Here is a 139124-nt window from a genome sequence, read left to right as displayed (position 1 = left end):
AGTTAATGCAGTAAGGTTTATTTTGAAATGCACCACTGAGTGTACTGGAAACTATTCACAAGATGTGATGTTAAGGTGATGTTTCCTAATAACAATCCATAGTTTTAGGCCTAAACTACTTGAAAAATTAAACTCTGAAAAGCTAATTATTTTAAAGCATTCTTGCAAATGAAAACGGAATATTAAAAAAGTTTAAGTTTTTGGGAAGTTTAAGTCTTATATAAATGTCAATTGAGGTCCCGAATTTTTTACAGAATATTTTTCATGAAACAAAATTCAAGTACATTTTTGCACGACTGCTTGCTTTTGCAATTGCTCTCTCTCTCTTATCATAAGTGGAACCATGATAACAAGTTATTCTGGTAATAACATGCCAACTGTTTGAATCTCAAATGAGGTGCCCGATTTTTTTACAGATAAAGCAGAAAAACCACGAAGGGATACCAACAAAATAACACCACCGAGTAAAGAAAATACTGATTTGTGTAAAGAAACCAATAAACCCGGCAAGTTGCAATATTTTGTAAATGATGATGCTAATAGTTAGCTGTGCATTCTTTAGTTTAACAATAGGTCTATGGCAGTTTTAAGTCAAGGCAGCTGCTTTTATCCTAAGCCGTTTTTATTGGCAACAAAATTTATTATAAAAAATGTCAGTCATTTTTTACTCTTATTTATTGACATTGTTTACATTTAATTTGAAGCACTGAAGAGGAGTGCTCAGGAAATGTGCAAACGGTTTTACAATATCTCCAGAGATCAAAAGAGATTGCGTCGTGGAGAAAACCTACGCCGACATACTTTACGTAAATACTGTCAAATATGACATGTTTGCGTGATTAGTTAGCGGCTTAACCTTTGGCTTACTCCAGCTTATTATTTTGTAAATGAAGTGGTACTAGTTGTTGGTAATAACTGTTATTGGGTGAAGGCATTGCCTATCTCTTTGAGCTACTAGTTTTGAAATAGCTACTGAATGAATGCATTGATGCTGATTCTTCATAGTTTACATATTTGGTCTCTGAGATCAATACTGTTGTTTTTGTGAAAAAAGATAATTTTTGTGTTATTGTTCTTCAGGCCAAACCCATAAGTTTAACATAAAGTTAACTCTTATTCTTATCACCTTGTATGTCTGACTTTTTTTGTCTTTCAGAATCTGTGAATTACGAAGATTCTGTGGTGAAAGCCTTTACAGACCTGAAAGATAAGTTGGATACTGTGAGAGATCTTTTGAAAGTGGCCAAAGGTAAAAAGTCCTTACTAGAAAAATCTGAGGAGACCAGCAGTCAAAAAGCTTTTCAAATGGTTGGCGCAACTCAAGCTGCCTATGACGAAATATTGCAAAAGCGGGATTTGCGTTCCACCTCCAAGACTTTCTCAGATACAATTAATCGAATGAGAAACACGTTCAATAATTTTGCTCCCGTGATGAATCCAATATTTCAAAAGATGGGAATTGGTCAGGTAGGAATACTCAGTAGAGTAACTGTTATAGTATTGCGATATCTTATGAATTTGTTTGCTATAAATAGATTAGTGACCGATATTGATTGATCTTCAGTGTTTTGAATCTATTGCTTGCTGTCTATTTAGTTTATCTATTACTATAGCTATGCTCCATACTGTTCTAGCTTTCATGTAGTACATTACCAAAACGAGAGGAGTCACAGGAAGACAACAACTCTAATAGTCAACCACCAAAAGAAAGACAGCAGAACAACCAGTCTCTAAATTGGTAATGTAAACTTTCTCCTAAACAACTTTGCATAGGATTGAGGATCTGGAGAGTTTCTGGGTAAAACAGAAACAATTCATTTTTTCATGCACTTTCTAACTACATGCTACCATCACTACAAGTTCAACATTTTCTCTAATTAAGCACGCAAATTGTTTTCAAGTCAGGTATTTCTATACGGTGAAAGACTTATTGTGGGTTTCCTCTTTTGGTTTTTGACAGTTGCGCAACCATTAGATTTACATACTGCGCAAAAGCGCTATAAATTGGAAATGTTAAAAAATAAGTGACCAATTATATTTTAATCTATTCTTTGTTTGGGCACATGTAAGCACCAGGCAGCGAGTTTCAAGGGAATTTCAAGTTTCATAATTTCCAGCAAGGTGATGGCATTTATGTCTATTAATGGTGATTACACATGTAACCTGTAACTTTGATCTACTCGAGAAATGCACATCTACTTCTGGCAACACCAAACTGATGTCACTGTAGTGTTGAGTGCAGCGATGGTGTGTCTCATTCGTGATTTGTGCTATTGCAGTTCCTCATCAACACAACATGTAACATTCAAAGCTGTCTTATCAGATGAAATTCAGAGATGGGTGAAAAAAGACAAGCAAGCTCATGTAGTTCGCATCAAAGCCCGTATTAAAGGCGAATGGCAAGACACTGTATTCTTGGAAGAAAGGTTTGTTGTTAGTTTGTCATGTAGTGAAATATTTTGTTGACAGAGTTTTGAAACATGCAGAAAATTTTTCATCTTAATCTATCGCTATGATTTATATCATTTGAAGCTTTTGTTAATCGCTTTGACACCATACATGTCTATTAATTACAGCCTTGCTACACACATCGAGCAAATGATACGTCCTCGAAAAGCAACCACATTGCTTTGTGGTTGCTTCGTTGTCTATGTCGTTAGAGATAAAATGATTTGTCTGTGGTGTCTCAAATAATTCATTTCGATGAACGCAATTTTCACCCAATTTAGTCAACCAGCACAAGCAGGTTTCATTTAAAATTCTCTTCTAAACAAAGACTGCAACAATGCTTTACGCAAACAACTATTTATATGTGGAAACATATTCGCCTCTTTGACAGATACAATGAATGCCATGAGTGTAAATTATAAAAGCTTATGAAATCTTTCAGCTAATTCTTTAGGTAATTACACTTGTTCAAACTCTGTTTTTTTTTCTATAGTTTGATTCATGTCACGAACCCAAAATATTTTTATTCTTGGCTGTTTTCATCATTAACTTGTAGTCTTTTTTGTTTGAAGTAAATATAGTAATGTAAACAGCTGCTCAAATGTCATTGCCATCACAAGTGGTTGATGATCCATGATAGATAATCAAAATTCTGGTGATACTTCAATAATGGTCTTGGAAAATCTACCAAGGCTGTGATAGCCTTAACATGGTTGAGACTGATTCACAATGGTCAATTTATTTGTCAACACAAGGCAGCGTTTAGTAGTGTCCGCTCTGCATTTTCGTCAGTGGAGACACTTTAGTGGAGACATCATCATTCCAAGTATTTAGTTAAATGTTGCATTGCTACTGTATACCAAATACCGCTTTGCACACATATATTCTGAGCACTGTTATCATGTCAAGCAAATTTTTTTTACTACTGCTAAACTCAATATAGTATATAATTTTCCCATTTCGATGATCAAATTTCAGATGCTAATTTTAAGTATGTGGATAAACTATCCTATAATAGAGAAGGCTCTAGAATACACAGTGAATACTGGTTTTCTTAGCTATTCTTTAACACTGTGAAAATAAGTATAAAGCATATATGTAAGGAACATGCATATATATGAAGCACCTGGATGGAAATGATATTAATCTGATAAAAAATATACCTGCAGCAGATGCTCTTTTAATGTACAACTCCTCTTACATAAATTACGGTTTAATGTGAAGAATTTATGTAAAGTTTTTGCTTCATATTGCGTAAGAAATCAAGTAGGTGTGAACTTTCAAATTCAGTTTATTAAAGTGCGACAGTCCCATGGTTAGCTTTAAAAAGTATCGTTTTTCTCTCTGGCTGCATCGGAAAGAAGACATAGAGGGGTATCTCATAAATCAATTATATATTCAAGTACTTTCGCAGCCTAGTGTGTGCCATTGAAGATCGTCAGGTATGCCGATAAAGCATAGAAAATAAGTAGCTGCACAATTGTTCAGAAATACTGAAAAGCAGTCGATTAGCACTAGTGCTAGAGTGTCGGTCTACCCAGCTAAATATCACGAGTTCGAGTTTTGCTGAAAACAATAATTTATTGTAGCACCTCTGATCCTGGCTTCAGACAGATTGGTAGACACACATACACCACTATTATTATTTTGAAGACATATTAATCTTTTATTTTATTTTACACATACACAACGTTTTTTGTTTTTTGCAGCATAAACTATGCTGTGAAAAACAAAAGGGGAAAAAGGTGATCTAAATTTGCATATAAGGGTACCACTCCCCTTCATTTAAAATTACTGTAATCATTGACCATAAACCACCAAAAGTAATAAGAAAAAGGTAAAGTTACACTTATTTTGTTAGGAAGTTGAGTCTATTTTTTTTGGAAAAAATCTTGGAACCCACTACGCTATTTCCAGATCTTTCACTGTTCGTATAATGTAAAAGCCTTACCAGTTAAGCGTTGTTGGAGCGGATTATTTACATTGTAGGAGCGTCTACTGTATAGGAAGGACTAGAGTGTTTTAGGTGCGGAATTATTTTAAACATTTAGCAATTAGTAAATTGTAAGATTTGCTCAAAAGTTGATAGTTGATAAAAAAGTATTCTACATGATAAATGAGAAAAGTAAATCATGGACTGTTTAAAGGGTGCAGCTTTATATGAGTAATAGGCTACAACGAAGAGTCACAAAATTAAATACAATAATGTTTGTTAAATGTTTTAGGTTGTCACCAATTAGATTGATCTCAGTATAAGACCAGCTTATATCTTTTTTAATATAAGTATCAGATAGTGTATGAAAATGCCAAACGAAGTTGAGTTCAGATTTTTTATTAGTAGAATTGTAGTAGCCTGTGAACCTTGCAAATCAGCGTCGCAATCTGCAAAACTCCTAGAAGATATGTCGATCTTAGGGCAACATGCAGGAAACATGGCTAAGTTTCTATTTAGAATATAAATTTTCTATGGATGAGTTTACTGCCCGTTGTATGATATACAAGGATTTCATACATATTTAAATCACGTTTGTTGAGACACTCAAAATATGTAATTAAATAAAAGTTTTGAATGATATCAAAATTATAAAAATGCCATTTCTGCCATAGGCAGTTGCACAAAGAAAACTTTAAAAATCCTATTCAATGAATAGGGTTTGAATGATAAGTATGGTTTATCTCATTCTCCCAGTATGAGTGAACTTGCTATTTCAAATTATTGTAGTGTTTCTGTTTTTTTCATATATCAGTCAAAAACAGTTCTATCCTTGATAAGAGTAATTTATTTTACATCCAATGGCAGCAGGTATTTATTACAGTTGAGCATCTCTGGTATCTGTTAAATCTGGCAAATGCTCAAAGCACAAAAGATTAATGTTTGTATTTTTAATCTAGTATAGATGAGGAATTGCAATACTACTCAGTTCGACAGTTATGTATTTCTCTAGAACAATTTGTGAGAATTTAGAAAAGCCACCTCCTTATGATACAAGAAAGAAAATGCATCTTTCAAATATCAATGCCAATCAGAAGCTGTAGATGACAGATACGTTATGCCAATTGATATTAATATAGACCTTCCAGAGGATCAATATCTCTGCCTAAACACAAACATGACATTCTAAGAGGGGACAACCATCAAAATCCCAGTTTATCATTGTTATAACATTGGGGTTTTGTCACGAGGGGATCATCATGAAATAATTGTTGAAAAATAATCGCTTGATGGTTTCAATGTGGGTGGTATTTTACATTTTAGATTGCTGATTCATCAAATCGCGTCAAGTTATTGTTATAGAAAAACATTTTTCCTGGGAAAACAGCTTGTACCAAGATTTCAAAATAGTTTTTTTAATAATCACGAGTTGATTGTCTCATTCTCGTTTTGAAAATTTGCAATGTGCGCACCAATTTGCTTTATCTCAGGCATGTTTATTCTCATTACTGGGGTTATGTTTCAGTGTTATTATAATTATATTTCGTTTAACTTGCTTTGGTTTATTTATTTTGGTGGTCTTTTGCAGCATTTTCTTATGAAACTATTAGACACCTTATGCACTTGGCAGAGTCTATAAAAACAAACTATGCACTATAGATTGTTTGTACTTGTGAGAATATGACTTCTTGATAGTCAATCACACAGTTATAGAGCTTGCATTTGTATGCATGCTATGTTCAGTAAGAAGGCCTTTCATTATACATTATATGTACATTTAGTATATTGTAATATTGTAGAGAAGGAGTATGGATTGGCACTGCAACCATCAATTTTGGTTCTGGCTACTATCACTACAAGTACTTTGTTGGCTCCAATGATGAGGGTTTCTTGGAATGGATATATGGTGTCCCAAACACTTACAATCATAGGGTATTGAGACAGGAGGGTAAGCTGCCAATTCTTTGAATTTTAAGAAAATAAATGATAACAAGGTTACTCTAAGCATTGCAAGATGATCTTATTGGCAATTGTAAGTGAATAAACATAATGCAGGTCTTGAAGTTAGTCTTTCCGGATCAAATACCCTACAGGATGAAAATATTCGTTGGTTCTAAAAATTCGCGATTTCGCGAACAGTCAATTCCGCGAATTATTAAATTCCGTGAATAATTAGTTCTATTTTTAATCACAAGGGAGAATAACTACTGCATCAAATTAAAAACTAGCTACTAGGCTAGTTTTCAATATAAAGACTAAACGTAGTTGAGTTCCAAAACATTTTTAAAATCATTGCCTGGGCTTTGAGCTAACACCATTGCCATTGCACCACATTTCTTTGCAAAATTATTCAAGGTTGTCACAAGATATGCAGAATGACGTCATCGCAAAAATAGCCGCTAGGCAGAAGTACTAAACGTAGCCGAGTTCCAAAACTTCTTTAAAATCATCGCCGATGCTTCGAGTTTTATTGCCATTGCATCAAACTTTACAAAATTATTCAAGGTTTTCACAAGTTATTCGGCATGGCTTCGTTATCGCAAAAATCACTCCTAGTCTCTTTACATTGAAATCAACTCCACCAATCTCTAATACCGAAGTTGAGGACGATCATGATTCTGATCTGGACATTATGGTGAGTATTTGATTTGCAGTGCAGATACGCTTTTCCATAATTAACTGCATTAGTTAATTCTTTTGTTTAAAAACATCGCTTTCATTAAATACTTCAGCTATTGTTTTTGCACTTCTGCACCACAGCACGTTTTTGCACTTATTAATATGTTTTCTTTTTTTGTGTTTACTGCAGATTGAGAATGAAACAACCTACTCCGATTACAAAAACTAGAGACAAGTAGTAATATTCATCACGGCAGGAATATCGGCAGAGAAGCAACCAGTCAACCCCATCATCGACCCCTTCATCGACAACAACTCCTTGATATCGCTGCAGCAAACATTATTATATTATATATTTTATTTCGTGTATAGATATGTTATAATTTATTACAAACTTGTGTGTACAAATAAAATATTGCAAATACAAATAAAATTTTACAAACGATGGAGTAAATATAAACAGCTTAGTCCATATGGCGGTTGTCTAGCAATAAAATTAAACTGGTACTCTTGATAATCGAATACTAGCGTGTAATGGTGCTCTCTGACTAGTTATTTTGGTAATAGCAGCTCTATATCACTGTCATTGTCTTGGGTAGATGTTAAAAGCAATTCTATCGCTACTGCATGACTGGTAAGGAAGTTATCATCAGAACTCTCCTCGTGGCTTACTATTGCAAAGTTCTGCCGGTTGGCCAAAAATTTGTGCTCGTAAAGGCGTTTTTGTTCCTTTATTAAAACAGATATATTCTTCTCGTTAGCGGCTGCAGTCACTTCTAATTTCAAGACCTCCCTGAATGATTGGTGATCTTCTAAGAATGACATCTACCACCCTTGTAGTCATGGTGCCTCCGTGTATGATGAAAAATCTCTCTCACACTAAAACAAATAACGAAGCGGTAGGATGGAAAAAATACATATTGCGTTTTACCGAAGAACCAAAGTAAATTTCAACTACTTTAGTAAATGTGAAAAACTCATTACTTACCACAAATTGTTGGTTCATCAAAGGCCTCCAAATCGATGGATATTTGTGAAAACCTCTAAACGCAGCTAAAAATTTATAGCTTTGCATGATCGACTCGTAGTTGCAAGCTGTGGTGTATACTGCGTTTCGGTGTATGCGCACGCCGAAACTTGCAATGTGCGCATGCACAAGGTTAACTCTATTGCAAAACGCAATAGAGATCTCTTCGTAGAGAGTGCCAGTTTTCAGCCGCGAATAAATTAGTCCGCGAATATGCATGAAATGGCAATTTTCGCGAAATATAACTCCGTGAATAAATTCATCCTGTACGGTAATTAGCTAAATTTGCAGCTAGTATCTCTGCATTATCAAGTAGACAAAGATTTGCAGACTCTATAAAGATATAACATTTCGAGGTTTACTTTAAAACAGCATATTTAGGATTTAATGGATGTTTGTAATCATTATTTACCATTATTTAAAAATAATAACAAGCATTAGCTAGTTGTAAATCAACTATCAATACTTGAATATAACTAGTCACCTCATCAGAAGTCACCTGATCAGAAGTCAACTGATCAGAAGTCACCTGATCAGAAGTCACCTGGTTTATCACTGTGAAATTTTCCATGTTTGCTGATTGACTGGCTGCAGACCTGAAAAACGGCAATACCAAACTCAGGGTGCCAAGAGTGTCAAACACGGGCTAGCAGCGCTGATCTGGGCACAGTTCGGTTGGTCGAAGCTCTGGAGGAGAAGATGATGTATATTTCACCCCTGCCTCAGTTGCCGGCGCATCAGTTTAAGGCACTTCGGTACACCGGGACTGGCAATTTCAAATATTTCACTAGCCGGCTTCGGGAGCCGACGCAAACCCGGGATCAGATGCAAACTCTAGGGTATCAAACGCAAACCCCAGGATCAGGGGTTCCCAGCCAGGGAGAAGTTCCCCTCTAGGGGGGAGTTTTGAATATACTAAGAGAGAACAGAGAGATGTCTGATTTGTTAAATTTTTATTTTATGTCCTGTATTGCCATGTAAATTGGCTTTCATCGTTTAAATTTTAGGTTTTATCTATAACACTAGTTGTTAATAAGGAGCTACTAGTCAGAACCCATATATGTGAACACATTCATCCATATTTTGATTGGATAGTAAGTTAACCTAGTCATAAACCAATTCACCGCCATGCCGAAGGTCATGTATTTGTTGTGTGTTGTATGCGTGCTGTATAAAAATTAATAATATGTTGTTATATGTTTAGTTATTGTAAAGGTTTTGTGCGCTGCCTTTACTACTCCACCAACACAAGACTCAGTGCAAAGAGTATATACATATAATTCTGCTTTGTTCATAAGTAGTTACAGTCAAAAGCATGCAACAAACAATGAAACCTGCGCAGAACAGCTCTGCTCTCCAATTGTGCTGTGGTCTCTTATATAGTAAGAGGCCTTGCCTCCCTGTTCCACTTGGCTCGGCTCGGCTTAATCTGGGTCTGGCCTAGTATGACTTGAACATTCCATCACAATATGTACAATAAAATGGGATTATAATTTGTATCAGTTGTTTTTAGTCATGTGAGTTAATAGTGCTTGGGGAATCAAATTTATAAAAAGGCATAATGGGGAACTGAATGAAAGAAGTTGGGAACCCCTACCCTGGATGGAAAAAGCAACCCTTCTGCACTTGAGGGTATAGCTGTACAATATGAGTTGTCTGTATTTCAATATGATATGCAATAAATATTTACGATATTGAAATCCAATACAATATTAGCAATCCATTTTGAGATAGCTAATAACAAAGAATGTTAATTTTTGCAGTGCAACTAACAAAGACTATTGAAATGAAGCCGAATGTTTCCAAACAGCTGTTTCAAAATGGAAACATAATCTACTGCAAACTGAAAACAGCAAAACAAACACCAAGAAAATCCAACCACAGCTTTTTACCATTACAACAAATCCTTGGCAAGGAAGAGTCGTTGCTGAAAAATGGAAGGTTTCATGCATGCACGGTGCTTGCTATCAATATAGCTACTAAGGCTAAACACCCGCTCACATGGGACACTTGGTGCAGGTATAACAAAACAGTATCTTGCCACCTTGCTGAGCAGTCGTAGAAAACTGGAGTTGAATTTCCAGTAATGCAGTGCAAAGTTTTCGCTCTCACCTGTAATATCTAATACAACCATGTAAATATTCACTTCTGCATGTAACTTCTGAATGAGAGCTGGACACCGGTTGGCAGGTGATTAGGTAAGATCAATTCTAATTATTGTAAAACTGCCAACTGTAAAACTGCCTTTGATATTATAACTTTGAGGTCATCATTAGATTTATCACAGCATTCAAATAATTCCTCAAGTTTTACAAGGTTAAAAAGAAAAAAGTCTTCCATTAGCTTTGAACCACTATATAAATCTTTGTGATGAGAGTCAAGAAATTTTGTCAGCATTAAAACCCAAGAAATATTGCTACATAGTTTGTAATCTACTGACTCTTGAATTTGGCTGTAGGTGTTAAATTTAGAACTCATGTAAGTTAGAATACCTCTTATCTCGTTAGTCAAGGCTACTTCATCATCACATTTTTTCAAGTGCTCTGACATTGAGTCAAGTGTGGGCAATATGTTTAACATTGTCACTCAGTTCTCCTGTGAAAAGACTAATAGAATGTTAATTGTAATGTTAATTGGGAAAGATAGCATTAAAGTTTTAGTAGAGGTTTTGCATTAATTAATTTTGATAGCGCAAGCAATAACTCATATATATTGTGGTCAATATTTATTATTTAATTATAAATGGTGGTTTATTTACGCTGAAAATAAATTATGGAATATTGCAAAATTACCTTGGGTCAATGTAAATGTGCAGGCAGATGGATCTACCCTGGAAAGCCTGGACAACAAGAGGTCAAAGCGGAGAACATCCCTGCAATCACCCGTCATTACTACCATCCTTCAAATAGATTCATTCTAGCCCTGGAACCAGACCAAACAGATGTCTTAGAATCAACCTGCGAACCGACGAGTTGAAGATGGAAATGAGAGGCCTCTATGATGCACAATCAAAAGGTCTAAACAAAGGCCTGCCTTAAAAGTGGCAGGGCCAGACCAAACCCGGCCAAAAACTCATTTTCATGAGGCCAACTGAGCTAACTTTTTGAGGGCGGTTAGGTCAAGCTCGGAAAAACTATTCAGACAAGTCCGATCCAGCTTCTGGGTAAAACAATTTCATGCTTGCCTCAAAAGCGGCAGAATTGACCCCCCACTCAGCTCGGGAAAGCCAACCAGCTGGGACGCCACATACCTACGAGGTTAGGAGCTTCTCGAATTGTGTGACTGACTGTGGAGATGCCCAATCCTGAGGTTAGAGAACCGACTCGTCCAGTTCCTATTTGAAATCCGGCTGCATACAAACTTGTTGTGTTAACAAGTGTTTGACTGGTTGCCAGGAGCTGTATCCGACCAACAATACGACGATACTGACATTTCGATCGAGGGAGGATGCCACTCCAGGGATGCCATTCTTGGTGATTCACAAGGGCTCTCTTGAGTTTGAGTAGCCCTTGGTCCCAGTGGATGGAAAGCCACTGATTTGCTCAGACAGACATGACTGCATGCTTTAAAACAAAATTCAAGTGGTGCGGTAAGGAATCCAAGTAGTACAGCCAAATGACAATTCTACATTGATTACCAGCAGTTAAATGCTGTTATTGAGCGGAATGTGTACACCCATTTCTAGATAGATGGCAGCTTGGATGCACCATTTGGCAGTCGGCTCTCTAGCGAACTCGACATGGTAAGTGGATACTGGCAGGCGCTCTTAGATGCCAACATTCTGGAAAAATCAGCCTTCTCTACCCGCTCCAGCTTCTGGAAGCAGAAGGTTCTGCCATTTGGATTAACCTCCACCGTGGTTACCTTTTATAGGCTCATGGAGCGCTTCTTGCATGGACTCTACTGGCATAACATTTTGGTGTACCTGGACAATATCAATGTGATTGCCCCGCTTTTAAAATGCACGTGCATCGGCTTGAAAGTCTCAAGAGGTTGCAAGGAGCTGGGCTGAAGCTGATTCCTTCTGTGTGAATTGCCCCAGCTGAAAGTCTAGTGAAACCTGGGCTGCATCGTCAGTAAGGATAGAATGTCTATCGACCCGGCTATGTTGGAAGTGTCGAGAAAGTGGTCTAGTCCCCAGGAATTTCATGAACTGCAGGAATTCTTGGGTAACATTAGCTATTAATAGCAGTATATCCCTGGGTTCGCGACTGTACCCAGAGTACTGTGAAAGCAGCCGGCAAACTGCGAGCTCTGAAATTGGTTTGAGGAAAAGCATTGACTTCCAAGCACCTCAAAGGTAGCATCACCACTGCGATTGCCTTAGGGTACCCCAGCTCACAAAAGAGGTCCCACTTGTATATTGACCCAAGCAATGTGGCTTAGGAGCGGTGCTGTTCCAGATGCAAGCAAGTGAGGAGAAGGTGAATGCCTACTTTGGCAAAACTTTAACACCTCCAGAGCGAAAGTATTGTGTCACACAGAGATTTTGCCCACAGTAATAAAAGCTGTAAACCATTTTAGACCACGCTTGTATGGTCAGGAACTCCTTTTGCAGCCGGCTCATATCTCTTTATGGGGGCTATGCCAGGAAAAGGTGTACTCCAACTGAATAGTTCGCTGGCTGAAAATACTGGCCAAGTTTCAATGCATGCTGAAGCCACTGGTTAGCCAGAAGCTAGGAAACGCGGATGGTCTGAGCATCATTGATGGTTCATCGAGTTAAGTAATGGGAGAGCCATGCAGAGGAAGCTGGCTGAAAAGTCTGACTCACAGGGCTCAGACTGCGCCGACACTAACCAGTTTCTTGCAGATTTCTCGTACCTTAAAAATTGTGGAATTGACAAAGTGGAACGCCCATGGGAGTAGCCAAGTCAGATCCAATGTATCTTTCAACCAGACCTTTACGTGCAACGCAGTTGGCAACCGGGATCACTGAACAAAGAGGTCAATTGCCGAAGTTACAGGTACCGGCCACAGACCTGTGAAAGTACATGTACATACGGAGCCTTCACTGGTGAGAGGAAGGTGCCTTCGAAATAGTTTAAGATTGGAAGCAAAGAGCTGGATATCCTTCTCAACGTGCAGATTTTTCCCAGAATCGCGGCCGGACAGGGCACTGGAAGCTCGGGTGGCTCCCCAAAACCATCTGAGGTAGTGTGCAGTATGCCCACCAGCCCAATGAGAGTCTATCATGCAGCAGACACACACCCTGGCTCACTTTAATGCAAGAAGGCTGACAAGCGGCCTCTAACCTACATGGTACTAGCATGGTTTGACGGCAACCTTTGAGAGGCTAGTAAAAACCTTGAGATGGAAGACTCACTCACAGCTTTACTGCTAACAAGAGTCTAACATAAGTGTGACCGGCCCGTACCCCAGCTGATGAGAGCATACAAAGGCACACAGCGCTCCACCACTGGAGAGCCAGTAAACATGCTCATGCTTGGCTATGAGCTAAGGCTGCCAGACCATTTGGAGTCTTACCCTCCAACCACCAAGTTGCCTCTGAACAAACGAGTGAACTTTGAGTACAGTTGATCAAGCTATAATCTTAAAGTTGATTACAATCTTACAGCTATAATCTTGAGTTGGTACAATATGTCCGACGGGACCAAAAGTGGATCTGACAGGAAGACAAAAAAAAGCCACACTTGTACAGGTCCAGTGATGGTGTGGCTGTCCAACAAACATCAGAGGAAAGGGGGAAACTAAAATTGCAAGCCAAGTTTGTAGGGCCATATGTTTTTATGACCTGTATGGCCTTTATGACCTAGTACGTAATTAGGTCACAAATGCATGAGTCAACTATACATATTTGGTAGAAAGGCAGGGCAGTCCTTCATCCAAAATGAAGGCCACTTAAAACCATATTACACATTTCCCAAGAAGTTGGGTTGGGCTCCGGCCACCCTGGAATCCTGAAGAAGGCCAAATGTGAAAGTGATCCGACTACTCTGACTGGAGGAGACAGCCAACAAGCTGGAGATACTTTCAGTAATTTTTAGCCTCCAGTGCTGCACCCATATGCGGAGTTGGCAAAGCACTGAGGGGGCCAACAATTTTCCCAACCATCAGAGCCAAAGGGCCAGCCAGAGAAAGATGTGATCAACTCAAAACAATTTCGTTTACCATTTGTTCCGACCCGGCACAATCCAAAAACCGCATGGGGCACCAAAGAGCCAGATCGATGCGGGAAGTGGGCGTGCCAGTCACAGGAATGATATAATAGGAGTAATACACTGCAGGCCAAAACAGAGGAAGAAAAGTGTTAACAGGCTTACCTTACGTCTATCAAACCTTCACCTTCATATAGCTTCATGGTATTCGAAAATTAACATGCACAAAACCTCATCATGCTTTTGCAAAACATTTGACAAGTATGGCTGTTGAGAATCTAAATACCTCACTACAGGAGTTGCTGAGCCAGTTAGAAACGCTTACAGACTCTCGAATAATGTCTACCCCACCAAGCAGGCTGAATCAACTAAGGTAGGAGCTGGCAGGGTAATTGAGGTTGGCTTAAAAGTGACAGAGGACTCAACCTAGCCTCGGCTGGCTCTCATCACGACTTAGAAAGGGAGATTTGGACAAGACTTGTCCAATGAGGCTGGTCAGCCAGTCGAACATTTTCCCAACCATCAGAGCCAAAGCGCCAGCCGGAGGAAGATGTGATCAACTCAAAACAATTCTGTTGAAACCGATCTCAGAGCCGACCCGGCACAATCCAAGAACCGCATGGGGCACCTTCGAGCTGCAGGGTGATACCGTGAAGCTAAAAAAGGCACCGGCAGAATCAACTGAGGAAATTGCCTGCCTTAAAAGTGGCAGGCAATTTCTCGCTATCACCATGGCATGAGTCTTTGCCCCAGCAGAGACTTCTTCGGTATCTGTGATTGGAGTCAAGCTGGCCCACAAGAGGCAAGAGTCCCCTTCACCAGTACAGAGGGCACCCCGGCTGAGGCGACGAAGTTTGAGTTGCAACGCCCTCCCACTTCACCAGCTAAACAGCCAGCAAAAGAAGATCATCTGTACCATCCGGATGGAGTAATGGCCACACTAAAAGATCATCATGATTAGTGTGACATTTGCAGGTTTACCAACAGCAACTAGCGGAGTAGGCATCATGTGATACAGCACTTGATCATTTTTGTCAGCCTATGTGCAACACGTGGCAACACATATCACAATACCAGACTCTTCAGCACCATGGATGACATGAAACCGAAGTCACCAAGCTGGTTGTCTATCTGGTAGACCGGCTGGAGCAGGGTCGGGTTTCCTGGCTGATAGAGGATGAGACTTTCAGACCAAGATGGCTCTATGCACTCCCACATCAGCAACAGAAGGACGGCTTTGATGAAGCCACGAAAATGGCCAACAAGCCTGTGTGGAGGCTAAGCCAAAAAAATGGTACCACTCAACTACAGCGCTTTGGGCTAGCCCCAAGAACTGACCAGCTTCTAGAATCGGCGGGGTGTTGGCCAGCCAACCAGACCTTGGACAATATGCGGAGGAAGATAACCCGCAGCTTTGCCAAGACAGGTATGCCTGGGCCAATGAGGCCCTGGCTATGCCAGACAGCGCGCAGTAGCGACCCCAGCCTTACTGAGCTTGAACTGCTGATGCAAGAGATCAGCCGTTGGGAAAATAAGGCCTGGCAACACAGGGCCTGTCTCAGCTGGTTCTCCTCACCCGAGTTCTAATTGAAAACTGGTGCCTCCACCGGTGATAGAGTGTGTGGTGGGTGTCAGCAGGTTCTGCGTCTAGGCCAGCTCGGCCGGGTAAATCAGCTGACAGACCAGATGATGCCAGACCAGATGAATAATGAGACCGACCCGGCAAAAGGAGGCAGAGCTTGTTTCACCAACAAGCCCATAAAATGAGAAATTTATATACAGTCATGCCTCGACACAGGAGCGTAAGGCGCTCAGGGACTGAACTCGTAGGTCAATTTTTTGTATCTCAAAGCAATATTTCCTTTATAAAATAACTGAATACAAATTAATCCATTCCCATACTGTGAAAAAACTCATAAAAGTAGAATATTACGATGGAAAAACCAACCATTTTTTAATTGTTGTATTTCACTACCTATGCTCACGAAGTAACAAATACCTATTCAGCGGTTATGATCTGCAATAAAATGTAATATTATTATGTGCAGTAAGTGCTGTATGTAGTTCTTACCTTTGAGGCAGACGTAGCGTCTAACGGGGGTGTGAGAGAGACTCAACAGCTAAGAGTTCAGGACACTAACTTTTGTGACGCTATGTAACATAACATAAACCTTAAATTTAACTTGCATATAGCTTATGAAATGCACACTGAAAACTAAGTTTTACTCTTTTACTAAACTTAACTACCATACTTTTCGGACTATTAGTCGCTACTTTTTTCTGATGATTTGAGCCATGCGGCTTATATAAGGGTGCAGCTATTTTGTGGCTTTTTCTTTCACTGCTAGGGCGCATTAACCGGATTTTCCGGTTAGCGCGCCTCTAGTGGTGAAAAAAAACAATGAAACAATGCATAACGATACTGTTCCGTTAGGCACTAGGTTAAAAAAGTGTCGGTTAATACGTTCCGTTTTAAACAGCAAAGTTGCTGCCGTGTTAAAAAGCACCATCCAGAGTTCTGCGGCCTATACAAAGGTGCGGCCCGTGTATTGTTTTATTATCATTTTATGGAAAATAAAGCAGATTCGGCTTATATAGGGGTGCAGTTTATAGTCTGAAAAGTACGATAATTTTGTCTTTGTTTTAATCTTTTTTGTTTGAATCTTTTCTTTGTTCTTTTCCAGTTTGCCGTTTTTGCCTTTTTTGTAACTGATTTGATGAAAAAACCGAGTGATGCTGTTCTCTCACGGCCTCAAGCGGCCTCTCACATATTTGGTAACATAGTCGCCACATCAAGAACCAGCTCATATGCTCGTATGTTGGGGCCATTTACAACAATAAAGATTGACAAAACAGTGTTTTATGCATCAACTCACTCATAAAACTATACCTTTTGGTCAATTTTATCGACCTGTTATTTCAATCCTCTAATTCCTAGTGTAAACTCTAACAAAAAATCTTAATGCTACCACATTAGAATCAAACATTTTCCTGGTCTACCTTTGCATTACTTTTTAGGGCACATGTTTTACCACTGCATTTTAGCATCAACAATATGATATTTGTTACATATAATCCTAAGTTTTCTAATCAAATTATAATACAATTATTTTGGTCAGTGTTTTATAATCAAGCTAAAATTGACACTTATAACACATACTTTCCTACTCTAAAGGTTGTAAATCTAAATTACTGGAATTTATGCTGCTGTACTATTTTCCTCAATGCTTCTTTTGCAGATCTAAGTCACGACAATATTGTGTATGATGGAGCTATTTGTCCACCCCAATCCACAGGGATTTGGAAACAATTCAAAGCCATGTTTCAAGGGAATCCAAGGACTGAAATGATGCTACTTGGAGCCAAGGCAATGCTGCCTAGTTGGATTGAAGGCATAACTGGTGGACAAAGTATCCAGAGTATGCTTCGTCAATATACGAGCATTCGCATGAGACAACTTCAATTATTTAATGCTTCCGAAGGGTATTACTGGTCATGCAATTTCATACCCAATGAATTTCAGTGGTTATGGTCGGAGGTGAGTCTGCAATACATTTTTGTCAAAGATACTTTGGTGTAAACTTATAACAGTTATATTCAGTATAATGACATAAATGTTTGTAGATACATAAAACTTTTCTCAACTCCTGTTTGGAAGCCCACTGGAAATACCTTCAACATAGTGAGGCTTCTGAAGTCTTCATATGTACGTCTCTGTTGGGCATTCTGGAGCTGCATAGACTTGCAGATCATCGGTCCAGTGGGAATACTGTCGAAAATATCATCAACAAAACCATGCAGAAAATTGGTAAAAAAGATGATGATTGTTTGGTTCAGAACTTATGCGAAGTAGTCAGCACAGAAAACGGATATACCAGGTAATTAGAGATGGACTCTTGTCTACTTTAGTAGTTTAAAATGGAGAAGATGCAAATTACTTAGTATTCAGCAATCGTAATAGTGTTGATACAATACACTGTTTATTATTCCAATTATTACTGCAAATGTTATATGATTGTAAAAATAATCATACTAAAAACTTATACATGTTGTATGTATTGCTTTTAAACTCTGTTGTCAACAACAATCATTTTATATTTAAATACTCATATAGAAAATTGGTGATTGGCTAAACTTTTGACATATACATTTGCAACTTAATCATCTTTGTTGACAACAGTAAAGCAAAGTTCTAAGCTTACAATTTTCGAAAAATGTTATTTGAAACTTGTTGTCTTGTTCTGATTGTAACTGGTTTATCACTCATAGATTTTTAAGTAAATAATGTAGTCTTTGAATATCATTAGATTAGATAGAAAGAAAATCTATCACTCAGTTCTTTCCTAATCTTTTTATATTAATCCTTTCTGTATAGAAACTTACATATCTTTGAAAAAGTTAATTTTACAGCGATATTAAAACTATTGTATCTACAGTAAACGCTCCAAAGTGTTTGGGCTACTTTTAAACAAAATATATATACTGTAGTGAGCTGGTGAATTGTGAAGAAACAATTGGTATCCAATACCAAGTAAGCTAATTGGATATAAGATTTGAGCACTTTTTTTGCAACTTCTGTATAGAGTAGGTCAGCAATCAAGATGTTGACCTAGTAATAGCTCTGAAGATTTTCTTGCACACTTATTCTGCATGGATTTTGTTAATGTGCGATATTAATCATTTTTCTAGCTGAAGTTATTTTTTTCTAGTAATAATCATTTTGTTATGTTTTGTTGTCAATATTCTTAATATGAAATCTGCTGCTATGTGCAGTTTACACAGTAAGGTTTATTCTGAAATGCACCACTGAGTGTACTGGAAACTATTCACAAGAAATGATATTGAGATGTTTCATAATAACAATCCATAGTTTTAGGCCTAAACTACTTGAAAATTTGAGCTCTAAAACACTTAAGTGGACCCTCGCCATACGATTTTAATTTGTTCCAGTGTTGGCATCGATAGTCGAAACCGTTGTATAAAATCGTATAGAGGGGTATAGAAACTCATAATAATTATCTAATGCAAACACCCCCTGGTAAAAATCATCAATGTTAATATATATATACTGCACATATTAAAAATTAGTACTAAAATAGTATGTTAACCTTATTAACCATAGTTACCTACAGTAACTTTAATGTATTTAGTGTATTTAGTGGTTATGATCTATATTGTGGTATGATCTATATGTAGGTTATTGCAACCTACAGTAACTTTAATGTATTTAGTCTGCATTTAGTATTTATGGTCTGCAATAAATGTAACATTAAAATGTACTATGTGCGGTACATACTGTAGGGAGTTGTTACCTTTGAGACAGATGTGTAACATAAATGTGGAATTTAATTTTATTAAATTTAGCTTACTAAACACATAATCAAAGCTAAGTTTTAGTATGTATCTTACTAAATTTCAACATTGTCATCGGCTAAACTTTTATCACTTTATATCTGTTTCTGATTTTGTTTTCCCGAAAGCTTATAACTTATAATGCTGAATTGAGAGAGATCAAGCATTGTATCCCCTTCAAATGTTGTGATCGATATGCTAATTTTGGTGATTAGCATATCGGCATCTTCATTATGTCGACATATCTAGCACACCAACTGCCAAATTTTAATTTTGAAAGAAATTTTTGTCGTTATCGTAGGGCAAAAAAAATGTTGCATGACGGGGATGAAACAAAACATCATGTTCCACATCGTAAGACGAAAAAATTGTATAACGGGGACATGTAACTTGAGGGCGCTCTAATTATCTTTAAGCATTCATACAGATGAAAAGGAAATGTTGAAAGAGTTAAACATTTGAAGCATTTTTGTAAAGTTTAAGTTTTTAAGTTTGTTGAAAAGTAAAATTATTCATTTAAAGAAAGTATTGCAAGTTCAAGTATGTTTGCATGACCTGTCTGTTTCAAAAAAACTGTCGAGGACTATATTTACTCCACACAAACTAGTTTTATTCAGTCTGGAGTTCTGCTCTTATCTACGACCTTTGGCATCTCAAAAAATGTTTTTTTCAATCAAAGCGTATCAAAGCAATTATACTGTTCCTTGCTTCTTAAAATCACTAAAGGTGACGCGAAATAACTACACAAAGTATCTTTGTGAGTTTTAAATCACATTTAATTTGTAATAGAACATAACAAATATTAACAGTATTAATAAAATAACATGTAAGTTAGCCACCAGTTTTCACTGTTGAATAATGCATTTTTAATAGAGAAAACCTGTGACTTTCTCATCTCCAATGCAATGCTTGTTTGCACTATTCATACTAAGATCTACTTATTGCTGCTTAATTTATCTCCCAAAAATTGCTTGTTATGACATTTGTCATGGTAGAAGTCAACGGCAGCTAACCAAGGGCAAGGTATGTACGCGGTGTTGGAAGACAATATGGCGACAGATCCCTGGGCCCAGGGCTGAGAGGATGACGATAGGACAGCTTGACACTAGCAAGACCAAGCCGAGCCCAGACCCGACCGAACCCGAAGTCCTCAAAAGAGCCACCAAGTCAGCCATCTCTGTTACAGGATCAACTCGGCTGCTGAGTCGATCCTGTAACCGAGTGGCGGGGCTTACTGCATTGCAAGAGCTATAAAAGAAGGCGCCCGAGCAATGAAAGACAGAAATCACCTGAGTCTTTTGCATGCCATTCTCTTGTACGCGCACACATTTGATTCGTATTGTATTATATATATACGAATGTATATATATTTATAACATATATATCATTGACTTGTACTCAAGTCGTTGGATTCTTGTAGAGCGGTAAAGTGACCACGTCAGTTTCCTTTACACTGGTGGCAGCAGTGGGATTCCCGATCCCAACTATACAAAAACCAGCGGACCCCTGGATGCACTAACTGAGTTTACCGTAGTGGTAGCATGAGGAGAGCTCCAGAGAGGAAGAGTATGTCAAGGTGAAACACCTCTGGACTAGGGAGAGCTCAAGCTGCCTCAAGGGCAGCCTGCCTTCGATGGTCCAAGGGTCCTATCGTAAGGGTAGGCACCAGGATGGCTACCAAACCCGTTTTGAGCATGGATAGAGGTATCGATCATCTAGCAAAAATACTAGAAAGGATGATGGTGATGCCTCGTGCCTCAGCCCACCAGTTCAAGTCACCTCACTTCTCCGGCTCATAAGAGTTGGAGTACTTCATAAGCCGTTTCTATAGAGTAGCTGAGCCCAATGGTTGAATCAAGGCGGGCAGCCTACTTCATCTCGGAGAAATTCTTGGAGAGAAGGCAGAAAATTGTGGACAAGTCGATCGAGTGAAAGCCGTCGTTGGCAAACCACGAGCCTAGTTCAGCCTCGCTCTTTTGCAAGCTCGGTCTGAACTGAGTACCCTGAAAATGGCCACAGTTACAACCCTCTAGGAGCACGTTGTTGAAGTGGAATGGCTGATTCGAGTGGCCTACGGAGACCTGCTGACACCGTATTGAGATGACATGGCTAAGGAACCGTTTTGTAGTCCTCTGAACCACTCCAACCTACAATGCCATCTGCTGACAGTACCCACACCTACATAGACCGAAGCAGACAGAAGCAGTTCAAGCTGGCACAGAATTCCTTAAAGTCAATTATGGAAAGCGCCAGTCTATGGTTGGCCGGTCCGTGGAAGAAGAGCCAACCAAACAGACTGCAGTGGTACAAGACGAAACGGTCAGCCAGCTTGCACTACTCATACAACAGCTGCAGAAGGAGAAACACAGACTTAAAGGTTGACTTGCAACAAAATTTACATTACAGTGATTTGGTATCAAAAGGTTCACCATGTCTTTTTCTGCTGTGTTGTAGATTCACAATATGTTGAAATGTGATTACAAGCTCTTAAAAGCTCATAAACGAACAGTTAAAAAAACGACCGTACGTTGGAATACCTTATATCGATGCCGTACTCAACGTGGTTATTGCTTTGACACGTGATTTTATTTTATAAGTGCAATGAAAGGCCAATAAAAGGCTCAATATAACACTTCTTGTAGCACTAGTTTATGACAAACACTTCAGGTTCTACCGGAAAACCTGTATCAAGTATACAATAGATGCTCGCTACTTGACAGTTTCGTTCCAGCTTGTTCTAATCATCTAGTCATAATCTGATCATGTGACCCATGCTTCCTGCCAAATAGGGCTGATGATTTCTGCAGCATTTTTCGACCATCACAGGTGACCAACATGCTCCTCATGTTTATCAGAGGATGATATGCATCCCTCGAGCTAAGGTTAAAAAATTGGACTAATTTTAAAAGTTATGTTCTGAGATATCAGTGCTCAAAGTGACAGCTTTACAATAATAATGAAATTAATGCGTAAGGACAATAGACATGGTTTTATTAAATGCGTGAAGTTTATCTGTGAGAATATTTCGACGAATGAGGTTGCATGAAAGTGTAAACAGAAGCGCATCGTGTTCAACTACTAACATTTGAGCCGTTTTGAGAGGGATTCTGATGGCTGCGATTAACTGTTCGTTTTGAGCTTTTAAGAGCTTGTAATCACGCTTCCTTTTATTTTGTACCTACAACACGGCAGAGTAAAACATGGTAAACCTGTTGATGCCAAATAACTGTAATGTGAATTTTGTTGCAAGTCAACCTTTAGGGACGCTACCATGGCAAAACCCCTTTGATGCTTGGGATGCCGAGGCCAAGGACATGTCTGTAAGGACTCTCAGCAGAAAGCTACCGAACTGAGTAAACAGCAGAAAGCTGCAATAGTAATGCTGTCTACTGGTTACACTAAGGCCCCAAACCGTTCCAGTCCTGGCTAAAGGCACTTCGACCAGCCAGCCGAAAACACTTAGCCAGGTTGAACTCCATCTTCCAAGCTCTCAAGGAACAACGTAGATGTTGCGCAGAGAACTTCTGCCATGTCTACTCGGGATGAGGAGGTCCAATAACTTGGCTGATGAAATCTTCTGCCTCCTTTCACCAATCTCGTGCCCGTGCTTCCTAAACAGTTTGATTTCGGACACTTTTCAGACCCAATGAGCTATGGTCAGTGTCGGGGTACACGGCTTCATAGGAAACCCTACTGGCCGCCCTTTCACCTTTAGAAAGTTGCCCATTTGTCTTTATCTGCGAAATAGACCACATTCCTGCACTTGCCATTTCAATGTGCCCCTGATGTGATATGATATGGTTTTTTACCATTGCCAGCCGGAACTAATATGAAGTATAGAGAAGCTGGAGCCTGTGTACCTGAAAACAATCCTAATTCAAGAAGCACAAGTAGGGCCCGAGCGAGTCACACCAGGCTGTGTTGCCAGGAATGCACTCGGAACCGAGTCTTGAGGACATCGGTATGTTAATTGTCAGAAGCCTGCCTTCAAAGCGGCAGGGCCGACTTACACAATGCCCACTTTCGAACTGAACCATGATGCCAGAAGTTGCCTAGGCAATTTCGGGAGTATTCAGCACCAAGAATCTTGCCTTTTGAGGCAAAAGTAGTACTGAACTGATCAGAGCATAGGCTTTGGGTCGGCCCAATTTCTTCCGTTACTTCCTCTCTTGGAAGGTAGAGGAGCGATCCATCCAGTTTTTCATTGATACCAGATGTACCACGAAATTGCTTAGTAAACTAGTGTTCGACAAGCTACCTCAAAGTATTAGGGACATGCTCGAGGAAAGTGACATTCACGGTCTCATGGATGATGGGGCTCGACTGCCATTCTATGAGTCCCGACTGCAGTGTTATGGGTCACCAGGATGAGGCGCAAAATGGTCGGTCATATAGCCAACCCGCTGCCACTGAGACAGCTGAAAGGGGTGGAGCTTGGGTTGGCCCAGTGCCGGCTGAGGCCACTCTGGGACTCTGTGACATGGCTCAGGTGAGGACTCAAGGTGACGCCGGCAAAGTGCTAACTCGGATGCAGGGCCCAGGCTGTGGGCCCGTGGTCACCATGTATCAAGTACTCTTTCGGGAAGAAGTGCCAACTAGAAAACAATTGAAGCTGAGATGGCAGGAGCTCCGGCAATTATACAGAATCCAACAGTTTCTCTGATTACGACCAGACAGAGTATTGGAAGCCTGGACATTTCACAACTAGTCCCGATCGTGTGCAGTCTCCCCGCCAGCTGTGAAAAAAACCACCTTTTAACATACGATGCTTTGGCCCACTCTGCGGTGGGCCGGACAACCAGCCTGTCATGGTTATGGCAGGAGTTGACAGCGGCACTGAAGAGACTGGTCAAAGGCTGCAGAGTATGCCAAGCTGTGAAGCATGGTTGAATGAAGGCAGTTGGAATTGGAAACATACAGAGACTGTATGCGGAACGCCCTTGGCAGAAGGTAGCAGTAGACTTGGTAGGGCCATTGCTAATGACACTAAAGAGTAACAAGTGGATACTGGTAATAATTGACCACCTCACCCGATGGCATGATGCTCTGGCCTTCCCAGAAGCTACCGCACCGGTGGTGGTTAACGCTTTGAATGAAAGAATCTTTTGCTATATGGATTTCCCGGAATAAACCCACAAGAACCAAGGGGCACAGTTCGATAGTAAATTAATGACCACACTGTGCTGGCTCTGGCATGTGAAAAGGTCGCACACCACTCCGTATCATCCTCAAGCTAATGGTGTGGTGTAACGTAACAACCTGCAACTGGTCAACTCACCTCGGGTGCTGTTGTTAGCTAGAGGACAGGAAGATTAAAACATGCTACTTCCTCAACTAATGAGTGGTACTGGGGCACACCTCACTCGACGATGAGAGAAACAGCAACATGCTTATGCTCAGGCGAGAATTGTGACTACCAGACCAGCTAGAATACCACCCCTCCCACGGAAGCTCAACCGACTACTCCAGCAGTTGCACGGGGTCTATGCCAACTTCAGAGAACCACAGATAGAAATAGGCAAAAAGACAAGGCGGAACCCCCTCCTACACTCTGTAGGACCGAGTGTGAGGGCGAACAAGCAATGAAAAAGAGGAGATAATCCCAAGCTGCAATCAGAATGCGTAGAGCCATACCAATTTGTGAAGGCTTGACCCAGCTATACGTATCTGGTAGAATGACGGAGACAATCTTCTATACAAAATTGGTATTGAAGCCATATCATGCCTGCTCGAAATAGTTGGGAGAGCTCCAGCCACCATAGAACCCCGCAAAAGGCCCAACTAAAAGGGGTTCAGACAAGGAAGGGGAAGATGAAAATTGAGCTGGAGACAAGACTGGAGGAACTACTCTGCCCAGGACCTCAGGACACAAAATATTGGAGCCGATAAATTGAAGCCCAGCTGGATAAGCTCTGAAGAAAATTGAATACTAAACGTCTCGACATTCCGGGAAAACCAGTCAGGCTCTGAAGCTCCGAAAAGCTTGCCCCGGAAGCCGTTCGACATGACTCTCAACCGGTTCAGACTACTCGGAAACCTGGCGGATATTGAAAATAGGTGTGCCTATTTCTGACAACAGCCAATCCCGAGCAATCTCGACGAAGGACACCGACACCGTAAAAAAGCGCCAAGTCCAAACAACAATTATGAAGAAACTATTTAGCACTGATGAGTCAATACTGTTCAAAAATTTTATTGATATTTCACAGCCAAGCGTGTTACAGCATTCTTACACACCTGTCACTATGGCGTTTTAGCAAAGTATGACTAACGACTTTTTTGATGATATTTCAAGCTGTTGGGCCGTTGGAAGCAAGAGAAGAATGCTTGGAGGCGCTTACGTTGACTCACACCTGTTTGGTGCTCAGAACTCCACCACTAACCGAACAAAGTCAGCTATGGTTGTGCCATACAAAAACATAGGAAAAGCCACCAGCTAGCTGAGCAAAAGGGAATTTGTGCTGCTCGAGATGCACAAGAACCTCGACTGGCTGGAAGAGGTGGAAAAAGTTGAACTTGCTGAAACAGCTCAGATCGTTTTGTTAACGGAGGCTGAGCTGACTAAGGAGTTGTCCTTGACTCGTACCCCATCTAGCACCAATACACCTGCAGTGGAACTCTAGCATGCCCCTGAACAGATAAAGTGATAGTGGGAGCTGAACGATTTATCAGCAAAGCTACTTGGAAGAAAGTCAAGGAAGCCATGGTAGCTGACCCTGGCATGTGCAGGTTGTGTGGAGTCAATACAAGTACTTGGAGAAGTTGGCAGCATGTCCTACAGCACTTCGCCATCTTCATGTGTTCCTGTCGGCAGCAACATGTTTCAAGCAACCAAATCATGTCACACTGGGGGCACATCGGAGTGGCGAGTGCAGGAGTGTGATCTATCTCACAGACAAAGACAAATGGGGAACCTTTGTAAAAGTGAAAGGGCGGCCAGTAGGGTTTTCCATGAAGCCGTGTACTCAGACCATGGCTTGTTGGTTCTGAAAGGTGTCGGAAGTAAAACCCTTCAGGGTGGACAGGTATGAGCTTGGGGAAGGGAAGCAGAAAAAGCCACTAGCCAAGTTACTGGAGCCAAAGCCGACTTGGCATTCCAGAGTCGCCTCCCCTTTTCCGCGCCTATTTAGGTTCGCCGAATGACCAGACTTAGATGCCCGCAGCCCAGCAACGAAGTCAGCAAAACAGACTTCTACTCCGATACAGCACGAGTCACTCTGGGACCGCCTGAGCTGGGTGTTAGGATGTCCACTATCTGACCAGCTGCTGTACAAGTCAGACATCTCCTGGAAGACAGCCGTTGCTAGCAGAAGTTAGTCATGCTTACCACCGTACTAATCTGGGCTAGGAAGCCAAGAGATGCCAACCAGGCCTTCATCGAGTTGGAAATCGGTTGCCTCAAGTACGGAGCCCGGCAGCACTGGCTGCATGCTCAATTAACCCTCCTGGGGAGAAAGTGTGGCGGCAGATCGCTGGTCGTAGGGCCAAGGGGATGACAGGAGGACTGTACAATGCTACCAGGACTGAGTCGAGCTCTAACCCTGCCGAAAACTTGGCCTTCAGTTGAGCCACCAAGTCGGCCATCGGGTTGGCTGCCAAGTCGGCCCGTTGACCAAGGGGTGGAGCTTACCGCATCGCAAGGAGGTGCGTAAGCAATGAAAGGCAGATCACAGCAGTCTCTTGCTTGCAGTTCTCTTGTACGCGCACACATTTGAATTGTATCATATATTTATATATATTTCACAAAGTTTGTCGTCTGTCCTTCAAAATGTACAGCTACAGCTATTAAAATTTTGGTATTAAAGTTTTTATTCTGTTGGACTTGAACGCAGGAAGATTGCGACAGCAGTTTTGCAATCTAATTCTCTAATCACCAGACCACGAAAGCTCTTATAATTTATAGCTCTTACTACATAACGTATACATCCTTTGCCGCTTTTACACCCAAAACCACGTATTAACTGAAACTCTACGAACTCTATTACCCTATAAAACGCGATGCTTTTTTGCGTTTTCGTGTACTTCTGTTTCCGATTTTTTGTAAAATTCAATTGCTAAATCGCAGTGAAGGTCAATACCTTTTACTCGGACAATTGTATTATCTTGAGTAAGAATTGCTTCTACATTCTCTCACCATTCGGTCAGAGAGACACAGTCTGATATCCCATTTTTACATTTGTACCAGAGTCGAGAAGTACCAGTGTTGTCGTATTCAAAGTTTTGCTTGATTGCTTCTGCTGGAACAGTAACCTTTTTTATACACACACTTCTATGCACGAATTGATATTATTAATTCAATTTATTTTTTATTCTGTTTTCTCAGTTCATATTAATTGTATCGTTACCAAATCGGTTTTTATTGTAGTCGTAGTAAAACAGATCTAATTTAGCTATTACTTGCTAATTATTTTACATTTACATTTAAATACTTTTATAGGTGGATTATTTTTTCATTGTATTTGACCTGCACAAAACATTTTCCTCATGATATGAAGTTTGAAAGCTACAGTTGTTTGACAAAGTTTGAAAACCTTTACAGTTGTTTTTATTTTCTCTTTCAATTTATTTCAATTATACAAAACACTTTTTTCATGACATTTAGTTTGAAAGTTAGAATGGCAAATTTTGTTATATGTTAAATACAAATAAATTTTCTGTCCAAAGACTTTTTTATTACCTGGGCAATGCCGGGTAGTACAGCTAGTATATTTATAAAGTACATATCTTTGCCCTGTACTCGGAGTGGTTTGATTCTTGTGGAGCAGTAAAGGGGACACTGAAATGTCTCCCTAGACCTACTGAAATGCTCGAGATTTTTAACACAATTAAATACTAAAGTGCAGCATGGCTTTTACTAATCCTTGTATATGCATTTAGTAACTGAGGTAATCCCAAGCAACTGGTTTTTGTTACTTTGTTAGGGAATGTCTTATTTCAATGTGATAGATATATTCCAATAATCAATAATAACATTTAGCTTAAGATTTAGTTCTAACTCAAAATTATCCAGGTTACATGCTCAAGGCTAAGTGCTAAAAACTTATTCTTTCAGATCATTTGCAAAAGGGCTCATACATTCTGTGTGTCCTTTGACACAAGAATATTCGTCACAGTCACACTGTTGGGTTCGAATGCTGCCACTTCTCCATATTTTGACTGGGTTAGCTGACAAGCCTGCTCCTGCTACTCCTAATTTCCTCAGCCCCAATTGGTGGGGTGTTTCAGAAGTAAACTCTCTCGTGGATGAATTGAAAACAAAAGCAAATTCTCCGTAAGTACTTGTTTTTTGTAAATTTAACAAAATTTTTTCCAGTCTTAACTCCTTAGATTTTATCTTTCAACTTGGGTTGCTTTCTGTGTATTTTATGTAATCTTTATTTTTGCGAAATTATATCCAATAAGCATTGCAACACGCTGGAGTATGTCAGCATCAGTATGTCTGTTCTTTCAGGTTTTATCAACTGAAATGTTATCAATGTTTATCAACATACAGACTAATTTAAAGCAGATATGTTGGCTAATGCCTTAACTGTTAAAGTATTAACTATTTTGTACCTCAACTTCTTGTTAGTTGCATCATGGAATATTTATTACTAGTACTAGTACCCTGGCAAGTAAAAGTCACAAGTGTCGTGCAAGATCGTCAGGTGTGCCAATAAAACACAAAGAATAACTACCGTAAAACCTCTCATTGAACGTCACATATATTTGAACGCCACCTCCAATTGACCACCACCCTGAGAGAAGGGTTGAAAAATATACTTCCACTCTCCAGTTGATTGCCACCTCTTTTGAAGGGCCACTTTCACATTATTTGACCTTTACAAGCCCATAGTATCAACTGATCAGTAGAAAAGTGTCCACAAAATCGTATTAATAATTAAATTGTTTATATCAATGACAATTAATTCTCTCGTTGTCCATTTCCAAAGCTTTTCGTTTTTTCCGTTAAAATTTTGATAGCAACACTATAGAAGTAATCGATAACAGTCTCAGGCTAGAAGTAGTTTTCTGTTTAACACGGTCTTTGAAGTAGCCTACATCTATAAAAATGACTTTAATTTACGATGGTAGATGAACTTTCAAAGCAGCTCTGTAGAAATATTTTCTGTCTCCAGCTAATAGTGGTTCTTTGCTTACTGCGGTCCTGATACTTCAAAGTAGCCTACATATATAAAAAACAGTTTAACTTTACGATGGTAGATGAACTTTGAAAGCAACGCCATAGAAATAACAACCAACTGTCTCAAGCTAATAGTAGTTCGATGTTTACCGCGGTCCTAATACTTCGAAGGACATGCATATATAAACCACTTCACAAGTTTTGGACTGAAGGTTTAGTGAGCAAACTTTTACGCGTTGCATTGGTGCTAAATGCAGCGCGTGAAAGTTTTGCTCTGGTGAAAAATTGTTTGGACGCTAATATCAACTAGTTCAGCAGTGCAGAAAAAGAGTTGAGGCCAGAAGATATTGTGGAAGGTATTGGACAACTAGAAGATGTTCATTCCATTGAAAGCAACAATCAGAACGCAGCTGTCCGAGCAAACGATGGAAATATTTTGTTTTAAAAACGTAAAACTTGTTTCTTTGATAATATAAGTATGCTTTGTTTATGTCACTTGTTCATGAATATATAGTTGTATCATTTGATGGATTATTATTATTGTATAATTTATTAATATGCAGATTTATAGCATGTTATTTAATAGCATCCTTGCGGCCATCTTAACACGGCTTACAATGGATCGACGCTCATAATTCCACTTCTATTGCACATAAAAAGCTAGTTTTGGCCGCAAACTGTAGCAAACTTATCAGTGAGTGCAGTGAACTTTTATTCGACAACTTTAAATATAGATATAAAATAAAAACATGTCTTCAAATTTAGAGTGAAATAAAAATTGAAAATGCCAACAAATTGCAAAGAAGGACACAGGCTATAATATCATCGCAGGTCAATTGCAAGCAATAGATATCAACTGATTATATGATGTTTCTCGATGCATATTTATTAAGAGATCTTTGACAAGTTGGAGGTGAGTTAACAGATTTATTGCATCTAAAAGGTTTAATATCACCCAACCAAAAAAAATAGCAAATTATAGGCGACATTCGCTTCGCCCGTAATAGGGCTAAATTTATCTTCCAAAAATTCTGAGGCGCCATTTGAAAAATAGACCGCCAGCCTCTAATTGAACGCCGCCTCCAATTGACCGCCACTATAGAGGAAAAGTTGAAAAATAGAGCGCCATGGCGCTCAATTAGATCTTTTACGGTATATGCGGAATAATTTTGCACTTGTGGAAGGTAAATGACCGGCACAGGTAGGTGCGTTCTGGGTGGCGAAGCCACATGCCACCGGTTCAAATCTTGCATGATGCCATCGCCTCCCAACCTCCAATAATGGCTTCGGATGGTTTTAAGACTGCACGTTGTTACGTAGATTGGTATTATTATCCGTCTTATGTCACATGTGTTATGGCAGAGCATTGTTACCAGAGCCGGCGGGACTGACCTCATGATCCCAAGCATAGCTGAGCTGAGTTTCACTACCACAAGAGGAGACTCCGTTGCCAGTGAGACTTGGCTCAGCAGCTCGAGGGAAGACAAGCGAGATGGCGAGAACAGATAAGAAAATGGGCAGTGCCTATCGTTAGGAATTGATATAAAAGGAGCCTGTCTAGATCGTTACGTCAAAGTCGTATTGCGGATACGCTCTCTGCATGCATGCTCATTTGTTTATGGCATTGACATACATGCATATATAAATGTACAAATATAAGATGGTGGCTAACACTCTGTGTGTTTATTGATCGACTGTTTTGTGGAGAGTCAAAAAGCGAGCAGTTTCCTTTACACATGTAATTAAAATCATTACCCACAAAAGGGCACTTGAAGCATTTCCTTAAATCATGTGTTTGATAGACAAACATAGTATCTGTATTATGTGATGATGAAATAGTTTTGTGCTTTGTTAACAATCCATGCGTATATCCTCCTGATTAATCAATATATTCTTTTTCTACTTTCTATATATATAAATCGCTGTTTGTCTGTTTGTTACTCTGTCATCGTCCGTATGTTTAGTTATAGCGATAAAATTTTAAAAACGAAAAGTCCGCTTTGTACTTGATTTAACTAGGAACCTTCAGTTATGCAGACAGGCATGCTATCCATTACACTACGCGTTCAACTGGTTATACTATGGAATAATTAGGCAGATCATGCTTATTACACCCACGGCACCCTTGAGATGCTTGCAAAATACTGGGGTCCTACCACACAAAGTTGTCGTCAGAATAGTCACTTTTAAAATCACTGTCGTCACTTTTGAAATCACTGTCGTCACCTTTTTCAAGTTGGTAACCAAAACAACCTCTTTTTTCACATTCGTTATTTTAATACAAATATCCATTCTGGTGGCACTGGGTTGTGTTAAAAACCTGAAACATGCTCAGTTTGAACTTCTGCTAACCAAAAGCATGGCTCAACCAGCGACCTTCACAAACTTATTAGTGATGTTTGGGAGCGTTGCTGATTACTCCGCGAAGAGTGACAGCTGTCTTAGATTTTTAGATTTCTTGTACTGAAAATAGACCGAGATTGTCTTTAATAATCACTGTCAGTCACAGGCTTGGAAACGGATTTGCTGTCAATGTCGTGGCATTTCATTGCTGTTTACTTTAATTATTTGGCAGTCTATAAATGCTGGGCCAGATGCTTCAAACCAAAACTAGTGAAGTTTCGGTTGAACGTGTTGATTTATGGACAAATAATAAGTTAGTAAAGGTACGGCTACACGTAACAAATTTTTCGTTGGTTCTAACCAAAATCACGAAATGATTGAAACACACAGAATTATTATGCGCTGCTAGAATCGTGCTAGCGAGCACGATTCCAGCAATTTTTGCAAGCTTTTGCAGCTCAAATAATTCTGTGAATTTCGACCGATTATTTCTGCGTTTTTCGTGATTTCGGCCAGAACTCAGAACCAACGAAAAATTCGTTATGTGTAGCCGTACCTTTAGTAATCTTACTTACACAATCATCGTCACCTCGTCACCTACATTGATAAATGGTCGTCTCGTCGGTCACTTTTTAAATATCCCTGTCGTTGGGTCGTCAGAATCGTCACCAAACATGGGAGGACCCCCAATACTATTGGTTACAACTAGCACTCTTGGAGTTACATAGCAAGTATAAGCAATTAGCGATTATAAGGACGCTCGCTTATGAGGGCTTTATGATAGGAATTCATTGGGTGAAAAAACTTAGCCAACGCCAACTAAATTTAACAACTATTGCAAATAAAATTTTCTTTGCAAAAACCTTTTTTCACTCCTGCTGGGCATTTAGCAGTTATATCTACAGCATGACTACTGTGAAAATTCTGACACGATGCATGACTATAATGTTCTAATGACTTGGAAATACTTTTTGAACAGTATTACATTTCATTATCATAAGAGTATCTCATGCTGATTGTAGAGGGCAGTAGAGTCTGTGGTTAAACTGGTTAAAGCCTATATTGTAGATGTTTCAGTATGGTTGCTATTATGCGAAAGCCAAGACTCTGATGTACTGAAATATATGATAAAAGTACTTATGTAATTGATGTGCTTTAAGGTTGTCAATTTAAAAAAAACTTATCATTTCTATGTATTCATATTTATTTATTCCTTGCCATTTCAACTTATCAAAGTACTATTATTCTAGAGGTCAGTGGAATGTTTGGCTTGAATGGTTGAAGCCTTTCTTCCCATTCATCCCTATTCTACCCTACACCTTCATCGCTTTGCTCACTGAGGAGCAGCTCATAAACCTGCTTAGCAACAATGAAGCCAACAGTATCCTCCCCCTTGATGGTCTCATTGCCTGTGCTGGCCACTATATAAAGATCAGGGAGCGCTATCACTGTGGCAAGGTAGCGTCCTACATGTAGTGTTACATACCATGCCAGTTCATATTAGAAAGTATCTCCTGCTCCGGAAACAGACAAGTTCTCAATATATATTTTTATATAGCAAAAACGAAGCCAACAGTATCCTGCCTTTTGATGGTCTCATTGCCTGTGTCGCCCATGTCACCCACTATGTAAAAATCAGGAAACCTTATCAAACAAAAGAGGTTTTATAACACAGTCATACCTCAACATATGAGCTGAATGTGTTCGGAGAGGGAGCTCACATGTCATTTCTCTTGTATCTCAAATTAATGTTTTTTTACATAAAAAAACTAAATACCAGTTAATACGTTCCCACCCTCTGGAAAACCACCTAAAAGCAAAATATTACGCTGAAAAAAGTGTGTTTTTAATTGTTTTTTTATTCACCACCTACACTCACAAAGTAACAGCTACCTATCTAGTTTCTATGATCTGCAATGAAATGTAACTTGATGTATAGCACTGTATGGAGTTCTTACCTTCAAGACAGACTCTAGCTGTTAACTTTAGATGGCTGTTTGATAAAGACTTGACAGCAACTCATTTGGCGCGCTACACTTTTGTGACGCTACGTAACATAGCATTAACTTTACATTTAACTTAAAATGAATTAGCTTACTAAGCACACACTTAAAAAAAGTTTTAATCCTACAAAAAACTTTATTTTAATTTTCTTTTCGTTTTCTTTTTCTTATCATATCATCTTTTGCTTTCTTGGCTCTTTTTGCTTCACTTTCAAATTCACTTTTAGCCAGCCATTTTAAAACTTTCCTTTTAAAACTTAAACTGATCCGGTGGAAATAGCGAAGTAATGCTGTTCTCGAAAGCGACTTCATTTGGCAACCTAGCGGTCGCATTGATAACTGTCTCATATCTCGAAGTTGTCTCATATCTCAAGGCGAAGATTTCCTTGAAATTAACATCGTATCTCCAATTTTTCATATGTTGGGACACTCGTATGTCAAAGTAGTACTGTAAGCGTGTGTATGTGTTGTGATAGACAATGAAAGGCTTCCTGCGACTTGAATGAACAAATTATGTATTTAGCTTTTGAGCAAGATATTGGTGAAAACTTTCATTTTTTTGATTGCAATGAACCAGAAAACTGCAGACAAATCATCTTGAAGTCTCTGTTAAATAGTTATGAACTTGATACGTCGAGCAAATTTGAAAAAAATTCAATGATATTGCACCAGGAATTATGATTGAACTTGTTATCTTTGAAAGTTAGATTTAAAAAAATCTATTCATAATTAAAAGAGTTGGCTTACAAAATGCCATTTTACACCATATCTCAATTTGATTAAGGTAATGTTCAAATCACAAAACATCTGCTGATGAAATTGCCATGCAAGTTATTGCAATTTGCAAACAGCCTTTAGTTTGGCATGTCATTGCAATGATGGACGAATGACATGGATAAAAAACTGCACCCACATCATTGCTTGATTCTATGGTTGAAGGGACTTTTTGTGGCTACATTCAATAAATTCTCCCGAATAACTCTTGAACTATTTACCTTATAAGGTCTTTAATTTGTTTTCAAACCCATAAAATAACTTTAGCTACGGAATCAATTTATCTACATGATACATGATATCTCCCATCAACATAGTTCTCCCTGCTTCTCTTGCTTTTTTTGTGTTTAATAATTTTGATTAATAGTATGACCATAAACAATGAATTATTATAACATCAGCTTTCTGTAGCTATAGTGTATCTGACTGAGTGAATTAAAATGGAAATGTTGTGGTTTTTATGTCACCAGCACATTGCTTTGCATAAATAATGCATTCATATGAAGCTACCACGTTTTTTACTGTGATGTACACTATTCTACTGTAAGCAAATTATGTGAAAATTTTAATATTTCATACTTCCTTATTTCCTGGAAACTTTTGTGTTTATTTATTACATGGCTCCCCACATGTAGGTTACTTACACTGTTATTTTATTGCAGAATGAGGTATTAGTTAGAAGTTTGTGGGCATACATTGAAGAACAATTGGCCTCGAGAAGGTAATGCAGTTATTTTCTTACATTATGGAGCAGCTAGCTACCTTAGCAGATGCAGTTGAGCTTCGAAATATATTCATTTGAAGTATATTGGTTGAAGTCTTCCAATGTTTTTATTGTATAATTTTGGAGGTACATTGTCTCCGTTAGATCATATTTTGGGACTCGGCAATTAATATGGAAATAAAGTCAAATAACGAGAATATAGTGTTACATGGAACATATTAAAGCTCAATGCTTACTCAGCTATATTTATACTAAGCTCTCTGTGCAAGATTGATTGCCTTTATGTTGTCAGATTATTTATTACCTTTGCTACAGTGATAAGTCATTGTCTTGTTTAAACTAATAGATTAAATGATTTCAATACAATTGTGTCAATTGATTAGTGATTATGGTTTCCTTATTATATGTCCTTTTAATGTATACACACATTTTTAAAAAGAGATATGGCTGAATCAAATGCTGTGCTACAGTAATTTGTGGACAGAACACATTGTTTTTGAATGTGGCATTGATTGTTGAAAAAATAGTTTGTTACTCGGTCAGATGCAATCACTAACAGTCACACCAGTTCTTCATTTTCTGTGTTTTCAACAAATATTTGTTAATGAACGCCAAATATTTGTCGGAGAACAAACCTGAATGTTAATTCAAATGATTACTGGTCCACTGCCAAGCTTTAGCTGTGTATTGATCACAAATTCTGTTCCACAGTTTTTGCTGAAGTCAATTCAAACCATTTTATGTTGCTATTGCAAGATTTGAAAACATTTCTAAAATTGGAAAACTTGGAAACTTAACAGATTTTCCATTTTGGATGAAACACGTTAACATTATGCAAACTACAAATATAAATTTTTTATCATGAGTAGATATAGTGTGGATTATGTATAATGTGTAACTTTAATATGCATCATATATCATATCTAAGAGTAGCGAGGATTATATATCTTATTTAAGTGTAGTGTGCATCATATGTAAGTGTAGTATCATATGTAAAGATAATGTGCATTATATGTAGGTGTAATGTGAATCGTATGTCATATGTAAGTGTAGTGTGCATCATATATCATATGTATGTGTTGTCTACATCATATTTCATATGTAAGTATATTGTGCATCATATACAATATGTAAGTGTATTGTGCTTATCATATATCGCGTGCAAGTTTAGTGCACATCATATATCATATGTAAGTATAACATGCATTATTTAATCACACTGAATGCAAACCAAGGCAAAAAATATAAATTTTTTTCAGCCTAAATCAGCGGTTGTTTCTTGCTGATTATTTTTAATCTTGTTATTACACTTTTTTCGTTTGTACTTTGTATGTTACTGTGGTTTCACAAGATTTCTTGATCTAATCGGCTCATTGAAATTGGCTCACCCAATTGGCTCCATTGGTTAGTTGCCAGTACAAGCGAGTGTTGAGCATTGTGGGTTTTTTGTAGGGTGGAAGATGCGATCCGTGGGCTTAATGTGCTATCCTTAGCTTTTCCACACTTGCTGCCAAGTGATTCTCATGTCTACGAGAATTATGGCTTCTTACCCATGTCATCAACATATCTGACCCTATGGGATGCTTCGCGGGGCTCAGACTCTGCACAGGATTTTGCAAAGATTGGCAAGCCAATTGAAAGTAGCTGCAGTCAGTTGGCAGAGACTATCAGCACCAAATTCTCCTATTCCAAAGAGCTAGACGATGCAGAAGTACAGGTATGTGTTGGAATATTTTTTTAATGTTGAAAAATTTCAATTACTGTTTGTTTTATGTTTAATAATCCAGTCAGCTTCAATGATCTGCAGTTGAACTTCCATAGCTGCTTTCCCATGTTTAGTGCATAAATATCTATTGAATTGGCTGTTGCTGAATAGTTCTGTCTAAATTTTGAACACAATGTATGCCCAATAGAAAGCTTTCTCAAAAAATTATGCTGAAAAATTCAAACCGAAATACAATCTTACTTTAGAGCTTGACCTCATAAGTTTGTAAGAAGTTGGTACAAAATTGAAGTTACTCTTTTTGCCTTCAGTGTCAACCTCTCATGTCCATCAAGAGAAAATAAGGCTGTCTGTGTGCGTTTGTAGCACCAGTGCTTATGGGGTTTGTCATACAACTCTGAGCTAACTAGTTTGCTTTACCAGCGTTCTCAAATGAAAGCTAGTTGGTCATGGTTGGTTTTGTAGACGCTCCTAAAGATATTGAACAACTTTCTTTAAGAGCAGTTCAGGTGCGTGTGCATGTGCATGTGCATGTACATGCAAGTGAAATGGGAATATTATGTGTTGTAGTTATGGACAAATCTGTTTGAGTGCAGTAAAAGTTGCAAGTGTGAGGAGTTGAGGAGTTGGTGGTACCGCCTTGTCAAGTCAAAACTACTAGTTCGTCTCAAACAGGTTTGTGTCGCTTATTTCTCGTTGACTTAATGTTTACTTTATTCATATACTAATACTATAATTTCTACACTACAAGTCTCATGCCGTTATTTTCGCCTATATAAATTCTGACAAAGGCATTGGCTTATGCTGCATTTATAACGTATGATGCATATGATTGGGAGGTGGATGGTCTTTCGCTAAAGCTAAGGCATGGTGCATAAAGCAGAGAGTGAGTTTGTGAGCTGGGATGGAAATGAAAAATCTTTTTTCAAAATTTTTATACCATGTAAAGCTCACTTGAATTATAGAGTTTGTTGTTATCTCACATTTTGCTACTGCATTGTGTACAAACCTTGCTCCAGCCAACTGTTTGAGTGGGCATCAAAACAAACAAATTTGAATACTATGACACCTGTACAGCATATTATATCATAAGTAATTGTTTATTTATGATATTCATCTGTAATAGCTTTCAAAACAGTAAATATTTTTGCTAAACTTCAAAGCACCATATTATGTTCATTTTATAATATCATTACATCAATAATAAAGTTATCAAAAAGAATATTGTTATGAAAATGATTACTTTTCATAATTTGGTTCAGTAGATTCTAATGGTTTCTGAACACCTTTCATGCCTCCTTGGTCGGTGATGTTGCATATTTAATTGAATGTTGCTTCACAGCGCAGCACAATAGACCCTTTCGATATGTTTCCCTTGTGCTGTACTAGTCTTTCAAAGTTTATGATACATGTAGGTTTATTTTGATACATTGTTTTGTGTTGTTTATATATTTACATTAAAAAAATTGTTTTCTCACCACGGTTAACCCATGTGGGTAGTAATTTCTGCTCTAACTCGGGTCTCCTACCAGAGACCTGGGAGTTTGAGCACTCGCCTCAAGATCTTAGCTGTTCCCAATAGCTCACTTTTCTGCAACTCACTTGAGTCGATTGCTGTCGGTATCTGGGAAAGCCACATTTTATGCGCCGGTGTTATTGCGCCCAGTACCCCGATGACTACTGGAATTACAGTTGTTCTTACATCCCAACATTTTTCAATCTCTTCTCCAAGAGGGAGATATTTCTCCATCTTTTCTTTTTCTTTGCTGTCTATATTGTAGTCATTGGGTACTGCTATATCTATTATAGTAGCTCTCTTGTTCTCCTTGTCCACCACCACTATATCTGGTTAGTTTGTGAGGACATGTTTGTCAGTCCAGATGTAGAGGTCCCAGAGGATTTTAGTGCGCGGTCATTCTCATTGATTTTACCAGGAGCTTCCCACCAGTGTTGTGGTTTATTAAGGCCATACTCATCACATAGACTTCTGTACACAACATCTGCAACTTGATTATGCTGCTCTGTGTATGCATTGTCACACATATATATATATATATAATATATATATAATATATATACATATATATACATGTATATATATATACATGTATATATATATACATGTATATATATACTTGCTATTTATTTTACATTTAGTTCGCTACTAATTGATTCCAGCTGCTCAGAACACTTTCCCAGCCACATTATGTTTTTTGAATTCTGATTTGGTACCTTTTGCTCCACAATCATTAAACACGAACCAAGATTTTGTTTGTTTTAAAAATCTTTTTACGTTATTTTCTTAGTTCAAATTAAAACATATTTGTTTGTAAGTTCTTATCAGCACTCGCTTTGTGTATTAGCTTTCACACTTTCTTTCTAAACCTAACCAATTAGTAATCCGTAATTACTTGCACATTTTACAACAAACATTTGTAAGATTACTGTAAGATTATCTGTTAGATTATCTGTAAGATTCATTGTGTAAGATTACAAGTATTAGTTATTCCTCACTCTCTTATATTTACACACATTTACATACTCGGAGAAATATATATATATAGATAGACTAGCTGTACCACCCGGCGTTGCTCGGGTAATAAAAAAGTCTTTAGACAGAAAACTGATTTGTATTTAACATATAACGACATTTCCCATTCTAACTTTCAAACTATGTATCATGAGAGAAGTGTTTTGTGTAGTTGAAATAAATTAAGAGAAAAATAAAAACAACTGTAAAGGTTTTAAACTGTCAAACAACTGCCTTTCAAGCTAGTAGCCTGGTATTTTGCAAATGGAAAATTCCACTAAGCTAGTTAATAAGGCTAGGCTTGTAATGACTTATTCCATGACGTTATCTCAGCATTGTCCAGCTCCGCTGTTCTAATAATAGCTATAGCTGGAATGACAGACGGACTTTGAGAAATATATACATGTATACAGATTTACATACTCTTATTTTATTTATAAACGTCGTATAACTTTCAAAGTTTATAATATGTTTTTAAAGTTTGTTGCGTTATCATTTTTATTTCAACTTGCATTTTTAAACACAATTTGCGTATCGTGTTTGAAGTTTAAACATTATTCATTTTCCTATCACTGTTATTATTACTTAGTTTCCAATCTTTATTATTAATATTAATTTTTCATTCAACCATTTTTGGCAGACATTGTTGTAATAAAGTTTCAATTAAAAATACTACCATATTCTGTCATATTTTTTTTATTAATCTGTTAAATACGTGTATTCTCAGAAGTTACACATTGTCTGATGCCTCCAAAAAAAATGATCCTGTCCTGCACAAAATCATTTCCTCATGATATGAAGTTTAAAAGTTATAGTTGTTTGACAAAGTTTGAAAACCTTTCCAGTTGTTTTTATTTTCTCTCTTAATTTATTTCCACTACACAGAACGCTTCTCTCATGATATGTAGTTTGAAAGTTAAAATGACAAATGTTGTTATATATGTTAAATACAAATCAATTTTCTGTCCAAAGAATTTCTTATTACCCGGGCAACGCTGAGTAGCACAGCTAGTATATATATATACTACAGTGCACCCTCGAGATACGATGTTGATCCATTCCAAGGCTGGCATCGTATGGCGAAAAAATCGTATGACGTAAAAAACGTTAAAAATCGTAATCGTAAAAAACTGGGTATAGAACCCATTGTACTTATAATCATAAAAAAAATGGTAAAAATCGTCCAAAATTTTATAAAATTGCTGTACATATTGAAAATTAGTAACAAAATAGTATGTCAAATTTAGTAACTATAGTTATCTACAGTAGCTGCATTATATTAAATGCACCTAGTGATTATAATCTACAATACTGTAAAATTGTAATCTGTGTACCAAATGCAGATCGTACAGTAAGAAGTTCTTACCTTCAAAAGGTACGCATAACATAAACTTTGAATTCACTTCAAATAAATTTAGTTTGCTAAACTTACCTTTATAACTAAGTTTTAGTATGTATTTTGAACTATTTTAATGAATTTCAACTTTTTATCACGAATTTTTATCCTTCATAAGTTTCTGTTTTCACTTTCATTATAAAATTTAGCGTGTCTGGTTGAAACCTTTTTCAACCAGAATTCGGCCGGGAAGGCCGAGCTATGCAGTTATCGAAAGCGGCCTCTCACACACCTGACCATTTAATGGCTACCAAAAAGAAAAATGAAATTTTATTTACTATTATACAGGACGTATATACCTTTGGAGTAACGTGACTTTAGCTGGTACAGGTAGCGAATCAAGCAGAGAGGAGGCAAAAACGTATCAATGCTAATTATGTTGCTGTACGCTAGAAGATTAATTTAATACGTAATGAAATGGAATTTTTAGCAGGCTAAAGAAAGTTGTCTAGTCCTGTCCAATTTTTCTTCTGGTTTAAAAGAAAAAAATGCTGGTGCAATGCAGAAAACTGCTAGCTAGCTAACGCTTGTAGAAGGATCCAGAAAAGGTACTACAGTAGTTTTTCTTGTATGAAATGTGCACAAGAATCAATGTAACCATACATACAAAGTTTGTACGTATTCATACCCTAGAGGACTGGGCTTTAACAAGTTTCAGAAAGTAATGTGAATGCGTCAACTACATGTATCTTGAGTAGCTAGTTATTTGAGTGACATACATACGATGAATTGTATTTACGTAGGAGATAACAAGCCCACCTGCAAAGACATGGTTAAACAAGAAAAGAAAACATAAAATCAAAAGGAAACAAATAAAATGAATAAACTATGAAAAACATGCCACTCAAGAGATAAATGATATATATTATACATGCATCGTTTTAATGTACCAGTCCACATCAGTAAATTAAACACTTGAAATATTTCTGTCAATGTGGGATTTTCTGTATCTTCTACTTCCTCGCCCTTACCAAATGGTTGCTCCTTTTGAATGCTGTTTGCATGCATGGCCTTCTAACTCCTTCAAATCTTCAGTCGTAAGCTCCTTCTTGTGCTTGTTTTAATGGAGTTCTTGTTTTAATAATAATTGCAAATGCTGATTGGTTGCGATCATATTCCTTAACAATGTTAATAATACGGGTGCCTTCTTCTTATTTACGACATCCAACTTTGTTGACATAAAAGTCATTTTTCCTTCGTTTTGTAACGTTTGTATTGGTCTCAGATTCTATAGCTAACGAATTAAATGTAGATACTTGTAGTTATATATGTATGCTGACTTGAAAGTTTATAGTAAAATATATTTTAACGCTACAATAGAATATTTGCTCTCGCTTATGTATTTTACACGAATCTTTCCACACGGAATGCTGACATGAGAGAAGTCGATCATTGTGTCTCTTCTAAACTTCTGAAAATGTTTTCGGCAAACTATATTTCAGTGTCTTTTTTTATTTTGACGTGCGTTATGAGCACGCCGACTGCCAAATTTTAACTTGGGCGAAACTTTTCTCAAAATCGTATGGTGAAATAAAATTCGTATAGCGGGGTAAAGATCTCACAATGTTCGACTTCGTAAGGCGAAAAAATTGTATCAGGCTAATCGTATCTCGAGGGTGCACTGTATATATATACTATATATATACTATATGTATACTATATGTATACTATATATATACATATATGAATGTGTCTATAGATTATCTTATTGGATAATATATTATATATCTCATAGATATATAATAGATTAATTATAATAAAGTTGCTAATGGTTTGTAAGTTAATTAATGCCTTTTGACAAGATTCCATTAGTAGTATTAGTAATAAACCGATCTTCTTATACGCATTCATGTTTTTCTGGTTCTTAACTTTAGTTTGTTTTTGTCATCATTTTAAAACATATAAATTCAAGTTCCACATTATTTTTGTCACTTATAGGTAGGTGATAATAAGGTCATATCACTCTACTGCAAGAAAGACCTTTCATCTAAAATGGATGAGGTGATTGAAAACTACGCTCTTTCTGCTGAAAAGATATTTGAGGTATTATTATCTGTTCATTCGATTACATAATTGATTTACCCCAGCAGGCCGTTTTAAATTCATTTACATTTCTGTTTGGTAAACTAATTAATGAGATGTCTTATTTTGCTTGTGTTAGGCCATGGATAAAACATTTTTCAATACTATAAGAGTAATTGTGGTAAATGTCAATAGTATTGAACTGGAGTAAATTTCTCATTCTGAATATGCTTTCATTAAATACTACTCCCATCCGAAACATATAGCAACAGTATTTGCTAAAATTCTCTGAGAACTAATCCTAGTTCAACAGTTCACTTTTTATTTGATTAATGTTAAAACATAATAATCTGTACTGTTGCACACATGTCCATTTATAAGTCAATGCCATGACCTTTTTTTGACTCATTCGCAACCGACTAACTTTCATGCCTTTCATACCTTGAATACTGGTCATTTTTTTAGAAAATAGCTATACTCTAAGTTATTACTACAAGTGACAGATGTGAGCTAAATTACCCATTCAATTTTCACACTAATCAGCCAAGTCTCCGCGTTCAGATATAATTAAATTCGGATAGAAAACTCATATTACTTACATGTAGACTTGTATATCAAAGAAGGTAGTTTTGAAAAATTTCCAATTTTCGAAAACCTTTCCTTGCTAAAACAAAGTTAAACTTGCACAATAAACATGGTAAAATATAACTGACTTACCTGAAATTATTGTTTTATTACATGCAATACAAAGTTCTGAACATTATTTTATTTTTAGCAGTTAGTTATGAACATGAAAATCATGGAATTCTAACAGATAACTCAAACTGAAAGATTAAATGAGAATTGATTACTGTTTTATAGGTCTGCAAAATAGAAAGTATAATTTCAAATTTACTTAACACCCAAACCTGATCAATTTAGTAAAAAATCAATCCAATTCAGTTTCAAGCTTCATAGGCAGCTCTAAGGATCAATATGATGAATGACACTGTCAGTCTGACTGGCTCACTACATTGAAAATGCTTTTTTATTCGAGCATAACAATTCAAGTAGGCAGAATTAAAAGTTGATAATAATATGGAAACATTAAATTTTTTATTTATTTTATTCACACAGTCTTTCACTGTTTTATCACTTCTAACTGTGCATATATATATTCACTTCTAGAGCTGAAAGAAAATTGATCGCGATCAATAAAATTTTAAGTTGCCGTGATGTTTCCCGGTTTAGGTAGAAGTCTATAACTATTGCCTGAGATATCATTGAGTCATAGTTGTAAGTTTTTCTGATCGTCTTGAAATTATTCTACATAACTAATCAAAAATGTTCTTCTATAACTTAGAAATAATTGTACATGAATTGGGTAAATATCCAAGAGGTGTTAACTCGTGTTGTGAGCCTAGCAACACCCAAGTCATGAGTTTTGTCGCGATGGTTGCGAATGAGTTAAAACCACATACATGTGCTTTAGGGTAAACCATATTTGCACGGGCTCTATAAACAGGGTCAAATCCTTTTTGCCTGGTTATGATTGTTATATTAATGTAAACAAGTGTGGGACAATAAAACAAACGGTAATTATATAGATGAATGATTGAATAATTAGCTTACACCCTTCTATTGAATATTCTGACAATACTTAATTTGAGTACTGCTATATTATCACAGAACAATCCCAGCAGTGGCAATCCATCAAAGATGGCAAAGTTGGTAGATGCGGCCATTTCCAAGAGGTGGCATTTAGATGACTCCAACAACATGGCGATTGTGAGACAAATCATGAAGTGGGAAAACTTTCAGTCTCTCTGGAAGTTTTTCAGTGCGTTTGTATATGCCCTCTACTTTTGCAAAAGTAGATTTGGTACAGTAAAACTTAGGATCACAGCTAAATATGATTTTTTACATATGGTGTACACTTTGAGCAACTATTTATCGCGACATGAAGTAATATTCAACACGCGCCAATCAACATTTCTCGAAACATCACAGTTTTGTAAGGGAAAATAGAAACAGCTAGTAGAAATTATATCATATTATGTATTTGTGTTAATGCCATATGTAGTTACTTGAGTATTTTTTGTTATTTGCTTCAAGAAATTATAAAAAATAGTACGTATTCTTATGAGAATATTTTTTTAGCATATAAGGATTTTTACGTACGGAACAGTTAACGGAACCTTACATGTGAAGGTTTGATGCAATGGACGGAGCGATTTGTATGTTGGGAAATTTTATTGTTTATCATCACTTCAAGGTAATACTGAAATTTATTGTTGATCCATTTTGGTACTGATTAGAAGAGAAAGTTTTTAAACATTCAGAGCAACTCCACAAGTCAACCGCATTAAAATGGATATTTTCAAAAGCGAGACCATTTTGGTATCATTTCATTGATTAGAGCTAAAAGGTTATGTCTGAAAGTGATCTTTGGCAATAAGGAAGGCGTATAGCTTGCATATGATTGCAGCTGTGTACAGAGCAAATGCTAAAAGCGCTAGTTTATAATTTTCTAGTTTTTATAATATATTATGTAATTGTAGAAAGATCGAAGGTTGAATCACAGAGGTTAATTAAGCAAGAGAACGTTGAGAGGCTGCTTAGATCTTGCACAGCTCTTGAAGCTGTACTAAAGACTGTCGTGGATAGCACCATTTGCTTTGGAGATTTTGAATTTCTTGACGAACATCAGTCGAAACTTGTTGATCTGTGCGTCGTTACCGATGATCTAAATGATCAAAGAACTGTCGTCAAAGAGGCTTTCACATTAAGGATGAAGGAGCTAAAGGCTTATGATCAGTTTCACTCAGATGTCCATAATTTCTTCTCATCATGCGAATTATACTCTACTGGTAAATTGACAAAATAGCCAGCAGCTGATCTATATCTGCAAACTATGTTGTATTGATATCACTAGTGTATTGTTTGTTCCCTTTCTTATTTGACTGTTTTGATACCAAAATTGGTTAATTGCATAATGCTAAATTTCTGGGCATATAGTTGACTAGTCAATAGATAAATGATATAATTTACTGTCAATCTTTGGGTGCTTTAACAGCTAACTCAGTATGTAGATAATATGGATGTACATGCATGTCAGTAATGATATGACAAAACTTGCAGCCTCGCCATTGGTTGGGTTAACTATAATCTAAACATGAATGATAGCAATACATGCTATAACTTCATTATGATGCTAAGGAGGGAGGGGCTGTTTCAGTTGCCCGATTGTCTTCGCCATACATACATGTCTGTACAGTTTAAATACTTCCGAGTTATATGATGCACTGTCTTCACTCTATTCCTCATAGGCACTGAAGCTGTTGCGCAGTGGCTTGGCAGAGCCCGTAGTTCTTTGACATTTTGCGCTGTAATTGTCCCCGAGTCTAGCCAAGACACAGTCACTATCATCTGTGATGAGCTCCCAGATGATATCCGCAACATGCTGGATGACTTCAAGAGACTCAAGCAGCGCACAGTATTTTACCGTATGTTCACATCTAAGCTGAGTAACCGCTCAAGGACAGATCTTATCCAGCTTGCTACTGTGTATGAAGAAGCTTTTAAAGAGTACAAAAAACATGTGGAGCGGTTCAGAAGCGGTGAGGTCTTCTTATATTAAAGGGATTATTTTCCATGCCGGGATATCATTGCTAATAAGTTGATTTCATTGCACTCCTTCATTTTATGGTTTGTTGATCCTTCTTCATACTTTGCTAATAATGTGTTGTTCTTTTTCACTTCTGCTTTTTAACACTAAAGACTGGTAAGATTTTCTTATATGCATTGTAATTCTTTTCCCACATAAATATTTTGTTCTTGCATAAATCTTTTTGGATAGAATTTTATAACTATAGTAATATTTTAGTTGAGAAAATTCATCTAAAGGTGCAATCTTTAGTTGTAGCATCTACATGTATTATCTATCATTTATCTAAGATGATTACAGGGCATGTAACTACACTTAATCAAAAATTATTTCTTTATGAAATGATCTATAATCCTTGGACACGTTTCTGCATTCATTGAGGCATAGGTCGATGAAAAATGCAAATTGTGGTTGTTATAGCCATTTCGCTGACTCTCAGCTCGGCTTGCTGCAAAAGTTTGAACTGTAGACGACATATTTTTATTGGTTCATTTATTTGACCCTTTTGCACTCGTTTGCTTAAGATGTCTCATATTTGCAACGAAAAGTATTTTGTGTCTGGCTGATTTATAGATGCACTGTTATCAAACATAAAAATTACAAATCTGACAATCTGTTAGATCACAAAACTAAGATGAAAATGTAATAAAACAACTCTATAAATGACTGTTATTGCTATTACTACATTTTGAAAATCGGCCAAGTTTTTTACTGCTCAACTTTTAACAGCTAATGAGAATTGTTCATTTTTAGATACACTAAACATACAAAAACAATTCATAACTTTAATAAAATTGTTGTGTTACACATTTTTTTGTTGAAAAAAATGGTTTTAAGCTAATTGCCATCCTGCTCCTGTGTAAAATCTTTTATTTTAAACTTTAATATTGTATTGGATCAATGCGCTTGCTTTTCATACACATTTATGGTATTTTACGAGTTTCTTAAACCAATTGACAGATTTTGATGTTTTATACTGTATTTAAAAGGGTTGACCTTGTTCAGCTGTATATGCATGCTTGACTTTGGTAGGTTCACTCAGTATTCAGCAGCTTGAGAGTGTTTTGATGAACTACTTTGACCAAGATAGAATCAAACTAGTCAGTGAACTGTCTCAAGAGCTGAAAGGTTCACTGTTAAAGGAAAGGGAACAGCAGATCAAAATGTGTGCTGACCTCAGTCAATATCACAAAGGTGCTAAGGTGATTCTTGATTTCAAAAAGAATTTTGAGCTCACAGGTGACTTCAAAGCGATGGAGACGATATTGCAGTCGGTAGGTGATACTCAAATAAACTAACATTTTTTTCTCAAGTATACAGAACTAGATTGGTCAGATTTTACATAGTGGCTCGTTAGTCTATGCATGTTTGATAAAATAGTTTTCTTTTATTTCTGATTTCCTGTAATCAAGAAAGTAATTGGTTTTCAATTGTTCACACCGTTCAATATGGGAATACATAAATAAATTGATACACTATTTGTTTGATTCAGGTATTTACACTAGCTCTAGTTGTAATTATGAAAATATAAAATTAGTAAATGGAATACTCTCGTTAATGTACAAAGTATTTTCATTCTCTGAGAAAAACACACTTGTAAACCACAACCACATTTTGCACAACACTGAGCTATACTGCTATCTACCGATCATAATTAAAATTAAATTTCTCAAAAGTTTTATGAACTAAGTTATTAAATTTGTTTGAGTTTCACTTTGGTTCGCTACTGCATGTGAATGTCTCCGATATATTTTAATAGTTAGTTAATTTAATTGGTAACCTCACCTTATCATACCTCACCGCAATAGCAAAAAACAGCCAAACGATAAAAGGTATGATTAATCATTATAATAAATCATAATTATAATATTATTTGCAATGATTTTATAGATGTTAATGTTGGACAACTGTGGACTACCAAGATATTTAGTATCACTATTAATTGTTCATCTAATAGTAGTGTACACCTTCTTGCTTTTTTCTTTCTCTAGATCATCCCTCATGTATATCTAGTTATCTCAGTTTTCTTGTATCCTATTCAAGTTAAAATAAACTCTTGTACTGTTTATAAATTATTAGAATGTATTTAAATTGATGCGACAAGATATTATATATTTCAAACAATATATGACCATGTCATCCTACTACCATGGCTTCAGGAAATACCTCTAAATGTAATTCTGTTTAATATTGTAGAAATCTCATATGCTTCAGTTGAAAGACATTGGTTCTGATTTGACAAATAGTGCCGAAACCCTTCAAACAATCACTGAAGATGAAATACGCTGTCTCCAGACTTTCCTCAAATGTCAAGAGTTCATTGACTGGGCGCGAGATTCTGTCAAGGGTACAACATAGCTTCTATACTATTCTTCTATGGTTTTAAAGGAGCTACTTTGTTGAACCAGTTGTTTTCGCACCTTTTCGGAGAGATTCTCTTTCTTAGTATTGCTTAACGGTTATTAAGTATAGTATTTTCAATCTATTGGGCAGTTGAAACTAATGCTCTTACTTGATGGTATGTTCCTATTTTCAGAGAACGACATAAGTAACTTTGTTGACGTTGCTGGAAGCACACTTGGTGAAGACGATTTGGCAGCTCAAAAGACCAGCTCATTGTTAAACGCTCTGACTGGTTACAGTCCACTAATTCATCAGCTGGATAAAAACTCCAATTACAGTGATTTTATGAGTGCATGTGGAAAAGTTTGGAAATCGCTCAAGGAAAACCCAAGTCTTATTAAAGATTTGGTAATATATTTATACATAATATGTAAAGGTTATTCTTATTTGTGCTGTGCTATAAATAACCTGCTTCACAGACTGAAACTTCCCTAAATGTTGTGTGAATTTGTAGAGTGATTCCGCCTCAGAGTTGGAGTGGCTAATGAAGGTCAAGGACAACCTTGGAAATATGGAGATCAACACAATTGAACAGGCAAATGCTATTAATCGTTGCGGTATCTACTATGTTGGTCGAATTCACGATGTCAAAGATCAACAGTTTAAGGTTTGTCTATTTACAGAGGGAAAACCAGCTTGGTCTTTATCCATTTACGTTCTAGCTGTGAATTTTTTGTGATTATGGGGTTTAGCATATACTAAAGTGATCGAAAGAACTTTTTTGAGTGTATCAGATTTTATACCGGTGTAAGCTACACTATAAAGGGAAGACTGGCTGTTTAAAATGCTGTGTTGCCGTGGTCAAAAATACCAAATCATCTCTAATAATATCTAAAAGTAGTTGAAATCAGGCTTTTTTGCCAACCAAGCCAATGCCTCTTGATGTTTTACAAATCTGACCATCCGTTACAGCATAAAATCACAATGAAAGTTTACTAAAATTACTCTATAAATTATTACCAAGTAATTGGTTTGACAATTGGCTTTCTTCCCCAACATGCTGATGGTTTTTAGAAGTTGTCCATGTATAATTATTTTTAGTTCTTTCAGTCCAACTGATAAGTGCATTGCTCAGACACTTCCAGGTCCATATTGCTGTTCCAGTTGAGCGTGAAGCTGTTTTAGTGAACCTGTAAAAGTCTGCACAGAAATCATGATGATAAAATGATCAATTATTGGTGTTTAATTCTATGTATGCCTCAAGTCTAGTGTGTCTTCTGAGCTCTCTACAGTGACAGTTTGTATATCAAACTGCTAAAGAGTATAGTTTTTTGTCCCGTAGAATACAATATCAATATATTATAGCTGTCATGCGATTTAGTCATGTTACAGCATCATCAAAGTTCATACACAATAAACCACCATAATATGTTTTCCTAAAAGATGTAGGGTTTTAACAACTTGTTCACTGAGGGAGGTATTTGCTCAATATTGTTTCTACCAAAGATTGCGGCTTATTTAAGATTTCTGCAGCAAAATTCCTGGACTCAACTTTACGTATCCTGCCAATAATTAATGATAACCTATCTCCCTTAGAGGGCAGAAGACGTGATTCGTTTGAAGTGTACAGTTGAGAGAAAAGAGAGAGTGTACACCGCAACTGACTTGAAGGACCTGCAAAGCAGACTGACTCTTGTAGCTGGAGACAAGCAAAGAGAAAACCAGGAAACCATTGACAGATTTACCACGGTTTGTGTTTGTTCTGTTTATTATAAGCTCTAATTTTTCTGTATTTTGGATATTTGATTATATTCGTGGAATGATGAGGTATCAAACTTGTAGGCACTGTTATCTCTGTTTAATTAGATCTGGTATCCATCTTAAGTTTCACCAATGTATGCGCATATATTTATAAGTTATGTTGTTTATTTTGATTTAAGATCAGCATTAATATTGTTATTTGTTAAATGCATTGAATACTTTAAATTTTAAAGGCAGATGTTAGCAGCTAACTTTTATTTACATATTTTAGCATGGTGAACGCACAATTTTCCAAAAATAAACTTTTTAATTTTTTGGTCCTACTGCGAGTAAACTTGGCTTGGTAGTTGCGCCTTGTTTTCGCAAACAAAGGATTACGAAATTTTGATCGTTATTCGTTTAACAGTCTGCAGTATAATTCTGTGGTTTCAAGTCGACTGGACTATTAATACTTGAGATATCGCCAAAATACTGAGGACACTTCTAACAGATTGAGAAGTAAATAATGGCTGCTCACAGAAAATTAGTTGCTGATGGTACACTGATTGACATTCTTGGTAATGAAGACTAATAATAGACGGTGCTAGAAGGCTTCATATCCTCAACAAGAGCTTTACAGCTAAAAGCCTTTGTTTTTCTATTCATAACAAAAACCGTAAAACCTCTAATTTAACACCATGGCACTCCATTTTTTAACCCATTATTCTGGTCACAACATCTTCTGGTCGTCCAATACTTTCCACAATGTCTTCTATCCTCAACTCTTTTTCTGCACTGCTGAACTAGTCGATATTAGCCTCCAAACAATTTTTTAGCTGAGCAAAACTTTTGCGTGCTGCATTCAGCACAAGTACAAAGAGTAAAAGTTTTCCTCGCTAAATGTAACTTTTGGCCCAAAACTTGTGAACCGTTTTTATATATGTACATCAAAGTATTAAGACCGCGTTAAACAAAGAACTACTATTATACTGAGGCAGCTAGTAATTATTTCTATGGTGTTGCTTTTAAAGTTCATTTACCGTCGTAAATTTAAAGCGTTTTTGTATACGTACTTTGAAGTATCAAGACTGCATTAAACAAGGAACTACTATTAGCCTGAGACCATTATTGATTATTTCTATAGTATTGCTTTCAAAGTTTTAACGAAAAGGTATGAAAAGCTTTGGAGTTGGACAACTAGAGAATTGATTGTTATTAATGTAAACGATTCATTATTAATACAATTTTGTAAACACTTTTCTGCTGACCAGTTGATATTATGGGTTCATAACTATCAAAGATAGTCAAAATGGCAGTCAAATGGCGGTGGCGTTCAAATAGAGGGTGACGCTCAATTTTTCAACCCCTCTCTTATAGTGGCGGTCAAATAGAGATGGCGTTCAATTAGAGGTTTTACAGTATACGCACTATCAGGCTTGGTGTACTACAATCTTTGTTTCTTCAAATACCTCTAAAAATGACATTTTTCAAAGAGTGGGAAAAAAACTTATTTATTATATGTGATTCCTGTGTTTCTCATTAAAAAATCTTTGTTCAAAGTTATATTCAGCTCAAAAAGCTTTCTAAATGCTTTCTCAGTCAATTGAAAGTTGTTAATATGGTCTAGGATTAGGGGATCTACTTGTATATATACAAGACTAGATGAATGGCCGGTGTTGCACAGGTAATAAAAAAGTTTTTGCATAGAAAATTTATTTTTAATCAACATATATAACGTTTATCATTCTAACTTTTAAATGAAGGTATTTGTTTATATCTGTTTGTGTCCGGGCAATGCATAATTCAAATATTTGAAATCTCCTGGCGTCGCTAAAACAAATTGTTGAAAAACCTTTCTTACTTATTAGGCTACACATTCGTTCAAGACGTAGAAAAGCTTATAAACAGTGACAGATAATGTATTTACCACTGGCTAAGTTTTTTATCTAATTAGCTTGAATATATTACACTAGTAAATTACTTAGTGTAATTATTTATTATAATATGAGCTATGTCCATCCGTCTGAGGACAGCTTCAGGAAAGAAGATTGCTCCTCGTAGGGATCAAACCCATACACACGGCGAACGCATGGATGTGAAGCGAAGCGCACTACCGTCAAGCCAAGCAGCCTGCATGCCCAGCTCGGAATAATTGGGCTTATAATTGTTACGTGTCATGATCTCTTACGCAATCATAATCTTCAAGTAGTAACCGATAGTCTTTTTGCAAATGCTGCAAGCGAGCGTATTTCAACTGGTGTAATAAGTATGGCCACAATTATTTCATAGTATGGCCAGGTGGCGGAGTGGTTAGCGTGCCTGTCTGCAAACCGGTGTTTATGATTTCAATTCTACTGTGAAGCGGAGTTTTCATGCATATCTTATCAATATAGCTGTACAAACAAACACAAATTTACACAAACGCTTAATTTTATATATATAAATTTGGCTTTAAAATGTTAAAGATAGTTGTGAGCTTGTAGTCTGAATAAAAGGTATAAACAATAAATGATGCTTCTCGTATTTTCGTCCATTTTCAAACTACTAGCCTATAGCTTAACATTTTGCAAGCATAGCACTGTTTGATTACTTGTGCAAGTTTGATTTCTGTAAAGCACTATTCATGAAAAACTCTTTTGTTGATGGTTTTGAGAAGACAGTGGCAAAGTCAAAGCATTTGCTAAAATGGTGCCAGGCAAACACTTTCATTTTACTTCAGTCTTATGAAATACTAACCAAAACTCTCATGCTCAGACGATGTGTTTTCTGTTAATAAGAGGTTGTTTTATAGATGAAGGATGCAATTGAGAATTTGGCGAATGCCTACTTGGACATAAGGAGAGAAGGCTGCATCCAGTTTGATGAGCTCCTGGTAGTGATTCACTGTGACGAAACAAAACCTGTTGGCATGGAAGTGAGACTACAGTCCATCAAGAGAGTCTTACATAGTAGAAATGATGCAGGAGCTGATGCTCTCAAGCATTGTGAGACTCTGTTCCAATTCTTCACCCAATGTGTCAGCCGTTGGCAGGACATCATGAAAGATCACAGAAGGTGATTAATTATCTTATTTATATCTACTCAATGGTCAACTGAACAAACACGTCTTATTTGCAATTGTCTCAAATAGTTTTTCCCAGTACATCTGATTAGATATTAAAACCTGTATTTAAATTCCATCTTTGTTTCAACACCACCTCTATTTGAACTCCACTATGAGAAAAGGATTGAAAAATAGAGCACCACCCTTTAATTGATCGCCACTTTCATTTGAACGCCACTTCTATTTGCCAATACTATTTGGCATTCTTAATCTTGACGAACCCATAATAGCAGGTGATCAGTCGAAGTGTCCACAAAACCGTACTAATAATTATTGAATTACATGAATAACAACTAATTCCTTTGTTGTTTTTGTTCATATGAAAGTCTGTTTTCCAACTCCAAAAAGGTTAAAATGTTTATAACCTTTTTCGATAAAAACGTTGAAAACCTTGAATGCAGAGCCATCGAAATTATTACAGTAGTAACTGTATCAGGCTACTAGTAGCTCTCCTTTTAACGCCATTGTGATACTGCGATGTATGCGGGGAAAAAGTTTTCTCATTTACGATGGAAAATGAGGTATTACGTATTTTGAAGCTAGCATTAAGAGGCAATTTTGATGACACACAGTTTATCTTTATTTGCACTAGAAGTTTCCATTCAAAATGTCGTCACGTAAAAATTTTGCAATGTCAAAAAATTGTTTGGACGCTAATTATCAACTAGCTCAGCTGAGCAGAAGTCGAGTTAAGGTCAAAAGACATTGTGAAAGGTATTGAACAGCCAGAGGAATATGAAACGGTTCCAAACAGAAGCAACAATCGGAACGCAAATGGCCGAGCAAACAATGCTAATATTTCTGTTTTAAAAATGTAATCTTTGCTTTAATATTAATTTTTGTTGTTGTATTATAATTATTATGTATTATAATTATGGTTTGTTTATGTCACTTGTTCTTGAATATATATTTGTAGCATTTGATAGATTATTATTATTATGAAATTATAAATTTGTAGAATTATAGCATATTATTTGATAGCATGATTGCGGTAATCTCAACTCAGTTCACAATGTATCGACACTCGTAATTCCTGTTCTATTGCACGTGAAAAGCCCATTTTGGCGTTGAATTGTAGCAAACATATCAATGAGTGCAATGAGCTTTTATGCAACCTTGGTAAATATAGTTATAAAATGAAAATATGCCTTCAAATTTGAAATGAAATATAAAACTTGAAAGCTTCAACGAATTGCAATGTGGGCTGTAAGATCATTGTAGGTTAATTGCAAGCATGCCTGCCAACTCTCACGCATGAAAAAATGAAAATGCGTGAGATTTTTGCCCCAATTTCCACAACTTTATATATACTATCATTGATACATCAACTGCCCCAAAACCAAATCTCACGCATTGCCCCACTCTTGGGTTGGCAGGTCTGATTGCAAGCAATAGATATCAACTGGTGGAGACATGTATCAGCTTCTCCGTGCATATTTATTTATGGTTCTATGACAAATTGGAGGTAAAGTAGCAAAATTCTCGCATCCGAAAGGATTAATGTCACCCCGCCCAAAGGAGAGTGCCAAATATAGGCAACATTTAGTTTGCCCGTGAAAGGTTTAAATTTATCTTCTCAACATTCTGACAAGGTGTTTGAAAAATACAATGCTACCCAATATTTAGACGTCACTTCTAATAAAGCGCCACTCTAAGGGAAGGGTTGAAAAATAGAGCGCCATGGCATTCACATAAAAGTTTTACGGTATGTTATTTAGACAGAAAAGTAATGATACTTGTAATTTTATTTGTGCTCTAATAATATGTTGATTATTATCTGTATTGGTATTTAGAAATAGTACGGTGCTCAACTATTACACAACGGAGCAACTGGTTGTCTTGAGGAAAGAGCTCGGAGCTTTTCTAGAAAACAAGAAAGAGGAAGGCTTGCAGCAGGTGTAGTGTTATAACTCGGATGAGTGATTTGCATTGTTGAATCTAGAATTATTTTAGCGTGGATTTGTGTGAAGCAGCAATTGTTGCAACAATTGCAAGTTTGTTAATTTCAGGCCCTGCCACTTCTTGCCATGATCCATCCAATTGCGTCAAAAACTCTTCGTCAACACATCGCAAGTTTCACACCTATTCCAGATCCATTGGCCATAGGTGAGCCAATGGACACAAAAGTAGCGTATTTGTCATATGAAGAGATGGACCAGGATAGCCGTGACTTTGTGGACAGTCTGTCAGAAGTACATGAGGATTTTGATGACGACCTAGCACTGCAAGCTGTCAACGAACTGGGAGTACACGCAGATATGAGTGAGTTTATGTTTCAGCTTCATGGAGTTGCTACTATCATTTAACAAACACAAATATGCCGTACAAAGCAAGGCATCAAATATTTATTATATGTGGTTTTGATATTTTGTTGGCAGATGAATACATAGATTGGATTGAAAAGAACGCACCCACTCAGCCAAGTTTACTTGGTCAGACTGATACTGCCACTGCATTCCGTAGTGAATATGATGTCATGAGACAACTCCTTGATAGTGAACCAGAGTAAGTTTGCAGATAACTAAAAAATTTTATAGTGTGTTGATTTATCAAGGAGACTTAGCCCAAGTTATCTCGTTGCCATCAGCAGTGTCAACCATTAAAGTTAAACCTTGTCAAAATCTACCTCGTTTGTCTGGATATTGAATAAGATGAACCAAATTGGGCGTAGCAGCTGCAATCAAAGTACAGTTAGATTCAAACAATTGAAAATGATTTTATTATAATTTTTATTGAGAATTTAGATAATTACATGTATTTAAGGTCAGAAACACTTGTCTATCTGAGCCATTAAAATAAATCACTCATGATAGTGAAGAATGTTTTCAATTATTTCATTTGTTTGCTATTCGACTTTCATGATGGTAAAATTTGATTTTATTCGATTTATTAATATGATATAGAACCACAACATAAGTTTGAATTAGTTTGAAGCAGTGATTTATTTTACATTCAATAAAACAAATCGGTTGTAATGCATTCCGAGAATGGAAATTTCTGCAATCAAATGCAATTTTTTGCTAACCTTGACTTTTTTTAGAAATTTCTGCTGCTTATCAATTTTAGTTATTAATATCATTGTTTGGTACAGGCTTTTCAAAACATGTTTTTGAAGACATTTTTATTGCTCAATGTGCCATTTATATCTGATTGATACCAGATGCAATGAGCTGATCTTATATTCCAGGAGCAACCCTCTATTTGTGCAGCTGGAAAAACTCTGGGTTGGATTTGTTGAGCAAACTGAGAAAAGCATTCGCAACCTGCTTAGTGTTCAACACCTAGTTTACGTGCTCAACAAACTGCAAGGTAGTATAACTCTTCCTTTGTATTAGTTCATTCGGATCATTACACTCTCATATAATCAACAGGCAGTGTTTTTAATGAGAAATTATTAGTTAACAAGTATAAGACGTTCTCAAACCTTTGTGCTTTAAATTTCAGTATACATTGCCATTATAACCTGTTTAGGAATTATTCGTTTTAGTTAACATTTTTTTAGTAATAAATGGCACTATCGGCTTTGGCCCGATTATATTAAACTATATCATCCTATGTGCAGACAACTGTCAGTTTAAAGCTGAAGTCTGCCAAGCAACACCAATTTTAACAATTGCAACTGCTACAAGCAGCAATTTTAAACAATCCATAGAAGACAATTTAGAGAATTAATTTTTCTTATGTACTGAATCAGTAATTTGAAGTGCACTAAAACTGTTTACTGTAGAGAGCAAGCGCTCATATGGAGAGAAGAGAGTTCTTCCAGAGTGGTTGGATAGAGGCAAGCCTCGTCTTCTAGCCGTGAAAGAGAGTAAGTTCACATTCAGCAACTTGCAGATAATGTGCTGAGTTCAAATCAGCTGTTTTGCAGGAGCTCCATTACCATTTCATACACTTTCAATTTTGACTTACTGGTGCCACGATACTTTGCTGCTTCAGTAGGTTAAACAAATGATCAACCCACAAACATACACACACAACAGGTAGGGAAAGTTTATAAAGTTGGTAAGCTGATAGATTTTTCTCATTATGTGTATAAAATATATACGATGAGCTGCTATAGACGCATTTGGCATATGTTGTAGATGTCACATACCAGATGGTTTTGTCAATTTATGAGAAGGATCGAAACTTTGCATTTCCTACAAGGAATGAGATTTTCATCTGCAATGGAAATACTCGGAGTGAAGAAGTCAGTTTATAGCCTTACACATTCCCTTTCTTGTATTTTACATACACTTAATAGGGATACGCTACCTACAATTGATGACAATTGATGTAATTTAGGATTGTTGTTCTTTTCTTTGTGGTACACCATTTACAGAATTTTTCATAAATGTGATCTAATAATATACTCAGTCATATTGCCAGCCCGTATATGAGTTTTCAATAGTAACTAATTTTCTTTAAACATACTTCGATTTTGAAGTCATTATTTGTTAGTATTAATTAAAATCAGTAATTGCGATATTTTCTCGCTGGTTCGCTTTTTTTCTCAACCTTGCTTTAGCCAATCCCAATTCTTGCTACAGTTTGGTGAACTGCCATCTGCTGAACTACAAAGTCTGCATAGTCATTGAGACTAGACTTAGCAACACCGCTGATGACATAATCAAGGTTTGGGCTTGTTGCCTAACGACTGTCGATTGAAAGCTCTGAATTCGAATATTTTTTGTTCTAGGTTCGCCTCTTCCTCAACCGTGCTTTGGCAGACCCCAACTCCTACTACTGTATGGTGAACTGTCATCTGCTAAGCTATGACGTCTGCAGAGTCATTGAGACTAGACTTAGCAACACCGCTGATGACACGGTCAAGGATTATGGTCTGGCATTCGTTTACGCAGAGGAAAAACGAGATGCTAGGATTCGTGCTTTTCTTGATAAAAATGTTGTGAAGAACTGCCGACAAGCTAATCTTGCCGTTCTCCGCGAATATGTGGGAAACTCTCTGAAACTTCCCAAAAATAACTACTCAGTTGATCCTGGCAGGTACGCAATGTCATCTGAGTGCAGTCCAGTGCACCACGCGTTACGACATTAATTTGTTTTGATGTTGGCATCGTAAGGCAAAAATGTCGTATAGAGGGGTATAGAAACTCATAGTAATTGTCTAATGCGAACACCTCTTGGTAAACATGTCAAAATCTTCTCCAAATTAAAAACTAATAACAATTAATATATTAACCTTAGTAACTATAGTTACCTACAGTAACTTTAGTGTATTTAGTTGTTATGATCTGCAATAAAATGTAACATCACTATGTACAGTACGTACCGTATAGAGCTCTTACCTTTGAGACAGACGTATAACATAAACTTTGAATTAAACTTAAAGGTTGACTTGCAACAAACTTCACATTACAGTTATTTAGTATCAAAAGATTCACAGTGTCTTACTCTGCTGTGTTGTAGGTGCAAAATATGTGGAAATGCGATTACAAGCTCGTAAAAGCTCAAAAACAAACAGTTAATTGCAGCCATCACGAAAACGCCATAGATTGGAATCCTTTTCTAAAACGGCTCAAATGGGATGTAATTGAACATGATGGCTTCTGTTTACACTTTCATGCAACTTCATTCGTCAAAATATTTTCACAAATATACTTCCCACATTGAATAAAACCATGTCTATTGTCCTTACATGTCTATTTCATCATCATTGTAATTCTGTCACTTTGAGCACCGATATCTCAAAACCTACCGTAAAAATTCGTTTAGTTTTTTAACCTTAGCTCGAAGGAGTGCATATCATCTTCTGATAAACATGAGGAGCCTGTTGGACACCTGTCATAGTCGAAAAATGATGCAGAAATTGTTCGGGCCATTTGGCAGGAAGTATGGGTCACATGATCAGATTACGACTAGATGATTAGACCAGGCTGAAACGAAACTGTAAAGTAGCGAGCATATATATTTGATACAAGGTTGCCGGTAAAACCCGAAGTTTTTGTCATAAAACTAGTGCTATGAGATGTTTTATATTGAACTTTTTATTGGCCTTTAATTTCACGTAATAACATCATGTGTCAAAACAATAACCACAATATTTGAGTACGTCATTGAAATAAAGAGATTCCAATCTGCGGCGTTTTTGTGATGGCTGCGATTAACTGTTTGTTTTTGAGCTTCTAAGAGCTTGTAATCACATTTCCACATATTTTGCACCTACATGTACAACACAGCAGAGCAAGACATGGTGAACCTTTTGATACCAAATAACTGTAATGTCAATTTTGTTGCGAGCAAACCTTTAAACATTGACTTGCAACAAAATTCACATTACAGTTATTTACTATCAAAAGATTCACCTTGTCTTACTCTGCTGTGTTGTAGGTGCAAAATATGTGGAAATGTGATTACAAGCTCTTAAAAGCTAAAAAACGAGCAGTTAATCGCAGCCATCACAAAAACACTTATGGTGTTTTCGTGACGATTTGGTGATGATATAATTGATACGAATGAACTGTTAGAATGGTAACTGTTATTACATGTCGCAAAAAAATTAATTTCCTTTGAAAAGATTTTTTTATTATCCGGGCAATGCCGGGCATTCACCTAGTATTGTTATAAATCTCAAAACAGTTTTTAGCTCCTGCTTATATTTGATAGGAATAAATTACTACACATTTGGCTTTTATTTTTTTAGCATAAATCAAAATGTAGTAAAGGAGTTGTGATGACAGAAAATGATTGTAATATTTGTAACGTATACGTGTTTGTTCAATAAGTTTTACAGAAAAATGACTTATAATCAAAATTAATCGATAGTGATAAGAAAAAAATTAAAGGCTAAAAAATTGTAAAACCATAAACACAAACCCTAATTTTTAAACTGACCATAGTTTTTAAAACCAGAAAACTGACAGCTACGACAAAATGAACATATGAAGGAACAACAGTCTATTTTATAAATTTCTAAGTTAAACTAAAGTTTATTAGTATTTGAGGATATTTTGAAACCTTCATAATACTCTAAATAGCAAAATTTATCGTTTGATTTTGTTACTGTACAAATGCATAAAAGTTCAAGATAACCGCTAACCAAAATGGTTTTTATAATGTCATATACTGTTAATTACTTGAGACTAAATTAATAAAACTGTAAAATTTGTTCCAAAAGTTAATTTTTATTACATTAAATATGCCGTACTGTAAGAAGTAATTTTATAAAACTTGAGTAGTTTTTGAGAACTTGCACTGGGAGGTCGGCAGTCAACATGGCAGTTCTAAGCAATTCTGCACAGCAGCTTGCCAGTCTTTACAACGTGGAGATCATGTAGGTATAGATGTACTCAACACATACACAAATACTTATTTTTATATATAGATTCTTATTTATATTTGGAAACTATAGTAATGTATGTATTTTGATGCCATTAGCACTAACCTCTTTCAATATGGTTCATTTCCTTTTCAAACATTAAAGATTCCTGCATTGTTTATATATTAAAGGTTAGCTACTGTTGAACACTTTGATAGTGATCAATATAACACGCTGTGATTTTGTGCGAAAATGTGATTGAACTCTTGAGCGTCTTTAGACCTTAAATCATTCGATAACACTGCCTGTAGGTCCTTGTAAAATCTTTCTTCCATATTTTTCAGTTTTTTTTCACATTAATAAACTGTTTCAATCTATTTATCAATTAAGCTTGTCATCGGAGAAGTTGCTTGCAGTGGATACATGGGCAATGCATGATGGCATGTATGCTTGCTGCATCAATTATTCGTACATATATTCGTCACAAGGTGTCGTTTAACAAATGCAATAGAACAAATATATAATTGTAGCAAAATGGCTGCAAAAATATCTCCTTGTGAGCCTTTAGTGTATGAAAGTTTTAGAATAAATACTAAAATATCCAGGTTTTATTTGATACTAAAGAGTCAGTAACTTGTGTGGATGTATAAGGTTGACTTATCCCGCGACCAAACACGAGCGGAGCGAATGTTTAAGAGTTTTATGATAAATGCATATGTGCAGACAACTCACGAAAATTATTCATCAACGACGTCGCAAACCCTTGTACCGAAATCTCATCAACAAATTTAACCATTTTTCAATGGAATTGTTTAAGTATAATAACGATACAAAACACATAAAAACCTATTTAAATATGTTACCAAGTCTTTAAATTGTCGACAATATCTTAAAACTAACCCATCTGACCGGATTATACATAAATAGACAGATTAATTTGGCCAAAAATCTTTATTAAAACTGGCCAATCCTTACTTTTATCAAAATTAGGACCTGCGAATGAAACGCTGAGCGACAGAGAATAGAACCATTAAGTCGAGTGCATTTCACGAAAAAATAACGCGCACATTTCACCAGTTTAGCATTGTCGAATTGCCGAAGGTTTCTGTAATTTACGTAGAAGTACTGAAATATAATCGTTTCTTTTTTGCAGATTTCAAAGTAACTGACGTTTTGGACACTTTTGAGTACTTTAATATTCTAACTGGTGTCCAAAGCAGTGAAAGTAAAGGAAATGACAATATTTTTTTCTAACGATTCTTATGAGATTATTAAAATATTTAATTATAAGTTGGATGACTATTGAAGTGTTATAGTCACACTAACAACATCGATGATGGGCAATATGTTACTGTTATTATTTTTTCTAAATAGTTTGTTAAATAGATTTTCTAAAAATCTATATAAATATCACAACTTCTTGATATTGTTAGCTATGACGTTTTGAAATTTAAACAAAATTGTGCATTGGTTTTATATTATTACTGTACTACTATATTAATAATATTGATTATTCTAATAATATCAGTGCATTTTACTTCTAATATTGCATTTCTCCTTTTGCAGGGGGAGAGATATAAACATATAATCTTTTCCTTTCATTATTGCTGTTTGTTGTACATAATATCACCCAGTACATTACAGCTACCATTGCAGTTATCCTATTGCTCTGCAGTGCCATTCGACTGCTAATATTGCATTTCTCAACCATCAGTACCCTTTCTTTTTTCCAAAATCACTTTGGTCGTGGGCTGTATGACAGGGGAATTTCTAGTATGTATAATGACCATACTAAGATATGGTCATTTTAGTCCTTGCTCTCTCAGTCTTTCCCCTCTCACACGTTTCAATTATTTCAAGTTTCACAGATGTGCTTTGTTTTGCTTGAATGTAGATATTCGGCAAGACTGATTCGATCAAAGAGAGCTGGAGTGGGAAAATCCTTGCAGAAGAGTAATCTCTGCTCGCAACTCAGGCAGAAGCTGAAAGGAATGGACGTGACTATTCCAATTTACAGGACTATCGATACCGACCATGTTATCGCTAGGCTCAACGCTAAGCTTGGAAATGGCTTCAGAGATGTAGGCCGCAACACTATTCACCTTGACATTGCTCATGAGGTGAGTTATAAAAAGCTACTCACTACTATCTTACAGGTTGGAGTTTTTTTATAAATTGGTAATATTATCCACAGCATTACATGGTCTTACTATAAGTTTTAATGGCTTGGCCGCAACGTAGAACTGTTCACTTTATGAGTGCACAGTTCTTGTCATAGCATAAGATTGTTGATAACTCAGAACTACAAAGATGTGCATATATATTATACATATGCACATGTTTGGAAGTATGTATAGTATATATAAATACAGTATACTATATTTATACTATACACATAAATATTGTATATAGTATATACATATAGTATATGTATATTATTTATATATATATATATATATATATATAAAATTTATTCATGTAAAACCTTAGATAAAAAACAACTTCATTACTATTAGTTTCATGTCTGTTACGCAGACAATCATCAGATAAAATTGTTTTGGTCCAACTGAGTTATATATGTAAGAGAGGTGTAATTACTATATATATTACATATATAACTCAGTTGGACCAAAACAATTTTATCTGATGATTGTCTGCGTAACAGACATGAAACTAATAGTAATGAAGTTGTTTTTTATCTAAGGTTTTACATGAATAAATTTTATATTTAAGCTCTGACCACTCATTGAGCACTATCTGGCAGCTTTAACACACTACATTGGAATATATATATATATATATATATATATATATATATATATATATATATATCTATATGAATCTCAGTGTTTGTGTGTCTGTTATTCTGTGATTCTGTGTCCAGCTATAGCTATTTAAATTTTGGAATAAAACTACTACTAACTACCATATATGTGAGCGATTGTTAGTAGACTTGCGAAATTCAAGTCGCAAGTCTACTAACAATCGTGCATAACCACAAGTCAAAGCCGTTTTCATCACACCCATCGCTCTCACCATATATTGGAAATCCTTTTCGCCGTTGCATATGCCAAATTTGCACTTTATTATTAATTAATACAGTGCACCCTTGGGTTACGATGTCCCTGTTATACAATTTTTTTGTTTTACCTAGTGGAACACGATGCTTTTCATCCTCACCATATTTTGCAGTTCAAATCAATTAAGAGAAAAAAGCAAACATTTGTAAAGGTGTTGTTTAGTTGTAAATATGAAATAATTGGCAAGTTGTGGCTAAGTAAACTCTGTTTTTTATGATTACAATGAAAAATTGTTTGGCATATGATTATATGATTTTAATTTGTTCCTATGTTGGCATCATATCGCAAATATGTTGTGTAGAGAGGTATAGAAACCCATAGTAATTATCTAATGCAAACACCCCTGGTAAAATCATCAAAACCTAAAATACGTAGCTCACATATTAAAAATTAGTAACAAAATGATATGTTAACCTTAGTAATTATAGTTACTTTCAGTAACTTTGGTATGTTTCGTAGTTATGATCTGCAAGAAAATATAACATTACCGTGTACTACGTGCAGTATGTATTGTAAGGAGTTACTTATTTACCTTAGAGAGTTTTTGCTTTCAAAGCAGGCGTATAACATAAACATTGAATTTAACTTGAATTTAGCTTACTAAACACATAATTTACATCAAGCTCAGTTTTAGTATGTATTTTACAAAACTAAACTTAAACTTTGTCGTAGACCAAAATTTTATCACTTTTCTGTTTTCGAGTCTGTTTTAACTATAACTTATAACAAATAACGATGAACTGAGAAAGCGAGCTTTGTATATTTCGACCAGGTGTTTCGGGAGGGATTAGTGGAATAGCATATCAGCAATTTTGTGATTTCGCCCTGATCAGTACATCGAATGCCAAATTTTAATTTGGAAAAATTTTTGGTTGATATGCTATAGCGAAAAAAAGTAAAAAAAATTCGCCTTCACAGGGCAAGGACGGAAAAACATTGTGATTCATAGAGTAGGGTGAAAAAGGTTTTAACAGGGGTATCGTAACTTGAGAGCACACTGTATTAATTAACATTTAGCAGGTAAATCGCGAAAAGAGTATATAGCATGTGGTAAGAGCGATGGGAATGGTAAGAACGGATTAGCCTCATGATTAGGTGCGCATGTTTGTAGACTGTAGTTTGTAGTGCGCATGTTTACAAACTTGCGGTTGCAATATTGTGAGTTCCAATCCATTGTGAGGCGCATTTTTTATTCCTAGACTTTCATCGCTATAGCTGGACAGACGAATGGCAGCCAGACAAACATTGAGACGAACATATATAGATAGACTAGATGAATGCCTGGCATTGCCCGAGTAATAAAAAACTTTTTGCACGAAAATTTATTTTTATTTAACATATAACAACAGTTACTATTCTAACTTTCAAACTTCATATCATGAGAAAAGTGTTTTGTGCAGGTCAAATAAATTAAGAAACAAAATAAAACCACTATAAAAGTGTTTAAATGTAACTGTCAAATAATTAGCAAGTAATAGCTAAATTAAGTCTGTTTTGTTACGATTACAATGAAAGATAATTGGTAATGATAGAATTAATACGAGCTGAGAAAGCAATTCAAAAATCCTGAATATGTCGAATTAATAATAACAGTTAGTTCGTTGAGGTGTGTATAAAAAGTTACTGGTTCAGCAGTAGCTATCCATCAAAACTTTGAATGTCACTGGTACCTCTTGATACTGGTACAAATGTAAAAATAAGATATCAAACTATCTTTGTCTAGTTCTTTGTCTGACTGAACGGAAAGAGAATGTAGAGGCTATTCCTACTTGAGATAATACAATTGTCCACTTAAAAAGTATTTAGCCTTCACAGATTAAGCAATCGAACCTTAGGAAAAAACCAGAAATAGAAGTGTAAAGGCACAATTGAAACAGTACATTTTAAAATTGAAAATAAAGAAAATAGGTGATTGTAGCAAAAAATTAGGTTTTAAAAAATAAGCTTTTTAAAAGTTTCAAAAAATAAATGCAAAAGGTAATGTTGATTACTAATAAAAAATGCACATTGAGCGTGTGCAATCGCGAAAAGGATACAGGGTACAAGGTAGGAGCGCGGGAAAAGATAAGAACGGCTTAGTCTTATGGTTAGGCGCACATGTGTAGAAACCTACGGTTGCAATCTTCATGAGTTCTAAACCAGTGCGAAGCAGATTTTGCATTCCTACATTTTAATCGCTATAGCTGGACAGACACCGAAAAGTGACAGACGGTGTCAAACTTTGAGATTGATATATATAGATAGATATTATACATGACTTTTGGATATTTTCTCAACATATCATTTTATTCCTATATACAAGTATAAAATACTCTGTGCAGGTAGAGTCAGGGGTAGATGAGCTGCTGTTCAACCTGATTATCCTGAGAAGTCTTGTCAACTCTGAAGGTGTTGTCTGGCAGGCTCAACCTACTCAGTACTACATCATTGAATCCATGCCACTCATTCGTAAGGTAGATAATTGCCGAATAACCTAAATATGTATGTTGATTTTTTATGTTTCATCATCAAATCATTATAAAATATATATTAATGGAAGCAGCATTTCAGCTGTAAGTAATTGATTTAAGGTAAGGTGTGCAAACAACTTTCCATGTTCATATATGAGTGTATTGTAGGATGGCTTTTGTCGGCATGAGGTATTGGAGTTGTTGCCTACCATAACCTGTATCACCCCTACTCAAGCTCTAGACTTTTATCAAGGCAATTCTGGTAAACAGTGTTTTTATATTCTGTTTCTATAGCAGATTAAACGTTTTATAAGCTCTTTAGCGCAATCAGCAAGTTTGATAGTTTTATACAGTATGTCTCAGCTGCTTTTGTGTTTCACAGTATTCTCAGTCTGTGTGCTTTTATCAATAACTACCAACTAGAATATTCTGTAATATATTCTTGTTTGTGTACATCTCAATGCTAAGTTTAGAAGTGCTGAGACTGGTCTGGCTACTTTATTAACTCGTAGACTCAGTTCCACTCATCTTATTGTACTAGGAGAGAGGTTTCTTGGTTTTGATCATCGTGAGCTGCATCGAGATGAGTGGCAAATTGCGCTAAAGTTTTTGTCAAGGTATGAAGCTGAAGACGCGATGTACAGAATCAGTGAAGAAGCTTTTACTGACCCTCAGTATGCTCTCACTCTTCTTATCAGGTGTGTTTACATGCATACAGTATATTGTTTCTTTCAAATCAACTTTATAGTTTTAGGTTTTACACATTTGAAATGTTGGTTGTTGTTGATTATATTTCGAAGAGCTTCGATAGACCCTGAAAAAATATACATAATAAAGTCAATGGCATATAAGTGTTAGCTGTGTTAGTCAATGTTGATGGAACTCATCTATTATTATATATACTATTACCCTGGTAGCCTGAGGTGCCAGGAGAGATCATCAGGCATGCCAATAAAGTCCAGGGAGTATGTTCACAATTATTTTAAAGTCCTTGAAGGCGGATGATCAGTGCATAAATGCTGTGTCTTTGAGTTCTATATGATGGAGTCTTTTTTCGCCCTTCAGCTGTGGCGAACGCATGGACTCAGTTTTTATTGTAGCAAATAAGGCTTTATTATTTTTGTCTCATAGGCACTGCGGTCTGCAAGATCCCACATGGAGTGAATTGCGACATTATGTTTTTTTCTTGAGTCGTCAATTATTCAAAGTTGAAGAGTCGCCGTACTGTGGCCATGAATCTTCTACAGATTTGCCTGGCTTCAGGAAGTTTGTTGTTGAATTTATGTTTAGGATGGCAAAGGTAGGTACTGTATAGATTGTCTCTCATACATATATACTCTCTCATTATATACTTCATTGCGTGCTTGGAAGCTTGTAATCTGATGAAATATAAATGTACTTGTGGTCTAGCAAGTATAATTATACCAAGTTTTGCTTGAGAATACCCAAAATCACTTCACTATCGATGAAGCTATGGTATTAACTTTTGTCACTTATAATGCTGTCAACATATGCATGAGTCTGAACCTAATATGTTGTTTAATATCTAAAACGCGTTAACGAAGTTTGCTGGCTAATAGTTATAGCTGTATATCTACAGGACTTTGCTACGCGGTCCTTGAAAATAGCAGAAGAAACACCTGGACTCAATCTCTCAGAGGTAGGGATCAGGTGATACTTTAAAAAGTTGTTTTTGCATATTTCTGTTTAACATTTGCCTCCAGCATTTGATATCTGATTTTTTGCAAGCAGTAAATACTGTATAAACATCATGTTACATATATTGTAAAGGTTTTGTGTGACCCTCACTTTATGGTGTTACATATATCGCATTTAACGCTAAAGAAAAACTTGAGCTCTCTTTTTGTTCCTTCAAATTAGTTCGATGGTTTGCAACAATACTTCTGTAAACGCAATTTATGGTCTTTTCAGTTTGAAGGTGGTTCAGAAAATCAACTGTTAGAACAGCTCGGCATGAAAAAGACATGGGAAAGTGGCAATCATCCGTATCTCTTCTTTAATGAAGATGGTGCTACCTTTACTCCCCTTGGATTTCTGGCAGAAAAAAGTAATTTATTCTTTCTCATCTTCCTAACTTCATGTTGCATTCTTTTGGCACTGTCACATCGTGACAGTCAGTCTATATTTTTAGGGCAGCTACATCTGTGTGATATATGCTATAACCATTTCAATTGAGCGATTGCTGAAATTTTGAAATTTATGACATATACATGTTTAGTGTCATTCACTCTTTTGTGTTTTGTTACTATTCTGTCAAATATTTAGTCTCTCCTGAGAATTTCATCAAAGAAAACCTGTGTATTTCTCAAGGTTTGTCATCTGTTTTCTGTCGTCCTTTGGTATGTTCAGCTATGGCTATTATAATCTTGGAATTAAAATTCCACGTATGGATTTGAACTCACGACGAATGCATCCGCAAGTATTTTATCCAAACGCTCTAACGCTGAGCTACATAAAGCATGTTGCACCGTGATGCTATCATATTCCACATATCCTATTTAACACGCACATGATAACTATTTTAGCATTGAACCAACGCATTATGACTCCTCTGTTAAGAAATGTTTTATAGACTAAGTAGGCTATATGCAACATGATGCTTCTTCGTTTTTTTTTTCGTTAGGACAGATTTGTTCCACCCCACGATATCAACAATAATTTACTTCGAACTTAAAGTTTGGCGATTAGTGTACTGATCATATACGTTATTAACAAATATACACCGCTGAACTCACCATGGCGAGTTATCCGGTAGGCCTATATCCGGTGTCCGTTATAATAAAAACGATTCGCAAATGAATAAATGATAAAATTTTTGTTAAATGTTTTAAGTTTACTAAAATGCATACTAAAACTCTCTTCAGGTGTGCGTTTAGTAAGCTAGATTCATTTCAGTTAGATTCAACATTTATGTTATGCGTCTGTCTCGAAGGTAAGAACCCTGCACGTAGTACATTGTAATGTTATATTATCTTGCAGATCATAACCACAAAATGCACTAAAGTCATTGTAGGTACCTATAGTTGCTAAGGTTAATATAGTATTTTGATACTATTTTTAATTATGATGATTTTTACCAAGATATGATTACATTAGATAATGACAATGTGTTTCAATACCACTCTAGGTACGTCTATAGCCTACGATATTTTTGCTCGCCAACACTGAAACGAACTGAAATCATAATTGTATACCAAATAATTTTGATTGTAATCGTAACGAAATAGACTATATTTAGCCATTACTTGCTAATGATTTTACATTTAATCACCTTTACATTTTTATTTTTCCTTCTAATTTATTTCAACGAAACACTTTCAAGTTATTTCAAGTAGGAAATTTTAAATTTACGGCTGTTTGAAAACCTTCACAGTTGTTTTGTTTATTTTTAATTTAGTTGTCCTGCACAAAACTTTTTCTCGCTATATGAAATTTGAAAGTTACAGTTATTTGACAAAGTTTGAAAACCTTTACAGTTGTTTTTGCTTTCTCTCTTAATTTATTCCAACTACACTTCTCTCACGATATGTAGTTTGAAAGTTAGAATGGCAAATGTTGTTATATGTTAAATACAAATCAATTTCTGTCCAAAGACTCTTTTATTACGGGGGCAACACCGGACAGCACAACTAGTCTATATATGTAGCACAGCTAGTAAGTAATATAAAAGCAATTGTAGTTTGAGTGTGCTCAACATATTTCAAATGTGTATTTATTTACCTTTTTAATATATGGCTCATATCGACAATTCTCAAGCTATCATTTACATATAAATAAAAATCCGTTTTAATATATGGCTTATATTGACAATTCTCAAGCTATCATTTACATATAAATAAAAATCCGTTTTGCAGCACCTGATCAGCCAGGGTTCAGCCTTCTTGACTGTGACACTCGGACAGTTCTCGTATCAAACTGTATTCATCCAAATCTGAAGGCTGCCCTTGATAGATATGAAATGTCTTTGTCGGAGAAGTTTGATGACCTTTCTAGGTCAGTGAGCATCTGCCTATTGGTTGAGAATTCATGGGATGTGCCAGTGATTTGCATAGCAACTGCCATTCATAAAAATACCTCAAATGTGTTTTTACCTCATTATTTTTTAACTTTCGTTAGTTTGTTCCTGTTATGTTGCTTTCCTATAACTATCACATGTTATCATTTGTAACTGGGCTCTAAGACGCTTCTGGTAGCCATTATATACAGATTATTCACTGGTAGCTGAAGTAGCTAATTCAATTTCTAACATTTGAATGATCATTTTTGTTACTTGGCGCTATATCATGCTTCTAATTCAGCTGTTTGTTAATGCGACTGATTTTAGGTCAGCTCAACTAAACAAACTTCGAGACATCATGGTAAAGAGAATATATGTGAGTCGAACAATCACTAACCCTGACAATTCAACACGTCATATTGACCAGCCCATGTTTGCTGAGGATGATGATCCAGACCCTAGCTATGTGCTGACCATGGATAATGCTAAGAAGATCCTAGCTATTCACCAGAGACTGAGGTAATACATATGAGCTGTTGAAATGCCTCTGTTAATGAAGCTGGTTTTAGGGAATAGTTCCCATTCATGTTTGAAAATGTACATACAGTGTAAACATATTTTCTTTTTGCAATTATGCAGACCTTTTACAACCAGCCTCTTGTGAATGAATAGCATAACTATTTTTAGGGAATAGTTCCGTGCTTTTTTGAATAGAAGTGATTATTTCATTTGCTTTGATTATTTTTAAACATGCGCCCATTATTTGTATTTAAGTATCATGAATGGCTAGTGCAATTTTGACACAAACTAATTCCATCATGTAAGCTGAATAAGTGACTGAAACAAGCTGCCTGAAATTGACATTTTATGTGTTACTATAACGTGTACCTCCTCTAATGTAAATTCAACATAATGTAAAGAGTATGTAAAATTTCTGTTTTGTATTCAGTAAGAAATTTCATATAATGTAAAAGCATCAAGTTGGGACAAGTTCTCAGAGTTGATTGAATAACGAGATTCACATAGTTAGCTTTCACAATTCAGTAAATCGTCGCCTTCTTGACCCATGCAACATACGCTCACCCGACTTTTCAACCACGTCCGTGGGAAGATCAGGCTGCTCAGTGTGAAGTAGCATAAGCCGGTGAAAACAGTGTTTGTCTGTCTGTCCGTTAGAGGAGACAACAAAATATAGCTTACAGCAAAACTCGTGACATTCAGCATGGAATACCGAAACTTTAACATATGCACCTACCGACCACCTTTAAGTACTCAAGCGTTGTCAATTTCGTGCACTTCCCTTTACTTGTCATGAAATTACTGTATTCATGGACCCTATACCTAGTGAAGCCAATAATGCATACAAACATACGGACCAATAGTACCAGTTACTGCGCAGTCATTAAATTAAAAAGTCAAGTCCGAGTTTTTCTTTTTTAAAGGGCTAAAGGAGTGATTTTGGAAAGATCATAGACCGGATTAGCCGACTCACAAGTACTTTACTGTTCATATAACGTAAAATCCCTCTAACATAAGCGTTTCCAGAACAGATTATTTACGTTATAGGATCGTCTACTGTATATGCACCTTGCTTTAAAAGTTACTAACCAAGCTGACATCTCAATCAAAGTAATTGCAATGCTTTTCATGCTTGTTTCCCTGGAAGTAAATGGAATCAGATCTCGTTGAAGCAATACTTCCTTCTGTATACACAACCTTCTAAATAAGTTTATAGCAAGAGTGACTCTTTTTAATTACACTATTCTTGTTATGGTTGTATATACGTAATCTGATTGTTTTATTCTGATTGAAGAAACCATGTTCTTTTATTGCACGCCAATTTTACTTTCAGCATCTATAAACCAGAATAGTATTCATGGTAATTTTACAGAGTGAACATCCCTGTTATTATCATGGGTGAGACTGGCTGTGGAAAGACCAAGCTTATAGAGTTCATGTCAAGACTTCAGGTACCATCAGAGTTGAAGGATAGGATTATATCTATGGTTGTTGTCAAGGTACGTTCATAGACCCCCAACAAGCTTTATTATGATACTTTGATTACTGCTCACATTTCCATAAGTAGGTCTGTGTGCTCTCATATACCGAAAAACCTCTGATTGAATGTCACCTCCATTTGAATGCCACCTCTATTTGTCTGCCACCATGAGAGAAGGGTTGAAAAATAGAGTGCCACTCTCTATTTGAACACCTCTTCCAATTAACCGCCACATTGACTATCTTTGATCTTTATAAATCCACAATATCAAGTGATCAGTAGAAAGGTGTCCACAAAATCATATGAATAATGAATTGTTTACATTAAAACCACCAATTCTCTCGTTGTCCAACTCCAAAGCTTTTTGCTTCTTTTCATTAAAACTTTGAAAGCAATACCATAAAAATAATCAATGCCAGTTTCAGGCTAATAGTAGTTCCTTTTTTATTGCGGTATTGATACTTCGAAGTACATATATAAAAAACTGTTTGAATTTACGATGATAGATGAACTTTGAAAGCAACACCATAAATATTATTAATAACTGTCTCAAGCTAATGGTAATTCCTTGCTTAACGCGGTCTTTTTACCTTGAAGTAGCCTACAAATATAGAAAAGGGTTTAAATTCACGATGGTAGATGAACTTTAAAAGCAACACCACAGAAATAATTAATAACTGTCTCAGGCTAATAGTAGTTCCTTGTTTAACGCGGCCTTAATACTTCGAGGTACATATATAAAAAAACGGTTTGCAAGTTTGGTGGGCCAAAGGTTACGTTTAGCAAGCTAAATATTTACGCGTTGCATTGGAGCTATATGCAGCATGTAAAATTATGCTGCCAAAAAATTGTTTGGACGATAATATTGACTAGTTCAGCAGTGCAGAGGAAGAGTTGAGGTCAGAAGACATTGCGGAAGGTTTTGGACAACTAGAAGATGTTCATTCCATCGAAAGCAACAATCAGAACGTCGCTATCCGAGCAAACGATGCAAATATTTTTGTTTTAAAAACGTTAATTTTTGTTTATGCATGTAATATAAGTATGGTTCGTTTAGGTCACTTGTTTATGCATATATATTTGTAGCATTATATAGTTAATAAATTTGCAAATTTATAGTATATTATTTGATAGCACCATTGCGGTAATCAGATCATACAATTGATCGATGCTTGTAACTCCTCTTCTTTTGCACATAAAAAGCTAGTTCTGGCTGCAAACTGTAGCAAACATATCAATGAGTGCAATGAGTTTTTATAAAATATTGTAAAAATAAACATAAATATAAAATAAAAATGTCTTCAAACTTTGAATGAATTAAAAATTGAAAGTGCCAACAAATTGCAAAGAAGGACACAGGCTTTAATATCAAAGCAGGTCAATTGCAAGCAATAGATATCAACTGGTAGAGATACTGTTCGGTTTCTCAATGCACATTTATTAAAAGATCTTTGACAAGTTGAACGTAAGTTAGCAGATTTATTGCATCCAAAAGATTTAATATTGCTCCACCGAAAAAAGAGAGCAAAATATAGGCGACATTCGCTTCGTCTGTAAAAGGTCTAAATTTATCTTCCGAAAATTCTGATGGGCCATTTGAAAAATACACTGCCAGCCTCTATTTGAATGCCGCCTCCAATTTATCGCCACTATAGGAGGGTTGAAAAATAGAGCGCTATGGCATTCAATTAGAGGTTTTACTGTATATCCATAGATGCACCTTTAGCTGTACATTACAGATACATGGAGGTACTTCTGAAGAAGATATCATAAAGAAGGTGAAGAGTGCACAGCAACAAGCTGTACAGAATCAAAATCTCTGTAAAGAATATGCGACAGGTTATGAAACCAAACAAGTAAGTTCTCAGATGCATTTGTAGGTTTTCAATCTATTTTTAGTAGTAGTTTTAAATTGCTGTGAAAATCTCTGAAACTAAGTGAGAGCCCAGTTTGGTTTTTATTATATTTATTAGTTCATTCTGCGCATTAGAGCTAGCCTTTCATTAAAGAGTTTAACTAGTAGGCTGTCATTGAGTGATCTCCTAATAGACGTTGGGTATATTTGTGTGTCTCCATTTTTCTTTCCAAATTTTTCTGTTCAACTTGTTACTTGTGGGACTGAGAGTAGCAACAGTTTGCCCTGTTCATTGTTTCACACAATCATTGATGGAATTCTATAAGTAAATGCGAACTGTGATGCTTATTATCGATTCGTTACAATAAATACAACCTACAAGTCACTTGGATAAAAAATGTTCTAGTAATTGAAATTATTTGATTACCATGTTTATTTTATTATTTTCTAGAATTGTAAGATGTTCAAACAGGTCAACATACGCACGCACATGTACGTGTGTATGTGCGTGCGTATGTACATGCGTACATGCATTCATCAAACTTCTGACAAGAAAATCCTGATTGAATGTTTGATAACTGATTTAGGTACAGATAATGTAAACTACAGTACACCATTTGGCTAGTTTTTTAGAGTATTGAGACAGTATGAATTAGTGCTGGGCACGAGTACTTCTTGGCCAACGAGTTTAGACTCGTCCCCTTCTGTTCGAGTTTTTCGAGTTTTGGGTAAATGGTAGGGCTTGGCACGAGTACTTTTTGGCCAACGGGTTTTTCGGGTATCGTGTTTGTTGATACGGGTTTTATGTCTAAAATTTCTAAACATCAGACATATTTTACAAATTGCAATGAAATTATAATTCTATTCCCAGTTTATTTATTGTATTTTACTATTTTCTATTGACCGATATTTGTGCTCCCAGCCTTAACCCTTGAAAGTTTAAACCCCAACTGTCAGTTTTCAGGCGTGGCGTAGGGTGTGTCAGAATCTCTATCGGCCAGAATTCCAGCATTCACGTGGCTTTGTTTACAAAAGCCGTTTCTAAGTAACAGCGTAAATCAATCAAGTTAACTTTTGCATAAGGTATTAGACCAGAAACTTTACTCCCATTTGTAACATTTTCAAATGTCTTTACCTAGTTTTTTTGTTTTAATAACGAAAGAGAGCAAAATATAGGCGACATTCGCTTCGTCCGTAAAAGGGCTAAATTTATCTTCCGAGAATTCTGGTAGGCCATTTGAAAAATACACTGCCAGCCTCTATTTGAACGCCGCCTCCAATTTATTGCCACTATAGCAGGGTTGAAAAATAGAGCGCTATGGCATTCAATTAGAGGTTTTACTGTATATCAGTAGATGCACCTTTAGCTGTACATTATAGATACATGGAGGTACTTCTGAAGAAGATATCATAAAGAAGGTGAAGAGTGCACAGCAACAAGCTGTACAGAATCAAAATCTCTGTAAAGAATTTTTTTACAGTACAATTTCTAGTTCTTTCGTTTTAATAACGAAAGAACTAGGTAAAAAACTTTTTGAATGATATCGCGAAAAAATAGACACAACTCGTTTGTTGGTAGGTCATGAACGATTGTGATGCAAATAAAAAACTTTATAATACTAATTTCAATTTTCCAGTATATTTTGAGTCATAAAATAATGGTGAACCTGTGCTCAATGTCTATGATGCTATTGTACATGTTTTTACGAATTTTTTAAAATCGTACAGACTTATAGTTTTAGCTCAAATAATGATAAAGTACTGCTTTTTCTGTTTGATGAAATTTGCTGTCGGTTGCCCGACTTTTTGCTAGTGTGTTACCAAATATCATTATATTATGAGCACGTTCAGATATATATAATAAAAGTTTAAAAACTTCGGATCATTGGACAGATTGCCCAGAGTTACTGACATACATGACAAAAAAGGCCAGTGTTCAAAGGGTTAACAGGTTATTAAACAGTGTTTAGAGAGCAGGGCGCAATAGACTGAGTTTTTGTCCACGCTACTCGACGAATCCATGTACTAAAACTCGAACTCGAAAGTCAAAACCCGTACCCGCAAGACCAAAATACTCGAAATCTCTATTACCCGATACTTGAGAGAAGATAAACTCGCGAATCCAACGAGTTTTTGTACCCGTGCCCAGCACTAGTATGAATGCCTTTTGCTGTTTACTCTATGGTTTCTCAGTATGGCCTACTATGTCATCACTCTACATGAATTTGTCACTGCAGCTTGATTTTTCTTACAACATGCTGCTACCGCATGTTACCTCATACTACCACCTGCTATCACTTGGTACCACTTGTTATCACTTATTACCTGCTACTTGCAATGCTTGATTACTTAGCTCCAATGCTGCAGGTGCCCGAAGTCTACACAATTCTTTTCTTGGATGAAGCAAACACAACAGAAGCTATTGGTTTGGTGAAAGAGATTCTATGTGATGGAAGGATGAGGGGAGAACTATTGGACACAACATGTGGACTTAAGATCATTGCTGCCTGCAACCCTTACAGAAGGTTGGCTCATATGTTAGCATCTATTGTCGCTGACAGAGTTTTTTCACCAAAACTCTGTTGAGCTGAATGTAATATACAGTCAAATATGAATAACTCGCCCACGGATAGCTCGAACACATGGTTAATTCGAACGGTTTCTTTGGTCCGTTCCCACGTAATGATAAATTGCTATAGATAACTCGAACTCAACACTGTTAACTCGAACTGTTTTTTCCCAACGGCTACCGAAACGGTTGTTATCGCTTTAGAAAATCACTTTATTCCAAGCCATAGAGGTAAACCTCAACTTTTCGTAATTCATAAGCGTCGTTACTACCACCATCGGCAAAATATTTTTGTCAACGACTTCTCTAAAGGTTTGGTGAAATTTGATTTGTACCAAACATCCGCTTAGCGATCGCCCTTCGGAAGCGAGGTAAAGTGAGGTAATCTTTGCATAAACTTCAAGAAAAATCGGCAAAATTGATCGTGGGTAAAACGCTCAAAAGAAAAATATGTCTTTTCTTTTGAGCATTTCAACAACGATCAAGTGTTGCCAATGTCAATCTAAAAAACGTCCTGGCAATAACATCACCTCAAACAACAAACCAATCTCAAGTGATAGAAAAATCTCTATACTTTTTGATAAAAACGTTTTAAACTTTACACTAGAAGCATTTAATGTGAAACAAGCCATTTGTGCTTTTGATTTATATTATAGTTTGTATATGTACATTTATCTATTAATAAATAAGTAAATACATGGACTTGTGACAGTGCTCTGATAACTTGAACGCTCTGATAATTTGAACACTTTCGCTCGGTCCTGTGAAGTTCGAGTTATCCATGTTTGACTGTAGTTTTGGACAAACAACTTCCCCTTCTTGAAAAAATTAGATGGACATCGTATTGACTGTAGGATGTGTTGCAAACGGACACAAATGAAGTCATCATCTATATTATATTTATATTAAAACTATCACTGATGATTCACAGGCATACTCCTGAGATGATCGAAAAGCTGAAGCAGGCTGGTCTTGGTTACAGTGTTGGAGAAGCTGATACAAAAGATTGCTTTGGTAATTATTATAAACTATTTTAAAGGCCTAATGCAGCAATCTTCAGAGTTATATGTATGTTTTCAAAAAATGAGATTGGTTTTTTGTGGTCAGCCCAGTTTTCGTAAACTGTTCTTCGATATCACCCAAAACAATAACATTGTCTATACAATGACCAGTTTCCTTTTGGTAAAAAATATAGGTGATGTAGCAGACTTTGAAAGCCGCAAGAATACGGATATCCCATTAAAGCATTGGATCACTCAACCAGTTGATATACAAGTTTCACTTCTATGTTAGCTGTTTGAGAAGCTATGTTTTCTTGCTGATTGTTTGGAAGGTTTAACTTCCTGAGTTTTATAGAAGTATCACTTTTCTCTGCTTGTTTGAGAGTTTTCACTACCATGTAGGCAATCATTTTTTTGTATCATTTGCAGTCTAGAGATATTTAATTCAGTATTTATATTTGATGTAGTAGTTCTTTTAGGAGTGATTCTTTTTTGTTATGTTTGAAAGCAAATGGTTCATGCATTGCCAAGGCATTCAGCCATGGAAGTACCAAAGTTATCTTGAAGTAAGTTTGCTTCATAAAAGTTTTTGATCGAATAATTTGGCCGTTACTCATTTTAGCGGTAATTTTTATGGTAAATTTATGCGCAGGTCAGATACCGATGAGGCATCTTGTATACAGAGTTCAACCTCTCTCACAGAGTCTACTGCCTCTCGTCTGGGACTTTGGCACCCTCAAGTCCTCTCGACGAACAGGAGAAGTTGATGTAGAGACCGCTTATATTTGCAAGATGGTTGAGAAATTTGTAAGTTAATCGTATGGGTAGTTGATCCAACATAATTTGGCAAAGAATGCTTCGGTGTGAAAAAATGAAGGAATAATGAATAAGAAAAATTTATACAAGGATCATGTCAACTCCAGCTGTAGTATCACTTGTTTCTAAGTGTCACTGTATTTGCAAGCTACTACTCAGCGTAATTTTCACTGGTCACAGGTTTATTAATTCATCACTTAATGGTTATGGATAGCAAGGATGGTATCTTATTAGCTTATACTTGATTTTATACAGAACACAACGAGTAGCGAAGATGGAGTACCTGGTCTGAGTTTTGCTAATGGCAACAAGACCCAACTCGTTGCTCAAATACTCTCACTGACACAATCATTCATGAGAGAGCAAAAGGTAAGAATTCAGCACTGTCAATGTAACTGTTGTGCATGGGTAGGGCTTCCTATCCTACTACTACTAAATCCTAGCTACACGAACAGATGCAATGCATAGCGTACGTGCAATGTGTAGTGTAGATATTTATTGTCGCCACACACACACACACCAAGGCTACTAGACAATGTGCTGCATTAATAAATATTTTTACCAATGAGAATTGGCCTCAGTTGTTGCAAACCATGAGATCTTTGATGAATATCCCATTACCATTACAGCAATAGTATCAGCATATTGGTTATCTCATCAACAATTTGTAATTGCAATAACATTTGTGCTGCCATTCGCATTGCTATAATTTCCCTAAACAAAAAAGTGTCACACGTTAATAATTAAACAACCAAAAACCATGTTTAATCAAACTATTGAAAAACTTGGATTTTAACAGATTTATTTTTTTAAGAATTATTTGAAAGTTTTTGTGAACAGTTCAACTTTACACCAGTGGTGTGTATGTCGAGTTGGGTACATACTGTTCCAACAGTCAGACTGAGTGTATATCTCTCTCAACAGCCAGGTTAATGTTTTCATTCTGACAGGATGAATGCAGTTTTGTGAGCCTGAGAGACATTCAGCGAACTCTCGATGTTTCCAACTGGTTTTACAAGCAGCGAAGTTATCTATTCCCTGCTATGGACCATGTTGAAACATACGAGGATGAGGGAGTAACAGAAGATGACAATGAAGAAAATGGTGAAGATGATGATGATGGTGAAGAGGAACTGGAGGAATATGCTCACCAGGTAACACTGCTTATCATTTCTTTTCAAATACCTTTCTCCGTTAAGAGAACAGATATTAGGTGGAGCATTATTAAAATAGCTAGCGATAATATTTTTGAAATAGTTAAAGGTTGTGTATAATTTGTTCATATTATATAAGCTGGAATGAGCTAGAAACCTGTAATCGTAAAGTAAAAGCGGACACAAAGCGAGAAAAATATTGAAACCTATTATCGATGTAACATAAACATTTAGCATACAAAATAAACATTTAGCATAGCCAGAGTCAGGTGTGAAGATTTAAAAAGATAATTCCTTAAAATAAGATATGCTGGAATATGATTTAGATTTGCTGATTTAGTCAGCATGCTCCTTTTGTTACAGAGTAAATCATCAGTGAAATATTTTGGAGCTAGATTATAATAAATGTGTATACCATAAATAATAGGTATGGTAAAGGATGAACTGATAATGAAAAGCATTTGCAGATTTTAAGTTAGTTCATTGCCTGCAAAATTGACGTAGCTAATGGCTTAGTGACTTTATTACAAAGAGTGTTAAGATGGTTACTCTAGGAGAGCCAATGTGTCAAAAGAAATCCTAACTGTTCTGTCTCACATCTGCCAGTGATGATAAGTTTGTTGTTAAATTTAAGAGCTAAGCTATTTCGGAGGTTTTCCTGTGTGTCATAATACGAAATGCGAGTTTGCCTTAAGACTTTGAAATTTTTGTGGTGACTGGCAAGGACATTACTAGGGGAGTAAGTCTGAGAAGATAATTCATATAAATCCAATATTAAAATACCATAATAATGATAATAATAATTAATAATACTAAAGCTACAAGAGATTCATGCGGAACACTGACATCTATTATTAAGGATTTGAAGGCAAATTTTTTAAGCCTTTTATTTAAATATGATTGAAGTAAATGCAATGATTTACATTTTGTTAAAATAGGATTGAAGTAATTGCGGTGATTTACCTTTTATTAAAATAGAATTGAAGCAATTGCAATGATTTACCTTTTATTAAAATATGATTGAAGTAATTGCAATGATTTACTTTTTGTTAAAATAGGATTGAAATAATTGCAGTGACTTACCTTTTGATAAAATAGGATTGAAGGAATTGCAATGACTTACCTTTTGCTAAAATAGGATTGAAGTAATTGCAATGATTTACCTTTTATTAAAATATGATTGAAGTAATTGCAATGATTTACCTATTATTAAAATAGGATTGAAGTAATTGCAATGACTTACCTTTTGTTAAAATAGGATTGAAGTAATTGCAATGATTTACCTTTTGGTAAAATAGGATTGAAGCAATTGCAATGACTTACCTTTTGATAAAATAGGATTGAAGGAATTGCAATGACTTACCTTTTGCTAAAATAGGATTGAAGCAATTGCAATGACTTACCTTTTAATAAAATAGGGTTGAAGTAATTGTAATGACTTACCTTTTGGTAAAATAGGATTGAAGCAATTGCAATGACTTACCTTTTGATAAAATAGGATTGAAGGAATTGCAATGACTTACCTTTTGCTAAAATAGGATTGAAGTAATTGCAATGATTTACCTTTTGGTAAAATAGGATTGAAGTGATTGCAATGACTTACCTTTTGTTAAAATAGGATTGAAGGAATTGCAATGACTTACCTTTTGCTAAAATAGGATTGAAGTAATTGCAATGATTCACCTTTTTGTTAAAATAGGATTGAAGTAATTACAGTGATTTACCTTTAGTTAAAATGGGATTGGAGTAATTGCAGTGATTTACCTTTTGCTAAAATAGGATTGAAGTAATTGCAATGATTTACCTCTAAAACTAGAAAATTTCAGTTCATCAGATACTACTTTGTGATTAACATGGTCAAAATTTTGCTTGAATCCAGAAACATTAAGCAAACTTTTTCATCTTTAGTTTTAATATTCAGACAGTTTGAAATCAGTTTATGAACAGCATCAGCCCCTAAGTGACTTTTTCTGAAACACACTTTTAAGGAAGTATAATATAAGTTTTCATCAAACGAGAGTAGATGTGGAAATTTATGCGCTTTTCAAAAACTAAATAAAATGAAGAGTACTGAGATATGGCAGAAATTCTATGGTTTACTGGAATTTCTTCCTTTAAACCAAGGGGTAACCAAGTATGCTTCTCTGCTGATGGAAAACAGCCATCAATCAATATCCTGTTAAACATTACACACTGATAACAGGAACAATGAATGAACAAGTTGCTTTTAAAACCTTCATGAAAATATTGTTTAAGCATTTTGCTTTTGAATCAGGAATGCAATTTATGCATTTTAAAATATCACAAAGAGTAAATTTTGGAAACTCGCTTAATGTGGTCTTCAAATCAGTGTTTTGATTAAACAAATAAGAATCTGATGATGGTAAAACTCAACTTGAATATTTACTCACGAGGGTTGCAAAACATGAGTTCAGTTTCAAAGCTGTTAAACAAGCATCACAGCTTGACGATTTCTCATTGTTCACATTTGAGGTTTGCCAAATGTCAAGTGCATCATCGGGCTATGTTTGACAAGTCCCTCAGTACATAGTTGTTTTTTTCTTTTAGTAGGCTTCATCACGAAATCGTGTTCCATTTTGTAAGCAGTCCATTCTTTACAATTTTTTCAATATACAGTAATACTTCAACTTACGAGTGTTCCAACATACGAGAAACTTGAGATACGAGCCAGCTTTTAAGCAAGTTTTAGCACTAACATAAGAGCCATGTTTGAGATACGAGCACGTGAGTCAGTTGCCAAGTATGCCGGAGGTGTTTTATGAGAACAGCATCACTCTGTATTTTTCAACTGCTCAGGTTATACTTTTGTACCGTGTTTGTTTGTGTGCGATTTTCAGTGCAGAATTATGTGAATTAAAAGTACTCTGCGTTGACCGAAAGTTAAGTTTTTCTTTGGAAAAAGCGAATGATAACAGTTGATATTAAACGGAAAATTATTGAAAAATATGCAAAATGTGTATGCGTGATTGAGCTAGCTCAGCAATATGACAGAAATACATCCACAATTATCAAACCGAAGGATTATATTCAGGGCATTTAATTCGCAAATGGACTGGCCATAGTTTCTAAACGGCGCAGCGATCTTCATGACCGCTGATGGAGAGACTGCTCAGGCATTGGATAAACAATTGGCCGGTGACAGCGTAACTGAAACGATGCTATAGGAAAAGGCCGGTGTTATCTAGCAAAACTATAAAAATTGACATTCTGACGAGTTGGCTAGTGGTCGTGCATTAACCTTTTGTGACGACACCTGCGTTTGTCCTAATCGCAACATGTTGAAAGGGCGACAAAGGCAAACGTCTTAAGATAGGATTATTTTAAAACGGCCGGCTAGTCGTGAAAGCGAAACAAAGGAAAAATTAGCTAACCAGCGAGAAACTTCAAACTGCGAACGCCGAAGAAATTTTAATTACGTTAAGTTAAAAATGAAAGTTTGCTTTTAGGTTTGCTTCTACGTTTGTCTTTTAAGACATTGATAAAATCCAAATTTATCAAAGTCAACTGTTGTAATGAAGGATAACTTATATCTCCCTCTCTGGCAAGTGCTAGCGTTAGCTGCTATTGTATGTATTTAATTTTATATTTTAAATAATCAAATTTTTTTACATTATTTTTTAATTGTTGCTTTTTTAAAGCATTTGCTAAATTAGGACAATAACCAACATGTTCTTTCTGTTGCAATATCTTGTTTTGAGTGTTTTATTTGCATTTTTTAGAGTATGGAAACTAATCAATATATATTTAATGGTTCTATATATAAATAAATTGCACCAACATGTGAGTAAATTAACATACGAGCTCAGTCTCGGAACGCATTAAGCTCGTAAGTCGAAGTATGACTGTAGTTGTTCTTTCAACTTCGTATCTTGCTGTGCCTCTATGTCTAGTCAGATAGGTAAAGATTCCGCCTTCACTTTCTAGTTTTAAAATGTACCAATTTATTGACAGCCAAAGAATGGATCAAAAAATTTGATTGAATAGATTTATCATTTCATTAGTGTTCCTCTCAATCAGAATATAATTTTTTCTGATGGTGGAGAACGCTTCTGAAATATTGTTAGAAATGAATTTGGAGTTATTCTTGTGAGTTTTCACCGAAATGAGTTTGTGTGGTATCAAATTTGTTTACAAATCATTTGTTTACATATCAAATCATGATCACTTATAAACAATGTCAGTACTCCTTGAAAACTTAGCATGAGAAAATTTGTGTAAACGTGATCAATCAACGTCAAAGAGTTTGTAGTTACTCTTGTTGGTCTACCAATAAACGGTTGTAAAACAAAAGAATTGCATAATTTGCTTCTCTGATTGGATTCCTCATTTTGTTCTAACACTTTAGCATCGAAATTACCCAGTGCAGCGTACCCCCGGATTACGACGTCCCTGTTTTTTGGTTTTGCCGATGACGAAGTGGAGCACGATGTTTTTTCGTTCCCTATTTGCAGTATTTTTTCGCCATGCGACATCAACCAAAATGTCTCTCGAAATTTAAATTTGGTGGTTGATGTGCTAAATACGTTAGAATAACAAAGATCCTGATATGCCATTCATCGAAATTCCTTTCACAACGCCTGAAAGAGATGCGGCGCTCACTCTCTTTCATTTCAGTATGCTTCGTGTTTGTTAGGACATTACAATGGACAATCAATGCATTACATTGTGAATGAAATTTACTGTGTCATTATAACATTATACATAGCTGGTTATTTATGGAATAATTTTATATTAAATTTACTTGCTTAATATATAATTCAAGGATAATACTTTGGCTATAACAGCTCTCTATACATATATACTTGGGATGTCTCTTATCAATTCATTCTAAACTCAGTACTGGGATAAAGAACATTACAGTGAGAACACAACAGTGTTTCATAAATGCTTGATATGGCTTGGTGAAACAAAAATTAGTGAAAAGTAAGCGAAAGGGAATATTTATTGTGCATTTTAGCATTTAATATAATATTTACTATAGAATTTAATTTATAACATGTATATAACATATAACCGCATATATAACTTTAATTCATTAGCCATGGGTCCTAAAATTGATAACAACAGTAAAATATAAATTAAAAAAGGATTTTATTGCAATAAAAATTTTATTGCGGACCATAACCACTGAATACACTAAAATTACTGTAGATAACTGTAGTTACTAAGGTTAATATGCTATTTTTTTACTAATTTTTAATATATACAGTGCATATATAACAGTTTGATGTATTTTATCAGGGAGTGTGTGCATTAGATAATACCATAGATATAGTAAACCCCATTTACTATATCTATGGATAATACTAATTAGAGGTGGAACGAGACACGAGACATCTCAAGTATCGACCAGTCTCGTATCGGTCTCGTCTCGACTTAACTATTGCCAAACTCGAGACAGGAAATAGAACTAATGCGCCTGCGCACTTTTGTTAAAACATGGCTTCTTGCGGTAGCAACAACTCCATATATTGTAATGGATTGCGGGCAACTACCTTCAAAGTTATACCCGGTCTGTTATTACCTGTTGCTATTGATTATGTTAGCCAGCGAGTCTAATCATGTAGTCCGGACAACGACCCTGTTAATATATTGTAGTTCGGTTTTGTGTCCTTAAAACAGATACCGGGTCGTATCCAATTACCCTCAGGATAATCCAATTTAATAAATAAGACTTGCGGGTAAAATGTCTGTATTTTATCGTATCATGTCTAAACACCAACTGCACTTCATAAAATTCGGGCCTCTTTTATATACTACCAATTGCGGGTAAAACTTGTCCGGACACGGAGAAACGAACGAAAGGCCGTGTCGACCATAGTCCGTGTTCGGTTAACAATGACGTTATTATTAATATAAGAATATACATGTACATGTATACAGTAATTCATATAATTTCATAAGTACAATTTAAATATAATTCACATACTACAGTTAATACACAAACAAAACTTAATATTAATGAAACGATGAGAATGAAAGTGTTATCGTGTGTTCTTTTAGTTGGGGTATTTCTTTGTAGAGCGACGGCTATCGGTTTCATTACACATTAGCCACATTACGTTAAAAAGTAAGACCTATTAAATAGATGGTAAAAATATACATGAACAAAGCAATATGTTTATAATAATTATTATCAATCAAGCTCAAGATTCTTAGAAATATATAACTTCGGTATTTTAGAGCTGTTTGTGTCACTTTTGTTTACAAATACTACATGCATATCACTATTAAAATGTTGTATTTAAATCGTTTACACCAGGTGAAAATTCAGTTTAAAAAAAGGTTTATCAATTTTATATATACCGAGCACACTAGTACTTGTGTCGTGAAATCATCACCAAATGCTCATTATTTTACTGTCTCGTGTCTCGAGTCTCGAATTTTTACAAGACATTGTCTCGAGTCTCGTCTCGAACTTAAAAAACCTGTCTCGTTCCACCTCTAATACTAATGGTTTCTATAACCCCTACATGACATTTTCACCTTACGATACCGACACCGAAACGTGTTGGCACTGTTGAACACTGTACTACAATTTTTTAGTATTACTGTAGCACTTCTTTCTTACCAAGTCTGAAACTTGTTATCCAATTTACATGTACAGTTCAATTCAGAAGTCTATAAACTAAAGACCCTATAGAAGGCTTAGAAATTACTGGAATGGCTTTGTGGGGAAGACTGTCAGCATCAATTTGGTTAATTGCCAATTTGAAACGCCTAAAATTCAGTGGTAGATATAGCATCATAAACCACAAGCCTGGCATTATAGTTTCTGTTATTTTTTAACATATTGTAATCAGGAATTTTAAAGTAATCATCATCGTGTCTAGCTCCAAGGAATGTCTCAGAAAAACAAATAATTTTAATTTTAAATTTGAAAACCAAGTATTGAAAACTTGAAAAATTGAAAACTTCATCCTTCTTTAATGACAAACCTCTAATATTCAAAAGGCGATGGAAAAGCCTTTAGAGATTCATTGTTTAACAGTTTGAGCATGACGTAAACGATCAGCAGATGGTCTACTTTTTCGATGGGAGATGGCACATTGACTGAAGAGAGATGAGAAAAACTTAACTTTTGAGGACCCTACCTTCTGCCATCTTTGAGCAACTGTTTCTGATTAACATTGTTACTTTTAACATCCTTAACAATGACAACATTCTCAACGTTCAACCTTTTATTTAAGAGAATCCAGATCAATGGACCGCCTGCTGGCTTGTCCATGCTGGTGCTTGCAATGTCCCATGATTAAAATCCTTGAATTCTCTTACATAGCGTAAAGAGGAAGGGTAACAAGGAAACGTAACATAATGAGTTATGAGTTAAATGATAGTTGGCCCATGTTGCTTATTAATAGCTTTCAATACAGGGTATTGCTTAAATGATCTATAGTGAGGAGAGTTTGACCTTATTGATACCACAATACAGGTTGAACTCTCCACAAATTGCTGTTATTGTGGTTTCTAATAACAGCAATTTAATCCGTTCAGGTTGAGTCGTTTGATTATGAATAATTGATGAATTTAGCCTTGAGATTTTCTGTGGAAGTCGATGTCTGTTGTAACTTGTCAATTTTTGCTTGTAATTCCGCAACTCATGAGATTAAAAATTCTGCTGCAGTGTGCAATTTATAGCAGTTCACAACTGGACAGTACATGACATTTGCTATCAAAGCAGCTTTTTTGGTTGAATCAATAGTTCACGTAGATAAATTAGGCAGCCTCTTTGTGGAGTTTATCTCTTTGATGCAGATCTTCAATATATCAATTCAAACATCAAACTTTGAGTTTATCTCTCTGCTTGTAAACTTTGATGAGGTAGTCTGGAAATTGAAATGATGTTTCTCAAAACAACTGCTTATTTCTACAGGAGCCTTGTTTACGACTGTTCTTTATTATTTGAATGAAAGCATTTTTGTAGCATCATGTCTGAACTTAAAAAGGTTATTGCAAAAGTTGAATGGACTCATGCACAAGAGTATAACATAAATATGTATGACTCTCACTAGTAAAATTAGCTTAGGAGTTACTGTTGACAGTTTGATTATGCCACGAGGAGTCTCCTGCTTGCCCTTGGTGTCTGCTACCTAGCTAGGCTTGAAGATCAGACAAGAGATAAGTATGTGAACTTTCTTGCACCTAGTATTGAGGAACTTCTTGGAGATACGGACGAAGATGGAGGACAGTTTTTCTTAGATCAGATGGAGAGGTATGCTCCTTGCATTTCTTTGCGGTTGTCTGTTGACAGATCTAGACAAGTGTTATAAAATCACTTCACACTTTTCTTCTACATTCTGTGACTATTTTTGGATTAAATTTGCTTGACAGTTTTCTTCAGCATTCTACAGCAGTTTGGCAATGAGTTACTACTTTTTTCGAAAAGTAAGCTTGAACCTTAAGTTTATCAATTTTTAAAAATTTTTGCAGCTGCCAGAAATTATTTATTAACGAAGTTGCTGATGAAGAACAGCATAAGAACATAGCGAAGAACAAGGCTTTGAAAGAGAATGTCTTCATGATGATTGTCTGTATTGAGAACAGAATTCCTCTCTTCCTTGTCGGAAAACCTGGCAGCTCAAAGTCTTTGTCCAAGGCTATGGTTGTTGATGCCATGAAAGGCACACGTTCTAAAAGCCCAGTTCTAAAAAGGATGAAACAGGTGAGCTTCCTACATTCGGCCTTTTACATCCAGTTAAATTGATTCTCTCGGTGTTCCTGTCCAAACAGGAATAACGAACTAATTGACTATAAGAGCACTATTATTATGACATTATAGATACTGATATTAGTATGATCCTTGGTCAAATATACTAGTAGCTCATCTGATTTACTATTATTATGACATTATAGATACTGATATTAGTATGATCCTTGGTCGTATATACTAGTAGTTGCTGATCTGATTTACCATTATTATGACATAGATACTAATATTAGTATGATCCTTGGTCGTATATACTAGTTGCTGATCGAATTTACTATTATTATGACATTATAGATACTGATATTAGTATGATCCTTGGTGGTATATACTAGTAGTTGCTGATCTGCTTTAATTTGTGCCAAGTCATGAACTTGTTTGATTGTTTTAGTTGTGTAAAACTATGTGCTACATTTATATTTATATGTACAGCGATTTGGTACATCTCTATTCACATGTACAACTACTTATTACATCTATATTCACAGGAACAACTATTTATTACATCTATGTTTGCATGTACGACTATTTACTACATTTACATGAACACCCATTTACTACATTTACATGTACAGCTATTTACTACATTTACATGTACAGCTATTTACTACATTTATATTCACCGTACAACTATTTACTTTATCTATAGTCACATCTACAAATACCTTAAATCCTTTGTTTGAATGTCATGCCGCTGTATTTCTCAACTTTTCTTCCATAGTGGCGTTTTATTAGAGGTGACAGTCAAATAGAGGGTGGCTATTATTATTAAGTACAAAATAAATATTGTACTTTTCAACTAGCTCATCAAATTTTTGAGAAAATCAATCTAATCTTTTAATGGGCGAAGCGATGCTAGTGTCGCCTGTACTTTGCACTCTCTTTTGGGTAGAGTGACGTTAATGCTGTCAGCTTCAACATCTCTGTTAAACCATTTCTCAGATACGTCAAAATATCAGACCGTCTTGAGCAAGGAACTGCGTGGATTAAAAAATTAGCTGGATACAGTTATTATTTTGATGGTATCACTTTTAATACATTAAAGCCTAGGCCCGAGGTAACTCGGAGATATGTTTTTCCACCTGATCCTACGCATGAGTTGATTCGAGTTCATAGTTTTGCGTTGTTTTTACAAACATCCGGTTTACAAAAAATTATCCAATTTCGAAGGTTTTTGTGTAGTATAGGATTGTAGCGCAATATCAACGTTTCAAATTTTTTGGACTAATTTTTTTTTAATGTACATGTAGCAAATTACCGACGACACTTTTATCAGCAATAAATTAAAAATGGCTGCCGATGAAACACAAGTAGTGTTTGTGATTTAAAACTCATGGCTGACGTGGAATTATGAAACTTTAACAGCTGGGTGCAGTATACATTGTCAGTGTAATTCTAAAACTTCAAGTCAATTGGACTATTATTTCTTGAGATATCGCCAAAATAAGGACACTTCTAACAGACTGAGAAAGGAAAATTGGTTGTCGACAGGACTTTAATTTTTTTGTACTTCCGGCTCATTGTAAGCATTATTAACCTTTGATCACTTTATGGGGCATATACTGTCAGCATAACTCAAAGGTTTTAAGTTGGTTGATCTATTAGTTCTGGAGAAATTGTCGAAATACCGAGGACACTTCTAACCGAAAAGAAATAATAAATTGCTGTCGTCAGAACTTTAGTTTTTAACGATATACTGGTTGAAATTCTTACTGATGAGGAGAGCATAACTAATAGGCAAGCTAACTAAAAAGCTTCTCTTTTGCAATAAGACCTTTACATTAAAACTATTTGTTTTTTTTCTATTCTTAAAAATATACACGCTCTATCAGGTTTGTATCAACCATTATATTTCTTCAGTTACCTCTAAAACATCACATCTTTCAAAAAGTATAAAAAACTATTTGCTATATTCTATTTATGTTTTTTTGTTCTAGAAACTTGGAGCTTCACTATAAAATTATTTTTAAAAGAATTGTCCTATTCTAAGTACTTTCACAGTAGATTGAAAGTTGTTAATATGGTCCAAGACCAGAGGACTTGCTTGCGTATACAAGGTTAGACTTGAATGTGTTAAAGAAAAACCGTGAGGCTTTAGGGTTAAAAAACGAACTCCGACTAGTCATAACAATGGCTGTTGCGTCATACGGTCTCCCTGAAAAGTATTCTCACGGTTTATCAGAACGCTTTAAAGTTTTTGTGACAGATTGTAAACCGCATTATAGATGAATCTTAAGACAATGGACCAGATTGAGCCTGTTCTGACTTTGACTTAGGGTGTAGTTCTGATAATTGTGATGATTGATTTTCTTAAGGACACTGTCAATAAAACCATGGCGCTGTATTATTCAACCCTCTTCTATAGCGGCGTTCAAGTGAAGGTGGCGTTCAAATAGAGGTTTGATGGTATTTACGACGTCTATACTCACATGTGTAGCTGTTTACTACATCTATATTTAAATTATAACTATTTACAACATTGATATTTACATGTACAGCGGTTCACTACATCTATATTCACATGTATACCTATTCACTACATCTACATTCACATGTACAACTATTTGCTCCACTCTCACCATATATACATTGCAGACCTACATGGTTTCATTCCAATGCAGTCGGCATGCCACACCTTCTCTCATTGTTGGAGTTTTTAATCACTGTGCCAACTTCCAGAAGACAAGAGACCTCAACATGTTTGTCTCTGTTGTGGTTCTTGATGAGGTTGGGTTGGCTGAGGATTCGGAGAACATGCCTCTCAAGGTTGGAAAACATTTATCATAATCGTTATTGGAGTTGTGCATTCTTGAATGGAAGTATTAAGAACCTAAGTGATTACTTGCCTTGTGGTAATAAGCATTTCGTGTCATTCATCATCAGCAGCACATAGTTTGTCTTCCATGCCAGCTCCATGCTCGTCTCACTGCTTGTAACTGAACTTAATTTTTCTTTTTTTTAATGCCTTAATATAAATCTTTGAGAGTTTTATGAAGATATAGCAGTGCTATAATTTTTTATTGCTTGGGTCCTTTTTAACCATCTGTACTTTTTTCTGGACATACCATAGACTTATTCAAAGTTAAACAAAGTTTTATATTGCCAGAAGAAGGTAATTATAAAGTATTATTAACAACTGTGGATCATGATTCTCAGTGGTAAAGTTTTCACAGTAGAATTACAGTAGTAATTAAGTTTTAATTACCACAATACTTAATTGACAATATTTTCACAGTAGTAATTAATTATCTCTTTCTCATTATTGCTTAAGTATAATTTTCCCAATATGAAGTATAATTTTCTCAATGTAAAGTAAGTATTATTTTTTTAATATAAAGTATCATTTGTTTAATACAAAATAAATATTATTGGTTCAATACAAAGTGAGCATCATATTCTCAATATAAAGTATTATTATTTAAAAGCTGCTCTGGAATAAGGTATGTACCATATGCATATATCTCTTCATGTAAGCCGATTCTAAAACGCAAAATCAAGTTAACCGTACAAAGGGGTCAGGCTTCTACCCACGTAACTTTGATTGAAAGCAAACTCTAATAAATTTCAAATAGCAATTTTTAATAAATTTATATGATTTTGAGACATTTTTTACGATTATTAATAAAAGTAAAACATAACTAAAATGGTTACCACCATTATTAACTCGTTTACTACGAAATAAATATTTTACTTAGACAATTAAATATTCAGGAAAACTAAATATTTGATATTGGCGCATATAAGTTATCATAACATTTTACCAAATTAATTATCACAAAATTTTACACCATCTGACGTCATAAGAAGGCCACAAATGTGTTGCAGAATGAATACGGAGATTTTTTATCCTCTTCATATTGCCATTGTTGACAAGTAAAGCGTGTCCAAGCCAGATGAGTTACCACTATTATTATAGCTTACTGCATTTTTGTTACTGTTAAAAATAAATACTTACCGTCACTGCTACCATTGCCCAATAGTTGTTCATCAGGCGTTCAATGATCTACAATTTGTGAAACCTGTAGCTGTGCAGCTTATGTAGCTGTAATGCGTCTGACCATTGCAAAGAAGAAATAGCCTTCAAAAATGCTCTCTTTTCAAAGCGAAACTAAAGTCAGCGTGACACGCAAACAGGTTTTTCATTTGCTCAATGTAAACCGATGATTGTTTCCTTTTGATTGAGTGTTGATATGATAGGCTAATTATACAACTACTTACTTATCAGCAACGTTTTGTAATTTGTCTACCAAAGCTGCTTGACTTCAACAACTTTTTGCTTTTATAGGTACAGATTGAGTGTATGATTTTTATAGGGTTGGCTTATATGCGAATTCTTATAATTTTTCTGATTCTAGAACTGTTTTTCCAGAGTCGGCTTATATATGAGATAGGCCTATCTGCGGAGACATATAGTAGCTCTCACCTTATCCAGCTCCGTCTCAGTTCATAAATTAATAAAGTTTAAGCAGCGTATATGTCATCTCATAAAACTTCTGGGCATCAGACTCTTTTTTAAGTTTTCAAACATGTGACTAGAATTGTCACTTCATATTTTCAGGGTGTTTCTAAATATGTACATATACATGTAAATAGGTGCTTGCATGAACATATCATGTTAATGAAAAATAGAGTTGTCACAAAATACTAGATATATTTCTTGCGGGTTCAGGCACTCCACCCATTGCTGGAGAATGGTTGTGAAGGAAACAAGGAACCTGAGCCATACATGAAGTGTGCTTTTGTTGGAATTTCCAACTGGGCTCTTGATCCTGCTAAGATGAATCGTGGAATATTTGTGCAAAGAGGAACCCCAGAACCAAATGAACTGGGAGATATTGCACGGTATGTATCACTTCCACTTCATTATAATCATATTTTTTTTGGTTATGTATGATTTTAAGAATAAGAGCCAATGGAAGTGCCAGTATTGACTTCACAATGTCACCGAAGATTTGATACTTAAAACTGAATGCATTAGTGACATGCATTTGCCAAAATTTGATACAGTTGCTGTAGAGCTGGTCGTGCTAGAAGCCAAAGCTTTGAAAGGTTTTGCATTCGTAGTTAGAAATAAACACATAATTTTCCAGTTGGACAGATATTATTTGTTTTTATTGTATCCTCACTGTTAGACTGTTAGACTGTTTTAGTGTCATTTTATAAGATAGTAATGTAGATATTTTGTCAAAGTGGTCACCACGATGACATGTGATAACTTGTGGCAAAGGATATTATGATACAAATATTTAGACATGTCTATTGTGGGATACTCCTACATGACTCCGTTCTGTTGTAGGGAAATATGCAAGAAGTCTCGCAGTAAAACAGACCAGTACATAGAGCCTCTAGCCAAGGCCTATTTGCGGATCTGTCAAGCTAAAAAACCAGATGAACGAGATTTGACAGAGTTCTTTGGCCTTCGTGACTTCTACAGGTTGGCTAAGCCTATAATTAGTTGTGGTAGGATTTACTTGGATACGCAGTGACAGTATTGTGTCAGTAATGCTACTGCAACATCTTGCACTAACTAGTATTGTTTTGAACTTATTCAATGAGTCTTTTGTTTGAAAATTATCTTTCTATTTTTGTCAGCCTTAAAGCTACTTTGAGCTGCCCTAGCAAAAAGTCATAGTTGCATCTTCTATTGTAGCATGAAGTATATTTAGTAGATTCAGTATTAGATGTATTCTATACAGATCATTTTACAGGTTGGTTAAGCCTATAATTGAGTATAGTATATATAGTATATAAATAGTAAATACAACAAGTAAATAGAGTAAATACAACTTGCCCAGCAGCTAGCAACATATATGAGTTGAAATTCTCTCAGTTAACCTGAGAATAATATTTAGGGAAATGAAGATTTTATAAAGAATATTGTTGGCTGTAAGTAGATACAAACAGTTTAATTTTGTATACGATCAGATCATTTTTCTTAACTAATCCTTAGAAATTGTATACTTGCCTTTAAGCATGGCGACATACTAGTATATGGTAAACTCGGTTTACAGATCAAAAAGCGTTACTTGTGTAATAGCTAGCCATTTCTGTTAGGTTTTATCACATGAGAAAGAAACAAATAATATTTGTGTGATAAGAGAGCATTGCCTCACAGTACAAGTTAGAATTGACAGTTTACCAATCTGTAAAACATATACTGTATACCTACTCACTTGAGTAGCAGGAATTTTAATTATGAAAAACCTAAAACCTTGAATTCGCCACCACAGAACATGGTGAAGAATCACAATATTATGGTGACTTTCTTCACTGCCGTGTTTTAAAAGTGAGCCATGAAAGGATAGCTGGTGCTGGTGTATGGTACACAAAATAAATGCACATTTACTAGCAGATAAAATGACAAATCGGGGTTTAAATACAAAAAATAGGTAAATGAAGCAGGTGCAGTGAATATTTACTTGATTATCGGCAGCAAAATTCGTCTGACAAGTTTTCATCTTCGTAAGTATAAGAAAATTTATACTTTCAGTCGCTACTGTTTTCAGCATTAAACATTTTACGTCACTTGGAGCGCATGACTAGTTAATCTACTATTTTACTTTGTCTGCTGTTTTACTTTATTCTATTACTTTTTCAGTTTAATGAAAATGGTGACAAACTTTGCCGCTGCCGATACACTCAGTAGAAATCGAATAGAGCACAGCGTGAGACGGAACTTTGGAGGATTTGATCCTGACGACTTTGACCCAATGAAAATATTCAGTGAGGAGTGTCCTGCCCTCAAAACTTTAGAGTCAGATCAAGATGGTCGCCCTCCTGTAGATCCGATAGGCCTCATTCGGTCGAGCCTGTCAGGATTTGACACTGCTGCCAAAGGGTAAGAGGTTAACTAATTATGTATGTTTTCAGTGATTGGATGGTAATAATAAAAAAGACAGGAAATAACAAAGTTAGTATTGTACATTAGTTTCTTTTTCTATAAACTTACCAACTGCTACATGTAAGTCTGCTGTGATCGTTTTATGCCTGTTATATAAAAAGCTTGCAGGCATTAGCACATCAATCGCATGGTTTGCTGTTTTTTGTCAATGACAATAAGATAGCTGGATGAGTATAGAACCAGACCCTCTTTAGCCATGTTTGACTTGTAAAGGTGTAAATAAATAAAGGTTTAACAGCATTTGAGCATTAAAGATGTAGTTGCGTCAAAATTTAAGTTGATCTTAAAAGAAAGCATTTTTTTTTCTCTATCAGTTGATATGTTGTTTGTTGTGTTACGCGATCGCATTGCCAAGATATTTGAAGATTAAAACCGAAAAAATCTGATCGCCGTAAAAACGCTCAGGCCACAAAAACGTGCCCAGCCTCGCCAAAAATGATGTCACGCGTTTGGCAACCTGTCTCTATCCCTCGTATTCACATCGGCTATTTGCGATAAAAGTCTAGTCTTACGCGGCTCTATTGGCATATATCTTATTTTGTATTTGCTCATGTTAGCTAGAATAAAATTTTAAATCCTGCTACAGATGCATTATTATGAATGTTTCAAAGGCCTCAAATAACGAAAATTGAAAATTTGTTCTACTCACTTTCTCCAAATGTTGTTTAAACATTTGGGTACCGACTACCAATTCTACCGGTCTACGGTAATTCTGTCAAGTCACTTTATGTAGGACGCGGTCTTTGTATCAGCAGTTTTGCAGCTACCCTATACAGCCTCCCATAAGCCCCGCCCACATTATGTCGCCTATTACATATTGCCTACGTACTAGTTTCTTGCTAGTAGCAATGATATACATTGCTGTATATCATTGCTAGTAGTATTCTTACCGAATACTAAATTAATGAAATAAGCAAGCCACCTCTTTGAAAAGAATATAGACAGGGATAGAGTTTTAAGGATGAGAAGTCTGCTGCAAACTGGATTTGAACTCACATTCTTCAGTTCTGCGGACACCCATATACCATATCCGATTCACTACAATATTCTGCAAATCATGTTTTGCATTATCTTTAACAATATTATTTTATTATATAATTTTTACAAGCAAAAATATTTTCATCTCGGCATAAAGCTTTTATTAAAGATATTCATCAAGTCGTGGCCACTCACATAGTATTAGCTGATACAATAAGACAAATTCATCTACTGCAACAAACTCAACAAAACATCATCCAGCACGCATTCAATTCTCGCTTTCTCCTTTATGGCAGTTTCCACACTGACAAAGCTTCTTCGGCTGGTGGGACGACATAAACATTCTGTAATCAGTAAAACAAGTAAATGTAAACAAAGTAGATGCAATAAATATGTCATTCATAGATATGTCATTCTAAAGCGTATCTATTGACAGCTTCCAAATTGGGAGTTGAATAGATTGCGAGTGTAATTTTAAAAACGAATAAACATTTAATAAAGGCGCAAGTACGCCAAGCCAACGATTCGAAGCTTTGGTTCTGGAAATTAAAGATTTGCAATGATCAATCGATTTTACCCACTTCCTACGAGTGAAAATAATTTGTAATCATGACTCTAATTTACCAAAGAAAATTCGAAAAAAATATTATAGCTAGGTAAAACGGCAGATAAGCTATGAAACGATGATTGGAGATAGCAAAGAATTATCATTTTATTAATTAGTACATGTATTTATGACTATAAAAAATATTACATTTACTAAAGTATAGAAGACTCTAAGTTAATTTACCTCCATTCTGTCTTCTTCTGCAGCAAAACGCTGCTGACGCCTGTCAGCTTTGGCCATAGGCTGTCTACTCTAATATTTTACTTAAAGTTGCTCAGAAAACTCTGAGTAGCGGTCGCTCGAACTTGAAGCCATTTTAAAACTATGTATAACTTAGTAATTGTTGAAACGCGTTGAATCAGAAACAACGATGAGAATCTTCGAGACCACAGACAACGCGTTTTACGAGTGATAACCTTTATTACGGCCTATATAAAAATTTCGCACGCATGATTGGCTAACGAATCGACCTCATTTTTATCGCTCGTGGTTTCGTTTCAGATAACAAGCTTGTTACGTCACGAAATTGGCACCCGCTGGAACGTGAGCTTTTTAACAGAGGGCCTCATTCAAACGCATATATCTCTGGACAGGGTTGGTCTACAAAGACAAAAATGGCATCAAATTGTAGCTGATGTTTTAGCCTTTTATGGGTCCTAATTTCATTTTTGACGCAACTACATCTTTAAATGCCAAGTGATTATGCGAGTGCTCCTAGCATGGCAAGAAAATGCTTGAAAATAATTGAAATTTTAAAAGTAGTTCTTTAGGGTATTGTTTATGTTTTTGTCAATGCTCGTTTTGGGAATGTAGAGCATGCTGGGGTGTGCAAAACTCCTTTACATTTACCTGAACAATATTGCCATTAAAAGCTTGCTAACACGTTCATACCCTCAAAGTGAGTTTTCAGTTTAGACAGCATCTACTAGGTTTACTATCATTACATAGTGAAAATTTTACGTACTCATTTGGAAAAGAATGTGGAAATTTTTATGAAAATGGAAATTGTAGAATTTTTTTTGAGTTTTTTGTCCGTTTTTGCTATGTCAATTGATATTCTGTACCCTTCCTTTCACTAAGCTAACAGAAACTCTGTATGCTAGTATCTCATCCACTGCTGAGTGCCTTCCTGTTCAGGTTTATATATTGATATCCGAGTTCCGAGGAAGTGATATTTTGCAGAATGGAGAGTCGCTACCTCCTGATATTGACAGAAAACCTTGGTGTACTCAGTATTATTCTGGATCAGTTTGCCTCTCAGGATCAGAAACAGCCAGAGGTGGTTTTTGGAAGCAGATTTAGAGATGATGTTTCTTATACACAGGTGTGTTATGTTCGTATTAGGGCACATTTTCTTAGGATATTGTAGTAGCTTCAACATTTCATTTTACTAGTTTCCTATCAAGATTCTTGTAATTGTGTAACATTGTTTTAGATCTGCCACAACATCTACAGGATAAAGACTTGTATGGCCATGGGGAGGCCTGTTGTCCTTCTCAACCTTGATGACCTTTATGAGAGCTTGTACGATGCACTCAACCAGTACTTCTCTACTTGGGGAGACAGGAAGTTTGTTGACATCGGACTTGGAACACACCGTGTGAAAGCATTTGTCCACGACGCATTCAGGTAGTGACTTTCAAATACAGCTGTTTATTGCCGCTGTATTGACTAGAATTTTAAAGATTTAGTAAAAAGTACACACCAGCAGTTATATGGCAAGTGTGAAATGCTAACAAATTATAAAATGTAAAATTGTTTTTCTCATTACACAGCACAGGATTTCAACCAGCAATATCATGGATGATGAGGGCAAATTAACATTACAATCTGTCAAAAATAAATACTGTATATACAGTTTCTTTACATCATCATTGTACTGAGCTTCTACGTGTATCTCTTATTTTCTGATAAACATTAAAGTATTTCTTTAGCAATATTTGACAGGCTCTAACTGCACAACCATAGTTAAGACACAGAACTTGTATATTATATTTGTTTTTCATTATTTCAATCCAATATTGCAGGCTGGTTGTAATAGCTGACAAGAACAAGGTACACTCAGAGTTTCCTATTCCTCTTATCAACCGTTTAGAGAAACATTATGTCTCAGCAACCTCATTCCTCACAGCTGACCAGAAGCAAATCAAAAAGGAGTTAGAGGAATGGGCGATGAACTTTGTGAAACCTTCTCCATTTCACAGGTTTTTCTTAATAGCTAGAATACATATATGTTAAGATATTTTATGAGCAAGCAGTCAATGTAGTGAGACTACTACTGGTTATACATTTTTCAAAAATTACCAGTTTCTAAACTGTGCTATAATTGTCATACAGAAATGTGTGCAAGGACAATTGTGAGGGCTGCCAAGGTGAGCTCACTCAGCCATACCGATTGCCATGTGAGCATTTCATTGGACAGTGTTGTCGAGAGAAGATGTTCAAAAATGGCTCATTGAACTGCCCTGTAGCCGAGTGTGATGAAAAATTGTCAGAGGAATTTCCCTGGATGATTGATTACGTGGCATTGGAGAACAGGTTTGTTGCCAGAATCATCAAGTCTTTCATGAGATGAGACATAGATGATTTTGGCTTTAACCACTTTCATAATCGAAGATTTTAGGTTGATTGAATATTTCACTTTTTTTTAAATTCATAATGCAACATTGGTTTATCACAGTTATATCTTATCACTTATCTTCAGTTATGCTGTCCAATACAGCATTTATGTTATTCTAACTGTACATGTTTTAACAATGTTGGAGGCTAACATATTTGTTGGTCACTTCCGACAGTTCTGAACTAAGCAGTTGATTTTTAAAGGCCTATATTTGCTGGATCATGGTTATATATACACTATTATAACATTATGTGCATTTATTGTATAGCATCAAAGCAAAAGGAAACTGTCAGCAGCAAATACAAGCTTGTCCATTTTATCCTTTTGCCTATCGGCAATGCAATTTGTAATCTTTGGTAGACCGTCTCAGTCAGCAACAGAATAAACTGTTTTTAAATAATATACACATGAGCATATCTGACCCAAATTTTTGAAAAGGCCATTGCATTCAGACTATGGAAATATTGTAGAGCATCCTTAAAATACTATATGAGAAAACAGTATTCACGAGACAGCTAAGAGTTGCAGTTAATTCTTCGTAATGTGAGCGAAAGTAAACAGAAACCATTTGTCTGGTTACCTTTCTAATTAGAGTGCTAAGTTACTTACAGTTGCCCAACTTGTCAACACTTGATGAACACTACATGCTTACACCAAATTCAATGGGTATTCTGTATTTGTTTCATATTGGATTATTTACACCAGTTTCTAGTTGTGAATTGTCAAATGGCACATTTTGTAGGCAGTACTTTGGTAATTCAAGCCTTGAGACAGTTTTTATTGGGTACAGCACTGAAGCTACTGCTATTGCTGTTAGCCTTGCTGTACAAGACTGTAAAGTAAAAATAAAGGGGGACCCTCAACACCAACAGGTAAGTTTAGGTGCCTCTTCTCATCTAAGGAACTCTAGTTTAGTCTTATACATCACTTATTATCTAAGGAACTCTAAATTAGTCTTATACATCTCTTGTCATCTAAGGAACTCTAGTTTAGTCTTCTACATCTCTTATCATCTAAGGAACTCTAGTTTAGTCTTATACATCTCTTATCATCTAAGGAACTCTAGTTTAGTCTTATTCATCTCTTATCATCTAAGAAACTCTAGTTTAGCCTTATACATCTCTTATCATCTAAGGAACTCTAGTTTAGTCTTATACATCTCTTATCATCTAAGGAACTCTAGTTTAGTCTTATTCATCTCTTATCATCTAAGAAACTCTAGTTTAGTCTTATTCATCTCTTATCATCTAAGGAACTCTAGTTTAGTCTTATACATCTCTTATCATCTAAGGAACTCTAGTTCAGTCTTATTCATCTCTTATCATCTAAGGAACTCTAGTTCAGTCTTATTCATCTCTTATCATCTAAGGAACTCTAGTTTAGTCTTATTCATCTCTTATCATCTAAGGAACTCTAGTTTAGTCTTATACATCTCTTATCATCTAAGAAACTCTAGTTTAGTCTTATACATCACTAATCATCTAAGGAACTCCAGTTTAGGTTTCTACATCTCTTATTATCTAGGGAACTATAGTTTAGCTTTATATATAAACTAGCTGTGCTTCCCGGCCTTACTTCCCAGTATTAAAAATCAGCTTATAAACAATGAGAAGTAATGAGAGTTACTTGCCATTTGCTATTAGCCTGGCACATTGCCTCTTGAAAATTTGAGTAAGCTTACTAATGAGAGCTATTCGTCTCCGTGATGTTATGCAATCAACCTGTGTAGTACCGTTGGGTATTGGCTCCCATATAGCAACATATATCGGCTAGCGAGCAAATCAATCTCTGTGGTGTAATTGGTACGGCGTCGGACTAACAAATGGGAGAGTCTGAGATCAAATCTTCTGCGGTATGGAATCTTTATTTCAAGATTTTAATACCTATAGCTGGAGGGACACACATACCAACACTGAAAATTATATATTGTCATCTTAGGCACTCACAATCAAGCCTTATCTGTTTCCCATCTAATGAGCTCAGGTATAATTCTTAGTTAGCTATCAACATCTAGGAAGCTCAGGCCTAGTTCTTTCCTCATTAACTCATTCCTTTTTTACGTATCCTCCCTCTCTGCATTTTGAATTTCATATCACAGTACATATATCCATTATCAAAGTTTTGAAGTAATTAATATTATTAAGCTGCTCTCAAATACTTAAATTAGATTTTTGTCAAATTTTTGCATTTTTCCAACTTTGTTGTGCTAGTAAATAAGTGGACAGTTTAGGTCTTGACATCTGCCTCAAAGCAAATATAAAATAAATCAGCTAACATATTCAATTTGCAGCAAAACCTATATTTTGCCCTCGACTCATAAAACAGATCATGCTGTAACACCAACATGTATATATTGCTTGTTATAGAGAATGCGTCTAGTATTTGACATTCTGATAGGCAGTGAAAAGTTGGAAGTGCATGACTAGACATTGCTGATCATCTATAGTACCCTATTGTAAACCTGTACATTATCCTGAGTTTTATACTGACTAAGGGCATCCTGCTTGTAAAATCAAAGTCTTAGCAATATTGGCCATTGCCGACCTTTTCCCTTTTAAACATGGACATAAACTTTATGGTACTGACAGGTTCTTGAAAGTGCAAAGTTTCACTTGCTGCAATGCGCCACAGGAGAGGCAGTCCTACGGCTGGAGAGAACTCAACTGAGTAGGGAGGCTATAAAAGTACAAGGAGTTTACATGAATGAGCAGCATCATGACACGCTATTGCAGTATTTGTGCTTTGAGTTGAGTGACCGAGGACACAAATCTAAACTTATTCAGGTTTGATGTTGAGAAACTCAATTTATAATTCTGTTATGTTAATTCTTTTTGCATATGAAGCTTTTTCTTACACATTTTATATATTTTCTGCATTCACTTTTGAATATAAATTCTACGTGTAAAAATTAGTCTTCGATAAAAGATGGATACCTCCAAAGTATGCATGAGAAAATGGTGAATAATTTGCTAAAGCGTTTTGAGGTTTTTATTTTAGTTTGAACATTTTAGTCATTTTATTAATGGCATGTACAGAAATTTGTGATTGTGTGGAAGTTGGCACATTTAGAACAATTGTTATTGTAGCAATAAAATAAAAGGCTTTGATATCCATATTGCTCTTTATCATTCTTGAAAATTTAATATTAATTCAAAGATCATCTTTTAATAAAAACGAATTAGTTAGTCTTCTTAAATAAATCTCAAATATAGCTGATTTCAGATATAAGGAATTACAATGGAAAATATAATCTGTCCAATGTGGACCACTCATTCCGTTGAATCAAGTATATGTAAATTATTTATCTTATCTTCATTATTCTTCAATAATGAAGGCATATGTATGCGAGAGCTATCATTTAAAATGATCAACGGCAATAAAAATTACCTAGGATAGTCCTTAAGGTTTTATTTTTTGTATAAACTACATGTAGATGAATAGTAGCAGTAGCAACCATTCACCTAGGAATTATATTAAACGTCTTCCGAGTTTTAAGAATGAGTTTTATAACTTGCTAAAATATTGTTTCACCAAGGCTACACCCTTGTTGCTATCTTCTAATTTAACCTCTCAAATTGTTTTAATTTAAATGCTATTTTACCAAGGCTACACCCTTGTTGCTATCTTTTAATTTAACCTTTCAAATTATTTTAATTTAAATGCTATTTTACCAAGGCTACATCTTTTGCCGAACTCATGAGCACCCGAGACACAAAGCTACTTAAAGACAGTCTTCAGGCAACGTTTCCTTTGGATAAGATTGAAAGTATTTTCCTCAGAGAGTTTGCAAAGGAGGACCAGTTTACAGACAAGATCAGGTGGGTCTATGTATATATTTTATAAAACATATTACAACCTGACTTGCTTTTCAAACTACTCTTCTTCACATCAGAGTCTCTTGACAGAGCATTAGTAGCTAGTAAATACCTTTTATACAATTTGAGTGTACAAAGCCTTTCAACTTCTGGTTATATTTTCAGAACCTTTTACAAAGAAGCAAGTGAGCAGAAAAAGATGAGAGTGCTGCTTGTACAGTGTGAGTCTGCTAATGAGAACATTGAGTTCTTAGACTCCATTCGCTACATCATACAGCGGGAGAATGAGGCTCTTCCGTCACCCACCCACACATTGCTTCTACTAAATGTACCTAGAGGGCACAAGTTTTTAGGCTACCAAGGTTAGAATGAGAACACTACATAAGTTTTTCTACTTTGGTTAGATGGTCACATGACTATCAGCAGTATTCTTATTTAGATCATGCACTGTAGATCTTGTTGTTGACAGGTGGTAAATGGAGATGTGTGCACATCGATGATCCAAAATCATCTGATATGTACTTGCCTTCTCTTGACTACTGTCTTAATCATAAACCTAGTGCCGTATTAAACTGCCTACTGGAAGGTGAAACAGATGGAGAGATGGATGATTTACCACCTTTACTAGAAGAATCTGAGGTATGATGGTCTACTTTGAATTGCTTATAGAAAATTTAAGATATATTTTACAACTATTTCTTGTCAGAAGTATGAAATTTGCCAAGTTAGTAGTCATAAATCTTGTTCTGCTTTCATTGTTAGGGCACGCTACAACACCGTCTCCAACTATCATTGAAGTCTAGCTAGACTGTTCTCAGTAAACCAATATGCACCACTCAGTTTTTTATTATAGGTTGACCCAGATGTTGACTTTGAGGAGTTGTGGGAGAAACAGCAGCCGACCGGTGTGAACAAGCAGTTGAAAGAAGATATGCACCACTTCCTTGTCAATTGTCTCCCCCGAGCAGTCTCAGTCGTGCAGGCTGACCATCATGAGGGGAGACTACAGCTTCTGAGGAATTTGTTAAATGATCTTCAAGGTAGCAGATAGTTGGAATGGCTCAGTGATTACAAATTAAGTCATCAAATTTCATACATTTATCATTCAGTTTAGTTTAGTGTCATTTTCTAGGATCCATAAATTTTGGTTGTTACACGTTTACATGCAATCACTTCATTATTCTATAAGATCACTACTATAATGTATTTTTGTTAGGAGAATTTTCGCAGCTGTTTGTGAAAAGTGTGTACAGTTTGTTGAGGAGTGAAGAGGAGGTACACTACAGGTATAACTGGGTGAAGGCTGATGCTGCAAAAGCGAGCAACATGAAAGAATCGGAGACATTAAGGTAATTTTTATTCAATATTTGTTTCAAATGTTTTGTTTAGGCGAAAGTCAGCAGAGAGTCGACATGTTGCTGCAGTATTCTACTTTTTCATACTTCATGTGTTATATTGATATGCCCTGTCCTCTTCTGATATTTCATGTCTCCTGCTGATGCGTGATGTCTCTTTCTGATAAGTAATGTCTCTTTTTGATAGGTGATGTCCCTATTTGATGTCAAACCTTTTGTTGATGTGCAATGTTGATGGTCCACCATAAATTTTTCGTACTTTGCTGACGCTTTAGCAACTAGAAAATCTAGTAATTTCGTACAATCTTCATTCTTTTAGTGAATTGTAGGATTAAAACTTTAGTTTGTGAATTTTCTTAATTTCTTTCAAAAATTATAAGATAACAACAAACATTATAGAATCAACTCAAAATATATTGTATTCAGCTAGTTATTTGGAGCAGTCAAGTTCTGCAATAGGCAGATTTCAACCGTTTTATGAGTAATGGTAGTGATTTTTTTAAATAGCCAGGAGTAGGCATACAGTAAGTACATCTATCAAGCTGATTAGTAATAATAAGCAATTAAAATATAATCATAATATAATTTAATCGTTCATCGATATATCTATATCTATATTCAAATATCTTTGTATTCTGTTTTAGCCATCCTATTGCATTATTGAAGCTTTATTGACTTGGCTTTCTCTTTTGCAGACACGCTCTGGAAGATTCTCTAGAGAGAGCCTTTGTACCAGCCTTGGCTGCTGTTGTATCGTTTGTGGATGTAAAGGAGAACTTGCAGCTGTTGAGTTCAGACTCTCCTTTTAAGTGTCTATGGTTACAAATCTTTGCTAACTCTGACAAACTTGGTCTCACCTTTGACCATCTGACCAGGCGCAGTGGTGCTGATTCATCGGTTACATCAGTGAGTCCTTCTTTGCCAATAGCATTTTTTTCCTCATTTTAGTAGACTTTTTTCCTCATTTTCCTCAATTATTTGTGGTGCTTTTGTGATAGAACTCTCTACTTTTTCTCTGTGGTAATAAAAGTTCTTGATCGTCTTGCTTTTGTAGTACAGCTGCTTATTATGGCACTGTAGTAAGACAACTCTTGTCGATCGCTAGGTACTGTCAATAGAAATCCATGTTTATATGATTCTGTTAAACTTCATATGCTGTTCATGCTCTTGCTACTAGCTTATTGTTTTTTAAAGGCATCTGATACAACTGTTCAACAACCCATAGAAGGCATCATATGGCTTTTGCCTTATAACCCCAAATGTATAAGTGTATCTTTTAGCCTGCTATTCACATGAGTTCCTAAATTTTTGTATCTGTTAGTTGTTTTATCAGTTGTCTTTAAGTCTAGATAAAATAATTTGAGAGAGTTTAGCTTTTTCTTGGCGATCCAAAGACAATATTACAAACTGTTTAATAGAACATCAAAATAATGAAAAGTGTGATAATGAACTTGTCTTCTCATGATAGTGCAATAGTAACATTTTATTAACAAGTTGGTTAATTTATCTTCATATAAAACAGAAAGCATTCCACTGTCTGTTGCTTTATTAGATTTCATGAATATTTGGGTAGCGGAATTGTTTGAAGAACATCTGAAACTAGTGGTGGTTTATTACTTTAAATGTACCGGCAGAGATCAGTAGTTTAGCAGATGAATCTACTTAAAATTTATATGGTGATCCATGCAGCCCATTTATGTTCAGTCACAATGTCTACCTACGATGCAATGGTTGAAGAATTAAATTGAATAAAAATATATTGTCAAAAATCAGCAAGATTTCACGTATTGTATATCAGGCACCATACCTTAGTGTATCTTTATGTTTTGTTAGCGACTGCCCAAATCCTACAAGATACAAGAGTTCAACACTGGAAAGATGCCATTCAAAGTTCATTGCCCATTTTCATGGCTGGCAAAGGAAGCAATAGACAAGCTGATATCTGCCTCAGTAAATTCTGCTATAGGTAAGTATATAATATCTCATGCTAATTGCTAAACATAACTGTTAGGGCTGCTGTTTAATGAACTATTACAGATACTGTTTAATAAACCATTAAGGCTGGGGCTATGAAGGCCATTTAGGCTATTATTGCAGTACCGCTGATAAGATTCGGGTTTTGATTACACATGTTAGAAACTATATTTGACATTATGTATGTTTACTGTGTGGCCTTTTGCTATTGCGACAATTATGGTCATGAAATCAGGAACCATAAATGGAGGACCCTAATTTGCAGCATACGATGAACAAGACCTTTCCAAAAGAGAGTTAAAGGTAAAGATGTGTAATTGAATTATTAATTTTGATTCAATTAAATTACAGCCAAGTTAATTATAAATTAAAAAACAGTTAATTTTTATATTTGTTAATGTAACCAGTGTTGAAAGATGAAACGGGACAAGTTGTGTTTTTGTTCAGTTGCAGCGGCCTTGTGTTACAGCTATTTTTTAGAAATGAGGCTATTTTTCACAAGTGTGCTTTAGAGGAATGCTGAATTAAATTTTGCGCCTGTGTGTGTTATTCATTTAGATTTCATGTGTGCATTCTGACAGATGGATCATATTGAATTGTCTCAGTGTATCTTGTCAAGCATGTGTAGCAAGTATAGTCATACTTGTGTTTGGTAGATCATTACTAGTATAGTCACACTTGTATTTAGTAGATCATTACTAGTATAGTCACACTTGTATTTAGTGGATCCTTACTAGTATAGTCACGCTTGTATTTAGTGGATCATTGCTAGTATAGTCACTCTTGTGTTTAGTAGATCATTACTAGTATAGTCACACTTGTGTTTAGTAGATCATTACTAGTATAGTCACACTTGTGTTTAGTAGATTATTACAAGTATAGTCACACTTGTGTTTAGTTGATTATTACTAGTATAGTCACACTTGTGTTTAGTAGATAATTACTAGTATAGTCCCACTTGTGTTTTGTAGATCATTACTAGTATATAGTTAACTTTGGTTTAGTAGATTATTACTAGGATTTAGATCGTTTTTAGGGTCATTTTCTTACTTCTTGTGGAGTCTTTTGCTTTGGTTTGTATTTCTACTACTTTGTCACAAAGGCATTAAATTCATTAATTACTTGGTAGTTACTAGACAGCCGTGGAGTTTTTACATGTTAATATCTTTACAGGCATTGAACAACTAATGAGTCAGTTTGAACAGAGCCCTATCGGAAGCATCATCAACTCTGTGGATGAGTCTCTCTATGAAAGGCTTCTCGGGACCTATATCGAGGATTTCATTTACATGTCTCATCCGTGTAGGGATGCCAATGAGCACTGGGTAAGATGAACTTTAAAATGATTGGTTCCTTGAACAATAGTTATTGAATCACCACATCATCTTTTGTTGCGAAATTAAATGCTTTCCTTCTTTTTTTACAAACTATATCTTAGCTTACATTGGTCAATATAGTCAACCAAAAGTTTGCTTACATTTTTTATTTATAACTGATCATTACATGTAGGTGATTGTCGACTGTCTGTTTATTAATAACTAGTTATTACATGTAGATGACTGTCGACTGTCTGTTTATTAATAACTAGTTATTGCACGTAGGTGATTGTCGACTGTCTGTTTATTAATAACTAGTTATTGCATGTAGGTGATTGTTGACTGTCTGTTTATTTATAACTAGTTATTGCTTGTAGGTGATTGTCGACTGTCTGTTTATTAATAACTAGTTATTGCATGTAGGTGATTGTCGACTATCTGTTTATTAATAACTAGTTATTGCTTGTAGGTGATTGTCGACTGTCTGTTTATTAATAACTAGTTATTGCATGTAGGTGATTGTCGACTGTCTGTTTATTAATAACTAGTTATTACATGTAGGTGATTGTTGACTGTCTGTTTATTTATAACTAGTTATTGCTTGTAGGTGATTGTTGACTGTCTGTTTATTAATAACTAGTTATTGCTTGTAGGTGATTGTTGACAGTCTGTTTATTTATAACTAGTTATTGCTTGTAGATGATTGTCGACTGTCTGTTTATTAATAACTAGTTATTGCATGTAGGTGATTGTCGACTATCTGTTTATTAATAACTAGTTATTGCATGTAGGTGATTGTTGACTGTCTGTTTATTTATAACTAGTTATTGCTTGTAGGTGATTGTCGACTGTCTGTTTATTAATAACTAGTTATTGCATGTAGGTGATTGTCGACTATCTGTTTATTAATAACTAGTTATTGCTTGTAGGTGATTGTCGACTGTCTGTTTATTAATAACTAGTCATTGCATGTAGGTGATTGTCGACTGTCTGTTTATTAATAACTAGTTATTGCGTGTAGGTGATTGTCGACTGTCTGTTTATTAATAACTAGTTATTGCATGTAAATGATTGTCGACTGTCTGTTTATTAATAACTAGTTGTTGCATGTAGGTAATTGTCGACTGTCTGTTTATTTATAACTAGTTGTTGCATGTAGGTGATTGTCGACTATCTGTTTATTAATAACTAGTTGTTGCATGTAGGTGATTGTCGACTGTCTGTTTATTAATAACTAGTTGTTGCATGTAGGTGATTGTCGACTGTCTGTTTATTTATAACTAGTTATTGCATGTAGGTGATTGTTGACTGTCTGTTTATTTATAACTAGTTATTGCTTGTAGGTGATTGTCGACTGTCTGTTTATTAATAACTAGTTATTGCATGTAGGTGATTGTCGACTATCTGTTTATTAATAACTAGTTATTGCTTGTAGGTGATTGTCGACTGTCTGTTTATTAATAACTAGTTATTGCATGTAGGTGATTGTCGACTGTCTGTTTATTAATAACTAGTTATTGCGTGTAGGTGATTGTCGACTGTCTGTTTATTAATAACTAGTTATTGCATGTAAATGATTGTCGACTGTCTGTTTATTAATAACTAGTTGTTGCATGTAGGTAATTGTCGACTGTCTGTTTATTTATAACTAGTTGTTGCATGTAGGTGATTGTCGACTATCTGTTTATTAATAACTAGTTGTTGCATGTAGATGATTGTCGACTGTCTGTTTATTAATAACTAGTTGTTGCATGTAGGTGATTGTCGACTGTCTGTTTATTTATAACTAGTTGTTGCATGTAGGTGATTGTCGACTATCTGTTTATTAATAACTAGTTGTTGCATGTAGGTGATTGTCTACTGTCTATATTATGACTAGTTATTGCATGTAGGTGATTGTCAACTGTCTATTTATTAATAACTAGTTATTGTTTGTAGGTGATTGTTGACTATCTGTTTATTAATAACTAGTTATTGCATGTAGATGATTGTCGACTGTCTGTTTATTAATAACTAGTTATTGCATGTAAATGATTGTCGACTGTCTGTTTATTAATAACTAGTTATTGCGTGTAGGTGATTGTCGACTGTCTGTTTATTAATAACTAGTTATTGTTTGTAGGTGATTGTCAACTGTCTGATGAAAAGCATGAGTAAGGATTTCGAGGGTGTTAACAAGTTGACATTTGTGCATGTGCACCTGGAGTTTCACAAGCTGAAAACTGAATTTGGCAGAATGACAGCTGTACTTGCTTGTGCTGTATCTGAGCAATATGTGACTGCTGCAGTGAAACAGAATCAACTACAGGAACAACCAGATAAGGCAGAAGTTGGTTATCTAGAGTTTACCTGTTTGGTAACTTTGTATTTACAAGCTGGAGAGTATCACTTTGAAATTGTGATTATTCATTCTAAGTAAGCAACAGACTGCAAATAATTGCTGTATGTTCTTGTTGGTGTTTGTTATGTAGGTGCTTCCAGCATGTGATTTACTGGCGCTGTACCATGTGCTTGACCAAATCTCCAAAATCTCCTTGCTTCAAATCCTAGCTTCACCAAAGAAGTGGGTTTGCTATGTAGAGAGATGTGCACTGATAGTAGATGATATCTTGCATGGATATCAAGACAATAATGCTTATCTCGCATCCTTCCATGCTTGCAGGTAAATCTTCAGTCAACTCCTATAATTGTTATATAGTAGCAGACTTAACCATGTTCTAGCACTGGAGTTAAGAATGAACTTGTGTACCAGATTGAGGGGCTGCACTAGTGGCTGACTACTGTTGCAGAAAAACATTAACAAACTTATACTGCCTATCTGCTTGCATTTATTTTTTAGATTACACCCGAGAGCAGTTCATTGTTTTGTATATTATAATAAAATGTCTAAATGGTTCCAGGGAAGCTTGGCTGCGACTCACTGTCAAAAAGCTTTATGTCCTTCATGTAATTGTGTCAAGCCCAAAAGTTGACGGGAAATGGAAATCACACAAGTTAGCATTTTTTATGAAGGTACAGTTTAATTTTATTTTTCCGAAGGTGTTTCTATAAGTTCATTTTGCACTTGTCACAAATAAAACTGCTGATTTTGTTACTTAGATTTTACTGCCATCTTTTTACGGCTGAAAAGTGAGCATTACAAATACATTTTACTACAGACAGTCAAGAGAGTGAACTTTCATGAGTGGGATGATTTCAACCAGGTTGTTACCTCATTAGTACAATCAGTGATGGAAGGAGTCCAAGGCCTGTATAAGTAGGTGTACACTATGCTATGAAACTCTTCTCCTCAAAGAGCATCCTGAGTTACCTGTATATACAAAATGGCCGTGGTGTTTTAGATGGTTTCTTTTCAGCGAGTTGCTAAATTATGTTTACTCACACTACGTACTTAGCACAGGAGAGTTTGTGCATTTATATAGTAATTCATTCTTAGTAACGCTACATCAGCTATTTTAAACTTAGTGGTCCAACAACTTTGTTAATACACTTTTTTGTATCTTTATTGCCTTCCATTTTAAGTCCTACACTTTGATGTTTTGCAGGGGCTGCCCTAAAAGGTGTCCTTCTTGCCTCCAGGAGCTTCACTCACCGGTCATCTTGCCTTGCAGCCATTTCCTGTGCGATGTCTGTGTTGAACAGCAAGCACTCTGTTCTGAAAGAAAATGTGGGAAGGAAATCCCCAATAATTTAACTTTCAATCCTTCATTGACTCTAGGGTATCTACTAACAACAATTAATTTATTTTAGGCTAAACATGTTCTGTATTTTCGTTAATGGACAACAAAGATGATCCTATCTGCTCTAAAAATTAGTGATGATGATATGGCCAGCTTGTCTATGTAAATGCATTTTAAAAACAACATAGGAGCCAAGTCATGGTTGAAAGCCTGTTTTTAAATTAGTTATTGCTGCATGCAGAATAGCAATTTGTTAAGATCACATGGTTTCCTTATTCTGTTTTTTATTTGCATGTTGATGTTTTGTAGGAAGGATAAAATGGCTGAGTTCAAGGAGTTCAGACAGAGACTAAACAAGTTCTTTATGAGCTTTGTATCTGAGGTGGTGTTTAGTGGGCAGCAGGAGCCAGAGGAACGCATCATTCAGTGGCTACTCAACTGCGTAACATTTGGCAGTAATACGGAAACCAGGCAGTTTAGTCTCTTCAACAGTGCTGATGTTGTTGATCCGACACCTGTGCTCAGGTCATTTCTACTAAAGCTTCTGCTGCAATGCAGCCAGAGTGATGCCGCCAGCACTCATCTCAACCGTATTCTTTCTGAGTGGACAGGAGATGACAGTAATCAGCTGCAGACGATGGTTCTTTTCATGGACTGCTGGAAGGTCACTTTAGCATGATAGCTTTAGTACCTTTGCACTGCCATTTCATAGTCATGTCACTCTTAGCATTTGTTGAGTTTCACTGAAATTTGTGAATATCAGTTTTTGATGCCCAAATGACAACTTTGATTTGAAAAAGATTAACTCTTTCATGTATTTAATTACCACTTTAAAATAGAACAAATGCTATTTTGACATTATGCTTGTATTGAACAGGTATCGGAGTTTTATTGACAAGTTGCCTCGTGCTTCATCTAAACTATTTATTAGGAATGCGTTTCTTAAATGATCTTCTGCATTGTTTTCTAACTGTATTCGATTGGTTTATTTTTCGTGAAGTGTTCCATGCATTCAAAGCTAAATATTTATTGTGTTCAAAAATTTAAATGTGTTAAAAGTTTAAATGATTTCAAAAGTTTAAATGTGTTAAAAGTTTAAATGTGTTCAAAAGTTTAAATGTGTTCAAAAGTTTAAATGTGTTCAAAAGTTTAAATAAGCAAATAAACAGTCTTTAAAAGATGAACTGAAGTCTTTAGTATCGATAACACAGTTTATTGCATCATTTCTCAAATTAGACGAGGCTCGCATATATCTGTAGGATATTGAAAGGGTGAGTCTTCAGCTAAATCCCCCAGAGCTAAGCAAGCACCTGCTACAACGGATAGACATAGTGCTTCACAAGGGTATGAACATTGATTTGGCTAGCCTGACTCGACTAGCACATGTCCAGAGTCTAACGAGTCAGTGTGTGTCGATTGTGTTGAGGTCTCATAGTGGTGCCCAAACATCAGCTATCCGCCCAAGGACATCGTCAGGCATCGAGTCGGCTTTGAAAAAGTTGATCACCCGGAGTCGTCAATCAGGAAATCTTCAACCTGGGTAAATCCAATGTAATTCTATCTTTGAATATTAGGGTAACATAGATGAGAAACATTGAGCACTTAACTCAAACATAAATATGAATATTATTGAATGCTACTCTCCTATTGCGAAAGCCATATTGTTTAAGTTTGTTGATGAACAAAGACAGGAATTTCTCTGTCTCGACAGGTTGTTTATTGCGAGGCAGATTTTATCAGATTATGGCGAAGCTTACCTTAAAGATCTGATGACAACACCTCTCAACTACTTGATACCAGATGAGATCAAAAGAGATTTGGAATCCTTCACTGTACCAGATATTCTGTCTGTATATGGAGGTCAACCATATGGTGAAATAAAGACTGCTGTCGATGATGTTATCATTGATTCAGCATCTGACGAGACACTCGCCAATTCAATTAATCAACTCAAGGAGGTCTCTATCCTAACATATTAGTTTCTTAACTAGTTCTAGTCTGTACTAGTTTGAACTTGGCATCAATTAATCACTATTAAGCTCTTTCTAGCTGTTTGCTGTTCTTTTGCAAATTAGCTGCATGCTGGCCTCAGTAACTATTGAATAGCAAGTGAACTAGTCAAAGTTAACAAAGAGACAAAAAATTTTAATTTGTTGTCACAGAAAATTACGCCTGAAAGGCAGTAAGAACATATTGTAATTTAATAATCAAAATTTGATCAAAACATGGCTATAACACTATCATAGTATCTCTTAATACACCTGGTATAGACTATTCTTTTACTTCTGCAGCGACATGCCCAGCAGGATGACACGATGCTACAGGTGCTTTTTACTAGAGTCACCCGTACCCTTGTACAACGAACACCTGTATCAGAGCTTGTTAGAAATCAATTGCTGGAACAGCTGAATCCTGTCTTGTCTAATCAGCATAAGGTAATCCTGTGATAGTAAACACTGCTAGTACTATAGAGTAATCTTATAGAACATGTTAAAGCAAAATGCTACAGAACAGGGGTAGGTATGCCTAGAGTTGGACACCGGAAATGTGTTCGTCACTGAACAGTGCTGGATTATTGTATAAACTTTTGGCATTTATTACACTAATACTGAAACTATCGTAGTTAAAACTTGTTCATATAGGTATTATTAACTCATTAACTGAGTGATATGTAGAGATGTCAGTTGTATGATGATGATGTACATTTCTTAACAACAGATACTACTGGCCATGTTCATGCGTACTGATGGGCTTCCGAAGGAGATGGATGTTAAACAGTCAAAGGGAATCAACCTCAGCATGCTGATTCTTAACCTATACAGTTGTTTGGGTGGAACAGGTCCTAAGGCTGATCTCAACCCACTTGCTGAGATTGTCAACCAGCCTCTGCAGGCTGCAGTGAGATTCACTTACATTGATAAATGCTCTGTTCATGTATTATTTAAAGCACTTGCGGTTCTCTATATATGTAAGAGTTTGTATTTGGGTACACCTAAGGCATTTGAATTCTATTTGTTTACTCTTCACAATTTTATGAGAATCCTGTAGTTTTTGTTTTGTTTGGTGTATGCAATAGTACATGGTGACCAAATCGGATAGCATGGGATGAGTGCATGCGTGCTGATGCATCAGCAAAAGCTGTGGTCCGAATTCTATGTAGATACTTTTAATATTTTAGGTTACCTTGATCAAACGCAGGTTTTTATTAAAAAAATTACTGTGTCAGTCAAATATCGCTAAAGATCGCATGTAGAATATAACTTCAAGCTTATAAACACGCATGACTCTTTGTCACATGTAAGGATTATGAAAACACACTTGCATTGAGAACCACTCTAGCAGATTATTTTTGTTTCTTTGCAGAAGTGAAATACTTTTGCACAGCTCGTTTCGTCGTTGCTAGAAACAGCGATAAGCAAAGATGTACTTTTGTAGAAACAACAATAAGCCAAGATGTACTTTTGTAGAAACAGCAATAAGCGAAGATGTATTTTGTAGAAACAGCAATAAGCCAAGATATACTTTTGTAGAAACAGCAATAAGCCAAGATATACTTTTGTAGAAACAGCAATAAGCCAAGATGTGCTTTTGTAGAAACAGCAATATGCCAAGATATACTTTTGTAGAAACAGCAATATGCCAAGATATACTTTTGTAGAAACAGCAATAAGCCAAGATATACTTTTGTAGAAACAGCAATATGCCAAGATGTACTTTTGTAGAAACAGCAATAAGCCAAGATACACTTTTGTAGAAACAGCAATAAGCGAAGATGTATTTTGTAGAAACAGCAATAAGCCAAGATATACTTTTGTAGAAACAGCAATAAGCCAAGATATACTTTTGTAGAAACAGCAATATGCCAAGATGTGCTTTTGTAGAAACAGCAATAAGCCAAGATATACTTTTGTAGAAACAGAAATAAGCCAAGATATACTTTTGTAGAAACAGCAATAAGCCAAGATGTGCTTTTGTAGAAACAGCAATATGCCAAGATATACTTTTGTAGAAACAGCAATATGCCAAGATATACTTTTGTAGAAACAGCAATAAGCCAAGATATACTTTTGTAGAAACAGCAATAAGCCAAGATGTACTTTTGTAGAAACAGCAATAAGCCAAGATTTACTTTTGTAGAAACAGCAATAAGCACAAATGTGCTTTCGCAAAGCACAGCCCATTAGTTACTGATTTGCTGCATTGTCATGCTGTTTTGTATGTTATTTTAGTTCTTTTCTGTCTATAGTTCACAAATTTCTACCGCAGCTGTTTTGCAGCAACGCTTTCTGCCTACTATGGAAGACAATCACTATGAGGTCAACCGGGAAATGATTCGTAAAGCCATGCAGACTTCTGGTGAAAATCCTACTCCATACAGTGAGTACCGGTAATTGCTTTTTGACAATGAGAAATTGGTGCTAGGAAAAGGTAAACTTGTGGATTCTCTTACACAAAACATTGTTAGCATTCTTTGTATATATACATGTATATATTTATCATATCATATTCTTTTCATCTATATATAAATTTCACAAAGTTTGTTTGTTTGTTCAGTTATGGCTATTAAAATCTTGAAATTTAAAACTACGCATTATGAGTTGAACTCACAAAGATTTCAACCTCAAGTTTTAAACCCTTCCGCTGAACCACTGAGCTATACAAGGCATATTGGTCAAAGACACTATCATATACCGTATAGTGTATACACACGCTAAATGACGTATTATTTGAAACTCTATGAATTCTATTAATTCTATGAAACACGACGCTTTTTCGTTTTTGAACTTGTATTTTCGGTTTTTCGTAAGGTTCAATTGCTATATTCGCGGTCAAGGCCATTTCTTTTCACGCGGAAAATTATATTATCTCCATAGGATGAGCCTTGACATCATTCTCTTTCCGTTCAGTCAGACAAAGACAGTCCGATATCTCATTTTTACACTTGTACCAGTATCGAGAGGTGCCAGTATCGTCATATTCAAAGTTTTGATGGATAGCTTCTGGTAGAACAGTAACCTTTTTTTTTATAAAAACACACTTCTATGCAAGAATTGTTATTATTAATTCAACATATTCAGGATTTTTATTTTGTTTTCTTTTTTCGTATTAATTGTATCATTACCAAATCATCTTTTATTGTAATTGCAGCAAAACATACTTAATTTAGCTATTACTTGCTAATTATTTCACAATTACATTTAAACCCTTTTATAGTATGTTATTTTTAGAGTTGCCCCGATTTTAGTATCGGTATCCATGCCGATATGGGTGTTAAGTATCTGAATCAGTATCAGCCGATCTTTTCTTAAAAAATCTGAAACTTTAGGTACTGTTTACAGATCAACTGTTTAGCAGAAAACAATGTTTTAGGCTGCTACACTAATAAAAATCATCAGCTGCAAGTTCCTTACTTTTACCTAATGGATTCCGAGCCTGCCACACAGTTTCTTTTTTGTCTATAGCCTGATCAACATCAACACAACTGAGGAAAATTTTTGCTTTAGTCAGGAGGTAATTACAAAGTGCGGTATTTCCGCAATTACAGCGATAGGATTTAGTGCAGGCAATCACGAACAAGATAACAAAGATGGGAAACAAGAATGCAGTGTAATATTTCTATCTACCAGCATTACGAAAGTACTTTAAGCAGTCGATGCATAAAGTTATCTATCACTCTCTTGATCTTGATGATACAATGTATCGTTTGTATCGTACAAAATACGGTAACCCCAGTGGCTTATCGGTATTTAGCCTGTCCTCCATCATCTGTGGCAAGTGAGTCCCTCTTCAGTACGACTGGCTACATTGATCACAGGTGTCCTTTAGCGGAGATATTGCCGAAGCCGAGACCGGGCCGTAGTCTACACACACAAAATAACAACAAAGGTCCACGCAGTTATGAGCGAAAACAAAAGTATCCACCCAAATATCTCATCAATCCGATGAGCAGCACACACAAAAACTAAACTAATCGACTGAGCCACCCATCATGTCAAAATATTCCAAGTTTCAAGTCATGTCTTACACAACTCACCTTATGGTTTATCAAAAGTTGTCCCAAAGTCCCTATTAATTCGAGACTGTCTAATTGCTGTTTTAGAAATGGTCGCCGCTGGCCTAACCTAACGTCCTAATTCAACATCTCAACATTGCTGAGTGCTCCCAAACTTTTTGATTCCCTCTTTTAGCAATGCCCTGATAGTTACTAAAATGTTGAATCAGGACGTTAGGCTAGGCTAGCGGCGACCATTTCTAAAACAGATATTGGACAGTCTCAAATTAATAGGGACTTTGGGACAAGTTTTGACAAACCATAAGGTGAGTTGTGCAAGACATGACTTGAAACTTGGAATATTTTGACATGATGGGTGGCTCAGTCGATTGGTTTAGTTTTTGTGTGTGCTGCTCATCGGATTGGTGAGATATTTGGGTGGATACTTTTGTTTTCGCTCATAACTGCGTGGACCTTTGTTGTTATTTTGTGTGTGTAGACTACGGCCCGATCTCGGCTTCGGCAATATCCCCGCTAAAGGACACCTGTGACATTGATAGTGATAGAAGAAAGAGACTTCTTACTGAGAGATATAAATCACTAACGGTAATTAAAAGAAACATTGATTTGCTCTAAATTTGTACAGACGCAGCAGTTCGCTCAGCAATAGATTAGAGACTTCGTTATCACAGAGAGAGCTGTACCACTAACAGTAATGACCTTGATTAATTACAAATTACAAGAAACATGGGCTGTTTTGTTACTACATGCACGGTATGTCAGTATGTGAATATATATATACTTTTTTGTTTCCATAAATAAAAACAAATATTTACATTAATATTTATATTTACTATACATTATATTTATATTTGCATGATAAAATGAACAATTATCTATGCAACACAAAAGATCTTAATCGGAATATTTTTCAATAAGAATCGGTATATCGGATCGGTGTCTGAATCGGCTGGTGAATTTAGAATCAGGTCATCTTTAGTTATTTTCTGTTAATTGATTTGACCTGCGCAAAAAACTTCTCTCATATGTAGTTTGAAAGTTAGAATGGCAAATGTTTTTATATGTTAAATACAAATCAATTTTCTGCGCAAAGACTTTTTTATTACTCGGGCAACGCCGGGTAGTACAGCTAGTCTAAGAATATATCATTTTATTTCTTTCACACCAATGTACATGCATATATGTACTTTTCCATATATTTTAGAGTGTTCCAATGGACATCCATACATCGTTGGAAATGTAAGTTGTAAACTAGATATCGTATGAACTTCATTGCACATCATCGATTTTTAAAAATATGTAATACCTTACAAAGGAGTTATCTATCTTTCTAAAAATAATTATATATTGCAATAATGTACACTTTTTGTCAGTGTAATTATATACATACTCTGTATCAGTGTAGCTGTATACTCTGTATCAGTGTTGCTGTATACTCTGTATTAGTGTAGTTATATACTGTGTATCAGTGTAGTTGTATACATTGTATCAGTGTAGTTGTATACTCAGTATCAGTGTAGTTGTATACTCTGTATCAGGGTAGCTGTATACTCCGTATCAGTGTAGTTGTATATTCTGTATCAGTGTAGTTGTATACTCTGCATCAGTGTAGATGTATATTTTGTATCAGTGTAGTTGTATATTCAGTATCAGTGTAGTTGTATACTCTGTATCAGGGTAGCTGTATACTCCGTATCAGTGTAGTTGTATTCTGTATCAGTGTAGTTGTATATTCTGCATCAGTGTAGTTGTATACTCTTTATCAATGTAGCTGTATACTCTGTATCAGTGTAGTTGTATACTCTGTATCAGTGTAGCTGTATACTCTGTATCAGTGTAGCTGTATACTCTGTATCAGTGTAGTTGGATACTCTGTATCAGTGTAGTTGTATACTATGTATCAGTGTAGCTGTATACTCTGTATCAGTGTAGTTGTATACTCTGTATCATTGTAGCTGTATACTCTGTATCAGTGTAATTGTACACTCTGTATCAGTGTAGCTGTATACTTTGTATCAGTGTAACTGTATACTCTGTATCGGTGTAGCTGTACATTCTTATCACTGTAGCTGTATACTCTGTATCAGTGTAGCTGTATACTCTGTATCAATGTAGCTGTATACTCTGTATCAGTGTAGTTGTATAATATGTATCAGTGTAGTTGTATACTTTGTATCAGTGTAGTTGTATAATATGTATCAGTGTAGCTGTATACTCAGTATCAATGTAGCAGTATACTCTGTATCAGCGTAGCTGTATACTCTGAATCAGTGTAGTTGTATAATATGTATCAGTGTAGCTGTATACTCTGTGTCAATGTTGCTGTATACTCTGTATCAGTGTAGCTGTATACTCTGTATCAGTGTAGCTGTATACTCTGTGTCAGGGTAGTTGTATACTCTGTATTAGTGTTGTTGTATATTCTGTATCAGTGTTGCAGTATACTCTGTATCAGTGTAGTTGTATACTCTGTATCAGTGTAGCTGTATACTCTGTATCAGGGTAGCTGTATACTCTGTATCAGTGTAGCTGTATACTCTGTATCAGTGTAGCTTTATACTCTGTATCAGTGTAGCTGTATACTCTGCATCAGTGTAGCTGTATGCTCTGTCTCAGTGTAGCTGTATACTTTGTATCAGTGTAGCTGTATACTCTGTATCAGTGTAGTTGTATAATATGTATCAGTGTAGTTGTATACTCTGTATCAGTGTAGCTGTATACTCTGTATCAGTGTAGCTGTATACTCTGTATCAGGGTAGCTGTATACTCTGTATCAGTGTAGCTGTATACTCAGTATAAGTGTAGTTGTATACTCTGTATCAGTGTAGTTGTATACTCTGTATCAGGGTAGCTGTATACTCTGTATCAGTGTAGCTGTATACTCTGTATCAGTGTAGTTGTTTACTCTGTATCAGTGTAGCTGTATACTCTGTATCAGTGTAGCTGTATACTCTGTATCAGGGTAGCTGTATACTCTGTATCAGTGTAGTTGTATATTCTGTAGCAGTGTAGTTGTATACTCTGTATCAGTGTAGTTGTATAATATGTATCAGTGTAGCTGTATACTCTGTGTCAATGTAGCTGTATACTCTGTATCAGTGTAGCTGTATACTCTGTGTCAGGGTAGTTGTATACTCTGTATTAGTGTAGTTGTATACTCTGTATTAGTGTAGTTTTATACTCTGTATCAGTGTAGCTGTATACTCTGTATCAGTGTAGTTGTATAATATGTATCAGTGTAGCTGTATACTCTGTATCAGTGTAGCTGTATACTCTGTATCAGTGTAGTTGTATAATATGTATCAGTGTAGCTGTATACTCTGTATCAATGTAGCTGTATACTCTGTATCAGTGTAGCTGTATACTCTGTATCAGTGTAGCTGTATACTCTGTGTCAGGATAGTTGTATACTCTGTATTAGTGTAGTTGTATACTCTGTATTAGTGTAGTTTTATACTCTGCGTAGTTGTATATACTGTATTGAAGTTATGTGCACTTGACCTGTGATTAAGCGCTCTGTATTGCTGGACTCATATGCACACAATATGGATGTTACTTACCTCCATCTCAACAATTTTTATGAATAATTTGTCTTTGCTGTAGCAGCTTTTTCAAATATTTAAAAACAATAGAGCCTTCACATCATGGTTGGATATATGTGCAGAGTATTTGGTCTTCTTAGTCATCTTGTTTATCTTCTACGACTTCGATAATATTAGTTTGAAGAATTTTTTCATTTTTGATCACATTACCTTGAGCTTTGTGTTAAGCAGAGATGCATATGCAGTTTATGACATTTTCTGCACTCCCCGTAAGTCTTTAGCACTCGAAGCAATGTTCCTGTACTGGATGCTTAAAGAGTCCATGCTCACCATGACTCACAGAGTCCATGTTCACTATGACTTGAAGAGTCTATGCTCACTATGACTTGAGAAGAGTCCATGCTCACTATGACTTGAAGAGTCCATGATCACTATGACTTGAAGAGTCTATGCTCACAATGACTTGAAGAGTCCATGCTCACTATGACCTAAAGAGTCCATGATCACTATGACTTAACGAGTCCATCCTTATTATGACTTAAAGAGTTCACGCTCACCATGACTTAAAGAGTCCATGATCATTATGACTGTTTCCTTTTCTAGATAAAGTTAAGTTGTGCCAGATTTTTTGTTATTCGAATATTTTGAAAGACAGAAAACTTTATTGCATCATTTTGACCATTTTCTCTATGGTATGCTAAAAAATTACAGCGGTTGATGTGATGGTCTTTTGATCTTGCATTAAGTTATCCCAAATGCTTGCTCTGTTGTTGTAGCTCTAAAAATTTGTCAGTCAATTCAAAAACTACTACAAAGCGCACATTTTTAAAAAGTTAAATTTTTTATTTAAAAATGAAGGAAGTTGTTTCTCAATTCATTTTCTCCAAAAGGTAACAAATGCACGAATGTTCAGTTAAGTTGATCTATTGCTTTCCATGCTGATAATTCCTGATGACCTTTTATCCATGTGGTTTTGTCATAGTGTGGTCGACTAAAAGTGGGTGGTGTATGCCCGTGTGGAGCGCGGATTGGACTTGGAGCTGCTGGCAATGTCAAAATAAACACCTATAGCCAGTGAGTATATCATCTGTATTTACTTTATTCTTACTCTATTCATCCCTACTCACACCATCTCTCCTCACTCCATCTCTTCTCACACCATCTCTTCTCACTCCATCTCTACTCACACCATCTCTGCTCACACCATCTCTTCTCACTCCATCTCTACTTACTCCATTCCACATCACACCATCCCTATTCACTCCATCTCTTCTCACACCATCTCTTCTCACTCCATCTCTACTCACACCATCTCTGCTCACACCATCTCTCCTCACTCCATCTCTTCTCACACCATTTCTCCTCACTATATCTCTACTTACTCCATTCCACATCACACCATCCCTACTCACACCATCTCTGCTCACACCATCTCTTCTCACACCATCTCTTCTCACTCCATCTCTACTCACACCATCTCTGCTCACACCATCTCTCCTCACTCCATCTCTTCTCACACCATCTCTGCTCACTCCATCTCTACTTACTCCATTCCACATCACACCATCCCTACTCACACCATCTCTGCTCACACCATCTCTTCTCACTCCATCTCTACTTACTCCATTCCACATCACACCATCCCTATTCACACCATCTCTACTCACTCAATTCCTACTCATACCATTCCTGTAGTTTATAGTTTGGTGCACTCAGACTCAGATGTTTACTCTTTAACTTCCTACTTCATCTTTTTTGTATCTCTATTCAGTCGATATGTAACTTTGTCCATTCTTGTTTCATCTCTTTCCTACTCTCTTTCTGCTCTCTTTCTGCTCAATTGCTTCATTATTGCCTTTAGTTTGTGTTCTTCGTTTCTTTTGTTTGTGTTTGATCATCCTAATCTTTCATTATCTCAACTTAAACCTGTTTCGTTGTTTTCTCTTATACATATGTTCTGCTTTAGAGAAAGTTTGAGTAGGCAAGGTCACATCCTCGGTCCAGCTACTGACCGAGCTATGGCTGTACCAGAGAGAAGTCTCACTAACTTGTCGTGTGCTGTCCTCAGATGCCTTACACATATTTCACTCTACACAGCCTCTTTATTCAACAAGACGCAGGTAATTTATGACTTAGGAAATAAGATGGTGCATGTCTCACAAATCAGTTTTAAAATCATAGTTTACAGTGATACTGCAATTGAGTTCTCCGAACCCGGGCTCAAAGTTCAAATCAAAAGAAGACAATTTAAGAGATTTTTCCACGGCCAAACACGGGCGAAACGATTGTTTGGGAGCTTTATGATAAATGCATATGTGCACACAACTCACAAAAATTATTCATCAAAGGCCGTCGCAAACCCTTGTACCGAAATCTCTTCAACAAATTTAACCATTTTTCAATGGAGTCGTTTAAGTATAATAACGATACAAAACACATATAAACCTATTTAAATATGTTACTAAGTCTTTGAAATTTTTAGACAATCAATTTGTAGACACCTTACCCATCTGATCGGATTATACATAAATAGACAGATTAGTTTGGCCTAAAATCGCTATTAAAACTTTGACAAGCCTTTTTTAATCAAAATTAAGACCGGCCAACGAAACGCCGATAAGGCCGTGCAACAGAGAGTAGAACCATTAAGTCGTGTGTATTTCACGAGAAAAATGTGCACATTTCACCAGTCTATGGCATTGTCCAATTGCCGAAGGTTTCTGTAACTAACGTAGAAGTACTGAAAAGTAATCGTTTCTTTTTTGCCGATTTCAAAGTAACTGACATTTTGGACATTTATAAGAGTACTTTGGTATTCCAACTGATGGACAAAGCAGTGAAAGTAAAGGAATTGACGATGATATTTTTCTAGCGATTCTTATAAGATTTTTACAATATTTAATTATAAGAATAATTATTCGATTTTATAAGATTTAATTATAAGAATAATCATTCGAGTTTACAAGATCGAAGTATATAGTGAACGATGTTGGGCAATATGTTACTGTTATTATTTTTTCTAAATAATTTTGTTAAATAGATTTTCTAAAAATCTAGACACATGGTAAATATCACAACTCTTTGATATTGGTTGCTATGACGTTTTGAAATGTAAACAAAATTGTGCATTGGTTTTTTATTATTACTGTATTACTATATTAATAATATTGGTTATTCTAATAATATCAATGCATTTTACTTCTAATATTGCATTTCTCCTATTGCAGGAGAGAGATATAAGCATATAATCTTTTCCTTTCATTATTGCTGTTTGTTTTACATAATAACACCCACACCCAGTACATTACAGCTACCATTGCAGCTACCATTGCAGTTATCCTATTGCACTGCAGTGCTATTTGACTGCTAATATTGTATTTTTCAACCATCAGTACCCTTTCTCTTTTTCCAATAGCACTTTGGTCGTGGACTGTATGACAGGGGAATTTCTAGTTAGAATATTGGTGCTAACAATGCTGGAAGTGAAAGGTGGATTATATTGAGCATGTTTTTGTATACTTGGCTGATCTTCTTTAAGCTGATCTTGAACCATAGCAAACTTTGTGTTAGTTCATTGGTATTCAAGTCAAATAGTTTTTGAGCTCAATCTGTCTTCAAGGTTTTATATGACCATTTTTAAGAAAACAGACTTTGCATGCTGGCAAATTTCCAAGGGCTCCACTTAATGGTTCAGCTGTTTAACATGGTTGGCTGAGCTTCATATTGCATGTATATTGCCAAATTGCAAAATATTATACCAGTTTTTATTAACGTAAGTGCATGTTGGAGTGGCTACAAATTTCAAAATGATATTCCAGCATTGCTATTTAGTTTGCTTGGAACTCACTTTAAGTGGCTGAACATAAAACTGGCAGTGGTGTTTTTCAAGTATTGTTAACCATCAAGGACCAACAGCCTTGTTTGTGGGGTTTTCTCCGTGGGTTTGTTTGAGTCCAAACTTCATGGTATTAACAATCAGCTAACTTTTTTTATCACTATTCAGAGTTTGTTTCAATTCTAAGAAGGCTGCTTAAACCTTTACATTCCAACCCCAGTTGTGTGCCATCCTACTAGCTGGCTGATAGCTTATTACTTGTATTTCATGCTAGAAAGATTGTCAGCTAGTCTTAAATGACACCCTACAGTTATACCTTTCAAGTGTATCCTCACCTACTTTCATTTTTAGATGATGTCAGTTTTCCATCCTCAGCTTGCTCATCCTGATCATGTTCAGCCATTTCTTGAAGCACACATAAATGTGAACTTGCAGCAGATATCTCAGTGTTGTTCTCAAAGTCTGGACGACTCCATACTTCTTCTTCATGAAGTCATCTACAGAATGAAAGGTTTGCTTTTGTTTACAATTTGATGAGCATTTATGAAACGCTGTCACAAGTCCATACAAATTAATACATACGTTAGATACAATCATGGGGGTTAGAGTAATTCATTGTATTGCTAATTTAGGCACTTTGTCTTATTAGCTAATGTTGGCAAATGTGTGCATGTTATATACTGTAGTCCAGCAGAATACACAAGGAGGTACAGTTCTGTCTAGTATCACTCAGAGGCAGCAGTGGGAGCAGAGGTTTGACCATGCTTATATACAGCCTGTCTTTACTGGTGATTTGGTAAGTTAACTCTGTTTCTGAATACTTATAGAGCTCTAGTTTATTGTCTGAATGTTTCTATTATTACTTCTTGAAGTTGCCTTCACTTGCTTACAAACTATGATTAGAAATATGAAAAAAAGCTTTAATCAACTAGTCATATGAGAGCTGTTGTTTCATATTAGCAGTTTGTGTTTGTGATTAGTTTATGCTCATAGTCTATGTGTGTGACTTTATCAATTTAAAATAACTGTTTATCTTGTGAAAGCTGAATCAGCTTTAAATATTATTCATTGGTACATTTTTATATAGGCTGAGTAGGTTCATATTTTACTGAATATATAGGCTGTGTAGGTTCACTTTTTACTTAATATATAGCCTTTGAAGGTTCATCAATCACTTAATATATAGGCTGAGTAAGTTCACCTTTCTTTTAAATGTAGGCTGCAAAGGTTGCCTCTATGAGGGACAAGCTGAGGGACGCAGACTCGGTAGATTTGAAAAGACTGCTCTCGACAGCTGAGAGGCCTTTAAATGAGACAAACATTTTGGCCTCTTCGGGTCTCTGGGAGTTCAATAGGCCTTTGACACTACTCGGTCTTGAGAATAAGCTTCAACCAATCCAGGTGACACTTTCCTCTCATTTTAAGTTTTTTTAACTAGTTCTTTGTTGTCAGTTTGTGGATGCCATATTTTGGAGCATGTGCACTGTTACAGCTAGTCAGGCCTGTACAAAGAACTCTTTGTGTAGTGCATGAGCTCTATTTTGTGCTTATTCAGGGCTTGGAAAATCTCAAGATGCTTGTTGCTCAGTACAGAAAACTATACGCTCTCACTTACCTACCAGACATTGTAGAACTGGTCAAATTCCTCTCTCAGGAGTTCCACAGTAAATTGAGTAGAAAGGAGGCCCGCACTACTAGCATAGATACTTTCTGCGATACCTATGAGCGTGACTTTCCTCGTCTCAGGCACCTCGTTGGCAGCTTCATAACTGCTTGGAATATCTTTGCTGATGGTAAGACACCATCTGTCATGTGTATACTTAGTGGTTGTATCTCAACATTTGCTCTCTGAATTCTTACCTACATAAATAGTCGAGAGGATATCTTGAGATATCAGGAGCTTAATTTATAAAATATTCAGATAAGTTGTATTTACTCAAGAGGCATTAAGATTCTACAAACAGTTGATATTTGATAATATACAGCGTTAGAAATTAGTTTATTATGTTTCAAATTAAATTGTAATAAAATGTCTTGGTTAAAACTGACTAACAATTGTTATTAACTCAATAGTGTGTTGAAGCCCAGTAGTTCAATATGTTCAAGTGTAGAGGTGTGGCCCCTTAGGAAGAATATTGTACCTTGACATAGAGTATACAAACTGACTCACATTTACTCATTGTCCTATAAATAGCTAGTAGAATCAGTGGTACTGATTCCTGCGATTCATCATATACCACTCTCATTGGCTTCTATTTAAGAGTAGTATTTCACCCATCTACACTCTAAATAATCTGTTTTGCATATCTGTCCATTACAAAACTTTTAAAGTGTTTGAGTTTGGTAAACCTTCACTTGTGTTTATGTAAACAACAGGCTCCAATCTGACATTAGGTTGTTTTTTATTATAGAGCTTAGACAAATTCCAGCTGTTCTAATATGATTCTACATCATGTAGAATAATGATTGTTTTACAACAAAAAGATTACTAATAATTAGAAAAATAAATATACAGTTTATTTTGCAAGTTCAATAAAAATTTGATTGTTCACATGTCAAGAACCAACATTTGTGTTCATCTCTCTCAGTTTGCTTTGCTGAGAGTCATAGCAAAGTAGACTCCTGTACGATCAGTACAAAACATTGCTTATTTTCTCTCCAGCATGTTTTTTGCCTTCAAAGGTCACGTATGGATTTATAAATTGTTAATCGGGTAGTCGATCTACAATATTGTATGATCATTTTTTACTTACATCCGCAAACAATTGTTATGAACTTCTTATTGGGCTAACAGTTATTAGTTGTTAGATCCGTGTGCACTTGTGAGTTATTATTTTTGTCATTTATTATCTGTGTTGGTTATTATCTGTGTTGGTTATTATCTGTGTTGGTTATTATCTGTGTTGGTTATTATCTGTGTTGGTTATTATCTGTGTTGGTTATTATCTGTGTTGGTTATTATCTGTGTTGGTTATTATCTGTGTTGGTTATTATCTGTGTTGGTTATTATCTGTGTTGGTTATTATCTGTGTTGGTTATTATCTGTGTTGGTTATTATCTGTGTTGGTTATTATCTGTGTTGGTTATTATCTGTGTTGGTTATTATCTGTGTTGGTTATTATCTGTGTTGGTTATTATCTGTGTTGGTTATTATCTGTGTTGGTTATTATCTGTGTTGGTTATTATCTGTGTTGGTTATTATCTGTGTTGGTTATTATCTGTGTTGGTTATTATCTGTGTTGGTTATTATCTGTGTTGGTTATTATCTGTGTTGGTTATTATCTGTGTTGGTTATTATCTGTGTTGGTTATTATCTGTGTTGGTTATTATCTGTGTTGGTTATTATCTGTGTTGGTTATTATCTGTGTTGGTTATTATCTGTGTTGGTTATTATCTGTGTTGGTTATTATCTGTGTTGGTTATTATCTGTGTTGGTTATTATCTGTGTTGGTTATTATCTGTGTTGGTTATTATCTGTGTTGGTTATTATCTGTGTTGGTTATTATGAAGTTACTATAATTTCAATGATCCACACAGTAATTAGTATGGATTAATATGGAACAAAAGCAACATAAACGGTTTTTTTCAATTGTTAAACAGATTTGTTGTGGTTAATCCATTCAAATGTCGGCTGTTCCATCAAATGTCAAGCCCTTGTAGGTCAAATACTGCCATAGGAAACTCAATTCTATTTATTTGTACAGATGGTGGAGCATTTTCAAAGATGGGTTTTGGGTGTCCAGTTGATATGTTCGTGTTTGATCCACTTGGCAACAGGAAGGACGCCACAAAATCATCTGCTACAAAGCAAGCTGCTCAGCAAGGGAGTAGCAAACTGGCAGACAGCTCTGCAGTCAACCTAATAAATGTGGATGACACCGGTGTCGCTGTCTATGTGATAGTAGATTTCCTAGTCGCTGTGCACAATCGCATGTTCGTTGAGGATTCAAGCAGGTGACTGTTTCTTGCAAAACTTATTAAGTACAAGTTATGGCACTCTAGATCGTTATAGATGTAGTTGTGAGATAAATTATGAGATTCAATTTAATGTTACCATGTTCATCCTCTTCAGATAATATCAGTAGGGTTGATATTCATCTATCAGCACATCTTGTTTCTGTTAACTCACAACTGTCTTGTTAGTCTCCTAGCGGTTTATTTACAGAAGCTTCCCTACTTACAAACATTCGAGTTACGAACAACATACATACGAGCATGTCTGCGCGTATGTACGATGCTATTAGCGACGGTATTACCGACGTATTTGCGGCGGAAAGAGGCACTACTCAGAAGCACCACCCAGCATCCACCTTCCTCTGCCCAGTTCGTTGCAGTGCTTAAGTGCGTGAACGTATCTCCCGTGCACAAAGAACTTTTTTATTTTTACTGTACGTATTGTAAAGGAATTTGCCGGCCTTTACTTGGCACGATCTAGACTAATAAATAAAGAGAAGAGAGTGCGTGTAGTTTCATTCAGCTTTTTATTAGCGAAGGAAATTTCACTAGCCGAGAAGCGTACGGATATTTGCTCTGCTCAACTATGTGAGCGCGCTCCTTTATATACAATAATATCAACCGTTCTGGCTAACAGCAAACGGTAAGAACACCGACTAACAAGGTGAATAAATAGGACCTCTAGCTGTTGGTATGACAACAATATAAGTGACGATAACTGATAGTGTTATGACGGGATATCAGATATAACAATAGCATAGCGAGTGAAACAACGATATAATAAAAGGACAACACATACAAAAAACAAGACAACAACGATAAGTGATAGCATAACGATTAAAACAACGATATAATAAAAAGGACAACACATACAATAAATAAGAAATGCAGTGTCATGGCCCGGCGTCCACCACAGTATTCTCTCCATTTTATTAAATGTTCTTTCAGTACAAACCAATACAGGTTACTTATACAAGCCTTAAACATACTTATATAAACCTTCAATGTACTTATATAGTCCTTAAACATAAATTATAATGCAAAATATAGCACTGAAGCAACTTAGGAACGAATTCACCTTACGAACGATCGTTCGGAACGTAACTCGCTCGTAAGTTGGGGAGCGTCTGTACAACTATTTGTCGACCAGTTATTTTCCTCACTATGTATATCACCTTAAAATCTGTCAGAGTATATATAACATTAGTTCTATTTGCGATTTAATAACAATTTTAATACGGACGGTAAGCTTTGCGATGTTCAGGAGTGTGTTCATTCTCAATCAGATCGTCTGACATGAGGTGTTTGAGGGGCTGGTTCTCAGAAAGCAGACAGAGTTTTAAAACCAAGTGTTTTTTGCAACCTGGTTCCAGGCATGGATCATTTATTTGTGAGCTTTGAATGAAATGAGCAAAAATTTAGAAAAGCATAGCTTTCACGAGATCTGATCTAAAGGTTCCCGGGGTAAAGCTGTTTGTATACACTTGTATATTTGCATGATAGGAAAACTCTTTGCAGGATTTGCGAGCAAACATTTTAGGAGTGTTGTCACAAAGTTTCAGGTTATTACGAAAGTACTTTCTCGCGTGAGCCCACATTATGCCAAGGTTTGTCAGTTGTTTCCAACAATTTTTTATCAAATCTGTTGACATTTTTAGTCTACCAGAACAGCGCAATTGCATTAGATTTGGGGTAAAATTAGATAAATCCAGTAATTAGACACTTGAAATGTTAAGCATTGCTTTTGAAGATGCTCCTCTGAAAAACAAAAGTCTCTGAGCGGCACAAATTTTTTTGCGAAGCTAGAGACAGCACAGAACATGACGACAGGACTGGTAGATCTGCCTCAGGAAGAATTTGTTCATCATTTGACAGTTTCAAGGCACTAGTCATGGTCACTAGTCGTCGTTTAACTATTCGACAGATGACTGGAGAGACTGGAGTTGATTTTGAGACTGTTCAAACATTTGAACTGACAATTTGGTATGAGAAAAGTTGCAGCAAAGTTTGTGCCACGTTTGCTAACTGATGAACAGAAGAAGCTCAGAGTGGTCGCTTGCAAGGATTCCCTAGGAAGCTTTAAGCAATGCTAAAAACCTTCCTTCAACCAGAAATTAATTCTTAACAGATATGTAATAAATCTTCGGTGTATGGTTGCGACCCAGACTAAATTTCAAAGCAGCAAGTGGAAGTTTCCAGGTTCCGCAAGACCAAAAAAGGCAAGAATATTTCGGTCAGTTGTGAAGATCATGCTGACCGTTGTGTCTGACATTCATGGAGTAGTATATCACAAGTACCTACCACAGGGTACTACAGTGAATACGCATGTCTATATTAAAATTTTGAGATGACTTAGGAAAGTGTTAGGCTCAGGAGACCTGAATTTTGGCGCATAAGTTCATGGGTACTGCACCGCGTGTTATGCACACTTGTTTTCAACTGCCCAAACTTTGTTTTCTATGAAGCGTTAAAGCACTAAAATCAACATGGCGTACTGCCTCATCTTCCTAATTCACCAGATCTTGGGTCCTGTGACTTCTGGCTATTTTCTAAGTTAAAACCTATTATGAAAAAAACCAGATTTGACAGTGTAGAATCAATTTAGCATGCAATAAGAAGAGAGCTAGACAGTGTTGATGCTATTGGCTTTCACCGCTGCATGGCATAATGGCAGAAGAGATAGGACAAGTGTATCTATAGACAATGAAAGTTAACTATAGTTACTAATGTTCGTATACCATATTGTTGTTAATATGCCACCAGTAACACATCACAAGTACCTATCACAGGGTACTACAGTGAATACGTATGTCTATATTGAGATTTCCAACATCTACAGTAGGTAAATAAAAATTTGATGTTTTTTACCAGGGGTGTTTGCATTAGATAATTATCATGGGTTTCTATACCTCTTTATACGAAATTTTCCTTACGATTTTTGCCTTCGCCAACACCAAGCGAATTAATGTTGTATGGCAGGGGGTGCACTGCAGCTCCATTCCTGGAACTTTTGGATTATACTTAGATCTCATACACCAACTAACAGAAACTCACAAACACATTGAAAAAGTGAGATTCATCGATGTACATATTATATCCATTCTAACAAAATGGTTATAATGATTATCGTAATGGTTATAATGGCATGAATAAAACAGGAAGTTGCCAATACACATAGTGAATAACTCAAGTTGTTTTAGCCAGGGTCACAAAATTAGTTGCTTAATATTGTACAATTGTATATATACTGCGGTATGGTTAGTCTTTATAATAACTTAATGACTACAGACAGAAATTTACTTTCACGAAATCTTTTTTATTGGGGACAAACGAATTTAATCTTTGTCTTTAAATCCCCTCACAGCATTTATGCGATTTCAAACATTAAATAACCTTTATGTTCTCTGTATGGTTTTAGACAGGAGACCACTCTTATGGCTGTTAACAAATCAAACCTGGTGAGCGTATCCAGTGAAGATGAGATATTGACACTGGTAGCATCTCACAGTCGGTATGAACTAGGCGCTGTGTCTAAGAAAGCGTACGACTGGGATGCAATAGAAAGAGAGGTTCTACACAAGTATATAAGTAGCAAACCGAGAATAAAGTTCTCTAAAGATGAGCTGCCATCTTTTGTCTATCAGGAAGATTTTAATCTTCATAACCAGATGCAAGCTCTCAGTGTTACTCAAGTAGGTATACCTATAGTCTTTTTTCACCAGTAATGCAACAATGTTATTGCATCACCATGTGGTTTATTTACCATGTTTTATATAATTGCATGGTAGTAGGAAACTGATATTATCTCTTTTAGGTTTCACTGAGCAGAGAACAGCAGGCTGCTCTTACAAACTTGCTGCCGCCGCGCATTGGCAGGCTCAAAGACATCCTGAAGCAACTAGAGGTGCCCATAACCTTCCTAGCTGCTATGTCCCATGTAGAGGGAGACAACTCTCTCGCTGAGTACATGGATGCAACGTTTGGAAAAGAGCCGAGCTATTTATCAAAAGATGTAAAACTAAAACATGTGAAGCATGTTTGGTTGCTCGTTAAATACACTCAGACTGATCTATTGATGAGGCAGTTCCAGGTGAATTCTGTTATTTGAAAACATGGGAGAATTTAAATTCGGCTTTGTAAACTCAGTTTATGATCTTTTCATAATGTGATACACTGCTTATGGGTTGATTGATATGACAGGTCTGTATAGTTACACCCATTATATAACTTGATGCATTAATAAAGGTTCCTGCCATACTATTAATAAATATTGTTGACAGACATGAAGCTAGTCATTGTGGTTACTAGAGTGCCTAGATGTTTTCTCAGGCTATGCTGCTGTATAAAGTTATGTATTTCAGTAAATGACTAGAAATCAGCTATATTACATTGGCAATTGGAGGTTACCTTAGAGAGTTTCCGATATACACATAATAATTCATTTAGAAATAATATCTGTGATAATAAGTTGATACTAGTTTTAGCTTTAGTTTAGGATTTTCGTTTATTTATAAGTAGCCCCACAACTTTATCTTTACATTTTTCCAACAAGAGTCACAGACATCACCAATTAGTATTGCTCATGCAGCATGCTTGTTGTAGGAGCCTTTTGGAGACATTCATCCCGAGTTCACGACTGCTCTAGATGCTGATCTGGAAAAAGAGCTCAGTGCCTGCTGCACATTCAATAGCCCTAGAACCAAACTGTTATTAGAGGAGCTGTTCAAGTATATAGTACTGCAATTGAACAAGACGGCAGCCGCTCAAGGGTTTGACAACTTCACAATCAGGTATGCTATCTCATGTATATGAATTCCTACATGTGACAATAGACAAACAACTACATTTGGATAATAAAATGTATATTTATCCCAACCCTTCCTTACACAATGAGATTTCCTGCTGCTATTTTCAAATCTTAACCGTAAATTGTAGGTTACATGACTTGCTCAGGGAATATATTCAGACCACATACAATGATGAGGATGTTGCTAGCAGAATCTTTGATGAGTTGCCTACAATACCTGACAGCATTCTCGTCAAACATGCTTCTAAAGCCTGGTGTTACATATGGACACGATTTACCACTCCTACAGATTGACACAACATAATTATCTTCTGTGTGGCTACTTATTGTAACGATAAATAGCACTGCTGATTGCAAGTGTTTAGAGCAAATATTTCAATTACAATCTATGTTTACCATGTGTATTTTTATATTCCAACATATTTTTACTACAAAAAAATCATCTTAAATGCGCTTTATTGTATATCTATATTTTGCACCAAGGTTACGCATATATAATACACTTCTATTTGTATAAACTCCTTCTTCTTTACTCATTACCTTTACCACTGACAAAATTGTGAGTCTGCCCCACATATTAAATACTGGTACTGCAGCTACAATTTAGATAATAATATACTATTTTAGTTTTTGTATGTATCCATTTTCATAATATGTAGGTGTTCAAATTCTTTCGCATTTCCTCAGTCCTTTCTCGGCCCTTTGGCTCGTCACCTTTCGCACTTCCCATTTTAGCAACAACTTGCATCTATTCTTTTTTGTGTTTTCTATTCTATGAGATGTCATGTCAAGCTGTCATCAGGTATGTTGTTTCATATTATTGCCATAGTATGACGATAATCTGTGTATTTGAGAAATCTGTGATGCCTGCAATTGCTTCCTTTGTGTCTGTCTATTTTTAGATTGCTAGATTCAAATCGCTTGCTAAATGCTTGTTTAGGTACTTAACATCTTTTAAGAATCATCTCCTCTGTATTCTTTTCTATTCCATTTTTCTGCAGAGCTTTTCACTCATGTCTCTACCACACTCTGCACTTCATCTTTGCAAACAGCTTTCTTCTCTGTCTCTATTCTCTCTAGATATCATAGCCTATTCTTTGTAGTAGAGTTTTTATTTACACCACGGTTATTTAAGAGATACAATATACATTTATAGTATTTTATACAGTAGATACAATGGTTGCGCGTAACATTTTGCTAACTAGCTGAATGGAAGGTCTCTCTTCTCATCAAAAAGAAAAGGAAGAGAATATGAATAATTTCAAACTGCTGTTCACGAGGAGGGAAAGCTAGCTATCTTGTTCACTTTATGTGAACAATGTTCCTGGTGCAGTTTATAAAAGATTTAATAAACTAAAGGGATACCGAGAGAGGGCTAAATGATGACAAAGTAAACATTACTTCCTGATTGCATCGAATAAGTTATAGCTATAAGATGGAGTTGGATCCAGCTTTGAAGCCTTCACACTGCTTGTTTTTCAACTCTAATGATCCTTGAGAATAGACTTAGTTTTAATAACTATGTAAAGGTAAGACATCAGCACACAGAAACAATAACATTTCAGACCGTCTCTCTACACCTGATCATTTATTTACCGGTCTAAAAACATCACTAGACTTGAAGAGAATGTGAAAGCTACTTGAATCTTCATGAATCACCCTAGCTTAAAATCATCTATAACTGACAGAATCACAGGAGCCGTAGCAAAAACATTCACATCCAGTTTTTAAAAAACATCACTGCCAAGTTGACGATGATCAACCAGCATAAAATCGCTAGTGTTGTTAAACAACATTCTCTTATTATTCAAAAAATTAACGACTACTCTCTTCAACCGGTGCCTAGGAAAGAGATTAAGTTTTAACTCACTAACACCAACTCATTTAAAACAGCCGTCAATGATATCTACTTTATTGAAACCCAAAATATGTCTTGTTCTATCTCCCCATAAGGAGTCGAAACTAGCAGAGTTCAACACAGGTATTGACAAGAAAGCTATATGTGGTCATTTTGGTTTAACTTTAATTGAGAATATGTCATCACATCAATTGAAGCCTGATAAACCAAATATTACGGTACACAAAATGAAAAATCTGCAATCATCTCAAGCTCAAATTGGTCAAACATTTTGCTAGATGGCTCGAAAGCAAAGGAGAATGATGCTGATATGATGAAGAATAAGGCGTATTGGTGGTTGAAGCCAGTTGGCCCTATGACTGGACCGCCAACTCAGATCAACACGACTCAACACCCGCTCCGAAGTCGATCTAGATGAAGGTAGGACCTACGCTACCGGAAGAGTACTCAAAGATTTGCTAAGGCAAGGAGAGAGCAGCGTCCGTTTGTGCTTACTTGTGTTCACATGTATCAACATATAACAAGGGAAGCAAATACACATTCTGGTACTCAAAGATATTGCGTTGTTTCCTAGAGCTCCAGCGTGGTGCTAGAAAAGGAGCCCTACAATCATCCTTTACAGTATGCGAGAGATTTCCAAATGCTACGTTAAAAAACTAAAATCAAAAGTTGGGAAATTGCTCAGGACTGGAACCATTTAACCTTCCGACAAGAAACATCTTCATGAGTCATTACAACATCATACAACTTGTCCATCTAAATCAATAGTGTGTAATTGTTAAAAAGGATGGCTAGATACTCAATGTCATAACCAATCTGATAGGGAGTTTGATTTTTCAGCAGTATATAAAAAACTGAAAAGATTTTCTAAAACTATCTTGTGATTCTCTACCAATATTTTCACATGCTACCAACACTGTAAAGGATTTTACATCATATTGTAACATATCTATTAAAGTGCTTAACCTTTTTAGAGTTTCTTAACTTGCACAACTTTTGATATGTACTCAGTTAATACAGTAAGTCTTGGATTAAAACACACACACTTTATGCTCTATTAGATATACATGTACATTATTTTGATATTTTATGCTCGACTGCAAGTCATTTGCTAAGATTAGAGCTTGAGGTGCAGCTGTTTATTCTTGACAGTGTTTCATTTACAGTGTTCTGGATACTTCCAGGGGCATTTAGGCAGTGATGTGTCATTCAGTGTGGATTAAGGTTGAGCTTGCGGACAATCTGTTGGAGATTATTTTAATTTACAGACCGCCTCATCCATGTGCTTAACAATTCATTCATCTATTAATTTTCACCAAGCCACAAATTATTACAAAGCAAGAAGACTGTGCTCTTTGAAGATTTTACCAATAATTTGAATAATTTGGCTAGTGAATAATTTTCTCTACAGTAATGGAAACAAAAGGTATGAACCAGCAAGTAAGTGGCTTATCTTGGGTTGTCATGGATAAATTAAAATTAATAATTATTACATGTGATAGGGAGATTTTTAATAAGTGAGGGACTTTTGTCATTATATAATTAAAACACAATTTATTACATAAAAGCTTCACTGTTGAATGCAAGGACATCTTAAAAAATTAATAAAGATGAGTTTTCAATTAAGCCAGTAAGCATCTATTTTTACTTGTTGTCTGTACTCAATAAGTAGACATATTCATCAAAAAGTAGGATATTTTGAATCAGTGATCTCTTATATGGTCAATAACTACTGCCCCTTGATCAAATTATGAGTAATAGAGAGCAAAATTCCATTGATGGATTTTTAAATGCGAAAACTGATACATTACAAAAACTCCTGTTACAAGCTAAAAAATCAGAGTTTGCTACAAAAAACTGCAACAATATAATTAAATACTAAGTTTTGAATTAGGTTAAAAAGCAAAAGAGATATATTTTATTTCTCAATTAAATAGACATAAAATGTAATTTTATTCTACCTTTAACCATATTTTAATTGAAAAAACTGCGGAACCTATCGACTTTCTTCATGCAGATGAAAGACCAATATTTAAACATTTGAAAATAGCTAGAAAATTTAATAGTAAGGCTCTATTTACTAACTTGTCTTGCAACAAGCCATATAACGCAGGGTTTACAATTTTTGAGAAAAGGATACATAATCACACCTATATGATAAATTCTCCTTTGAAACAAGTATTAGTTGAGACAAATAGAAAACAAACTTTAACTTTAACATTTCAGACCAGTCGCTAGTGGATCTCATTGCATTGCTCATTTCCATACCTGTGAATGACAGCCTAAAAATATAATACTTTCCTTTATGTTTGAAAAAAGCTTTCATCACAAAAACGAAAACAAAATGATACTACAAATTATCATCTACTGTAAATAAATGGACGACTTCCTTCAAAAATCATATCACATTTTTAAGAATAAAGCAAGATAGACATTTAGCATTTCTACCTTATATATATTGAAAGTTTGCTCAAAAACCAATCAAATTTTTGACTTCTATATATATATATATATATATATATATAAAACTATGTGTACTAAAAAAACTACAAGTTTAATTAAAACATTTTATTACTTAAAGTTTCGTGCGGTAGGCTTGCACTCTTCAGATAAAAGAGTGCAAGCCTACCGCTTTTTTTTTATCTGAAGAGTGCAAGCCTACCGCACGAAACTTTAAGTAATAAAATGTTTTAATTAAACTTGTAGTTTTTTTTAGTACACATAGTTTTATATCAGCTCTGTTTTTACTCTAAACATTGAGCATTCTTTTTACTAATGTGTATCAATATAACTTTTATATATATATATATATATATACATATATATGTATGTATATATATGTATATATATACTCTCTATATAATTCGTAAACTGCTGACCATGCATGGAGCACTCCACCCAAAATCTGATACTACTAGATTGTATCTTGATAGGACAGATGGCGGTAGGGGACTCAAAAGTGTACAGCAAACA

General features: G+C 35.8%; 3 protein-coding genes across 3 annotated transcripts; all 3 read left to right on the top strand.

Moving 5' to 3' along the window:
• The first annotated feature begins 27009 nt into the window (after positions 1 to 27009).
• LOC137394077 (E3 ubiquitin-protein ligase RNF213-like) lies at positions 27010 to 55870 on the top strand. The gene is made up of 17 exons (XM_068080795.1): positions 27010 to 27142; positions 28664 to 28769; positions 33215 to 33422; positions 35404 to 35462; positions 36918 to 37182; positions 37759 to 37863; positions 43053 to 43157; positions 44805 to 44955; positions 45677 to 45985; positions 46445 to 46735; positions 47815 to 48056; positions 48979 to 49129; positions 49319 to 49533; positions 49640 to 49792; positions 50722 to 50874; positions 53657 to 53919; positions 55762 to 55870. The coding sequence occupies exons 1-17, from the start codon at positions 27010 to 27012 to the stop codon at positions 55868 to 55870; spliced, it is 3018 nt and encodes a 1005-aa protein (XP_067936896.1).
• A 125-nt stretch (positions 55871 to 55995) lies between these two features.
• On the top strand, positions 55996 to 67053 carry LOC137394075 (E3 ubiquitin-protein ligase rnf213-alpha-like). The gene is made up of 9 exons (XM_068080794.1): positions 55996 to 56230; positions 56347 to 56473; positions 57156 to 57277; positions 57696 to 57779; positions 58054 to 58160; positions 58650 to 58957; positions 63124 to 63349; positions 66631 to 66762; positions 66928 to 67053. Exons 1-9 carry the CDS (start codon positions 55996 to 55998, stop codon positions 67051 to 67053), a joined length of 1467 nt encoding a protein of 488 aa, XP_067936895.1.
• A 265-nt stretch (positions 67054 to 67318) lies between these two features.
• On the top strand, positions 67319 to 134788 carry LOC137394074 (E3 ubiquitin-protein ligase rnf213-alpha-like). Its single transcript, XM_068080793.1, is given in 56 exon segments — positions 67319 to 67457; positions 67891 to 68059; positions 68360 to 68419; positions 68692 to 68827; positions 70635 to 70773; positions 71105 to 71303; positions 72613 to 72795; positions 74516 to 74632; positions 76999 to 77156; positions 78132 to 78214; positions 78854 to 79008; positions 79273 to 79386; positions 79968 to 80171; positions 88235 to 88404; positions 88623 to 88854; positions 91492 to 91662; positions 93566 to 93738; positions 94193 to 94330; positions 95495 to 95734; positions 98565 to 98706; positions 98818 to 99011; positions 99410 to 99586; positions 99720 to 99920; positions 100745 to 100874; positions 102591 to 102785; positions 103678 to 103820; positions 103983 to 104179; positions 104287 to 104456; positions 104671 to 104857; positions 105037 to 105166; positions 105868 to 106078; positions 107006 to 107138; positions 108320 to 108471; positions 110585 to 110791; positions 110934 to 111124; positions 111363 to 111474; positions 111621 to 111718; positions 112008 to 112181; positions 112452 to 112806; positions 113402 to 113682; positions 113854 to 114100; positions 114434 to 114577; positions 114861 to 115040; positions 116420 to 116519; positions 119360 to 119394; positions 122680 to 122771; positions 123664 to 123817; positions 125884 to 126043; positions 126219 to 126328; positions 126751 to 126933; positions 127088 to 127325; positions 129237 to 129486; positions 132905 to 133178; positions 133301 to 133576; positions 134089 to 134276; positions 134422 to 134788. Coding segments are annotated over 56 exon segments (9480 nt in total). The 5' UTR covers positions 67319 to 67395; the 3' UTR covers positions 134588 to 134788.
• The last annotated feature ends 4336 nt before the right edge of the window (positions 134789 to 139124 follow it).

This window comes from Watersipora subatra, chromosome 4 (assembly GCF_963576615.1).
Source record: "Watersipora subatra chromosome 4, tzWatSuba1.1, whole genome shotgun sequence".
NCBI lineage: Eukaryota > Metazoa > Bryozoa > Gymnolaemata > Cheilostomatida > Watersiporidae > Watersipora > Watersipora subatra.
This window is presented reverse-complemented; position numbering and strand designations above follow the sequence as displayed.

Bases quoted from the DNA above. Each gene is read 5' to 3' on its own strand.
- LOC137394077 (XM_068080795.1), top strand. From the start codon at position 27,010: ATGCTACCAGGACTGAGTCGAGCTCTAACCCTGCCGAAAACTTGGCCT. The intron at 48,057-48,978 runs GTAGGTGATACT...TTAATATTGTAG, and splicing joins TGGAGACGATATTGCAGTCG to AAATCTCATATGCTTCAGTT. The intron at 50,875-53,656 runs GTTTGTGTTTGT...GTTGTTTTATAG, and splicing joins CCATTGACAGATTTACCACG to ATGAAGGATGCAATTGAGAA.
- LOC137394075 (XM_068080794.1), top strand. From the start codon at position 55,996: ATGATCCATCCAATTGCGTCAAAAACTCTTCGTCAACACATCGCAAGT. The intron at 56,231-56,346 runs GTGAGTTTATGT...TTTTGTTGGCAG, and splicing joins GGGAGTACACGCAGATATGA to ATGAATACATAGATTGGATT. The intron at 57,278-57,695 runs GTAGTATAACTC...TGTTTACTGTAG, and splicing joins CGTGCTCAACAAACTGCAAG to AGAGCAAGCGCTCATATGGA.